Source organism: Calonectris borealis, chromosome 20, assembly GCF_964195595.1.
Source record: "Calonectris borealis chromosome 20, bCalBor7.hap1.2, whole genome shotgun sequence".
In the NCBI taxonomy this organism is placed as follows: domain Eukaryota; kingdom Metazoa; phylum Chordata; class Aves; order Procellariiformes; family Procellariidae; genus Calonectris; species Calonectris borealis.
In genome coordinates, this window is record NC_134331.1 from 5360754 (window position 1) to 5504932 (window position 144179).

Here is a 144179-nt window from a genome sequence, read left to right on the forward strand (position 1 = left end):
AAATTACGTTTGTTTGCCCTGCCTGGAGTCCTAAGGTAGCCGACATTAGGAATATTTTAAATGTGATCATCCATCCAGCATGTCTTTCAGGCGCCACGAAGATTAAATGAAAGAATCATAAGATGAAGGTCTTTAACTTTTAATCCTTTTACAATGAACCCTTAGATAGACATGGGGGCAGGGTGCCTTCTATGTGAGTAATAATGCCTCTGTTCCTCTTCACTAGGTTAATGAATACCCTAAATGTCCCAAGATCTGATTTTTTTTTTCCCAAACTATTGAAATTAGAAGCAAGGAGACGGGTGGTAAAACGCACCGAAAGAGTGAGAGAGGGAATGAATATGCATTCGGAGATACGCGAACTAAACGTTAGAGAAAGCAGGGGCTGTGTCAATCTGGGTTGTGTCAATGAAAGACCCACGGGTTTAAAATAATTAGCATAGATTCCCTCAGAGTTTGGGAAAAAAAAAAAGAAGTTTTTTGATTCCAAGATAAATAAGGAAAAGGCTTTCTGCACTGTCAGGGCGCCTTTGGAGAACACGTGGAGCGTTTGTTTTTGCAGTCGTATCTATGAGATACTAACCGTCGGGTCTCCCAGCACGTAAAAGTCAAATACTTCGTTAATTACGACGGGTCCTTCCAGAGCCGCGCGACAGTTACGCGCCCCGCGGAGCACAGCGCGCCCCGCGGGCCGGGGACGTTCCCCACCGCTGGTGCCCGCGCCCCGGGGCGGCCGGCGGAGCGCGGGGGCCGGAGCGGAGCCCCGCCGGCTGCGCCGGGCTGGGGGCGGGCAGCGCTGGAGCCGGCGGCCGGGGGGAGCGGGCGGAGCGGCGCCGCGGGCCCGCGGAAGGCGGGCCGGGGAGGAGGCGGCTGCGGGACAGCGGGCACCTCCGAGGCGGCGGCGTCCCGGGGCGAGCCGGGCTGCGGCGCAGCGTGCGGCGCGGGGGAGCGCGGTCCTCCCTGCCCTGCCCGGGGGAAGGGAGGCTGGAGGGGGCAGCCCGTCAGTGGAGAAATCACCCGCGGCCGGCGGGAGCCCAAAGAGTTAACCGGGCTGCGAGGGGCGACCGCGGCCGGGCAGGGAGGGTGTGCGAAGCTGTCATAGGATCAGGCTAATAACGTGTCTGCGCTGAAAACCCCCAAAGCCCAAGGGTCAAGTTTCAGCAGTGTCCCACCACAATGGTAGGTGTGAAAGACACGTGTCCCGTTGTAAATGAAATGTCAAGCGGTTAGAAAAAACCCCAAACCAGCTGCCGCCGAGCGCGCCCTGCCTGCGCGGCAGCGGGCGAGCGGCTCCGCGGGGGGAGAGCACAGCGCGGGGCCGGCGCGGACCCCCCCGCGCAGCCGCTCCTCGCCCGCCCCACACGCGGGGCCGGATCCCCGGGGCGCTGCTGCCGCGTAGGTGCCAAAGATTGCCTTCTAACAGAGCCGTGGGCAGGTTCCCACCTCCCCCTGCCACCACGAAACGTCCTGCTGAGCGTGGAGAACGAGGAAGAGAGAGAAGAAAGCCCCCCCCCGAAGGCGGCCAAACCAAAAAGCAAACAGAATCCAAACGGCTCGTGTTTTAGTGGTTGACTTTAATTCTGCACTGCACTTTTACTACAAGGATATAAAGAATAAATAGCAGATACTCTTCATTTACATAGGATTAAGTCATTCAGACTGTTCTCTCTATTTACAATAACATTGTGCTCTAGGCGTTTATTCTTTTTTATTTTAAATCTAAAGTCCATAAGGAAAAAGAAAAAAAAAAAAAACCAAAACAACCCACACACACGCTTTCCGAATAATGGAAAATAGCTTTAAAACGTTTTCTTATCAAAAAGTTTGGTTTGTATTTTTTAATCCTTTTATTAAAAAAAAAAACAACAAAAACCAAAAACAACAAAAAACCTACTTCGCCAAAGCGAAGCAACTTCTCTCTGGAATATAAATACCAAAAAAAAAAAAAAAGATACATTAGCAACGATCAGGGTAATAGTCTTAAAAATACAGTAGACGCTGATTATTTCACGTATAATACTGACCTTTTAATAGTATATTAAAACGGTGCCATATATACACACAATATACATTCTCCTACACGTTACAGTGCATTACAACGTTAACCAGAAAGCAAATGTCTTTATTTCTGTTGCAGCAAAGGTCCACGTGAGTCCGCTGGAGAAGGGGCGAGAAAAGGTAAGTGCAAGCCCTAGCAGGAGCACTTGCACTCCGAAATGATGGGGTACTGGATGGGTATCCATGTGCACCTCTGCCCGCCCCGGCGCTGGCACCTCCACCTCAGGATCGTTAAATGCACGGACTTGGCAGGTTTGCAAACCATGCCTTCTGGGACTGAACAAGACCTTTTACTGTAGCAGCTGCCCACTTTGACATACCGGGGCCAAAAGCGGCTGCCGAGATCGTTCCACGTGTATAGGACCGGGCAGAAGGTCTGGGACCAGAGCCACATCTGCAGCTTCCTGCGCAGCTTCTTGCTCAGCCTGTGCTTCTTGCCCGGCTGCAGCCCGTCGTAGAACTCCAGCCCTTTGATTTCGCTGGGCATCGCTCCCGAGGGTCTCTGCCTGAGCAGCAAGTCCAGCTCAGCTAGATCGTCCACTCCAAGCCGGTCCTCGGGCAAGGAAATAGCCATAAAGTTAGGGTCGAAGTGTCCGCCCATGAGGTTCCTTAGCAAGGTCTCGTTAAGATCCTTCTCCTTGGGGTCAAAGATAGGGTCCGGGTGCTCGATTAGATCCACCAAGGGCAAGTTGTCGCTGGGAGCCGGTCGGATGTGCAGATAGTGCTGGCAGGCGCCTTGCTCTAGCCGGAGACCCAGCAGAACCACCAAGGCGTATATAGTCACAAGGCACTGGGAATGATCCATCCTTGGGAGACCGGTGGGGGGGGGAGAGGGGGGCTGGGTTCACCAAACAGCAGGGGAAGAAGGTGCAAGCAAATACATCAGAAAACTTGTACGGGGATATCCAAAATAGCTTGTCTTTAAGGGGGATCACCTCCACTCCCCGCACCACCAGCAAAGACAGCCCCCTAATAAGCCCGGAGAACAAGCCCCCTGCAAACACTCTCTCTTGCAGGCTTCTCTATAAAATTTCTCCTGGTGGAGCCGCTCCAAAATTCTGCTGCTGCTGCTACTTCTTTTCACCCTCCCCGGGAAAGGGAGATGCCTCTTTTTGTTGCAAATTCTGCTTGCTGCCGCTGCTCCTCGTTGTCCGCCCGTGCGTATGGAAGAAGTTGCTGCCGATTCTTCTTCCCGCTCCTCTCCGCCGTTTGCAAACCAGCCTCCTCAGCAGCAACAGCAGCCACGCACGTTGGCACCAGTTTGTCTGCTTTGCAAGGACCCAAAGCCTTTAAATTTCCTGCACTTTCAGCTTCATCTCCATGGAAACCACAGACTCTCTTCTAACCCACCCCACCCCCCTTAAAAAAAAACCACACACACAACACAACCCCCACTCCCACAAAAGTCCAGGAGAGCGCGGCTTCCCCCTTCCCACCCCGCAGACACCCTCTGGTGGGGAAGGCTGAGGCGGGAGCCGCCGCTGCCTCCCCCCGCCTTCCGCACGCCGCCGCTCACGCGAGCCCGCCGCGCCTCGGGAGATGCTGCTCTCGCCGGGGCAGCCGCCGGCCGGCCCGCTCCGTCCGCCCCGCCGCACGGGGAACGCTCCTCCGGCCGCCGGCGACGGCTCCTGGCTCGGCCTCGCCGCCGCGCTCCGCAGCGCCGGTCACCCCATGGGTGCAGCCCGCGCCGCGGCGGAGCGCGGCCCCTCCCGCTCGCCCCGCGCAGGAGCGCGGCCCGGCCGCCCGCGGAGGGCGGCAGCGCGCCCCGCGGTGCGCAGGCTTCCGCGCTGGCTCTCCCCTCGCTGCCCGCGCCCTCCGGCCCCGGCCGGCGCTCCCCGGCCGCTGGGGGCTGCTTGCCCGGCTCCGCACATGGGCCCGTGGTGCACTGCCCACCGCGCCCGGCCGCCCGCCCGCGGGGCCGCGGCAGACACCTCCTCTGCCCGCGCCCAGCCGCGGCCCCGGCGCCGCGCGGCAGCCGCCGGCCGCCTTCCCGGGCGGAGCGAGCCCTCTGCTGGCGGCGCCGCGCCGCGGGCCGGCCGGCACGGGCCGGGGCCGGGGCCGGGGCCGGGCCGGGCCGGGCCGGGGCCGGGGCCGGCGGCTGCCCGCGGGCGCGGTGGGCACCGGGAGAGCGAGGGGAGGCGGAAAGCCAGCGCGTCTCTTGCATTTTTAGGGGGTCGGAGAAGCCCCTGGAATAAACTTCCCGGGCCGCGCTGGTGAACGCGGGCAGAAACAAGGGTGTGCAGAACCTCTGTGGAATGTCACGGCGTGGGAGGAGGAGGTTCCCGCGGACAGTGCTCAGACCTCACGGGCTACCGCCGAGCGAGACCCTCCGTCCGGCTTCGCTCCCACTGCAGATCGCTCCGGCAGGCAGCAAGGCTCCGCGGCGGTCCCCGAAGCCCGCACTTAGCATTTTTCTAGGGAGTTCTCTAAGACTTCTCCATCAGAAACACGATTTCCAGTTACACCCCCAATCCATACAGAAAAGACGGAAAGTCTACCTCAATAGCAAATACATAAAATAATTTTAAAAATTGATACTAAATGCTATTCCTTTGCAGAATTACTGTCTCACAAAGAGCACTCGCAAGGCTCGGCAGGCAGCAGGCTGTAAGGGGAGGTGAACAGTCTATTAAGGTTTGAGTAAAATTTCCTGAAGTGCTTGAAGCCCATTCCTGCAGGCTATTTAGGCACTTAGGAACCTAAGTTAATGGGACCGAAGCTTTGCCATTTCACCTGAATTATTTATGCATTTGTTTAAATGTTAACCTTCAAATTTAGGTTCATTATGAAAGTAATATACAGATCGTATTACCCAGGTTGTGTGTTTTTTCTAAAAATTAACTAGTTTTTTCACCTACTTTCACTCCCTAAGTTAAATTTAAAACAACTCTTATTTTGCTTTATTCCTGAGCATGTAGGGCATTTTATAAATAATACATAACTGAAATAAATGACATGAAAAAGATGGAAAACTGACCCTAGCTCTACACTCTAAAAGGAGCTACTACGACGTCAGTCAAGGATCTGCTGCAGTTTTATTAGATATTTTTTCACCTGGAAGTTTAGGTCTCTACCTTCATCTAGAATCTGATAATCTTTCAGTGCTAAAACTTGGAATACGGGTTGTCCCTGGAAATAAGTGAGAAGCCACACCTCTTATCCTTCAAAATGAAATTCCCCAAAATTCAAGAGTAGAAACTTAATCAGGAACTGAAGACAGACATTCTGCTGAATTTAGGACTTAACTGGGTATGACTTTGATGCTGAACTGAATATGAGTAGGACATGGAGGTGCTAAGGTCTGCACAGAGCAGCGTGTGAGCTCAGACACAAGCTGCTTCTGGCTCAGGTTCTCAGCGAGGTCTTGGCCTGTTCACGCCACGGTTCCACTCCTGCCTCCTGGGATTTAGCCTGTAGAAGCTGCTCCTTTGTTGCTGAGCTGGGCTGGGGACGGTCTGTTCATCCCTCCGTTATTCCCACACACACCATTTTTTGCCCACCATGCAGGACAAAATGTTTCTTGACACACAGAAAGCCTGCACTCAAAGCTCATCGGCTGATCCGCTGCTTCTGGGAAGGATTGATGTGACTGGTTTCAGGAGAGAGCAGTTGTGAGGATGGCTGATGAATCCTGGCAAGGTGTTAATGTTATTTTTTTGGGGTGCCTGTCTGTCTCTTTCTCTCTCTTTCCTCATTATCTTTCTACCTCCAGTCAATAAGTCACTTGTAAGTCACTGCAAAAATTTTTGAATTTGCTTTTAAACCACGTTATTTAAACAAAAAGGCACAAATAACAATACTAGGTTAAAATAATAGCGTTTTGAACAGAAAGCAAAAATTCAGAAGTTACACCTAATGTCTCGTATTTCTTCTTTAATAATAAATTCAGTTTTACTCAGCTGGTCTTTGAAAACAATTCTTTAACTACTAGTCTCTAAGTCTAAAAATAAAGCCTATAAGGCCTATGTCCTGTGTATTTCATGCCAGATGTGTGTTTAAGATCCTAAGGAAGCACTCGAAGACCTTTCTCTCCTGACTTCAGTTAGCTGTAGGAGGAAATGTTTTCTGGAATGAGGCAGGTTCAGATGGACTGAGTCCTTAAGGTACAGCAATTTGTTCTGAGCGGAGCAGGCTGGGGCTGGGTAATTCCTCAATTCCCAGGTGTCCGCCTGGGGTGTACTGGGCTCCTGGCAAGGCTGTGAAAGCTCGAGGGATGCAGAAGTGACAGAAGTCACCTGTGGCCCAAGAATTTCTTGGTGGAATGGCTAATAGCAGGACTGGGGAAGAGCTGCCGGTAACAGCTCTGCCAGAAGCCTCTGGGTCAGAGGGAAAAGAGATTTGGATTCCCATCAAACTGGTTTATTTCAGGGTTTGCTGAAAACAGCAGTAAACGAAACCTGGAGGTAAAGGGCCTGATCCAGGCTCTGTGTAGGATGCCAGCCCTTCCTGGGATAGGGAGAGAGGCCAGCAGCTCATAGAGGCCTCAGCTGGTCACTCTACTGGCAACGGTGCATGAAGCAGAGGAGAAAACAACTCCCTTCGCCTGAGCTTTATTGGTTCTGGAGTGCTGTCAGTACTAAAAATGTGTTTTTTCAGTAGACAAAGCAAATACAACCTTCAAGGCACACAGGAAGCCAAATGTGGGCAACAGTAAGATGCCGCTTCTGCAGGGTCACATCTCTGATGAGGAGAGAAGAGGTATGCAGCCTGCACTGCTCTGCTTCTGACTCTGGAGGCACAGCTCTGAAAACACATTATGTAAGGATCTGATTTCAGTCCACGACAGCAAGGATGCACAGCAAGAATTCAGAATAGATTTGTTTCCCATTAAATCTACTAACAGAAAATGGCCTGACCTACTTCACCCAACCCAATGCTCAGGGACATCCCACTGAATTCAGCCCATGGTGTCAAATCAGTTTGGTCTATGAGCAATGGTCTCAAGCTTGATGCACGCACCGCTCTAAAACATGGAGGGAATCTCACAGAAAGTAATGAACCACTACAAAATTGGGATGAGGAAGAACTGTGCCGGGGGGGTTTGAAAAGCTGTGCCTTCCTTAGGAGGGGAGGCTTCCTTACAACTATTCTTTTTTCCCTTACACTTAAAGATTATTTAAATCATGATCTCATTCATGATCTCATTGCCTTTCACTTCTTATTTTTAAAAATCCATTGGCATGAAACAATGATTGCTTGTTAAAGAAAGGAAAACCAACAACATAACCAAATGAGTCCTCTGCTCAGCTCTCATGCAAATTTCTCATATGGCTTTGGGCAATAAATTTCATAGCTTTGTGCTTTCCTTTGTGGAGCAGGAATGCTAATCCTTGCCTCTTTCACGGAGATGTTGGAGAGTCTGATTAGATGCTACAGTAAGTCTATATCAATGCTAGGGGAAGAGTCCAGTGTTTTACTAAAACTACAGAGGAAACCTGTGATTGATAGAGCAGACAACTGAATTAAAATCACTTAAATTTTAGTCTTATGTCCTAGTGAGCTGCTAGACCAGCTCCCCCTTTCTTGGTCACACCCCTATAAATTTTGTAAGAAACTCCTTACGGATTAATTTTCTACCCTTTTTTAAACTGCAAATCCCTAAAGAATTTCTAGAGGAGATGCACAGCTTTCAGACATTTTACATAGTTCATATATGCCATATGATAATCTACTCGATCTATATTATTAGCTATCAAAGGTCAGGTATGACCACACCCAGGAATCCATGCACCACAGGTGGAAAATCACTGTTCTACTGCTTTCAAGCTATATTCTTTAGTCTGGAAAGATTCGGGGAGGTCTTGCTGGACCTTTGAAATGCGGTGCTGCATCTCAAGGTCTCTCATCCATTTTCCTGCCCCTTTCCTGATTCACAGAAAGGGCCACAGAATAAGGATTGTGTTAATGGACTACACAATGTTAGCAGGTGATCAGCTGCTCTGAAAAAACAGTTATGAATCACATACTTTGGAAGGTAAACATTTTTTGAGAGAGCAAAGTTCTACCTTGAAATCCCAACAGAATGGAATCAGGGAAGGATACATTTGGCCAAGAACCTGTATCTGCAGTGATAAATGATGTATAAATAATATATTTTGAAACTAAGCTCTGGGATGAATGTTTTATAGTGGAGTAAATCCTAAGATGACTGATGCATTAAAGCAATGAAAAAAGAAAAAAAAAGAGACCCCCCAAATAAAGCAAGTTAGTTATTTTTTAGTCTTTAAGTACAGCTACACATAAAGAGATGTATCCATTGCCTTAAAAAAAAAAAAAGAAAAGAAAAAAAAAGAGAAGGCTGTAAAAGAAGAGAATAAAATCTTGCAAGGTCCTTAAAGAATTGCTCTATTTTTCTCATTTCATGCCATTCTTGCTCCTAAAACACTGAGCCTCCTTGATTCTCAGCCCACTCTCCTCTTGCTCCTGCATTTTGCCTAAGGTATAGACTTTTGTCTTTAGAACAGAGCTTGTGCATTCATCTGCTGATAAACTGTTTATCTTAGCTTTTATGAGGGCGCCTTGCTGCAAGCCAGCCAGAGACAGGATCCTGGGTGTTTGTCTTTTTTTTTAAAAAAGGGTCCGGGAAGTGACGGGTATTTATACCTCCCCTTGGCTCTATATATCATGGGAGGTGGAACTCCACTGTCTCTGTTTCTTGCTTTTTCTCTCAGCAGTGTCTTCTGCCGTAAATCTGCATCTCTCAGAACAGAGTTTTCTTGGCTGCAACCCTACTTGGAGGAATTAAAGTTTTATTTAGTTATTTATTTATTCACGCAAAAGGTTTGCAAGAGAGGAAACCCAAAGTTCTTCTAAATCCTCCCCCACCTCTACCCCACCTAACCAGCCTACTTTTTGTGCCAAATACTAACATCTCAGCAGTCAAGAGAAGAGACCAGAGCCGGCTGAGCGTCTCACAGTTTGCAGACCAATTCATTATGGAGAGAGAGGCCAGTGGGAGAATTGGCAAAGATGAAACAGGAACCAAGGCATTTTTTATGTTAAAAAATGGCACTTATATTTACAAGTAATGGCTCCTGACGGGGATTTGAATTTCCACACAGGCAACGTTGTTTATCCAAACAAACTCCCTGTAGCAGCATATATTACATATATACACACATGACAAGTAGGAATGTATTTATCCTTTTTTTGCCAGCCTGCTTATTAAGATAAACATCTATTGAGATAAACGAAGTTTTTGTTATTCCTTTTTTATAAAACACTAAAGACAACTGAGTGACAGAGTTTCAATGAAGGGAAAAATACAGCAACCCCCCAATCAAGCCCTGTGTGCATGTGAGTGATTCATTGATGCCAGCTACTGAATAACCCTGATACATAACGTTTCCCACCTCTGATATTTAAAAAGACCTCCTCGCCCTTTTAGCACCAATGGAGCCCTTCAAATGTTTTATTGCTAATTGTCTAATGCTACGTGATGAATGACTGCTTGACTGAAAATGACAACCCCTTTTCTCTCAACTACTTCATTTTCCTGGCTCCAGTGGGGGTGAAGAGGAAAAAATAAATCCGATTACATCATATTTAGCCTGTTGGTTATGAATGAAGGAAAATTAAACTTATTTTAAAAGTACTTCTATCAACTAAATCCTGAGCCCCCAGGTCCCCTGCACTCAGTAAATGTTGCCTCAGATGCTGGGGCGAAACGTTCCAAGAGACTCACGGGTTTTGTGGAAGCACAAAATCCCAAAGGCAGGGTCTAATCCTGACCAGAGAGCGAGGGGGAGCAGGATCACAAATACATCTAACACAGAAACCCCGGACCAAATCTAGAATGGCTGCACCTTGTGCTCACAAGAAGTATTTTGGCTACAGGGTAATAAAAGAGCAGCATTTAGCCTAATATATAAAACAACTCCTGACTATAGTTTTGCCTCAAGAATAAATGCAGCAGAGGAAGGTCCCACAAATTGGGAACCGCTGCTTTATTAGACATTCTTTAAATTTGCTCTGGCTAGAAAATCTGCAAGGATGAAGGAGTTTTAATAATTAGAAAAAGATTAAACTGCGTGTCTTTCCCCAGCATTTTGTATTTATCACTTCTTTCCTGCTTCTTATGCTTTATCCCTTTAGGGAATCTGATCTCTTCAAAAAGAAGTAGATAACAATGATCAGCCAGAGTTGTGTGCATAACATTATCTTCGCAGCCGCTACAAAATGTCACGAAATATAACAGTGACTGGGTTGGCTGTGAAAAGCTGTATGTTCAATAGGATCCTTTTCAAAGAAACTTGTACCTTTAGTGGCAAATGGAATGATTTCCACTTTCTCTCACAAATGATGAAACAGACACACACATGGGGGCATGGGATTAATTCAGATACAGAAACAGACACAAAGGAGACTGATTCCAAACCTGCTCATGTTCAGTATGAATCTCTGGGATGTGTTTCTTTGGCTTGGGAGTTTCGAGTCTTTGCCTGTAAAGGCAAAGGGACCCAGGCGAGTAAAATAATGAATCTAGGCTTCCCAGACACAGATCTGACATTTGCTCTCTCCCTCTGACTCAGGCTTTGACTGGGTTCAGGGATTAATTAGGCCATGCAAACGAGTTAGGTTCTCTCTTCTGGCAACCTGGTCACGTAGGGAACCCCCACCCCTCCCCTTCCCCACACTCTCCTTCCCCATAATGAAGCATGACTGTAGTAAAACAAGTCTTTTGATGGTGCCTCTTCTCATCACTTTCAAGACAAACAATGTCTCAGAAGCCCCCCAGCTGCTTTTATTTTTCTTATATCTACAGTTACATCTTGGGTGTGTTTATTCATCCTCATTAAATATGTTGTTCCCCCCCCTTTTTTTTAATATCCTTCCTTTATTGCAGTTTACACAACACATCAATTACAGGATAGAGTTAAAAGCTTTTAGAGCCATTCTTGGGTATAGAGCAACATCCCACAACACCACCGTCTCTAAAAGAGAACTGACACAGGGTATAGTAGGGTACAGTAGGAATACAAGACAACAGCCCCACAGCAAACATCTCCACAGCAAAGAAAGAAGTGGTCACAAATCACTACTTTGCTCACAGCAAAGCATTGCTTATGTATAGTCAACCTGCTTCGATAAGCCTGAGTAAGGACTTTTTTTCATTAAAAATATTAACAAGCAACTATTACCCTCCTGCTTGCTTTTAATACAGATACTTGGAAAGTCTAAGATGGCACAGTAAGAAGAAACAACCCATCACAGGACTAACAGTCAGCTAGATTTTCCCACATATACCTTGGTCTTAGGATCATTTTCTTTCAAGCAAGATTGAAATAATGACACTTCACTGAATATCCTTGTTGTTTAGCGTGCCTTCTGAAGCCACCTCACCTTCGAAAGTACTTGTTTTCATAATAAACACACCAGCAGTTCAATAAGATGCCAGACGGCATCATATTTTAACTATTATTTGGATTTCTTCTCTCTCTCTCTATACGTGTGTCTGTGCAAGTGGGTGTGTATGCATGCATATGCAATTGTTCCCATGTAGGAACAGCCTTTCCATTACTCCCATTCTTGATAGGATAACATGTCTTTGGAACACTATTCTGATTTTATTTACAAAAAGATCAAAATCAAACAAAAAAGAGAATTGCCCTGACCACTGTGGAAGTTCCACAAGAGCCTTCCATACTTTGAACATGAAGGTTAAATTTTGTAAGCAACGGACAAGGGATTCAAAGAAGAGACATGCCTTTGTAACAGAAAAAGAAGCAAAAGGAACACTGCTGCATTTAAAGTGTCTCATGGCAGAGATGGCTTTTTATGCCACTTTCACTTAAGATCTCCCCACTTTTCTCATCCAAAAAGAAGGTAGGAATAACCTTGCTCTGCAGACCCTAACTTAAATCACTCTCTCCAGGGGGACAGTTCAGCTCCAGATATCGGAGTCTGCCTGTCATCGTTCTGTGTTAGATCTCGTCAACAAATAAATAAATAAGCCGCCTTCCCCCACCAGCCTAAGAGGGCCCTTGTGTGCCGAGGCTTAGGTCTTGCCCAGTGACTTACTGCTGCAGGACCTGAAGGGAGCAGGGCGGGGGCGAGGTGGGGGCAATCGCCCTCCGACACTGGGAACCGTTTGTAAATTACCCTAAGCTTCCCTTAGTCATTATTCCATTAACTGCCTCTTGGTAGATCTGTCAGTAACTAAGCTGGGACTTATTTGTAGAGAATCAGAGGCTATTTGCTGTACTAAGTGAGCCATGAGAGCGAAAGGGTTTGGGATTTATTTGTAATTACAGTCGGGATTTTTTTCTTCTCCTTCTTGCCTGGACCCCACTGGTACTTTCATTCACATTCCCTAAGCTGAAGCTGGCGCCAGGATCACAGGCTGGCCCTGTGTTTATGTCATTGAGACTAGGACAATATTTCAGTGTGGAGCCAGACCGCAGGGATCCACTCTATAAAACCCTCACTAAAAATAGACAGCCGCCCTGCCCCCAGGCCCGCGGACCGCCGGCACCCTGCGTGGAGCACGGCCCTCGGCTGGGCCGAACCCAGCCCTCCCGGCTGGGCCTGCCGCCCCGCCAGCCCCCCGGCCTCTGCCAGCCCCGTCCCAGCCTGCGCTTCCCCCCAGCCAGGGTGCCCGAGAGCCACCCCTGGAGCTGGCGGAACCGTTCAGGCTACAGCTGGCAACGGCATTCCGAGGGCTCCTCTCCTCCCTGACTGCTCCGTGCGAGTGGATGTGGCACCTCGAGGTGCCCGGCCTCCCCCTGCTCCTGGCTGGGTGGGAGCATGCCCCGAGTCCTGTTCTGCAGCAACCTCTGACCAGCCCCGCAAAAGCGCTGCTCGGGCTGCAGCCCAGAGCCAGGGAGGTATCCTAAAACCCCACCGGCTTGCTGGGGTATCGCGGCTGTAACTGGGAGAGTCAGAGATACCTGAAAATCCCAGTGCTTGGGACTCCTCCTTTCCCTCTGTAGCTTGTAAAGGCGTTCAGAGAGACCCCAGCAGGACAAAACTGGGTCAAAGACTTCACCTCTGTCTGATAAATCTTTCCCGCAGCAAATTAAAAAAAGAGCTGAACATTTCCATCTCATAGCTGTCAATTTTATTCAAAAGCATGAACCGGGGCAAATCATTCAGCCTTTTCAATGCCAGTGGTGCGTGATCCCTCAGCTTGGGAGGATAAATGTATCTAGCAGAGTGTTTATTGATTAGTTCAACAGCTATATAGATAAGATACAAGGCGCTTAATGCACAGATTTTCAAGGTAAGAGCCTGATCCTGCAGCTTAGGTCCTGACATTGGAAAGAGCTTCATTCAAGAAGCCTGTGAAGTGACAGAAAAAGCTCACATGAATTTAACAGGCAACAGAGCCTTCCAAAAGACAGCAACAAAGAGCAATTGAGCCTCTTGATTCCCTTAGATCCCTGTGTGTTTAGCTGCTGAAAAAGCACACCCAAAGCCAGCAGACTGCTCGCACACACAGGTATCCCGAGGAGGGACGCTGCCACTGAGTGCCAATGAATGCCCATCTCCAAGAGGAACAAACCCCTCAGAGAACAGCTCCCGTCCAGATACCTGTCACTGAATCACTGCCCTGGCTTAGGTCGTGTTTATTAAGTCAGTAGGAACCGGACCCAAGCGGGAATGTTTGCTCAAACCAGTGGCAAAACTACAGTGAGTGCAGGGGGAAGAGCCAGATGCTGAGCTGTGATACAGATGCTGAGCTGTGATACAGAACAGCTGGAAGGGAACGCCAGGGTTTGGTTAGCTAGAGGACCCCGTCTGACGCCCTCGCCCAAGGCCCAGGCCAGCCTGACTGTTCTCCAGCTGGGCTGCAGGGCTCATTCCTGATGCAGGTGCAGCCAGTCACCACCTGAGCAGAGACGGTCGCATGAATCTATGGCAGAACTGAAAACTGAACTCAGGGCTCTGAAATCCCAGATAGTGCTTTAAAACCCAGCTGTGCCGCACAAGGTGCTGCTTATAATGAAGCTTGACTTTTATTTGATTGGCTCAAACTACATCATTCACTGGGCACTGGGCAAAGAAGCCATTTTGTACAAGGAGGTAAGACTATTGTATCATGGACTAAGAACGTAGGAAAATAATGGCTCCTTGTTGAAAGGCTGCTGTGGAAATTTTCAAAACATAAAGAAGGCATACACAATAGTATACAAGGGCAGCTCTGGTTTTGTAAAGAGATTTATCAGAGACTTTGGGAAGAGTATTCAGCAGATTTCATACAAACCGCTACACATTTTCTGCACCATGCTATGTGTACTCAGCGCTTGCTCAGTGATTATTCTGTCGAGTTCAGCTTCTTCTGTCAGTTGTTCACTTTCCTTTTTCAGCTAAACGTATCAGGCGAGTGTTAGTGCAGTGTAATCAGGATCCCTCTGCAGCAGGCATTGTGCATGTGTTGAACAGCAGTTCAGGGGCTGAACTCTGGATCACCTCAATAGATTACACAGATAAAAGGTGAGAAGATAAAAGCCCACAAAGTACAGAACTGGCTTGCCCAAGGTCATAAACCAGCAAACCTGAGAGGAGTGCTCCACTTTCCCTGCTTAGGACCAGTTCCTATCTTTTATGAGTAGCATGTTGGCAGGGATAGGCTGCAGGGCCTCATGGATTTCATAGCATCTTCTGATTTCATTAGAGTGGAAGTTAGTCATCAATTAGGAAGGGAGATCCAAATCCCAGCTGCATGAAAGGCAATGACAAAACTCCACAGCGCTGCTAACAGTGGCCTTACCAACTGGCAACGAACATGACAGAATAAGAACTGGAGCTACAGGGAACAGTTGCGCAATGTGTGAAATACCGGCTGCTCTCTGCACACCTTCTCAAAGTAATCCTCGCAGCAAGGACATACTACATAGACAAAATTTAGTTTAGAAGCAGCCTTCTAAATTTAACATAATTGTTGCTTTTATAGGCTTCTCACTATTTTATCTGAATAGTCACTGTTTCTCAAATACCAGTCCTGGGGATAGAGGACCTTCAACCACCTTCAGTCAAAAGCGTGATATATAAAGGGATGAAGCTGGAGGGCCTTTGTGTGGAGGAAACACATTTTTGATAATGAACCATGTTCTATCATGTGCCATTAGTGTCTGAGAAACAGCCCTGAATTGTTCTCACACTTCACGCTACAGCTTTTCACTACTTGAGCAAATGCCATTTGTTCCCTATGTATTTCTTTCTATAGTCAGTGTGCGGACTTTCTTTTTCATCTTTGGAGCTCGCTGGTCGTGCACCTGACAATGGGTATGCAATGAAAGGAGACTGTTGCAGAAATAGGACTCTGATTTGTTACAGTAATTAGATGCTAAGTAGTGAACGAAGCAGAAAACTGCAAGAAGATAAAGGCAACACTTGCAGGATCATCACAGAAAAATGAATCCTCTCCCTGTGCTCTGCCAAAGAATCCCAGTGCAGCAGCATCTAAGCAACTGAAAGCTTTTCACAGGTGGCCACTTAATGTATATGTCTCATTTTCGACAATGCTTAAGCTATGCAGCCTCAGTTGGGACTCCACTCATAGCAGGGCGTGCATTCACAACAGCTGCAATTCAAGCCAACTGGAACTGTGCTTTGAACATATGAAGTCCTGCTATGAAATATCAGCTCTGAGGTGCTTGAATAAGCACACCCACAATTAGGGGATACTCAATAATTTTGACTGTAGACCGTCCATGTCTTAGTTCTCCAGCCATAAAATGACATCACACCCATGATGATACTAGGAAGATAAAAAAATATATCCTTTCCAAGGTTTATTATTTATATTATCATAGTACCTAAAAGTTTGGACACGGACCGACCATGTTTGGTATTGTACAAATGTGTAAGAAAAAGGCATCCCTGCTCCCACAAAAGTTTACAGCATAAGTTAAAAGCATGAGGTAACAGATGGTATGACAGAAGGAGGCCAATGAAACAGTACTGTCTGCTGGTTTGCTTCAGCACACCTGTGCTTCAGCACCTATGCTCAATTCTTTTTTTCAGATAAAACAGAAAAAAAGGCTTTTAAAAGAAGGCTTAAAAAACTTCAGATACTGTGGTAAGACCCAGAAACAAAATTCTGTACAGCCTTTGCACTAGGCTATACAGCCTGTGCTCCATGCATTTTGATGAACACAGTCTCTTTCAAAAAGTCAGTGCTGTGAATTGCCAGTGAATCTAAAAGTTTTAAATAATGCTAAGTGCTGGAGAGGTTGCCTTCACACAGAAATGTCACATATTAAGAGGTAAAAAACCTGTCTACATATACTATGCCGAGAAAGACTCGGCGATTTGAGTTTTCCACATAAACCAAAACAAAGTCTTTATTATAGTGACTTTTTTTTTTTATTGCTACCTGACCAACCCAGTCAGATGTTAGAGCCCACTATCTCTCAGGCCCTAGGAATACATGCTATAGGGATTGCTCCCTACACAAGTACCTTATTATGTGATGGCTTTCCCAGCTAATTTGAAAGGTAATAATTTATCTTAATTTTAAAAAAAAAGTTGTTCTGAATCTGCAGATCTCTGCATTCTCTTCAAGTGAACAAGCAGACCTGAAAATTTGGCAATCAGCTGGATTTTACACATATTTTCAAAGTATTGCAGGTATCTGTTGTGGAAGCAATCTGCGGGCTCCCTTGAAAAAGTTTATGGAAATGTATTCTTTCAAATCATTACCGGCCTTTCTCCCTACCCTCTACCATTTCAGGACAGGAGTACATATACAGTTCTCTCTTTTCCTTGGCATCTGGACAACTCTTCTACTGTCACTGCCCTGTAGTCCTCAGCTGGCAGAAGAATTCCAAAATAAATGAGCGTGTTGTAATCAGGAGAAAAATATTGTGTCCTTGTGGTGTTGATGTTTTTGCAGCTCAGCTTCTCAATGGCCACCACAACTTGAGCTGCATATTTCTTTACAAAAATATGCTTGCATTGGTAACTTGGCAGGCCAGTCATTGAATAGACATTTAGCTACTTAACTGTGTACTGTTGCCAACAAAGTTCAGTTGATGAACTTGAAAGAGAGGAGAAGAGGCACCTTGACAAACAGTACACCGTTAACAAGCAGGCGGGCGGTCTTTATGGCAAGCAGACCTTTACCGCAGATCTGCTGGTCAAGAGGCTTTTATGAGTTTCTGGGAAAGCCAAAAGCTAATAATAAGAGCAATGTATTATAGCAGAATGTCCTTAAAGAGACAAAAATACTGACTAAATATCTTCTAAGTTTAAGCATGTTTCAAGAAATCACATAAGCAAAATAAGCCTCAGCAGATAATTTATAAACCTGCCTGCAGGCAACTAAAGAAGAGCATGAGCCAATACTCAAAACCAGCACGGAAGTACTTAAAGGTGTGTTGCTGTGTACAGTCACACAGCCCGAGGGAACGTATTACCCAGAGAACTAAAAGGGCAAGGATGGGATTTTTAAAGCCCTCGCTGTCGGCTTAGCTCTGCCAACTTTCACTCCTGCCAAACTGCATCCAAAAAGGCAGGTCTTACCTGTGTTCATCTCCCAGAACCAACACTTTTATTGGGGCCATTCAACTTCCAGTATCCTTCACTTCTTTCAAAAAGTGAAGTTCTGTCTCAACTTCGTTTCCAGTAAAACTGGATGCACAAAGTCCCCATTTATTTATTCTGTAGCCTCAGTGCTCCTACAAGTGTTTTTGCCTGCCCCCCCAGCAATTCACACCAAAACAATCTTCAAAGTACGCTAATTTGCACTTTCAACCCGAGCCTTCTTGCCAGCCTAGAGGGTACAGGGTAGAGCCAGAGCTGTATATTTGCTCAGGCTGGAAGATTTAAGTCAAGATCACTCACACTGCCAATAGTTTTCCAATGTCGTGTCCAGAGGTCTCAATGGAATGACAAGTTCTCTGGCCGTCGATTGGGGCAGAGTCAGCACCAAGAGCTGAAGGAGATGCTCGCTCACGCGGGCGGGCACTGCACAGACGGCAAGGTCACCGTCTGTGCAATACTCACTCCAGACTGACGACAACCCGACCGATCAGACGACCTGCTCGTTCCCCAAACTGGTTAAGCAGCACAGAGGTATTAGTGCGCTACTGCTCAGGGCTCTTTGCATTCTCCAGCAGGGCTCAGCGGATTAGGACAGGGACAGAAAGGCCATAGACGAATAGGTACAGCCCAACTGCACCATTTTTTCCACAGCTGATGATTTTTATTACAAAAGGGCAGTGACTGCATGTTATGAAAGTCCACAAAACATGAAGCTAGTAACAAACTGCTAAGCATCACGTGGAGTCTAAAACTATACTTCGTTTCAGTGGCTGCTAACATGCAGGCTATTTAGACTAGTTAACAATATAGACCAAAATAATTCCTGCATGAATTAAAGCATGGGAGACATTAACTGTTACACCAGACGCACTAGCTAAATTGTGCTGAAAATATATACACCAAATGTACGTGGTGAAGTTATAAGGGAATGGGGACAATTGGTGTTTTTTCCACAAATTTCACATTAAAGAGGGGAATTGCTATCTTGTACCATCCAGTATGAAAAAGTATTCAACAGTTTTTTTTTTTAATTTAAAGAATGCCCCAGTACAAGAGAGATCTTCCAGAAGCAAAGTTCAATCCATTCTTCAGGTTTTTTTTATAACTTTGCACATAGCCTTAAAAAGAAACCCAAAACAGACCTTGAGCACACAAATTGGGCTGAAGTGTGACCACCTGAATTGATTTTTCTTTTAATGACTTCCTCTTTATTCATTTCCCTCAACTTTCACAGAAATTATGTGTGTGCATGAATAATGCATGCATAGGGCCAAATAATACAAACTATTTTGAGAGCACAGCTCCTCCTAAAATTTTTCATGGGAATACATGCTGTGGTATATGTATCTTACGGCATATGTATTAAACATACTTTTAGAGGCCGTCATAAGTCACACTTTTTGCTTTTCCTTACTTAACAAAAGGTATTGGGAGGCAAATAATTCTTTTTTTTTTTCACATCCAATAGAAATGTGAATTTAGAGAGGCAGATCAGTGCAAAGGGCAAGTCAACCTTCAGCAAGTTTCTCCAAAACTTAATTGTACTCCCTATTTCTACTCAAAACTGCGCCAGTACCCAGATACCTGGGTCTCTCAATGCAGTTTATTTTCAGTGTTAGGACACCTTTACAATCTGAAGCATCACAATCTGAAGCATCCTTCTCATGAACATACATACTGAACAGGAGCTAATAGCTCTTAGTCACCTCTTGGTTAAGTGAACTAGAAAGAGTTGCCTAGGTATCTTGCTCTAAGGTATGTTTTCCAATCCCTGAATCATTCTTATAAATCTCTACTGATCCTTCTGAACCTTTCTGAAGTCTGACTACCAGAACAGGATGAAATACTTTACGACTTGTATTAATATACATTAATATGGATCTGTATGTGGTAAATCTGGTAATTTGGCAAAGAATTAAAGTTAAAATAATTGGTTAAACCACAAATAGAGGAGACATTTAGCAAGAAAAATACCAGTGGAAGACTTAGTTTGTAACTTCAAATGAGATTTTTAACATGAAAGCTGAAAACTAGATTATTGCCTACTTGGAATGTAATCAGGTAGCTGATGCTCAGTACAGCTGCATTCTCTCCAGCTTTCATGGCTTCAGTGGACGCTGAAATGAATCTTCAGTTTGTTTTTAAAATTAATTGCCAAAACTAAAATATTTTTTTTCAGCATTGGTTGAACTGATTTAGCAAATAATGTAGAACATGTTGAAAGTGAAATAATAAAGCTATCTGTCACAAAACAATGGACCTCTCATCAGCTTGCACATTAGTGGGCCCAACAGCATGTATCTCATTTACTTCATACTTGCTCCGAAGTGAAAGCTATCATCAAGCGCATAAAGGATATTCTATTCATAAATGGTAACTACATTGCCTTAAATATACTTTTATTCAATGGTTTTCAAAAATGCAAAACTGGATACTGGATGCAATCGCTACAGAATGTAGAAGACATGTGCATGAGATAATTTTCTTCCGAGATGCTCCTTTTTCCAATATTGTGGGAGTTCGCTAATAAGGAAAAATATTACCATAAAAACTGCAGCTGGGTAAATGTGGTTTTAAGCACTTGTTGCATTAAGCCTTTTATTTTACCTACATTCTTACCCAAATCCTACCTTGACAGATGCAGATATAAGAACTGTGGTCTTTGAATAAGACCAGAATTGATATATTCATCACCTATTTATATTTTAACAAGTAATACAGTTTCAGTAGCCTCGTCCTTTGAAAACCTTTAGGACCGAATGCCAGCACCAACCTCAACACAGAAATAGTTACCATCTGAGCTTACACAGAAGAGAAAGCTCCATTTCTTTTCAAGTACAATGGATTAATGTAGGGGGAAAGTCAATATCGCTAAATTCATCCTCAATGTTAAAACCATGGATTGCAATGGCATGAAGGGTCAGAGATGAGTTTGGCCTGCTGTGGCTACGGCTATCTAATTTAATTAACATTTACGTTCTAAAAAAAACCCCATTTGCAAGTACTAAGTAATATGGTAAATATGGAACAAATTATCAGCAACAGCAGGGGAGATTTAAAATATGCATCTTGAGTTTGGAGTCACTCAGAAACCTGTGGTGATGCAGTCACTCAAACAGAGTAATCTTTATGAGTTTAACTTTGCCAAGAATGCATGTGCAAACCATCTTCCAGAGCCTCATCAGCGTGGGTGACACAGAAGCTGCCCTTGGTTGTTGAAATGCCTCATCCATGTGGACCCATGCCTGAATGTTTTCGCACATCAGGTGTTTCCTAGTGACTTGGAGCAGTGCTTTTCAATCTCTTTTGATTTGAAAAGCCTTGCCGCTTTTTTAAGGCACGATGCAGATCCCTGTATAGTGAGTTTAAGGCTGATGGTGACAGCTGCAGGTTGCAGCTTTGGGAGGTTCAGACCAACCATGACTCTGCGTTGGCGAGCCAAAGGCGCGGAGGCCCCACCCCACTTGTGTCACAGGCCCCATCATGCCCAGGGGGCCTCCGGTCACCTCAGAGCCCCGAAAACGATAAATACCTGAGAGGCGGCGGCAGCGGCCATCGATGGTTAGCATAGAGGAAGCGATCCACGCAGGCTGAGCTTTAGCAACGCGAGCGCCATGTCTGGAGCATGGACCTGCCGTAACATCACAGCTAAGGGCCCAGGGGCTGTGGAAAACACCAGAGGGTTTTTTTTATCCCACTCGTTTACGGGTCCTTGGCTAATTCCCCCCTCCTGCGCCCCGCAAAGCCCGTTGAGGACTTTAGAGCATTACATCTAACGCAGGGCACCCCAAGCCAAGCTTGGCAGGCGCCATTACCTCAGGCTGCCCAGGAGAGGGCGCGGCGCGGCTCCCGTGGGACGCCATTTTGGGCGGGTGTGAGGTGAGGAGCGGCGCGGCGGGAAGCGGGGCTCGGCCCGGCCGTGTGCGGGCAGCGCGGCGTATGGCCGTGCCGTGCAGGCAGCGCGGCCCGGCAGCCCCCGAACCGGGCACAGACGGTGGGCATTCGGGCAGCAAGGCGAGGGGTGCATGGCTGGTACCCAGAGCCCCACCCGACCCTCCACAGGACAAAGCTCTTTCCCGCCGCTGCATGCTCTGTCACCGCAGCAGCAGCGGCGGCTTCGGGCTGCTGAGGTGTAAACCTGCACAACTCTGTAGAGCTGACCCACCGGGTGTATTTGGTAGCAAGCTAATGAAGTTAATAAGGACATGCTTAGGGTGGTGAAAAGACATTTCTTGTTCTATGAAAAATACTCTATAGTGTTGCAAGGTGGTATGGATTGTGATGTGGTTATTTATGATATGCAGCAAATGTAAAAAAGTAGGGTAGGAGGCTGCTAATAAATAAAGATTCTAGCTGAGAGCTTGCTGGCTCTCGGTGCGCAGGACAAAGCTCAGGGAAGGGCTCTTGGTGCGCAGGACAAAGCTCAGGGAAGGGCTCTTGGTGCGCAGGACAAAGCTCAGGGAAGGGCTCTTGGTGCGCAGGACAAAGCTCAGGGAAGGGCTCTTGGTGCGCAGGATGGGTTTTGACTGATGTCCTGGCAAACCAGGAGTGCGGGGCAGCGGGGCAGGAGGAGACCACTGCGGTATTTGCTGCCTGTATTGAAGGAGAGATCTGCAAAGCTGAGCAGCAAAAACCGGCATGACTTCACTGAACTGCTAAACTCTGTGGTGGTCTTTTGTAAAATTCACATCTCTGGGTATCTAAGAGAGGGTGAGGCATACCCTGTGCTTTGCAGTTGTTTCCGGGCTTCCTCCCTGAGGCCCGTGGCACAGCCAGGTCTTGCCCAATTACTGTCTGTGGGGACAGGCTGTGGAGCTGGTACCACTCAAGACAGGAGCGTGTGGAGAGTCAGCTGCAGGAGTATGGATTCAGGCTAGGACCATTAACACGTGTGAAGTGCTGGTTACACACATCTGCCCAAATAAAAAGATGAGGAGCAGCTGAAAACCGTGCAGGGGTATGTCCACCTCCGCAAGAGAGGGCGAGGAGTCGGCGGCGCTCCATGGCTGCTTTTACAAAGTACCTGAAGCAGCCCCCTCCAGCTGAGCCTGTGGCGCGTGAGTTTACACTTGGTGCATCTTACATCTGGAGACAAGCAGCGTGTAGCTCGTGTGCTGGATCTGTGCCAGGGTTAAGCCCCCAGTAGTCGAAGCTGGATCCCTGGTAGCACTCATGATGGGAGGTCAGGCGCAATGAAAGAGCCCTAGTAGTTTGAGAAGGAACACACCAGCACCTCTCCTGATGGGAGGTCAGGCGCAGTGAGCAGGAGGGCCCCCCTCGTGCTGGCAGCTCCGTTCCAGTGTTTGGCCAGACTCCAGAAGATTAAAATAGAGCCTTAGACTGTCCCCTCGGCAGCACTGCCAGCCAGAGCCCTGACAATTCTGGGGTTGTACTCAAACGTGAGTCCCTCGGGAGCGTGGGCTTTACCCTAACAGCTGAGGCACTGAGTAGGTCGAAGCAGGCAGGGTTATTGCTCTTGTGACTCAGACTCGAGGAAGAGAGGGATCAGGATGGAGCCACGAGAGAGCAGGGGATCAGAACGAAACCACAGGGCACAGAGGGGGAAGGAGCAAGTGTGCCCCAGAAGAAAGCTTGAAAAAATCCTTGTTCTGCTGGGGCCAGGTTCAAAGTATCTGTAGCTATGAGAATCAGGCGTTAAACTGTTCAAGCCCAAATTCTGATTTAGCTCCTTTCTGCGACCATTTCAGGAAAAAAGAAGATAATCAAAAAGAGCAACATTTTCCTTTCTCAAACGTTTTAAAAAGCAATGTGGGAAAAGGCGAAGGCCATGCAGGTTCTTGTGAAGAACCTCCATGTAGGTGGCAAAATCTTTTGTGGTCCAGAAATTATCACAGCTGAGAGGAACCGGAGCCACGTTCTCATACATGTGTGACTAATATTAAGCGCTTGAACAAAAAACGCCTGATTTTCAGAAGTGAGGAGCACTCCCAAGTACCACTAAAATCAACAGCAGCGGCAGATGTCGGCATTTCTTACAGAAGGGTGTTTCAACCCAGTCAACTATTACGGATTTATTTACCATCACTTAATGAAGGCATCCACACTTGAAATGTTTTGCTTCAGGATTTTCAGAAAGTGATTACAAACGGTGCTGGACAACACATTTTGACATTGCCTTTTTTTCCCCTGAAAAATCAAATTTGATTGAAATTTTAAAATTATTTTGAAAATATCACACTGATTCAGTCAAAAAAATGCCCATATCACCAAGTTCAATGATTTTATTTTGGTATTTCCAAAACAAAGCATTTATATTTACTGGTATAAAAGGCTGTTTTGTCTCTAAATTGACTTTAATATTAGTTTATAAAGCTCAAAAATTGCTGCTCAGTTTACCATTTTTTCTCCATAGCTAAGCGTGTATGTGAGTAGCAGAGGGGAGGATTCTACCTGAATTTTTTTCCTGCATGTTTCCTATAATAAAGATGAACTGGAAAATCAGAATAATTAGATCTGTTATTCACACAGGTAAGGAGCAGAAGTCCTACTGATTAATTAGGACTAATTAATTAATATTTATTAATTAAAAACTCTAAGAAAATAGAAACATTTTTAATAACCCCTTTCTAAATGAACATATATTTTTTTGAAAAGAGAGTTTGAAAACAGCCATCTGGGGAAGAGAACGGCAAAGCTTATTAATAAAGACATGTTGTGTGTTTGCAAAACAAACAAAAGACCCAAATCAAACCCAGAGCTTTTATTTAAAGACAGACTTAAAAAATAAGTTAATAGTTTGCTCAGAGAGATGACAGTTTATATAAGTTAATACATTTGAATGGAACAGCGAAATGGTTATCTTCTGCTGTCAGAAGAACGAGTCAAAAACATGCCTATAAGAGTTTGTTAACTTCTTTCCAGTTGGTTTAAAAGCATTTCAGTAAAACAGCATAGAACACAGAGGCAATTATAAAACAGCACTGTCCGTCAAGAAACCATGGCAAAGTTGTTATAAAGGTCTGTAATAATTGCACTGTTCACCTACTTATCTTCTTATGTAAAGAAGAAATCTCAGCTCGGGGCAAGCAAAACATACAAACAACCAGGCCCTAAAAAATGCATGGTACATGCAAAAATGCACCAAAGTAATTTAAGTACATGCACACAAAAATCCTTCTGTCTTGCGGTGTTTTTTCTAGTTAATTTCTTAGGTTACTGTACATGACTAATTACTTGCATTTGTTTTTTCTCTTTTGCTAACTTAGTAAATGTGGTAACAATCTTAATGTTTTGAAATTAAACATCAAGGAAGCAGAAATGACTGACAGTCACATTTCATCTTACATTTTAAGAATTATTTTGCTCTGCTGCTTAACTCCACTTTGGCTGCGTTTTGGTTAAAATATTTTCCATGTGTGAAAATATTCACAGACACTCCAGTAAGATGCTGTTATTCTGAAGCTTGCAATGAGTTGGCATGTCATGGCTGAAATACCGACATTTGTCAACATTTACATTACCATATATACTTGTGCACAAGGTATGGATAATTGACGATGTTGTAAGGATGCTAGCCAGAAAATTGTGTCCCTGCTCTGTCACAAGCTCTCTGTGTGACCTTGGGCATGTCACTTATTCCAATTATGGCATTATCTGTACAAAAGGGAGAACAGTACATGAAACATTGAGAGGCTCAGGCAGTATGGTGGTTAAAATACATTTAGCGACCTGTCCATCTTTGAAACAAGATAAACAGTGATCCAAAGCAGAATCCTTCCAGTTTCACTTCAGCATTCAAAATGGGGTTGCTCGTACTTCTCTTCCATAAATACAGTAACCCAATTTTACACTACGTTAGAAATGTTGCCATGCTTTGCTTTTCTGTGTACGAGAATATGTGAAAAGCACAGGAATCACAACAGACGAGTGTGTTTCACTTTTATAAGGTAATTCCTTCAGTAGGTAATATCTGGAGTGTTTCTCGACTACAGGCAGATTATACATACCCACAATACAGTATGTTTACAACGTGGCTTGAAAGCACGGATTCACACCAGAAATGCACAGCGGATTCTGTCTGGCTGTCATTGTAAATACACGGCTGAAAGCCGCAGAGCCTGTACGACAGCCCCCAGGCTTGGGGAAAGAGGGCTCAGTCAGTCAGCCTGCGAGATTTTTGTGCTGTTCTCTGCTCTGATGCAGAGATGCTTGTATGCCAGCAACTTCTGCAGTTGTAACACACAGATTAGAAAGATGCCACTTCAAATCTGACTATCCAGATATCACTTCTGCATTAAGGCATTTACGTTTATATAAATTGAATTTCAATTTCTGTTGACTTTGAATGGGAGGTTATTTTTACCCACAGACTCTGGAAGCCATGCCTATTTCATTTAGGTTTCTGAATAGATAGACAAAAAGCAAAATTTGGAGACCATATTTGAAAGCTTGGCCTTAGAAAAAGTCACTTTCCAATAAAAATAAAAGAATTCAGAGAAAAACACAAACTACGTTCAGATTTCCGTGGATTGTAAAGCTCGCATATATGGATACCGGATGATGGTCAGATAGAACACATTTCAAAAAATACAGTTTAAAGATTATACACAAGTACACATGGTATTTAGGATTATGTGAATGTATACACTAGCATTTTTTTGTTAATGAGGGAGAAGACTTGAAGTACATAATTTTAGAAGATCACAGGAGTTGTAAGAATGCAAGAGCACTTCAAGTCGTCTAAATCTTAAAAGAGCTAGGTTTCTATGATATTAGATCAAACAAAAAAAACTATGTTAAGAACATTTTTATGACAATGATTCACTTGAATAAACCTAAGATTTCTTTTACCAACCAATCTTTTTTCTAAAATAGTATTTAATATCTGAAGTTATAAAAAATATTTGTAGTCTTGAAAATTATTTTTATTGTCTATTTTATGTACTATACATGCCTCTTTCAGGAATTATTAAAGAAGCATGAGTCATACGGCACTCATTTACTCTTGGCTCATGGCCATCCTCAATATATATTTTGCTATTTTCAAACCATTTGCAGGTACATATGCATGAAAATATTGTTGTGTCAAGTCCCAAGATCACAGTTAGCACAGCATACATTGTTCATCTATATATTTACAAAGTTTTAAAGCACATAAAATTGTGCATTATTATGTACCAAAGTTTAAACTTTAACATACGCTTGGTTGCATATATAGCAACAAGTTACAATAAAAATCTGAACAAAGACAACCAATAAACAGCCAAATTGCTATGTACAAACAAGGCAGGAAGCAATTAAACACTGCCTTGCACATTTCACTTAAATTACTTTTTCTCTGAGGGGAAAAAACCAAACAACCCCTCTTCCCCTCCCCCGAGTCCTCAATAACCGTAAACAGTCTTCATTTTTATCAGAGAAATAACTGGAACTGCCATTGCATTCAGTAGGGGATTCATTTGCATAATACGGGAGAGAAATTTGGTCCCTATTACAAAATGTAGCAATATATTATGCAGTACGTATTTCCCCCCCAGTGCAACTGGTAACACAGCAGCATGGTGGGCTCGCTCTCTGAGCCCGGCTCTGACAACGGTCCCTGTGACCTCTAGGGGAATAAAAACCCTTTTGTCTTCCTTACACATATCATTTTTTACACGAACATAAATGTGTTGTTTTCAGGATGACTCCACTGATCCAGATCCTCAGCTGGTACTGAGCCAGCCTTATGAGGGAGTGGAGGTATGCTGATTTATACAAGTTAATACCTGACTCAGCCTCAGTGGAACTACTCTTGATTTACACTGGTGCAAAAGAACCTGGAATGAGGTCCAAGGACAGCAGGATTGGGCCCAAACTGACCTTTAAAGTAAAACACAAAAAGTCTGTGCGTTTAGCTCAAAATCTGCTTAATAAATTACTACAGTTCACAGTCACAAGGTAGATTAGTGCTACACCAATCACTTTCTCTAATGTTAGATCAATTTCACATAGCTTTTCCAAGAAAGAAAATGAAAATAACAATAAACATAAAAAATCTATTCTTATTATTTGACCAGCAAAATAGGAGGTTTTCTGTAGCCTAATGACAGATAAGCTTAGTAACACATTACCCTATTGTAGGATGACTGGTTTAAAGGCTAAATCTTGCCCGAGATGCTGTGGTACGAAAAGGCTGAGGAGGGTATTCTAGCGTGGCTCTTATTTCACCCCAAAAGCCCAGTATGAGAGACAGCTAGCTGGGTAAGAGCTCATAAATACCAGTACTGAGGAGAGATGATCTCTGAGCTGGTAGGATCTGTACAGCTTTCAAGGATATATGGGGCCTGCTCCAAAGCCCAGTCAAATCAACAAAACAACTCCCAATGACTTTGCAAATGCTTACTCAGCAGAAAGAAGAGAGGGCTGTCGTCGGTGCCCGCACAAAAGAGGGGTGAACTACTGGCCAAAGCTCCCTTCCAGAGTATAACTCCCAGCCCACCTTGGGGAACGTTGCCCTTGGTTTTTGCAAAGAATATACTGGGCCAACAGCTCTGCTTCTCACTTCTGGGCATGATTTAGCCATACGAATTCTACTTCATGGAATCAAAAGATAAGTTATACTTACAAATAAAGCATTCTAGCTATATAATGTTTTTCTGTAGTGGAAAAATCAGAGCCAACCTGATGAAATCTCTGTTGTTTGAAAATTCAAGGCCTCTTTACTAAAAATACTTCTTGCTGATGGCAAAGTTCAACACCTCAGAGAAATTCAGAGTAAGTTTCCAAGCTGTCTACCATATTTTCAAATACACTATACCCTTGTTGTTTGTAAGGCTGTATTGAAGTTTTACATAACAGTCATGAGCCATGCATTTAAACACCTTAAGAGTTGACCAGCAACTTAATGCGTTTCTTTATACCATAGAGAATTTAAAGATGCACCACCTCTTTCCTAAACGCTCTAAACATAAATGTTCAGGATAAAATATTCCATCTTCCCCCTCCCCCTTTAATGTCTATATTTAAAAATACTAATTTATAGATTACTCTGTGTGCTCTTACTGTATAGAAAATCTAATTGTTAATTAATATCTAAGGGCAAAGAAAAAGAAAATACAAGCATGGGAAATAAATTCTTGAGCCGCAGGTTTCCTGAGGCAAACTGTCCATGGGCAGACTGCCTTCTTGCGGATGCAAGGAATTTTGAGCAAGTAAACCTTGCAGTTTACCTATATCTCGCTTCCTACCAGCAGAAACAGGAAAGTTTTAGACCATAGGAGATACGGTCCATGTTGGTGGTTTTTTTTTTTGTGGGTTCATAATATTAAAGCACTATATTCTTTTCTAGCCAGTCCAAGTCATGCCTAGAAATAGGAGGGACTGGGTTCAGCCCAGGTGAAAATACACTCCCTGGAAAATGCAGGACAAAGGTTCTATGGCAAAATATATATCAGTGAGAGAGAGAGAGATCCAGAAGTTTGCAAAGCCTAAGTACCCATTTTAGAGCAGAGCTTCAGCTGATACAAGGTGTGTACAGACTCATTTGAATGAGCTGTCTGCTGGCTAGTGAAATTCTAGTATGCTGTGGGCTCTGAGCCACAGCGTTTCCCATTTCTGTGCAAGAATCCTTGGAGGGGCACTCTAGCTCAACCTGGAGAAAGGGTTCCTAGTAATTAAAGCAAAGGTCTGAGTTCCTAATTTTTATTTGATTCCTGACTGTGAGCCTTTACTCTAAGCTCTACTCAGAAGAGTCACTCGTGCCTTTACGGAGTGGAGATAACAGAGCGGTATTTTGCGGGATTCTTCTGAATTGCTATAGTTGCTTGTGAAATGTGTGAGTGATCTTCCTAAGAGAACTGCAGGAGTATTATGATTAATATTATGACAGTGCTTGAAAGGCACCATTTTTTACTATTTATTTATCTCTGGGTGTTCATTAGTATTCTTTTAAGGAGCTGCTTTACTCAGTCACCCACTGAATAGGTAGGGATAGCAATTTTGAACAAAGAACACATATTTCTACCAAAAGATAATTCAGTGCTTTATAACCAGAAGTATTTAAAGTCAGAACTATCAATTACTACTTTGACTATTAAAGTATGTGGAAGAACCTCAACTAGAGGTAATAGGATCAAGGAAGTATGCCCCACTGGCCATTACGTAAACACTACTTCCATATAACAAGGTTAAAATCAAGATGGGGTAGATTGTGGCTGGCATTTGTGCTCCCAGAGTCATATTCCATCTTAGCACAGAAGATTATGATGAAGTCAAGCCCTTTCTACCAGTAAAGAATCCAGCTCTTCATTACATACATGACTTCTGGAAAAGTCCGGCAGCAGAAGTAGGTAACAGAGATTTTTATATCCTTATCTAACCAGCAGTCTGTACCTGTTCTGCTGTAGATTTTGGTACTTTTTGCCGTCACTGTTCCTGAAGAGCCAAAGCAAAGCAAGGTGGGTTTCATTTAGGAACATCTTGTTTTATCTTATCACTTCCTGCAAAAACATATGGCCTCAGCATATTGTTATTTTTATTCTTTAATAGGCAGTTTTATGGCAGTTTTACTTAGAGGCTAAACAGATTAGGGGAGCCTGGGCTAGGTGCTGTATACTAGAAAACAATGCAAATTGTTTTGATTTCTGAATATGAGCATTACATTGTTCTGGCTCTCCCTGGTGAAAAGCTTTCTGCTAATGAACATAATCTAATGTTACAAGCTGTTACTGCTTTCAGTGACAGTAGAACATCACTGTTCAGTTCTATGGTGTGTGAGTCAGGTTTTCCCCATGCAATTCCATGTGGCATAAAACATACAATGTATGTCCTTCTAGCTGCAAATTGGCACTGACACTTCTGCTCCCCCCCCGCATCTTCTCACCCACAGGAATTTTCAGAATGGGTCTCATTCAAAGCCTGTGGAAGTGAATGGAAGTCTTTCCATCCTCACTGAGCTTTGGATCAGGTAATGCATGAATATTTTTGGTGCAAAAAGTTAACTTCCCTCTCCCAAAAAGAGAAGTTACAAATGTAAATCCCTTATAGAAAGTTTTTGCCCTTATATCACTGCAAAGACTCTTCTTGGCTTCCACATACTGACCAAGCATAAAATAGTGAATAACATTTATTTTTGAATTTATGGATTGAGTTCACAGGGATTTTAATAGCACTGGGGTTATGGAAGTGCTATTTTAATAAGGACCACAGATCATGGGCCCAAATCCTTACCTTTACCTCAAGGACTTGTAAACTCAACTATTTAACTCAAATCTCTTTATTGGAGGCCTTAGAATGTATCCACCTGGAGGCTGAAAAATTGAAAGGTAGAAGGCTGCGCAAACATGGAGTGAGGGAATTTAACCAGCAGGAATGTGGCCCATAAAATTAAACTTCAAGAACTGTTTAAGAAAAATTAAAGCTTGTGCAACAGCTGGGGTTTCTCTCCACATTCGTTCATTTCTTAGTGACTCAAATGTTATGGTTCTCATTAATATAGATTTCATTTTTGAGATCATCTTCTGTAGTACTGTAAGTCTTATTCTGATTGTAAAGGACAAAATCATGACTCACTGTGATCTGCCTTTAGACAAATACGGCATGCTAAAACACCACTTCCTATTCTCCTTATGATATTAATATTTATTGGTGGCCCAAATAAAAAATCTTAGATTCAAACTGCACCCCAAATTTCCCTAGTCTGAGTTGCCAGAATATCCCAATTTCAGATGTGGTGATCAAATACCCCTGAAGTTTACAGTGAATATTCAGGAACAAAAGTAGGGGCGTTTCTTTCCAATGGGTGTATGAGAGTGCCGCCAATGTAAAGAAATGCGCTCTTGTGTGGTGGGCACAAAAAAAGACCAAGCTTCGCTTCAATCTCACTTAGACCCTGCATATTATTCCTTCAGAACTTGGCCTCATTCTGCCTGCTCTTGACCTCAAAGGTTCACCTCCTAAGCTTTTAAAATAACTTGCTACTTATATAATTTGAAATCTAAGCTCCTGGAAAAAAAACGTGATAATTATGTCAGGCTCTGACAGCATTCAGAGATGGTGTTGACTGCATTTTCTAGATATTGAAAGAATTTTCATTTCTTTGTAAGTGGCTAGAAACTCTGGGTTAACTGTGTTACTAGACCAGTTAGCACTTTAGTTATATGCAACCTAAATCCATTCAAGAAGGCTGAGAAGTAGAAAAATTTATAGGAAATGCTGGAAAACAGGTTAATAGAAGTTTAGGACACAGTCCTAACATGACGACACCAAGGATGTTACAGTTTCTGCTAACTTGCAGGCAGAACCACTCATGCTTAAAATTTTGCATGCTCAGAGATATATGGAAATCAAGAGAACTGCAAAACCTGATTACTAGATTTGCAGCCACAGATTGTTCTGTTATATGGTGACTGTTATGACTCTACCTGCAAAACTGCAGATGCCAGTAATAATGCTTGCATCATGACAGATACCCCTGTAAGACCAGAAGTCTGGTGATGAAGTAAAAAGATTAGGATTCTTTTGAGTGGCATGAGTTGCTATTTCAGGAGCAGGATTTTTACCAGTGGTTTTGAAAGTATGGCCCTATATGCATAATGCTCACTATCTCATTGTGGAACAATGGGAAGCAATGCAGAAGTCTGGGGTTAAAGTGTGCTGCTGAAGACTTCTGAGACAGCAGAACCCAACTCGTCATCTGGACCCATTATCTGTTGCATAGCGTTGTGCACATCCCTATGTTCTACAGACTGTGTGCTCATTGCCCAGGATGTGCCCTCTTCACCCAGAAATGTTGTTTTATAAGGCTCCACATGTATTCTGTGGACATTCTGCCTTGATTCCTCATACTTGCCTTTCTCATCTTCTGGAAGGCTGGATGCATGAGGTAAGAAAGTGCTCCGAGACCCATCGATGGGAATCTTTAACTGCTCACTGGAGGTAGGTTCTTGAGACAAATCTGAAGATCTCATGAGATGCTGAGTATACACGCCTTCAGACAGAGAGCCAGACTGTGACTCGCTGTGCACACGCAGCCAACGATGATGCCGGCTGAAGTAGTTGTAATGTTGATGTTTTCCTAGCCTTTTTTTCCCTAAAAAGCTCAATGGCTGCTTGGAGCTAGAGGACTTGTCTATGCTTTTCGATGTAAGCCCTGACATTGTTAGATTGCTCATATACTCTGTGCAATATTCCGCATTAGTATCAAAGGCACTACACTCTGCCAGGCCTTCTTTCAATGTTAGGCAAGGCTTCATGTCGTGGACTTGGAGAACATCAGGTGCACTGCCACCCAGGCCACTGCCTGCCTGCTGGGATATGTCATGTGAGGAGGAGTAAATCAGGTCTAATTCTCTGGGGCTTAATGCATCACTGGAGTCATAGTCACTGTCAGTTGGAAGGAATACTTCAGAGCAGCCTTCTTCATCTGAACAGGGCTGGGAATCTGCAAAGAGAACTGATTAGCAGAAGACAAGTACAGGAGAGAAATTGCTTAACTGTCATTTATGGTTTTTTTTTTCCTTAATTTAGAGTCAAATCTACAGTTCTGAAAATATGTGTTTCCTCTGTGGAATTGTCCATGGGCCTTAGGTGACAGCAAGGACAGTAGTCAGGGATGATTTACAGATGTGTTAAAGAGGTGGTGGTGGAATTAGAAAAACCAAAAAGGATTCATGTATTAAATTAAGTGCAGGGAAGAATTTTAATTTGAATTGGGATTAAGTTCTGAAAAGCTTTTTTTTTAATCTTGTTTTCATCAAATTTCATAGAGATGGAGATTTTGGAGAGAGAGAAACTCTAATTCAGGTTCTGTTTTTATTAAAGATGTCGGTTGAGTTACTCCAGATTTATACCTCTGTAACTGTGAGTAGGTTACAACTGTATGTGTGCGTAAGAGGCTTGAGGCAAGACATGGAGGTAGATGAACAAAAGCTACCCTTTTGCCCGTCAGAGGTGCATTATGTATGTTCAAATCCAAAGCAGGTGCACTTAATTCAAATGTGAATTTGTTGACCAAAACTCACACTGGCACTGAAATCACTGCTGTCTTTTGGCTACAGAAGGATCAATAACATAATAAACAGTGGCATATGTGATAGAATGGATTGATGCTCCACTGTCCTGGACAGTTTGTATTAGATCCAAGGAAAAAACTGTAGATTTTATACAGTGCTGACTGTTCACTTTGACCTAGTGTAAATTACCATACAGCACAGCAATAATGAATCAAGCCCATGCAGGACAAGATAATGCTCTAGGTTACATGGTGCCAGAGCTAAGGATTGTTCTGCATTCATGGTCTGTAATACCGGGGAAAAATTAGTTCAGGGAGAGATGCTGAGAAAGAACACCACTGTGTAATGGAGCGAATCAAAGCACCATCGTCTTTGGGTTTCTTTTCTTTTAACCTAATCTAATCAGAGTAAATTTATTCATTTTCTTAACTGTATAAAACTGCCAATTTGAAAAAAACAAATTATTATTACCAAAATGGTCATGGCAGTTGTTTAACGCAGCATCTGTTGCTTTTGTTTCTACTGTTTCATTTACTCGTTGCTTAAAGACAGCTCAGCAGAATGATGGTTTACATTTTTCTCCAAAGTCCTTATTCTGTTAGCAAATTAGGTGTTACTGTTTAATTTGCTTCCTCTTTATTTGCTGTGATCCATTTCTTTCATCAGTTTAATTTTCCAGCTGTTCAGAGAAGCAATAATGGTCAATGAGGTGGGTACTTATTTGTGTAATTCTGTGTTTTAAAGTGCTTGTCTAAAACACTGAGAACACTGAGATATGTGAAAACGACTGTTAAATCAAACTGGACTGTTGGCACTAAAATTTGCTCTACCAAAACAAAGCAAGAGGAGCATAAGAAAGAATTGCTCCAAAGCAGAGGAACAGTCAAAGCATGGAAAGAAAATGGCTGTAATATCAGAGAAACAGAAGGTGACAAATGGAGACTATGGAAAAGTCTGACTTAGATTCTGGACAAATTATTAGAAACTATGATGAAGAATAGATAGATACTTGAGTGATGAGAAAGGGTCAATAGCTTTTGCTTAGTAACTCATGTCTCACCAATCCAATAAAACTCTGAACATGTGCACAATTAATACACAGGCATCCTTAGATTTCTGAAGAGCTTTTGACAAGGTTCTTTACCACAGATTCTGAAGAAACGAAGCTGTAATTGAGATAAAGACAAAGCTCCCTCCATATATCAATAGCAGATTGTTGGTGCAGACAGCAAATGAAGTAGTCAGCTTTCACTATGGATGGATTTTACTACTTCTGGACATCATGTAGAAGTCAGTGATAGCACCTGTCCCTTCCAACCTGTTAATTAAATGATCTGGAATAGTGAGGTGACAAAGTTGGCTGATGATGAGCAATTATTCTGGGTAGTTGAAAACAAAAAATGATTGTAAATATTGTAGAAGGATCTCAGGATATTGAGTGACAAATGATTGGTAAAATTATTGTTAAAATACCTTGGCAGGTGTGGGAAAAAATTTACTCCTTTTATAAAATGACATACAAGAACTGTTATAATTAAAAGTGAGTTCAAAGATTTGGCTTGATGGACAAAGAAAAATTCTCTTACCACTCACAGCTTTTCTCCTCTGGATTCTAGCCTCAGGTGAGGGGGGAGGTGAAGGAAGACAATCTAGATGTGAAGAGGTTGAACTGATTTTCTTTTGAGAGTGTTCTTCTGAAAGATCCACAAGCTTCGTTATGGGTAGGCCAGCTGCTGGCTGCTTGTATCTTGCATACTGCAGTGCTTCTGTGATCCATCTCATTTCCTTCCAGATCTCATCAATTTGCTGTAGAGGAAAAAATGGTGAAAAAGTTAAGTCTGTGTATTAATTTTACTGAAGTGTGTACTTTCTTCGAGTGCCCAAGTAGATGTGTAGTCACTGCTAACAGAGAAAAGCAGGATGCCCTGATGGGATACTTCAGATTTAGGTGGTCTGAACTGCCTTTGGTTAGGTGCTTGTTCTCCTCCACCGCTGCAGAGGCTGCTTAGGGCCACCAGACTCTCAAATTATTTATCTTTATTACGAACCTGTAGTTAGGAGGGGTGAATCCAGGCCTAAACTCTGACATGGAAAGAAAATTAAAATTGTCTTTTGATGGAGTATAAAGTTTGATCAATTTTGTAGCACACTTGAAAGCTGGTTTCATTCTGTATTGGAATGAAAGCAAGACTTCTTGAGCATCCTTGCAAACCCAGGATTATGTTCAAAAACAGAGTGCTCAGATCAAACCTAGTTTTTAACAGAAGAAGAATATACATACGAGGAGGGTTGAAGCAAAGCTGTGAGTCAAACTGCGGGTTTTCTCCCTCATCATAATTTTGGTCTGCATGCATTTTAATAGTATAAATCTACACTAAGACAGTTCTAACACATGCCTGTTGATGGCAATAAGAGACAAGTGCCTAAATCATTTGCAGGATATAGCTTTAAGTATCTATGCAGAGAGGAAAGATGCTGTTTAATGTGGGTCTTGAGAGTCTTTTGGTAATGGAACACTTTTAACATCTTCAAGCAATTCAAGATCTTTGATGCTGAGTAAATGTTGCTGCAAGCAGCGAATGACAGTAGCTGTGAGTATAATACCCTTCTGCTGCAGTATCCTTTCTAGAATTTCCCTTGTGCTTCTCTTCCAGCAGAAGATTCTGCATTTAAAGAAGTGAGCCTTCATATTAATATTGCAGTGTTTAAGGGAAATTGCTTTGCAGTTACACAAGCTACATTTTGCAAGAATGTAAAGGGCATAGAACCCTGGGTCAGTAAAAGGATAGCAAAAGTGAGTGTTATTTTGTGCGGTATTATCAAATAGGGAAGTAACAGAGGGATCAGTGAAAAGGAGACTGCAGATTGATATATTCCAAGGGTAGCTCTCCAGCACGTGCTCTTAGCTGGAGATACTTCTTCACAAAATACACATTCAAAGTGTGGAATTTATTGCCAAAGGATACTGTAGATGCCAGATTAGCTAGGGTAGTTCTTGATGAGCCATGTTGGAGACAGGATAGCTGGATAGATGGATCTCTGTTTTGACCTGGTATGGCCATTTTTATGTAAAGGTGAAATCCTGACTCCAGTGATGTCAGTGCAAGCCTTGCCACTGAGTTAATTTGAACTAAGAATATACACTGATAAGAATAGCAAATGGTTCAGAGATTAATTCATAATCCTACATCATTTCAAGACTTCAGTGTAGCTCCATGAAGAGAATAACAGTTAGCAAATGTCTCGCCTATTTGATTTTGGAGATTTTATATTTCCTTTCTGTGATCCTCCCTCAAACCCAAACAAAAATCATATTGTGTGCAGTTTAATAAAATGCAAATCCTGTCGATTTTGTCCCTGATGCCATTCTGCAGTGTCTCCTGGGATAATGGACCAGTCGTTTTAATGAACTGCGGTTCTTTTACAATTTAGGAACATTCGAAGCATTATGCTATATAAATTATAACTTCAGTTTTAGTTTCAGTGTCTGCAGATTTCTTTTCTTGCTGTGTAACATTCTGGTAAAGACTCTAAGTACCTTATCTGCTGTTATTTTTTTTTTTTTTAGTTTTTACTTTTCAGTTGCCCTCTGACTCCTTTTCAGAACTGCATTTATATAGACTCCCTTGCTCTTTACAATGTTTGGTTTGTGTAGTGACTTCAACACTGTCTTAGATCTAGGATCACACAAATGCTCTTGCGGTTTTGTGGTCACCACTGAAGATTGCGGTATGTGGTGGGCTGAGATATTTTTGCCAATAGGTGGAATACAGCTGGTTTTCATTTGAGAGGAAACCTGACAAGGCTAATACACTGTCACAATAATTCAGCACAAAACACTGAGGTTTAAAATGTTCTCCCATATTTTCCCAGCGTATATATGTGACTCAAACACTTTGGAGAAGAGGAACTCAGAACTGTCTATACAGTGCATGCGTATTAATACACATATACTTGTTTTTGATGTGAAGGATAAAAATTTTCCAAATTCTCCTGCACGCTGGGAAAAAGCTAAATTTTCTGAGTGTGAGAATGCGAACGAGTAGGAAGGAGATGACTGAGCGGTGAAAGTAAAATGGAACATTCCTCTCTGCCCCCCTGCAGGTTGCCAAAAGCTCCAAAGTGGACAAGGCAAAGGGGATCTGAATTCAGAGCAAAGAGGAACAGAAATATTATCATCTTGTTCATAATTATGGAGGGCCAATCATATTATTAATGGGAAAAGTGGTTGTCTTGGCCCCTATTCCAACAGAAGGTTGCTTGAATATTAAGAATATAGAGCTGTAAACTTATCTGCACCTCACTTGTAGAAAGACAGATTCGTAGATGCACTCTGCAAAGGTCATGAGTTTTATCTACAAATAACCAATTGCCAAAATGGTTTGCAAAAGGACAGGCCTTGCCATGCTGCACAATGGGGTGTAGTTTGAAGATCCCTGAGTTGAGTAGGTAAAGTCCTGATCTGGGAACAGTACTGGAAAATCAGTGTGAGCCAGAGAATAAGCAAGATAGACAAGTATGATGACATTTGTGATCCTTCTGCATTGGGGGACTGAAGCAGTATCTCTGCATGGTGCTGGACAGACTTGCAGATGCTTTTGGGGCTACCTTCCCATCTTAAAGACAGAGCTGCTTTCTTCACTGTGATATTGTTGATGAAGATTGTCTCCACAACCTAGTCTGAATTTTCATTTTAATTTTTTTAATTGGCAATTTATCATGGTGAAAAATGTCCTCAATTCACAAAGACAGAGAAAAACTATTAACCGAATGAATGCCCAAGCATGGTACTAGCTTACCTCACATTAGATGGGGGTGAGTTTTACAAGCAGACTGACACATTTCTTTATAACAGTCTAGTATAACTGTCATTTGATTTTACCCATAAAAATCCTTGTATAAAAGCAACAACTAAGGAAATCATGTTCTGGGTTTGAATTTCATAAAAACAGAATTGCACTTTTGATACAACTGCTCTTTTTATGATGTCTGTGAATAATTCTCCATTTAGATTTCAAATTACAGCCCTATGCAATTTTTAAGAAAGCCACCTTAAAATCTCCTTGGAATAGTCAGAAACAGACTATTACCTGTATGTAGTCTATAACTTGCTGGTGTCTTTGTTTGGCTGCAGCGACTTCACTGTCTGAAATTGCTTCCCTTAGGGATTGCTGGGTTTTCAGAGAGTCCAGCTCTATGACAGCAGAAAGGCGGCAATACAGGCTTATAAATTTTTCCTTGTAACAGCAAAAATGAACTGTGAAAAGACCAAGTGCAAAGGAAACATTGTTATATTCTGGTTATGAAATATGAAATCCTTAGCTTTCAGAACACAAATTTTATTGAATATAATTACTAACTCTCTGGATGGGTTACTTTAAACTAGAAATAAATAATACAGGCTCCTCTCATTTACATTATAAATAATACTCTCCTCTCATTTACACTGGATTTACTCTGTAACTTCACTGATTTCAAAAGAGTAATTTCTAATTTATATCTAAGTGATGGGATAATCAGGTCCTTAGTATGCAACTCCACAGGTTATCTTGCCCTTGATAGCTTTAATCAGAAAGGCTGTTTCTGAGGCTTTTATAGCTCATCATTTCTTTTATCAAGAAAGTAGTGTCATGACTGGAAAATGGAACTCATTTTTTATTTTTTTTAATTGAGTGTTTCAGAAAGAAAGTATCATTTCGAAGGATGATAACTTTCTCTTGGGCTAGACTAGCTTAAATCAGTAACTTAAATGTAAATGACTCAGCAATAAAAGCATTTCAGTGATATTACAGTTCGAATGAAACAATTAAAACTCTTTTAAGTGTTATCACACATCATCCTCTGAACTCTTATGCAGAAGGGTAACACAGAAAGTTCAGACATGACCTCTTGCTTTTTGTAATTTGACTTTGGAGTAGCACCGAGCTATCCGAGCTACCTCTAGAAGAGGTAACTAGATAACAGAGACAGAACAGCTACAGTGCCATGGAGCTTCACAAACGTTAGTTTACCTGGCCTCTTAAAGCTACGTTATTCCAGAACTTGCAGTTGCTCAGGCAAAATTTACCAGTTATCTCTGTGAACTGCAGTACAGACATACGGAAACTTGCTGAGGGAGAAGAATACTTCCCCATTCATTGGTGCTTCAATAAATGCAAGCATACAGCGTGATCTTGTTATAGCAGCAAATGCCAGCTGGCTTACTACTGCTGCTTTTCTGGATTGTGGCATGATATTTTTCAGGGTGTTTCAAGTGTAAACTGCATATATTCTTCTCATCATAAATATTAAAAAAGAAATAAAAACAGTGACATGTCTATTTATCCTTTGCAAACAACATGATAATTGAGAAGAATTTCTCAAACTAAGAAATCCAATCACAGAAACATCATTAGCATAACAATAAAGGCCTAATCTGAACATAGAAATCCCACAAAAAAAAAGAGTGAAAGAAAGAATTCTACCTTCTGGTTTCCCAATGATGCCTAGATATTGCAGGGATCTAGTCTGAATAGTGTGTGGTCTTACAGTATATATGCCATATGTGGTGGACTCTTGAGTGAATTACAGCCGCGGTTTCAGCTTCAGTGCTGAAGTTTCTAGCCTTTGTGGTTTTAAGTCAGACCCTTTAATGTTACTTTAACAAATGTTACTTCAACATAGTCTTTTGTGGTTATGCAATTATATAGTTGGTAGCCACCAGCTAATGGGGAATGGAAGCTTCTAATATTTGAGATGTGAATCACAGTCACTTTATAGAACATCAGGGATACATATATAATAAGTCATATAGAAATGTCATCTGCCTTTGGCCAGATGATTGCTTACTTAAAAAAAATACTCAAAAGTAACATTCAGCTTTCCATACTGTTTGCTCCATGAACTGCTTTCCCACTGCAGCAACATTGCTAAACAGAGAGATCTGCACCCAGAATGCCATTTGAGAGGTTACTCTGTTGCGTGTTTATCTGCACCACATCATCCCAGTCAGTGTCTGTTGCTTTGTCAGCCTGATGCAAACTATGTCCCAGAAGTGAGAATGACTCCTGCCCTCGGCCTGTGTACCACATAATGAGGGTTTAATAGTCTGCAAAACCTCTAGTGTGGAGATTAATTTCACCAGAGACGAATATGCTTCATGCATTAATTTGCACAGTGAATGTAGCAGTCACCTCTCATACGGGGAAATTATATGCTCAATACACAGAGTCTAACTGTAGACTTGAGGGTTGCGTGTCAAGAAGATAGTAAGTATGGCTTTAGGCACTACAGCCATGGCCATATGACCCAAAGCACTGAACTAACTCTTCTAGTTCAATTAGATTAGTTTTCTTCTGAAGGGGTAATTTCTCCTTGGCAGACTACATCAGCTCATGTATTGTCTGTCTGTACCACTCATAATTTTATGGCAGCTTAGCTGTCATCTGTCCTCCCACAACCAGCATAAAAACCCAAAGTAGTCACAGGCACCACTTTGTGTCCTCTGGCTGATGAGGCATAAACAATATCATATATTCCTGCCTGATCCAAATGAAACATGTTGCGGGATGATGGTAGGTCATGGATCTACTGTGACTGTGGAAACACGGTCTTGGTAAGACCCTCCATTAACATCTAATCATCGTTCTCCTACATTAGTGACTCTAACAGCACTTAGCAATGATATATAGGAAATAGGATGGTAATGGTGTCACATAAACACCTGAGAGAGATATCACTGAGGACGCAGTTGCCACTAGAGACCTATTCTGTAGTGGCTCCTTGTGTACTCCATCAGTTTTGGTTCCTATCTTTTTCTCTTCTCCAAGGCAGAGGAAGGAAAGATACCCGGTTTTACAGGCCAGAAGGAAACAGAGGAGACTAATGTGTAAGGCTCAGCAGTCCCCATACTTACAATATTCTTTCTAAAAAGAACTATTAAGTCTTTATGAGCTGCTTTTATGTGGAACCTTTCTTTTCTTTGTGGACCAAAGAAGAAGAAATGAGAAATAGAGGACTTTGAAGCTAAAGCATCTTATGCTTTCTGTGAGACAGCTGGAAAACTCTGGATTAGGGAATTCTTACCCAGTCAGCAATGCAGTGGAACAAGAGGGCTGAATCTGCTACAGCACAGGATGTACTCCCTAAAAAAATAGATTCAAGTCCAGTGCTTTGGCATTTTTCACAATAACAGGCTTTTCCTGCACCATAGCAGTAGGACTGTCTCTCCTGCATTTTTCCAGGAATTAGAAGGAAAAAGATGACCCTCACACGGGAAACTCCACTCAGACCTTTCACAAAGTTGTGAGGGAGTCAGACCTTCAGTAGGACTATCTGCAATCAGGAACTGCAAAAATTCTCCTCTACAAAACTGGTCATTATTCTTGTGACAATTTAGAGGGATGTGTTTTTGCACCTCCTTTCACTTGCTGTGTTGTGTGTAATTTTTTGTTTCTGTTTTTAAAGAACATCATCTTCCAAATAAGCTTATAGACACATACTGGATAACTGTGGGCTTTGCTCTATGCTTTGCATTTCAATAACGATTGCTACAGTATATGCTTTAACCGCTCTGCTCCCTCTATAACTTGTACACAGTTATAGGTAGTGTTGTTGCCAAAGCCATCATGTGATTTATTGACTCTCCACTGGGACAAGGGGGAAAACAGATACAACTTTGTGATTTTATTATAAGGAGACTGGGTTAATATTTCTAGGTGAAGCAAGCTACTATACCGAGTTCAAACATCTGAAGAGGGAGGTTAAGAAATCCTGAGTGTGGGGTGTAAGGATTATTCTGTCCTGGGGCAGTGCAGACGTCGTCTGAGGCGGGGAGCAGGAGAAGAAAGGAGACATTGTGACCCAGTTCCAACACCTCCTGTGTATACAGACGGAAGTGCTTAGCCTGTAGAGGGACACGCGCGGGGGAAGAAATAGGAGAGAATTACAACATGGCACTTATATAAACAACACCCCAAATGATATAAAACATTAAAGAAAATTTGCACAACATCAAGCTCGGAATTTTTATAAAACATAAATATTTGGGGGGGGCCCTAAATGTGGGTTCATGTCACTACATAAAATAAAGATTTAAAGCTGCAATGTTCCACATTAAAACAACACACACAGGCACAACCCCCCTGAAAACAACATTTATGTTTCTTATTAGGCAGAAAATGATCACATGCCATGTGCTTTTCAAGATTATGATTGCATAATTATGTGAAAACATGAAAATGGATTCAATTAAAAACCTTTAAGATTCAATTTAGGGTTGGTTAAGAGAAATATGCAGCTCTCCCTCAACACAGCACTGAAAAGGTTTAACAAGTGCTGCAGCAAGGGAAAATGGCACACACAGGAGTTGGCCTGAGGCTCCTGTAGAGCTGCTGTGTGCAGCACTGCCTTTTACCCTGGGCATGCACCAGTGTAACTCTCCATGATTCTGTTTACCACAAAAATAATAAAAATACATAAATAAATCTGTTGAATTAAAAATTCAATTCATTAACATAGAAGTTGGGTCCTGAGTCATCAAAACATTTACAACTGTGTTTAACTGCAAGGTCATGTTTATGTCTATCTCTCATGCACAATAGATGAGCTTATACACTTGGCTGAACTGCAGCCTAAGGAACATATTGCACATTGATTTAGATATTTTAGTCCCTAGCTCAAAAAAAAAAAAAAAAGATGCACAAAAGCTATAACCTCCAAGAAAATACACTGGCATAGAGACCTGTACAGAGCCCTATTGAATTAGAGTGACTGACCACAAGGCAGCACACCATCTATCTTAATTTTGGATTTACTTGAGTCTTACTTGGCTCTTCCCAGGCTAGAAGGTGCAGCACTGATGGATTCCTTTTTAAAAGCAAAGCCTAAACCTTTCAATATCAAGAAATGTAGAACCAGATTAATTTATTTTAAGGCCACATCTTTCTAGCTGCACAAACAGTCCTTGAAGTGAATATAAAGATGATTTACTTTTACTTGAAGCCCTCTTTACCCTTGTAGACCAAAATAAAATGGAATTCGTGTAAACAAGAAACAAACTCCTTAGCTTATTTTTTCATGGATCTTTCACATCATAGATTATCCTTCCTTACTTCTTTATTTATTCACATATGCATTTCTTGTACCCAAATGTAAAGCCAGAAGCCAGATACCTCTCCTCACCCACAGCAATCTGGAGGTCTGGAACTATGTGTTTTAGAAGTGCTACGTTTATCTGTGTGTAAAAGAATAGCAAAATGCTGTATCTTCAGCAGTCCTTTCATACACCCTCACTATTACCTCCAAAAGAACAGTCAATTGCCCTGCTTGCCTGGAAAAATACCTGTTTTTCTTTGCCAGCTGGGTAAAGGTGCTCACAACTACTAGTTTTGTGCAAAAGTGCTTATTTGCACCTGCCTGAAGTTGCACAAATATGCTAACAGATGGAAAAATAGGAGCTAATTGAAAATTTGTCTCTTAATCCTTGTATGTTCAAATATCCAGGAAAATAACTTTTATTGAAGATGTTCCCCACACACACAGCTAGAATAATTGAATACAAAACTTCCCTGCTTTTCTTTTCTTGCAACCGTAACATTTAATCCCTTCTTGCAAGTTATACAGTTTGTAGCGTTTAGTTGCGTTCTTAAGAATCAGTTTTTAAAAAGGTGATAAATACCACAAAAGAAAATACCTGATGCAGAGGTAGATTGATCTGTTTAAGGAGAGCTTTCACTGCCATCTGGAGCTCATACAAGAACAATTGAGTAGGGCAGTCTGAAGTATGATCCATACTTTCCACAGATTCTGAGCCAGAAAGTGTTTGGATCCATTCCCACTCATCTCTGTATGTTGAGTCAAGTTAAAATTAGAAATAAAACAAAAGTTCAGTGCACAAGCAGGAATTCAGTGTGTGTGCATTTGGGATCTGTTGATAGTTTAATCCTCATATAGCAAAACATTCTAAACTTGTGCAATCCTGATTGTTTGTGGTTAAAAATCTAACTTTGAAAAGTTTAATTTTTCTAGCACATGTACATCAGGCTGAACATTCCTTGCAAACCTCTGAAAGTCCAACTGCCTTTGAAATATTTCACTAAGGCTTCTCACTCCAGGTTTTCTTTTTCACATACTTCATTCCCTATCTACCACAATATTTTAACAAACATGCATTGGAAATGACAACAGTGACAATTAGCAGGAAGTTTAATTTCTGTACTCGCTGGAGCCAAAGAACTTCCTGGTTTGCTCGACATATATCTATTCTAGACATGATAAACATGGGAATCATCTTTCTGGATCAAATCCTTAATTCACCCTGCCCAGTATTCAGTCTGAAAAGCAGCCAGCACCAAACATTCAAGAAAAAAAAAAGTACAGGAAACCCCACTACAAGATGACTAATAGATGTGTACAATTTGCTCTTAAATAAAGATCTGATCTTAAACTTCAAGAGTCAGAGATTGTTATAAACCCCGAAGCACTAGGCTTCATATTCCTTCCAAAATTTTTGTTAGTATTAACTACTACATTCTGGATATCCTTCTTATCCATATAGATATCCAGCTCCTCTTTCCTCATGCAAAATTAGCAGCTGGTAGCTGAAATGATGGAGCATTAAAAAGCTCCAGAAAAAAGCCAATAAAACGTGCTGCCCACTAGGCAAGGACTAGGAAGTGCAAATAAGTGCACTTGCCCAATAGATAAGGGAAGCAATGGACAAAGGGGAAAGTGGCTTTCCCAGAGCACAGCAGTTCAATGGCTGATAGCATTTGTCTGAATACGTGTTTTCAATTGCTGTATGTTTGCTGTGGATTAGAGCGAGAAACCAGATACTGCACGAGAGAATATATAGAAAAATCACCAACACCAACACTCCATGGTCAGTGAAAATCAATACGAAGGATGACATTGAATTCACTGGAGGCTGAATCAGGGCTGCAGGCCATGATCTTCCTAACAGATATATGGAAGATCATTACCACCGTGCAGAATTTGAGTGACCACAGAATACTGTCCTTAGAAACCAATGGACTCATATGTACGTGTTCTGGATAGGCCTTCAGATTTCTGGAAACACACAGGAGCACCTGTTTAGTTCAGCGCCGATCTCTGTGATGGTACACACCTGAGCCAAACTTTGCTGGCAGCTACAATTTTGCAATGGCAAAATTGCCTTAGCATTTAAATTTGATCAGTTGTTTCAAACTTAAAACAAATGTTCTCTCTCTACATAGGTGTGTGTAAATATGTATATATTCACTTACTTGGAGACATTGCTGTTGTCTCGGATTTTAACATGACACAGGACATTAGGCAACTTCTGCAACACAAGCACTTTGATTTGATCCACAGAACTGCAGAGTTTAAGGTAACCCAGATACAAGCCGGGAGGGAGGCGTTGCTGACTTCGTTTGTGATAGGAAAGTATGTCCTGTTTTAAGAGAAACAGTCCTACATAAAAATCTCATTTTTTTTCCACATAAGCGGAAGAGTTTGGGATCAAAAAGCAACAAATGTTTTTACAGCCGTCTTTTTGTTTCAACAGTGTTCCCAATTCACAAAGCATTTAAGCACATGCTTAAGCATATAAATAATCTCTGGTAGTTTGGATGCACTTGGACAACTTTTTACTTAAAGCCATACACAGGTTCTCTAAGTTCTCCACGTCATGCAGGAATTGGCTCTAAAAAACTGAGGTTTCAATCTTCCACAACTGTAGTATTTAAACTAGCTTAAATAACACCCACTTCTGCCCTCCTGTCTGATCATTTCAGCAGTGAGCTGGGTCAGGGAACTGATTCAGCTGAAAAACAACTCAGGAAAAGGAGCAATCATTTTTCAGCCAGAGTAGTTCCCTGGTTCACGTTTGGTGCATAGCTACAGAGATGGAGCAGAGCAGCATTGGGAAGAAGCTATCACCTGGGCTGCATAAGCCAGTACTGTCACCAAAGAAATGCATGTAGAGTCACAGCCTACATCTCTTGAAAACCTCTTCTGTATCACCTGCTGTCAACAGGAAGATCTCTATAAGTGTGGGGGGTTGGTGGTTTGCAAAGTTTAATTAATGGCTGTGTTTTCTGAACAAATATCTTTATCAACGAATAGAGCTTAGAAGGCATTAATAATGATGGTGTATTTGCTGAAGCCAGGAGACATTTGTAAGGCTATGTATAACAGTCCCCCAAAACTACCCTAAAAATGATGTCTGCTGCCATCCTGAGAAATGTGTGCTTCTGCAATGGGTGAGGATTAAGACACCTGGCCTTATGCCTTTAGTCTTGGAACCATCAAATTATCTGCCAGTGCTATGCTTGGCTCTGACCAGTGCAATTAGACCCTCATTTTCACAAGCACTTCATGAACAAAATACCCATTCGATGATTAAACAAGTAATACAAGAAAGGGTGGGCATTAGATAGGAATGTGTAAACCATTAGGGGAACATTTTTTCCGCTAGGATCTCTGTGGAAATCTGATCAGGCCTGTATTTTGGGTTTCCTAATATAAAACTTTTGCCCAGGTTGACATTTTTCTATACCTTTAACACATTTTAATACATTAAATCTAACATAGATCAGGTAAGTTTTATTGTCTTTTGGAAATTTTTTAACGTTTCTAAAACCTGGTGATGTATATTTTGATTGCCTGTCAGTTTCCGGTACAAAAAAGCACAGTCTCTGCCCAAGAAAGTGCCTCTAATTCAAAAATTAACCACAGCAGTCATCGTCTAGCTGAGGTTACTAAGGAAGGGACTAAGACAATGATTTGTCTTGTAGTATTTTGCGTAACTGTGCAACTGAGTTTTAGAGAGATTGGCTACTGACATTTTGTGAGGAATAGGTTGCTGTTATCTACATAAAACGTATATTAATCTTTATGTGAACTATCTATGTTTAACATGAGTTTACAGATACCCTGATACTTGAAGGGCTGAAAGCCCATGGCTCTCAACGATGTTAACTGAACTGACTATGCAAAGCAACTTCTAAGATCAGTCCTTACCTTGGTGTTTTACTAATTGTGAAGTCTAGGGTCATGTTATGCAGAAATTAAAGGAGGGTTATGGTCAGTAAAGAATTCTTTAGCAACTATACCAGGCTCCAAGGAACTCTGAATCCCACAGAACAAGTTTATTAAGTAGAACAGTGAAGTTTTAAATCTAGATTTAGTGTTCAAGGTTGGATGGAAAAATCTTATGGAGTGTAGAAATTGCAAGTGTCTGTATAGGTGCTTAAGAACATCCCAGAGAATTTTAAAGGTTTTTATATCCTTTGCTACAGAATTCTATAGCATGGTTTCCCGAAACTGATAGAAACTGTACTATTCTCAGCTAGGACTTTGAAGTAATTTCTTTAGAATCTCACGGATATTTTACATATTAAGGATCTGATCCCAGACCCACTGGAAGTAATATAAGTCTTTGCTTTCAATGGGAGCCTTGCCATTAATTTTATTGGGCACTGGATTAAGGCCTAAAATTCTACAAGACTCTTCCAAAAATCAGGGCTCTGGCACAGGCTTTACAAAAGCAAATAACATACAGTAAGAGAAGCAAAGCACTACCTGGATTGTTATAAGCAAGATGTCTAATGCTGTTGGCTCCTCTGGAGTTGAAAGGGATTTCCTCTGGCTTTGTAGTTTGGATACCTGCATCCATTTGCCATTAAAAAATGAATAAAGACTCTCCACTTCTCTTATAGTAACTATCAGCATATTGCCATGTCGATCCTTGATTGGCTCATAAAAAACTCTGCCTAAGTTGTGAGTTCCCAGCAAATTCTAGAAAACAAGCAAATTATAAAATGAAAGTTATTTATCACATATCAGGAGAGTGGTATTTTGTGAAACTTAACTTTGTGCTCACTGACATCAGTTCTATTGACTTCAATAAAAACTAGATACACAGTGTTTCTCAAACCCTTGCCCTACAGTCATGTCATTCAGTGGCAAAAGGAAAAGTTTTTCCCTAGGTTGTGTTTGTAGATTGAATTGTGGATCCTCTGATGTATTTGGTCCAGCAGTGTTTAGTCCAACATTTAATGGAGAACATCAGAAAGACTATTATGACCGAATGCTTTGTAAAAGGAAACACTGCAAAGTAATTCACTTCTTTGGACAGAACTTCCTATTTTTCCCCAGTCATGTAAAGATAAAGGATGCAATTTTCAAAAGCACTCAGTGTTGGTCTAGTGGTGATTCCTTTGGTATCAATGAAGCCCTCTGACTTGAACTTACTGAAGAGCTAGGTGCTTATCTTAACCTCCCTATAACCAAATGTCAGAGATGATACAAAATTCTTCGTCTATCCCCAAATCATTCATATTGGACACTTCAAATGTTTTCTGTTAGGGTCATTAACTATAATCTCCATTTCTGTTCTCTGTTTTAAAATTATTCAGATTATTTTCAGCAACAAAAGCATGTTGAATGTAAATAATTCTGGAGCTAAACTGTGGGGTGTGTTTGTGAAGGAGGAATTTGAAGAGACACGGACCCTTTTTCTTTTACTTCAGATACCAAGAATGTGCTAGACAAAACCGGCAGAAACTAACAAACTACCAGGGCAAAGCTCTCCAGGAAAATATGTGGGGATTAAAGAAAAGTAATTTTAAAAGACTCCACATAAAATACATATTTTGGTCAAAATCCCTTTCCTCACACAGTAAGGCATCTGCTTATAGGTGCAAACACACTCAATCCAGTGACCAGCCACTGAAGAGATTCCCAGATGTCTTAAAGAAAAATGCCTAACATTTAAAATATGCTCATTACTTTGCGACTTTTCAAGAGATCTACAGTAAGCTGGATAGGGATGGGGGTAGTTTAAAATGAAAACTTGAATTCACAGTGTAGCACATTGTATGTTTAGGGAAGTGCTGTACATTAACTTAATGACATTATCCTGAATTTATTTATCTGTACTTAGCAGGCAATATTTACTTATAAACTGTATTATTAAATTGTTTATAAACTCTAGGTGGTCAGCACAGTGACTGCCTTTTATGTGGCATAACTTAGCTATTTATGCGTCCCTCTCCAGGGCATACTGTTGATGTCTATATAGCACCTCCCCTCTTCTTTTTTTAACTGTTTTGAGGTTAGCCTCCATAACTGATTAACATGGGGTGTTTTGAGTACACATTTTGTATTAATCCATGTGCCCACAGGTGGGACAAATCACTGCAGGTAGATGTAAGCCATCTAGTTGTCATCATAATCACTGCAACATATGAATGTGCCTAGATGAAAACAAACATCTGACTGTATATTCTGAATGGCATTCCAGCACAGAGAATGGGGGTACCTGCTAATACGAATATGTGACTAATTCATATACTAAAAAAGTTTTGTGTCTGCTTAGCTTGGCACCCCATCACTTGTGTTTTGTTTGCTTTAGTTGTCTGGTGGTAACAACAGGCAAAATTACAGTCCCTGTTGTCTCTGAATCTACTGATCTAGTCCTTTGGCAGCTGTGCTGTCACTGGTCTTTTCCATTCTGTCCTAAATTCCTGTGGAGTCAGTCTATTAACTGCCTCAATAAAATGTATTCAACCATATAAACTTTATTGAGATCCTTCCATTGGTGGATCCCACTAGGCCACACACCGTTAGAGGCTGGCAGATCGGTGACAATCCCTGTGTTCATCAGGGGACCACACTAACAGAACAAACATTAAGGACAATAAATTTGCCAGAAATTCAACAGAGCAATATACCACATGGACACATTTGCTCTATCTCTGTGCTTCAAGCTCTGCTCTTAACATCTCTGGTAGCAAATAATAACACAACGTACTAGGAACCTTGGTTATCTTGAAGTGCAGTCCGTGCATACTAGCAATGCTCTGTTAAAGGCAATCTGCACAGAGGGAATGAAACTGAGCTAATCAAAGGAATACGTGTTACGTCAGCTGAGCTAACCACACCAGAGGGAACATTCAGCAGATATAGTTAAAACTTTCTCTAGTGGCAGCTCAAAGGACTGACAAGCAGCTGCTGCTTAACACAGGTGGTCCTCCAATAAAGGTACAGCAGACTGGCATTCCATATATTTCGGGATACTTTGGGGAAATCAGTCAAGACAGGTGGTTGCCCAGGAAGGCTACTCTCCTTTACAGTGTGCTTTGCCAAAAGATGTAAAAGAAACCCCACATGGATATTCTTAATAATGGCCACAAAGTATCTGGCTCTCATAGCTGCTATAAAACTAGCTTATTGCATTGACTGGCAATAACAAGAGGGATGGCTGTGTGGCTAATACATGAGCCAAGCAATATGAAGATCTTCATTAATTCCATGACTTACCATAGATTTCTCTGGGAAGCTTTGGTGACTTCATTCAAACAAAAGGTAGGAGAAAGTGAGGCCTGGATATACTTTTTCTGTAAGAATCATGTACACATCTTTTTGAAAATGTATTTTCCCTCAAAAGTAAATATTTTATGAAAGTGTCTGCCTTCCAGCTAGAGATCTCATGTTATCATGAAACCCATTCTTCAAAAGCTTTACAATAAATGTCAAAATGTTCTGCTGGAGAAAGTGTAATTACTATTTGCGTAACAAATAGTGGACCGAGACACAGAAGGATTAAGTGGCCTGTTCAGTACCACTTAGGTTGTATCTGTAGCACAGGTTGGAACGGAACCATCCTTAGAGTCACTGCTATGCCTTAACAACATGATATGAATAGTGCAGGTAGTGCTGCTGTCCCTACCGCTGTGCTGAGGGGTCAGCACAAGATCTATGCACCGCTTAATCTCTCTTAGTCTCTGTTTTTAAGGGTCTAAATAGGTCTCTGACTGGTTCTCTGCACAAAGGTACATTTCACCTTAAAAATTTTGGCAGCTCAATTAAGAACTTAATGAAAGATTCATTTTTATTTCCCTGCTGACAATCCGCAAGAGCGTAGCCATCCTATTTGTCAAACAGTGTAGTTCTGCCCTAGAAGCTGTACTTGAGCAGTTTGTAAGCCAGGGGTGAATCAAGAGTACTATTCTGGCAACTTCAGCAGTCTACTTGTCCTTGCTGTTGGGGACAGAAGCTACCTACTGCTGCATGTTCCCATATAGCACAAGGGAGTGCTAAATCTTACCCAGACTTTAAATGCTTCATTAATATATTAATAATTAATAATGAATAGGCCTTCTAAGAGGCTTTTGAGCAGCAAATATTAGGATTATAACTCTTGAATTCCCAATCTGCAAACCCACAGGCTTATTTGTGGTCATTATTTACTGGTTCATATCTGTTTGTTTCTTCATCTCCCACTATTGTTTCTTTCCTTTCTTTTTCCTACTCTTTACTTTTAATGTAACTCCTTCCTTCCAGCTGGCAAGAGAGGCTCAATAGCTCATTTCATTGTAGATGATAATGCTGCTCCACAGAACAGGCCAGTGGGGAGTGGTGAACCATAGGACAGCTGGCAGTACTATCCCTTAGAGATCAGAAAGTCACTAAGTTAATAGCTAGAAATATGCAATGCAACCAACCTGTAGCTGTGCTGCTGCTGAAAGCATCTTTTGCCTGGCTTGAAGTGCTGTTGATGAGGACACAGATATAGATGTATTCTGCCTTAGCCATCTGATATCATCCCACATGCAAGACAACTGCAAAAATATATCCAGTTCAATCAGTTTTTGTTCTCAGCATTTACAAAAGCAGAAATGAAACTAAAAGCATTTTGGACTTGGAAAAATCAGTAGACATTGCTCATTTTGAGTTTCTGTGGATGGCAATAAGTTGCCTAGATAAATATGAAACAGATATTGAATCAGACACAGAAGCTGTTCTGTAAACATCATGCACCCATTTCAATTGCTTTTTGGACTATTGTGTAAAATTGATTTACTTTTCTTTGGGGTATAAAAAATAGCGTGAAGATATCTTGAATGATGGCATAACCATAATACCAACTTTAAAACTTCTAGTTATTTCTTTAGACCCTTCCTCTAAGTGTTCATAAAGCCTTTATGTACTCAAGTAGCAATCATTTATGTAGGATCATACATTAAAAAGAGCTAATTGTGCCACTGTCAGCGACCCAGTCAGAATTTCACCCATATAAATAGTTTGTGAAAATTGCATTTTAACATGAGTGAAAGGTAAAGCACTTCATCATTTAGCTTTTTAAAGATGCCATTTCATATATTCAGAATGATGAGCTAAGGCCTATGCACTGCTAGCAAGAAATTTGTAGAAGCAATATATGAAATTAGGCTCCCGTTACCTTTGTGAACCACAGGAAGTCCTGCATAACTGAACTACTGTGAGAGTCATCGATTTCCACAATTGGGATTTGATCTTCATTGGTTACTAATAAATTGTCTTTGTAAAAAAATATAACAGATAAGTAGAGTCCCCTAAAGAAAGAAGGAAACATTGTCAAACATCTTTCATGTCTATTCACATCCACGCCAAATATTAGTCAAAGAATCATAGATGTTAAGTTCTGAGGAGACAAATTGAATCATCTGGTCTTAACTTCTGTGTTATATAGATCATGCAACTTAAGCCAGTGAATTCGGAAAAATATTTGGGAAGATTATCACTTTAGATGATGTGAGACTACAGGAATCTAAGAAATGATGAATTTGTGCAGGCCATTGACATCAGTTTTAGTAAGAATTTTGCCAGAGTAAACAGTACACAATGGAGGCTTTATGTCCCTTAGAAATCAGAAATTTTACCAAAACTTTTTATCATTAATGGGCTTAGTTCTGCCCTCGTTTACTTCAGAGTAAATCTGAAGTAACTCAATTGAAATCAGGCAGGTTATTATGGATTTACATTAGTGTAATTGAGTGTAATTTGGCCAGCATATCTGCAAAACTGTTTATAGAGATCATTCCTTTCAATATTTACCCTTGCAATTAGTTACATACGTTAAGTAGTTGCCTTAGGGAACTTAGACTCTGGAGAGCTCTTCTGAAAGAATCAAACTCTTATCAAAATACAAAGAAGAAAAAGCAAACTGAACACTGCTGGCAATGAAAGAAGAAAAAATCCAGCATAAGCAACTTCCATTTGCTAAAACAAATTATCAAGGCTGGGTTGCAAAACCTAGCTAAACATGTTAGAGGATTCTAGATGTGTTGCTTGTTGCCAATGGACGATTAAAACATGTTATCTGAGCCCTGCATTTTATATTATGAATGAAATAAATACCATAGTTTCATTATTGAGCAGCAACAGAGGCAGTACTTCCAAAATACCTCAGTAACTGCACTTCGTGTTTGCACAGAATATTTCACTCTGTTACAATTCAAATCCAGTTCCAATAGTAACAATGAAAAGATTCTATTGATTTCAGTAGGAACTGGAGCATTATTTTCCTATCAGCTGTACCAGTCTTACATGTATGTGATTTTATCAGGTTCATTCTGATTGATTGCTGTTTCATTGGTAGTGGAATCTTCACATGTATTTCTAAGGTGCTTTTCACTATTACGTAAAAGCAACAACTGGTAGGTAAAACTCAGAATGTTTGAGAGATAAAATGAGTGACAAACCGTTTCAGAGTCTTCACAAACTTGTTTGATGAATGGAAAAGGTGCTTCAGGCTTCTGGAAACTGATTGCTTGCGACCAGCATTCTGTAATTTAGAACTTTCTAAAATGGAAAATAAAAAGCAAACCAAACCCAGCACTTAAATTTCAGTTAGTATCTCATAAAGAACCTTTGTCTCTTGAATCACTAAACTAAATTTCAGTCAGTGCCCACTATATTCCTTTCAAAAGGCAACACTTAGAAACATGCTCAAACCTTTAGCTTATATTTTCATTATCTTAGCGATAACGTGACAGCAAACTATTTCCTTACTTGCAACAAACTCAGACTTGGTAAAAATGTCTTGCTCCTAGGCAAAGTATAGCTTGAACCAGTACCACTAGTACTCAATGTTCAGAATGGATATGAATTTTACAAGTGGTCTCAAAAACCCAAGAAGAGAATCGAACCGTCAGTCAACATTTTAGGGTGTTGTAATTCCTCAGTTTCTGTCTATATATACCTTAAGCTTCTAAGAACTGAATAATTGGTGCCCTGGCAATCATTAACATCACAGCATCACCGGTCTAATCTAAGTAAAAGCTTTAAGGAAACAAGTAGATTGACCCTCATCTTTCTCTGTACCACATTAAATGTATGTGCTTTTGTTTGGATTTTTTTTCCCCCCATCACAACAATTTCCACTCACCTGTATTGCGTCAGAGCTTTCACAGTTACATTTGCTACCTAGTAATCTGGAATCCAAGGAAGAGCTGTTTAACTCATTTGTTCACTTCATGTCAAAGCTGAGACCTGCTGTGTGCCTGCAAGGATCTCTGGACCAGCTCTCTCAATAGAAGAATTGTATAAATCCAAATATTTGCCCAATACTCTAAAAAATGTGGTTAAATTTTTATACATTGTATTATTTTTAACTTTCATGAATTTTCTTCTTTCATGCATGGCCTGAGTTTCCCTGTAAGCCAAAGAAAAATCTTCCAGTGGGAACCGAAACTCACAAGCTCTGTGAAACAGCTGTACCTGTGTACCTGTAAGCAGATTTTAGAGGGTATGCCAATAGATGGCAGTCAGGAACATGCAGCATTGTATAATGTATAACGTATTGTCAGTTGTTGTTGTCCACATATGGCATTTAAAAGGAACAGGCGTTTAAAACTGTTTGAGGTTTTTTTGCATTGTCTTTTGCGATGTTCCTCCTGTTTAATGCTGTTGTAAGAGAAACAGCAGAAACATTTAAGCTAAAAAAAGGATTAATTCTTCAGATATTTACTGTGATGTGAAAAGAAAGACAAAAAGAAAAATGTAACTGTGAAACTACATCTCAGTTTTCCAGGATGTGACTCTTTATTTGGATGAAGCAGATACCCATCCAGACTGAAGCGTGAAACATTTTGAGGGACACCCTTCTCCAGTGGGGGAAAAATATGACTCATGAAGAACTATTTGCTGAATGCTGCTAATCAGTCTGCTTAGGTGTTTTCAGAGTAACATATGCAAAATAGGAGGTGTCTATCTGTGTCTCCCTAGTGAGTTCTAAGTTTGAACATGTAAAGAGCACCTAAATTTGCTCTTGTCAAAACCCCATCTGTGGAAGTGCTCAACATGTTTTTAAATGATGAATAAATTTGCACCATAATTTGCACATTGAAAACTACAGAAAGATGACACATTGTTAGCAATAATTACCACTCTGCTGAACAGCAATTACAAAGAGAACAAGGTTCTATTGGGGGTAAAATCATACAATTCAGATGTATGAGACTTATTAGATTATCAAATCCATTGTCTTTCCAGTGCAAACTTGTTCTCCATGGCATATTCTCCAACGCGCTGTTCAGTTTGGTTTTCACAGACTCATCCAAATCCATAACTGCAACTGATCTTTGTTTTCTTTTCCTTTTAAAAAAATTCATTTATTTTTCTATCCATATCTCCTCAGACAATTTTTATTTTACTGTGAACTTTTTTCAGTATATCACAGTAATGTAAACCAAATGCTACATGAAAACTCCTGTCTTAATGTTTCCTTTTTCCAAGGTTAAGACCAATTTAGGAATATAAATTTCATTCTAATTATGCAATTTTTATTTTCTTATATATTAAGGTTGGAGGGAATCGAGGAGGAAATTGCTGAAGGCAAAGCAACATAATTCTGTATAAAACACCCAGAGACTGCAGCATTAAAATAAGAGGGCAAATTACAAGTGAAATATATGTTATTGGGCTATTCAGTGGTTTGGGTTTAGTCCACAGCTTTGCAGAAGCCAACAGCAAAAGAAATAATGTAAAACTAGATGGAGACTGTAAACTCTCCTACATTGCTATTTGCTTTTGTTTTACAGTATAGTGTGTCTAGAAGCCAAAAAACATGGAGCTAAGATTAGAGGATAATTTGGATCTACAGGAAATGGAACTTCGTCTGTTATTTAATTAACTAATAAATAACATAGAGTAACCTTTATAGAAAAGCACCAGTAACAACAAAATAAGTTTATAATAAATGATACAGCAATAGAGTTGTGAGCTCTTTTAATAGAAGCTCAGGAGCGAACAAATAGTGGCTGAGATTAGAGAATTTCCAGTGATTAGATTTAGATCAGAAGCATTCGAACCTGGATTGAAGTAGGCAATTAACTACAAAGGTATATTTACAACATTAGCAGTTCTTCTCTTCTCAGGTAGGATATATAAATGTTTCTTTGCAGTTCACTTAAGTACAACAGATGATACTTAAAAGCGACATAAGTCGGTTGTGGAAGAATAAGAACAAAGTTGCATACTCAGGCTGCTAGTATGCATCTGGGGTCTCTGCTCTAGAGGAATGTCTGTTATGCTGTGCCATTTCTCTGAGGAGGAAGATCATCTGGAATTCTTTGTCCTATCACTAGACAAGCGGGTGCCTCTCCTCAAGTGGGGCAGATGTGAAGTAAATGGAATTACCTCAGTGCAAAATTATCTGAGATCTTAGCCCCACAAAGAGACAGCCTGTGGAACAGCTAAATATCATTTAGGGTGACCCTGAACAAGGAAGCAAGTTAGCACAAGATGAGCTAGATCCCACTGAAAACCTAGTGGAGGGCATAAAAGGAAGTTTAGAGTTTTCACTAACTGTGTAACCTTATGAAAATACATCAAATAGCTGGAAACGTCCAGACAAATTCAAACTCAATTTAAAGCTACACATTTTTAGCAGTGCAGACAACTGACACTGGGATAATGTGCATGGAGACATAATTCCACACAGAAATTAAAGGCATCAGTAGTGGCCAGACACTTCAATAGCTTGAGACCATGATAGATTCTGTATTACCTTACCTCAAGGTGGGATGTCTTTCAAAAGAAAATTCTGTATCTCATGAAGAAGCTATTGGCATGACAGTCATATTACTCGGTGGTATATTTTGGATTACAAAGTCGGCTTAACAGTTGAAATTGTAACTTCTTAAATTCCCTACCTGAACTTCTCAGTCTATGGCTTGGCTCTGAAGCCTGCCTTTGTATATTCTCACAAATAATTATAATCTAAACATTTTAAATGCCCTGTGGAATCAGAGATCCTTCTCTTTGTTAAATGCAATAAAACTATGTGCTCTGCTTGTGAATCAAATTACAATTAGAACATTTTTATTTCACCTCTGATTTGTCCAGTAAAATACATTTTAACCAAATTTCAGAAAGAAAATATCTGGTAAGCATTTTACTGGAGTTGGGTTCCTTTCTTAATGAAGCATCACACAATTACGTAAGCCACTCAGAATTGTTTAGAAAGAATGATCTACAAGAAAAAAATACTTAAAAAATACATTTGAAGTGTTGCCAGGACATACAATTGTAGTAACTTAGTTATGATAGTCTGTAGCATGGTATTATGAAGACAAATGGATGACTCTTGTTTGTAATCATCAGGGTTTTCCAGAAGATTAAACATATGAAAGCAAAGCTTCCTAAGTAATTCCCTAGGAGATTTCATCATATCACAGAGCAGGTTCAAAAGCAACAGCTGATCTAATTCCAAAAGCTCTTAAACTCACTGTACATTCCAATGTATTCTTCCTGGTATTTTTGTAAGATTGTTTTCTTCAGCCCCTGAAACGCGAAGCATAGGGCAAAAGGCAGGCTGCAGTGCGAAGCCTGAATGAACAGACTTGGGCAAGAGATCTGCCTGAAATCTGAGCAATTTAACCCTTCCAGATCACATTGGAGCAATAGCACACTGCCTTGCTCTTCTAGCTCCTCTGTATTCTGAGGCTTTTGCCTATGTTATCCAAGTAATCTCAGACCTTTTAGATCGATTACCCTCTCATTTTTTTCCACCTCTCTTGCACTCCTCCTCCACTCTTCTTCAGCCAGCCTGAGCATTGTGAGTGTGATATCCCTCAGAGGAATCACTTAGTGAAAAGCCAAGGTGCCAAGACCCCACGTTTGAGTCCTGTCTCTGTCTTCACCTAGCTTTAATTCATGCAGAGCTTGATTCTGCTCTCATTTATAAACCACAGCAAATCAGTCGTTGTAAGCAGATTCAAGGATACTCTACAAACAATGTCCAGCTATTTACTGACATCTCTAAAACAAATGAGGAAGACAGAGGTTAAAATACTAACGTATAATCAAAGAAGAGTGTGGTAAAGAGAAGCATGGTAAAGAATGGATAAATGCCTGGGCAGATCCTCAGCTTATGTATAACAGCATACCCATGCTGACTTCTCTCCATGTCAGTCGAATCATGCTAATTTACATTAATTAAGAATCTAGCTCAGGCCTCTGTATTATATGAAATGAAAGCCATTATTTGGGCTTTTCAGTCATATACAGTAGCTTATCTCAGATCCTTGATCAAACTCCTCAGATTTCACTGAGGTTGATAAATACCAGAATCAAATTTCAGAGTCAAAGTGATGTAGTAATTCTTACTTTTTTCTGCAAACTCTTTGTCTTGATTCTTTACCAAATTACTGAAATACAAGGGATTGACATCAGTCATATATTTAAGGCAAGTTCCAAAGGCTGTCCTATTATGTTACAATCCTGATTTATCCAAAAACTACTACTGTGTAATGCTAGCATTACAAGCAATTATGAGATTTTTATTTGGTTGGAGGCAAGGGTGTTGCTCAAGCTGACTCCACAGTGTAGTACTGCCACATGTAAGCTCCTAGATCCTCTTTCAGACATGCAAGAAAATGTTCTGAGATAAACAGATTTTCTGTATTGTTATTTATTATTTAAGTAAAAGGAGTTAGGAAATCAACACAGAGTTGTCTGTGCTTTGCTTTGTGACTGGGGTTAATTTCTGGAACAGTGGAATTTTATAAGAACCAGGCATGGGTGTCAGATTCTCAAAGGGAGGGATTTTCTGCATGTTGTTTAAAACTGCTTCTGTTCTGGGCTGGTATGTCAGTAAAACAACTTCTGCTAAGAATATTCTCGGATATTCCATCACTTATTCCCTGTTGACTAGGAAGGTGGCCTGAAAGACCCGAGATATCCTCTAACTTCAGAAAGGAAGAACTGTACCATGGAAAAAAGACTTCTTTAATAGCATGAAAAAGCTATGTAAGAGATAGAATACATCATCTGTATTTTGAGTACCAAGACCACCTGCAAGTGATAATGCTTGTATGAATTTTAATTAGAGAAACAACATTTTCTTGCAATATCTCCTTTCCCTTTCCAAGCAACATAGCTGAATAGTTTAAGTTGCTATGGTTACAATGGGTTGTGGCAGACTGTGGATCATCATGATAGTGACATATTTGCACGTAAAGAACAAAGGCCGCATCTTTCCATTTCAGCCAGATGATTTTAGCCCTAAGTATTTCTATGATTTTAAATCAATTGATGCAGCTTGACATAACAGTCATACTAGGTGAAAAAAAATGAAAACTTCATGGTAGTTCAACTTTTCAGTTTAAAATAAGTTCTTTTGCAATGAAGCATTATTCCAGTTAGAAGTTTATTTTAAGAAAATAAATAGTACTTTTCAACAACCCGTATAGAACAGGAGTTTTTATATATGCTTTAAAAAGAATGCCAAGCTGTTGCCTTGGCTCTTGAGCTATTAAAGGCACAGGCTGTTTCTCATGAATGACGAGCAAAGAGCTGGCTGAGATTCGAACTCTTTCCTAGTTTTGATCCATTCTATTTGAAAATGTAGCAATCTTATCTTCCCACTGCATTGTGCAAGTATTTTTCATTATAGATTGGCATCACATCCACTAGAGTATTTAGTGTCTTCCATTTGGAGGCAGCCAAGTCCCCTCTTTTGATCCAAAACAGTTGTTAACTCTCTAAAGTATTTCCTTATATGAAAAAATAAAAGAGAGAGATCCTTGAAACGTTTTAGTGGAATCCTGTGTGAAACTAATTTGTAGGAAAAAACAAATCAATAGGTGTGTAGGGTACAGAGGGTACAAAGGATGTGTCTGTGATTGTGTGCATTCTAGTTTTCAGATGTTTTCATCCAACTAATTTCAAGGGTTAAGAGCAAGATAGTGCGCTAAAGTGATTCCAGATGGACCAATATTAATATCTTTCTTTTCCTGATGAATGAGAAGGTATGACCTAGTTAGAAAACTGCTAAAATTACAGGCGCCACAGAGGCTTCAGCTGGTGCCCTACCACATAGATATTTATCCTTACCTCTGCAATTATAATGCTGATGAGCTGCTCGAACCTGCTGAAGGAGACGTTCCAGGGCCTCAGTGTGTCCCCTGTGCCGAGGTTCTCTTCCACTGCAGTCTTTCCAGTCTATTGAGCAAAGGAAATAAACAGAAATGAAACACAAAGGAGCAGGAGAGGGTTTTAAAATATTTTCTTGCCTCTGATACTTCTTGGCTTTAGACGAGTTTTACATCTGGGCACACAGGAAAAAATGGCAGTTGTTTTTAAGTCTGCTGTTGTTACTTGTACAGTAAGTTTGCTTTGTCTTGTGCCAGTTAGGTAATTAATCATAATGATTATTAACAAAGACCTCACAATCAGCTCCTAGAAGCTCCTATAGCGACTGACTAGACAATGGCTATTTCTCTTCAGTACATAAATGGCCTCTGTTGCTGCACTGTCAGAGCTGCTCTCAGCTGCTGTACCATACTGACACTCTCCGTACCTCACGAAGATCACACTACTGCTCCTTCTGCGTTTTGTTGAGACACCAGGAGGCTAAATGACTCTCCTACAGTTATATAGGAAACTGATTGCAAAGCAGAGAATGAACATCTTCCTACATCCAGAGCTAGCTCTGTAGCCAGAGGAACATGCTCTGAGTAAAATCACTTCTGAAAATCTGCTCCCAGCAGAGGCCTGAGCAAACGCTGGCAATTCCTGCCCTAGAGTCTATGGTCTGCTCAGCACTGCACTCGTGAGGCAAGAAGCTGCGGTTTCTATCCCACATACCTTCAACCTACAAAAGACTTTGTTTTCACTCATTTGCTGCTAGCTACAATCTCAATGTTGATTTTAAAGAACAGGCAATCTCATCACAAATAGGAGGATATAATTCTGTGTATCAGAGAGGAGCTTTTTAATTCCAGACTTGACTATTTTCATACTTTCATTATAATGAGAAAAAAGTATTGCACCGGTTTCCTGACTCAAAGTAATGGTGGATCAAGGTTTTAAGAGATCTGGCTGCAAGGGAGACATGCTTCCATCTTGCTGGCCATGTATGTATTCACAGCCACCAACAAACAGTTTGTTCACTCACTAAATATACAGATCTAGTTTCTAGTGCAAGTTTGGAGTCAAGCATTCCTTCCAATGGGCTCACTATGCCAGGGATATAAATATGTATTTGCTGCCATTTAGTATAGCAGCTAGAGTAAGCCCCATGAAAGGGTGGAAAGAGACGACGTTTGCTATCCTGATAGCCTGTGGGCAGTTGTAACAGCTGCAGAGTGGCTCTGCTGTGTGTTGTATGCTATTGCAGAGATCAAGGGCCAGCTGCATTTATAGCTCTGGGTGGGGAGGCCAGTTCTTAGATCTCCTGTGAGCAGCCAAGAGGAACCAACTGAAACTCACCAATCTCAAAGTGCTTTCGTGTCATCAAACTGGTAGAGTTTCAAACAACCTCATGATTTCTCTATCCCAGTGGTTTCCAAACTTTTTGAGCCTCCAGATTGCTGGCTACCTTAAAAATGACATGGAAATCAGACCAGCTTCCCTCATTGTCCATCACTTACATGCTAATGAATAAGCCTAGAAATGTTACTATCTACTATGATTTTACAGACCAGCTGCACAACACTGGCCACCACTTTCCAGGCTGCTCGTGTGTATGTGGGGGAAACAGGAGGACAGTGGCAAGCATTCACTGTCATGCTACACGGATGCATCTCCAAGGATGTCACTAACCTTTGATACTCTGGGATTGGAATGGATCAGGATTAAGCCCTGAAGCTTTCATTTCCTTTGCATATTCTTCTGTCTGCCGTTACAGACAGCTTTGTAGAGTATTAATGTATTCACATTTAATTTTTAGCTTAGGGCCATATTTTGTTATGCAACACTGGAGTAATTTCAGGTTGCTGCCTTCTTGCCAAGCACAAATCTGCTAGTTTTCAAAACCAGTGGTGAAGGCAGTCACGTGGATAAAGAAGTTCTGCCCCCAGTTACTGCTGTGGTAAATAGCATCTTGTCTCTCAAGCTAAAATTCTGATGTTAGTATTACTTAATGGAAGAATTTACATTTAGGCTCTGATGGTCTCACTTGCCGTAAAGCTTAAGCATGCGTCACTAAGGATACTTAATGAAAGTACCATATTCTTGCCAGCTATCTATATACAGTGAGCTGAGTCTGCCTAATGCTTCTGTGTTCATCCACAAAGAAAACATACATATATAGCCATGAAGGAACATTCCTCTTTGCCATAAACTCACAAAAAATCCCATATATATCAAGTGATGCTCCTGCTCTCCTACAGGGAAATCCAAAAGACTCCTATTGTTACCTTGGCTGCCTTTCAGAGAAACACCCCCACAATGATTGTCCCAGGCACTTCATGGATGGTACTGCTCTCCCTGGTGGAAGCAGGGACTTCACTGAGTTTTGAGCAGCTGCACATGACAACATAGCCCTAATGGCAGCAAGTCTAGGACTTTCTGCTACTCTAAAGTCCAGAATCCCTGAGACACTAAACATGGGAAATGAACTTAATTCTTTGCATAGTTTTTGTGTTGACCCACTGAAATCTGCAGGAAAACTTCCCTTACATCCCAAAGCTTTGGAACTGGCACATATTGTCAGATTTCAGAAGGTTAATAACAGCGGACAAGAAATAGATAGGGAGGACAATGCAATATGCTTGAAGCAAAAGTTCGTATCGTAAAAAGCTGCAGTTTTAAATGTCACCTGTCTTGCCAGGAATGCCCCGTTCTTTGGGGATATTTAGCTGAATAACTAGCAGTTACTGTAAAAGAGTCTGTTTCTCAGCTGATGTAAATTTTTGGTTTGTGGGACCAAATCCTGTGTAATTATACCTGGCTATAGTCAAGGTAATTGCATGTCACTAAGTTATTTAAAACAACTCCATAGTAGTGAGTTATCGATGTAGCCAAGAGTAGAATTTTGTCCCACAATTGTAGCATATCTTTGTTCTCAAACAGAATATTTCTTTAGCCTAGTTCTGGTTTTATTCTGGGGTAAAAAAGAGCAAAATTGAAGCAAAATGGTACAGTGGTACTGCAAGAGCCTCATTTATCCAACCCTCTCCATTATGACTGAGAGTAGGTACAGCTTGCTTTATTTTCTCACATTAGCATGCAAGGTTATTAAATTGTTACATTAGCCTAATAAAAACAAGTGCTAATGCAATAAAATGAAAAGTCCCACTTTACTGCATTAATCAATAGAAGGGAAGCTGCAATATGCTGAGCCAGTTTGGCAGTGAGCATTAAGTCTGGAAAAGCAACTAACAATACAATAATTACAACAGATTAAAAATTACAAATGAAAAATTGTAGTCCTAATGGAGTCTGAGAAGACCTGTCATAGGTTTTGGAAAGGAAGAAAGGCTTTTGGACATGGCTGGAACATTTTAGTGCTTACGGACTAGATCCTATCAACATGAGTGTCCACACTAGAGTATTTTACATACAGGATGCTGTAAGAATGATCCAGTGAATGGGATCTATAATGCTACAAAGCAGAATACAAAACTACATATGATACATGTAAGTGTTTTGGTTCTAGCAGTGCAAGATTCCAGTTTTGATCCATTCATGTACTGACAAATGAGGTTCCATATAGCAGAACTCTATTAAGAGAAATGAAGGTCAAAATATTCCTCATTTTTCTGAAGTGTTAGTGACTAGATGACAATGTTCTGTCAAAGGACTGGAGAATAAATAAAAGATAAGACAAATAAATACACATATATGATTATTTTGCTTATTTTTGGGGGTGGAAGGGGTTGTTTTATTTATTTATTTATTTCACTCCCAGATGACATGGCAATTAAATCATGAACTCTAGAATATTTGTCTTTTTCTGTTCTTTGAAGAGGGAGAAATTCTTACAAAGCAACATCACTAATCAAACTAGGAGGGTAGACAAACTCAACTTACTTGAAGGAGAAGCATATTCAGGAGTAGATTTGCGTGGAGGTCCCCATCCTCTCATGTTGTATGCTGAAACATGGACATAATACCTCTGGCCCTGCAAATGGAAACAACTGGAGTCAAAACTATCACTTGACTCAAAATCTTGGCTGTAATAACTGGAAAGCAGTCCCTTTTTGAAAAACTTAAATAGTTTTCAGTGGCATCAACTGATGCACCATGACAGATTGAACCATAGCACAAAGATTTCAGGACAGGTGATTTGCTGAGGCTTAACAGAACACACCAATTCCAACTGACAAACCACAATCTCTTCTACCAAAGCCGAACCCGGGAACTCTTACAATCAAACTTCAGGAATAGGGACTCCTCTTTTTCCTGATGTATTTAACAGAATCTCTCTACCAGCACAGCAATGGAAGAAGCTTCATTTGGCTGCCACTGAAATCAGTCAGACCTTTATCACTGATTTTGATGCATAAATCTAGCACTTCTGAAAGTCTAACTTCTAATTTAAATATGTTATATACTTTGGAGAGTATGGACAAACACACCATAAGCACTGTTCTTAACGTGTGCCTATGGAAGTGACTGTGCAAGCTTGCTTGTTTTTAACTTAAGAACAGTTACTCTGCTTTATTGTTAGAAAATAAGAAACAGAGTAAACGCATATTGTGGCTCAGCTCCCTGGAAGACAGTGTGCTTCAAATCAAAGATTTCTTCAGATAAAAGGCTAGAAAAAAACAATATTTTTTTCTATTCTATGTAGAGAGTTTTATATTGTGCCCATTGCTTACTCTTTAAAGTTAATTGTCTCATTCTGAGAGTCCATGTTTTGGGGCACTGGCCAAGGGTCACATGCATACCTCCCCCTACTATAACTTTGTAGGCCTGATTCAGTGTGCAGTGAATTCAGTGGAAAGGCTCCAGCTCAGTGGATGCTGGATTGGGCCCTTCTGATGATGTTTCCAGTGGAAATAGTTGTATTTTGAGCAAGCTTTATTTTCATCAAGTATTTTGTGAATCAAAATTTGCTTGCACAAATGGTCCTGAACAGTCTGTAGGAAAAAGATTTTCAGACACACGGTCAAAATTATTCTGCTTAAGAATCCATATGAATATTCATCAATTTTCTGCATTGCTAAGCCAGTTCTTATCAGTGGAAAACATTTATACAAAAATAAATAACAAAAATGAAAATGATTGCCATCAACGTGTTGGTGTGTGTGTTCCTAGAAGAAGTAGAAGAGAAAGAACAGTTATTTTACCTATTGGTCTTCAGAGTCAGGACCAGATCTTTCACAAGCCTTTGATCTGCACTTAGACTATCCTGTGATCCAGAAAACAGCAGCTTTCACTCCAGTCTTTTCTGATCTCCCCTAAGCAGGACAACTTATAAAACAGTTCATGCTGTCTGTCTATTCCTTTGTGACTTTTGGATTATGGATACCAGACATATTATGCTTAATGACTGGAACTTGTTGGTAGAAGAAAGGCACTCTACAGTTATTAACAACAGGCATGGATGCAAATTATCAGTGTTTTTGTATCACTGGCGCGGCAGGGGGCATCAAGATCTAAATCAGTCATTTGGCACTTACCGTTCTGAGACCCGTGATGGTGCACCTCAAAGACTGAAGATTATCCACAATTATTTCACCAACCAAAGGAGAGAAGTCTTCTGAACAACTGCATTCCACTAGGAAACAAATAGCAGGAGAAAATCACATCAGATACCAGTCCAAGCAAAGAAATCAAAGTACTTGAATCACTCACAGGTTAACTTTTCTCCTAGCAGTTTCCCCTTCCATGTGGATACTAAAAGTCACGTTTAACAAAATAATGTTTAGCAAAACTTCACACAATAATTAAATTATATCTCTGTGTATGAGAGAGAAAAGCAAAATATTGCTCAAAAGCTTTTCAGGAAAGAGTGCTTAAAAATACACTGCAATACAAATTACATTCAGTCAACATTTGCTCTCATTTAAACAATTTCCTTTTACAGAAAGAGAAGCAGTGGAAAAGAGTAGGTAGAGGATTTGGACCTGCTAATGCCATTTGGCAGTTTATACATCCAAACCGACAAAAAGTACTGTTTTGCAATTGGTTCTGCATAGGTAGGCATGGGCAAAGAGTCCTTTTGGCTCCACAGGTCCACAAAACTCTCATCACCTAGCCTTGGCTAATTTGTATAGAAACATCCTTCTTGGACTAGATCCGGCACTCACTAGAGTCTCTTCATTGGTTTCAGTGGGTTCTGGCTCTCTTGTCCAAGCCTGATGCTGCTGTGGTCACTGAAATTACAGAGCTCCACAAGGACCTATCAAGTTGTATCCATTTTTGGAATTAATTAAGTGGCGCTAGGCTGACACATCCCTCCCAACCCATCCTGCAGCCTAAATTACAATGGGTACCTTCACCAAAGTGCTCCCATCAACTTGTACAGACGACTCATATTCCTGCTTAAGGGGTTATGAAATTAGTAGTCCTGCTGTCAGTACTCTTCCTCAGTACTTGCAAAAATGAATGTGCACGTAAAATAGTATCAAACAGACCATGAAAAGCTACTAAATGATTTCAAAAAAAGAATATATGCAAGTGGGGAACTGATGGCTGCAGGTAGGAAAACAGCCTCTTTTTCTTAAATTATATTTTATTAATGACAGGTACCATGATTAGAATTAAGGTTAATCCCGGAGTCATACCTCTGGGATTTAGTAATTTGTACTTCAGACTCAAACTTCCAGAAAAATCTATCAAAAACATAGTGAAATTAATCTCTTAAATTATTCTACTGTAGACATGGGAAAATCCCATTGATTTTCTGGATTTACACCAAAGTAGAGAATTCAACCCAAAGCTTTCCCTTTAAGGGTCACAAAATTGTTTATAGATACTTTATTTGCACATTTATTAGTATTGGAGTGAATAATTTAGATTAGATCCAAGGGTATAGGCATTTTAATTTCAGCATGTGGAATTTTCATCTTCTGGCTGTGTCATACTGGTATTTTCATGTTAAAAGAAAAAGGCTTCACAGAATTTTTTGCATAGCATATACAACATTTAACTGCCAACACATTTTTCTAAAATAGCCAAGTATCAATAGCAATAGATTTTTCCTTTCTCTCCTAATTGCTCCTTTTCTGTGATTGCAGTTTGTGAATGCACAGCATGTTCTGCAACATTTTTGTATTTGCTGCAATGAAAAGAATATTGTTTTTTTCTATTGTCTTTGAACTTTTTCAGTGTATATTTTTCTAGTTTTCCATGGGTTTTAAATACGTAATTACTGCCACCTTTAGTGGAAGCTATCTCTGTACATTAGTATGAAAATGTAGAGACTGTTATGGTACCATATTGTAGGTTTTTATTGACAACTTAATTATAGGAATACTTATAAGTACCATTGAACTTGATGGCCTGTCAAAGTTCCCATTGTAAACCATCATTTTCAGGGTTTATAACTCCACTGTATTAAATCATTGAGGACATTGTATACATGCTGTGAACTTAGACATGTTGCCTGTTTTCCAGAAGGATAAACTGGAGAAACCCTGTTCAAACTGCTGAACATGATATCAACAGGCTTGCAGTCCTTTCAGATACCATTTTTGTTTTCAAAGATTAATGTAAAGCAAGATAGTGTCACTCAAGACAGATTCTGCCAACAAATCCTGTCTTCATTGAAATCCCCAGCCATGACTGCGTGTGCTTCTCAGCATGAGGGGCAGTGGTAAGGCTGCACTTCAGGCAGCACAAAACAAAAGCCAAGGATGAAATAAGCAGCTTTAAGCTGCTTTTGAGCTTCCCAAATTTTTAGCTGTTCTATAGGCTGGAGACTGCCCAAACGTAAACTGGTAGTTCAAGAGGCATATTTAAATTTGGGTACCTTACACAAATAAACATTGCAGCCCTATTCTTGATGTGGGTCTCCTTCTCAACCCTTCTACTTGTATTCCGGCAGTTAGAAAAGTGCTCCTAATATTTAGAGATCCTAACACACTGCCTGAAGAGGAATTAACTGCCTTAATCTAAGCAGGATTGCAACCCTACACGTTTGCAAGCATGAGTACAGCAGGAACATCATGATACTAGTATTATGACTAGCAACAGCATGGCAGTTCTTAGAAACAATCATAGAATCATACAGGTTGAATCATACAGGTTGAAAAGACCTCTAAGATCATCATATCCAACTGTCAACCCAACACACCATGCCCACTACACCATGTCCCTAAGGGCCTCATCTACACGTCTTTTAAATACTTCCAGGGTCGGTGACTCCACCACTTCCCTGGGCAGCCTGTTCCAAGGCCTGATCACTCTTTCAGTAAAGAAATTTCTCCTAATGTCCAATCTAAACCTCCCTTGGCGCAACTTGAGGCCATTTCCTCTTGTCCTATCGCTGTTACTTGGGAGAAGAGACCAACACCCACCTCGCTACAACCTCCTTTCAGGTAGTTGTAGAGCGCGATGAGGTCTCCCCTCAGCCTCCTCTTCTCCAGACTAAACAGTCCCAGTTCCCTCAGCCGCTCCCCATCAGACTTGTGCTCCAGGCCCTTCACCAGCTTCGTTGCCCTCCTCTGGACACGCTCCAGCACCTCCATGTCCTTCTTGTCGTGAGGGGCCCAAAACTGAACACAGTATTCGAGGTGCGGCCTCACTAGTGCCGAGTACAGGGGCACGATCACCTTCCTAGTCCTGCTGGCCACACTATTCCTAATACAGGCCAGGATGCTGTTGGCCTTCTTGGCCACCTGAGCACACTGCCGGCTCATGTTCAGCCGGCTGTCAACCAGCACCCCCAGGTCCTTTTCCTCTGGGCAGCTTTCCAGCCACTCTTCCCCAAGCCTGTAGCGTTGCCTGGGGTTGTTGTGGCCAAAGTGCAGGACCCGGCACTTGGCCTTGTTGAACCTCATACTGTTGGCCTCAGCCCATTGATTCACCCTGTCCAGGTCCCTCTGCAGAGCCTTCCTACCCTAGAGCAGATCAACACTCCTGCCCAACTTGGTGTTTACTGAGGGAGCACTCGATCCCCTCGTCCAGATCGTTGGACCAAGGATCAAGGACCACTGAGTTCAGAGAAAGAAGCTGAGTTACCAAGGGGAGAAAAAGCTGACATTGCCTTTAAAGCCATCTCAGGAACAGCTGAGGAAGAGGGTTTTGAAATAATAAATCACAGCTTTGCTCTGATGTTCTAGGGCAAACTGTTGCCCCAACTCATGTTGTTAGTGAAACCCCATGTGCAGGGCAAACGCCCTCATCCACTTGCTGGGTGACACAGTGATCTCCCAGTCCCTTGAAGGACAACTACTCGCTAGGGAGAGCGACCGAGTCTGCTAGTCCTTTCACGAGGTACTGAGGAGAGCTGTGTACCCCTCTGATCCCCTCAACCAGCCGAGTCTTCACTGGCTTCTAGGCTGAGGCTCAGCTGTTCTTCTCATTATACAGCCAAGTAATGCCAGCATTTTGCACTTACTTTTTTAGCTTACCCTGTGGTGGCTGAGACCCATGAAATGGAAAACACAGGAATATGATATTAGCTTGTGGATCAGGTTATGGTTATCATTATGATTGAGAACCCCCCTTTTAAAGGATATTTACCTAAAAAGATGATGTATACAAAGTTACTCAAAATTCAATTTTCAAATATATATATTTTAAAACCTCACATTTGGAAAAAACCCTGCCCCCGTTTCAATAAAAATTTCCATAACTGAAAAATAAATATTTTTTGAACAGCTGTGTTGGAATAGTGCCTTCTTTTTCCCCTTGTTTCAAAGTACTGCTGAAAACATATCAACAGGACACACTGAAGCATTTCTATTTTTGACAGAATGTCATTCTCTGACTCATGATATCTGTCATAAAGAAACTCATTACAAATTTTGGAATTTTTTGCTTACTTTTGATTTTAACAAACTTTTTTTCCCCATTATTTTACTGATTCAAGTGACATGATATAGTTTTAAAGAAATGCAAATCAACTTAACTCATTTATCACTTAAGTTTGTATCTCCTGTTATACATTACCAGCTTTCAGCTTTCTACCATAATGGTCGTCTAAAAATAATACATAATATTCTACTATACTCATTCATTGGGTTTTAAACCTTTTAGAAGGATATGAACACCAGTGTCCCTGTTTTATAGATGGGAAAAAGAAGGCAAGGAGAGGTAGAGCATCTTGTTCACTCAGCAGGCCCCAAAACAACAAGGGACAAACTCCTATGATCTATATTACATTTATTAGGCCAGTGTTGCTCACACTTTTTGGCTATGTGGGATATATATAGCTCTTTCTGGTACCAGTACAAAGCTACACAGCCATGGTGTTACCCCTGTGATTAACCTGGATCTAAAATTATGTAACTTGGTGCATGAGCAACCCATCATGAAGATTTTGCTAAATCTTTGCCTACTTTCTGAGAGAGAGTGCTGGGAGAGACTGCCCTGGTAGTAAACAAAAAATATCAACCATTTGTGTAACTATAAAGTACTTGGGACTTTAAGAAAGAACAAAAGGCTAGCTCACCTCAGCACTTTAAAAGTTGAATATAAAAATGCTCAAGTATAAAAACCTGAAGATGAAGAGGGTCCTTTATAAGAGCCCAGGAACAAGAGCTGGTCTTGTAGACTGTACCACTGTGCTATAAAGGACTTGAAAGCTGTTGGGTGAATTAAGGATGGAGCATGTTCCAGTCCTGTTCTGAACACCCCAAAGGGCTGCTTTGTCGTGAACGCTGAATGTCTTTGCTGTTGCGGCTTTCCATCTGACACTTCACGTTATGTCAGAGCAGGGTTTTTTTGTGTGTTTAATATATTGGTGACTATGTGTTTTAATGAAGGTGCCCTGTATTCCAGAGCTAGCAAATGCACGATGTGTTGCTGCGGTCGCCAAGATAAGTAGTAATTTTTAAATAAACAGCAGTATAAACAGTTACATAAAACTCATGTAAATTGCTGGCACATAATTTTAGACTGGCTTAAGTTATGTAACTTACTTGTGGCCAAGTTGTTTTTTTTTTTTAATACTCAATTCATGCATTTTAAAATAAAGGGAGAAGTTTATTTTCACCTGTTTCTTTTCTACTCGCTATCTTTCTGTTATACTGAGCATGCCTTAAACAGCTTATCAGAGAGATTGACAGTCAGACAAGAGACAAAGTGAAGGCACAAAACACCTCCTGACCCTATTGTAGATTCATTCAGGAAAGCACCTTCTCCTGAGTCAAGTAAATAGCCTGAGCCACAGTAGAATTTGTCACTTCTCTTGGCATTTGTTTTTGCTTGCACTTAAATTACTCACTGAATTAGTAAATTAATTAGACTGAGAGACATGAGTTCTGTTGCTAAGTTGATGGGGTCTACAGAATAGAGTACTGAGCTGGGATTCTGGATTTTATTCTTGCATTTGCTACTGACTTGCTGTGTGACCTTGGGCAAAGCATTATGCCACTATGGCTTTTAACTTAAGCAGCAAAGATTCTCTCTCCTTCCCTTCCTCCCCATGTCCAGGGCCTAGGCTTAAGGACGCTGTGATCTTAGCTTGTGTTTCCAAGGGCCTCCAAACAAATAATTGCATTGTTCAATAGCTTCCTTTGAAATGTAAAACTGAAAGAGAGCACTGATACCAGAAACTACTTCACACCGTCTTTTTCTGCCTTCTGATCTTAACAAAATAATTTTAATAATTCACACTCATAATGTCTTAGCAGCTTGATTTAAGGATATTGAACACTGCCATTCATGTGACTAAAATCAGGATGAAAGTACCTAAACAAATATTTGGAAGTATCACACAAGTGAAGAGAATTGAACACTACTGAAATGCAGGAATCAGTTTTTTTGATGTAGACAGCACCACCAGCTCAGATGGAGAACATTCTTTGCAGTATTTGGTCAGCTCCTCCTAGCTGCCTTGCACTGTTCTTTCCAGCCTGAATTAAGAAAGGAACCCAATTTTTGCAGATTTGGGTTCAGGCTCTGTTCATGCCTCTCTGATGTTTGGAAATTCTCCAAAGAATGATAGGAGAAAGACAAGTCATACCAGCTGTAGGGAGTACTTATAGAGATCCCAGCATAGTGCTTCCTTTAGGAAAAAACAAATGTTTGGCATTGAGGAGTTTGTATTTGTTCCCATGGATTTGTTTTTTTTGCGTGAAGGGTATAATCCATCCATAAATGCACATTAACTTAGAACGTCTGGAATTGGTTGCATTCTGCTCAATAAGAATGTAGACAGGGACAATATGATACGAGCCACAGCATTTACAAAAGGGACAGGTGAACTTTTCATTTGTTTGTTTGTTTAGGGACTCTAACTGGGATTTACTACAATGCCTAAGGGACTTAGGCATATTGCTGTGCAAACACAGAAGTTAAAACAGTGTAGTCATGGTCTGGGACTAGGATTTCTAGGTACTACTTAAATTAAAACCTGAGTTCCTAATTACTCTAAATAGTAATGTTCATTATTTTGGATCTTATCTATTATTTCAGTTATTTCTGTAAACTTATTGAAGGCTCTTTGTACTGTGTCAGTAGAAACATCAATAAGGCTGAAAAGGAATGAAAAAGATGCAAAGAAACAGCACTGTGTCCACCTGAAGTAAATAAAGCACTGCTGTGTTTTAGTGTGAAAGAGCTATGTTCAGAGATTTAAGGGCCTCTCATCAGAACAACAGTCAGAACAGTACCAAGAAGAGTACCAAGAAGAGCATTCCTAGACTATTCCTAGAGAGCACATCTTCATTTGAAACTTCCACGGCTATAAATCTTCATGATACTTGTTTCAGAGAATTTTTTTAATAATCAAATATTTTATTTGCAGTAAAGCTTCTTCCCAGACAGCTGTGGGCTCCTTTACCCTTTACGCCTGCTAATAATAACCTTAATGATGTTAAATAACCTTTCTTGTGGCCCTGTTTCTGGATGTTCCTTTGACCAAGGCCAGAATACTCTATTTTACGTCTTGATGTTTATGGGAAGCATTATGACAGCAGGCTGAGTGCCAAAGACACATCTTTGCTTGATCATGGTTTCACTAGTTCATCTTATAGCAAATCTACGTTATATAAATGATTTATAAGATACTATTTTTATTGCAGTGTAATAAAATTCTCACCAACAGAAAATAAAAAAATTATTGACTGTTTTTTCTCAAGTATTTAATTAGTGTTTTCTAAGTACTAAAAATTCTTTATCTGTTTGTAATAAGGTCAGCTATTCCAGTACAAGAAGGAACTTTTTTCCCTTCTGTTAGTGAAAATGACATTTCTTACTAACATTTTATAAATAACTAAGAAAATGTGCCATGTGGGTGCATATTGGCTTCCAATGTGGGCCAGTGGTTAAAAAGTTACAATGGATTATAATAACAGCCAAGATTTGTGTCTCAGCCCTGCAATGACAAACATATCCCACGCTGGCTGTGGAAAGAAAAGTGGGAGAAATACGTGTTAGAACTGTGAAAAGGGCTTGGAGAATAAATGGGGTTCTTATGCAAAGGCTTTGCGTTCTAGAAAGGTATAACAGGCTTGGCTCCAATTCTGTGAATTTCTACTCCCAGTGGGTACGTTTTACTCATGTAATCTGTGTAACCAAAGCCAGTGGGGAAGCTTATGAACGTAAGGACTACTCATTTGTGTGAAGCGCGCATGGGTTAGGCTCAGCTTCTTCCCAAAACATAACACATTAAAATGTAATTAATAATGAGCAGTAGGGAAAATGCAAACAAAAAAGTAATCTATCACAATGTACGAGACAAAGCAGAACACTGCACAGCACTGTTAACAAAGAAAGTAAATACACAAACGCTAATTCAAGTAATCTGTTTAATGGAATTCCACTGCTTTTCCTCTGGTTCTCCCGTAATATATTTTTAAAGACGGACTTAGCTGCATAGATTTTAATTAATTATATTTAAGGCTTTTATTTCTTTATAAACTAATCCCTACAGTAACTTAAAGAGCTTTCACCTTTCCCTAGCACTGCAGCCAGGTGTTGCAGGCAAAACAGTCTTGATTTGGGGAATTTTTACTTAATTTAATTTATTGTCAATTAACACAAACTTCTAATCACTCATTCAGGTGAGAAGAAAGAAAACATAAACAATTAAACAAACATTTAAGTGAACACCTTTTCACCGCCTTTTCCAGGCTCAACTTAAGCCAAAAACCTATCCTCCCCCTTTCCTACTGTCAACTTCCCTTGTCTCCACCGTGGGGTTACACTCAGCGATAGGGTATTCCATCGCATTTAGAGCTAGCTGGGCCAGTTGTGACCAGCACCCAGCATCTTCTGACCTCCTCCCACACCTGTGGCCCCTGGCTACTGAAACCTGCCATATATGCCCAATACAGTACTCAGGCGTGAGCTAAGTGGGTGCTCATGCGTGGACTCATTGGGTGCTCAGACATGAGTTAATAGGGCGCTCATGTGTGAACCAGCTGGGCATTCATTAGTAAATTAAATGGGTGCTCATGCATGAACTGATTGGGCGCTCATGCATAAATTGATTGGGTGTTCACGCGTGAACTAATTGGGCGCTCATGCATGAAAACAGTAAACCCTGCAATTCATGCTCAATGCATGAGGTAAGAGCTTGAAGCAGATCCAAAGGCCTGATTCCAAATTTACATTCATTTATCAGTTCTGTGGGACAGATCTAATTACTAGAACAGTATTGGGTTTTGGTTGGAGAGGCAAACTGACTGTGTTTTACACTCTTTATGCTTGTAAATGGTCCAGAGAAGTCCATGATGGACCAGAGAAGACTTCAGACAAAGCGGTCAGCAGGGAAACTTTGCCACAAACCCTTTGAAGACATTCTGGTTTTGTTTAAGTCTCCAGCGAGGAAGTATTCCCAAACCTATGTATCAAAAGATCTGCTAAATCAGGAACCTCCTTCAAGACAGAAGCTGAAGGTCTTGAGTTCCAGTCCTGCCACTGACTTTAAGAAATTCACCTTTTCTATGCAATACCTATGAACTGGAAGCTATAGCACTTAGCCACATGCAAATAATTTTAAATATACTTATTAATTTTGGTAAGTCAAAGCAAATGTAAAAGGTAAAGCAATGTCTAAAAGTCAGCAACATCATGATATGAGCCTTTTTTCTTAGACACCAAAGGTAGACAAAACCAGAGCCTATATGTCTGGATTTTCTCATAGCCATTCATCTTGAGCTGCTGTTCAAAATCCTTATAAAACACAAAGCAGGAGGAAAGAATGATTGAATTGAGTAACTGGTGTCTGATCAACTACATTAGTTAATTACACCATCACTTAATATGTGATTCATGTTCAAAGGTGGTTTTAAATACATAGCTAACTTAAAAAATAGAAGTTCTTAAATTTTATGTTAAGTCCAACACATACTACAGACATTGACAGAAGCTAGAAATAGAAAGGTTTGTTTTAACATTTATACATTTCTGTACTTGCTAGGCATAAAAATAGAAGTCAAATTGCACAGTCCTGTTAGCTACCAAAATGTAATGTGCAAATAAAGTGCCCGGGAGACCTAATAAAATGCCATAAATGAACTACTGTAAAAAATATCAGACCACACCTATTCAGCAGGATAAATTCAAATGTCTTACAAAGAAATGTATTCTCTTTCCTTTTTATAGAGTAAGAACTGTTTTGGGGAAAGAAAGAATGAGTTTCAAAATATACAAAGAAACTTTGAATAATAAGTGAAAAGGGTTTCAAGATCAAGTGGAATGCAGAATGCTACTTAATTCCGCTATAGACTGGAACAGGATCAAGCAGTGACATAGCATCTACTTTAGAAGGATGCATAGGTATTAATATTAAAGCACCACATTTTCATGCCTAAGATTCACTTTTACAAGCATTCATTTCCATAAGCAGGGTTCTTCTAGAAATCAAAGCACAGGCTTGCTGTTTTCTACTCTGACACTGCTGAGTGAACAGTTAATTGCCACCAAAGTGGGGAAAAAAGCTGGACATATCATATATATGTATGTATTTAGGTCTTTGTGTAAGCTCTACCTATGAGACTAGCCAAATCGGTCTGGAGTCAAACCCACTGTACAGTACTAGAAGGATCACTGCAGGAAGCCTGCTATGGAACAAATCCAAACTTGATCAAACATGGCAAACTATTAATAGACAAATCAAATACATAATTACAAAACATAAGGTATATGTACGTGCTCAAAAGGACAAGCAGAAGCCCACACAAAATGATAAGATTATTTTGTTGTGAAAGGATTACCCCTGAGAGTAAAACACGCAGCATCACACAAAATTTGTAGATAGTTTTTGTAAAATCTTTGAGGTTTTTCACACGGAGATTTTCAATGAAAAATTTCCATTGACACAGTGAGGTGTCAACTGAGAATCTCAAATACAGATTTTTGTTTGAGCTACAGAACGTATATCATACAGACCCAACCTGGCACTTCCTCATCCCATTATCTCAGGTGCTGACTCTTAATGAAAAGGCAGCTCTGTTCATCCTTTAGTTGAGACTTCCAATGATAACACCAAATTGCACCAGCCTCTCCTGAACAAAGGTACTTGTCTATAACCAACCCATTTCATGCAGCCGTGCGATAGCAACATACTGTGGCTACTGCATAGCTAGCTAGGACTGAACCAGTGATATAAAGACGATTTAGATGATTATTCTCATGCAAAAAATTCTGAAATGAACCACAAATTGCCTTGGAAGAAGGGAGGCAGGGAATGACTTTTTGTCAAAATTTAAGCAAGACATAACTCCTTCTTTCCTAATCTAAGCTGATGTGCTTTTTTTTTTTTTTTTTTTTAAGAGCTACACTGACATAGAAAATAAAAAAATCTTCTCTCCATCCAACAGAAATCCTAGAAGGCAGCTGGGCAGTCCTGACCAACATGAAATATTCTGCTAAAATAACAAACTAAACAAAAACGTAACCAGGGCTAAAATGGCCTAGACAGCTTAGCATCACTACCTGGAAAATAACTTGGCATCCAAGTCCACAGCTACATCCAAACAGAGAGAGGATCAGCTCTGTTTGCTGTATCAAACATGGCTCAGATTTTTTTCTCTCTTCCTCTCTCTTCAAACATAAATAGTTCCAGGCTCTTAAATAAATTAACTCAACTTTGGTTATACAGGCTGTTTCATTTTTTCTCCAAAAGGGAATATAGATGTTTGTTTAAAAATTGTAAATAAAATATAACGGAGATTTTCCATTACATAGTGATCCTTTCCAGTAAGTAACGATCAGCGCTATGTCCATTTTTCTTTCTTATCCTATACTTGGGGATAACAGCATTATTATGACTACTTCTGATGGTAAACGGATGAAAAAATAATTATGTCATAAGAGGAGATTTACCTGTATTTATTCACCGTATAAGCAAAATAATAATCAGGTTTAAAATGCACAGAAAATAAGTGCAACAAAATTACTTACCATTACTTAAAATTTTGTTCTTTAAAAAAACCTGCTTTCTTTATGTGTATGTGTTGTGTGGAACATGTGAAACCTAGAAAGGCTAATTAGTGAAAGACAACAGTTCTTAAAAGCCCTACAAGCACTTACCACTTGGCTCTGTTGGGACTGTTCCTAGGAATCAAGTGGTGCCTATATGGATTATGTTGCTGCTGGGATTTTTTGCATCAAGATAGTTATAGTAGTGTAGCTCTAAGATAAAAATACATCATGCAGTAACAATATGACAGTGTAAACAGAAGGTTCACCCTAGCTTCAAACTGTGGCAAGTTGTTTTGTGTATTAGTGTGGAACATTTTGATTGTGTTTTCAAAGATGTAAAACTAAAGCAGATCTTAAGTACTTCCACGATGGGATGTGAAGTTTGGCTTTAGGGCATGATTAGCCAAGGGCAGGGGTTTTTCTTCTCAATATTACAGTGATGCTTCACAAACTGGCTGGGGTGAGGTGTCTCTGGCTTTGAATCTTTCTTTAGCATGGAGCAGATTATTACTATTATTATTGATTTATGTCATGCCTGTCTGCTTCCAGCCTCAAAACACTTTACTAAGTTACAATATACATAGGAATCATTTCACGTCAGCCACCACCATGCTGTAGCCTTCTCTGGAGGGAAACTGAAGGGAGCCATTAGGATGGTGCCTGCAACATTAAACAACAATCCAGGAGAGGAAGTAAAGAATACTCTGGCTCCTTAAAGCAATGGCTCAACAGAATGCAGTTACTGAACTGCCATCCAGCTGGGACACCAAAGTCAATACCCATTCACCGTGTGTGGTTAAAATTAAATCTCCTAATGAAGTGAGATGGTTTTAGTGGTTAGAGAGTGAGTGCAAAGTATTATTCTCCTGTATTATTATTTGCAAGTTATACAGCTAACAAGGGAAAAGATCACACAGAGGAAAATAGCAGACAGTTAGATAATGTTCCAAGCCCAGTTTCTAAATGGCATTTGGGCAAATAAAGCTTTGGAAAAATATGTTAAAAAAAAAAGATGACACAGAAAAAAGGAATTGGCAGCTTCTCAATGTTTTTAGGGAATGAAACTAAACTGAACAGAAGCGATGTCAGTTTTTATCCCCTGTAATTCAGGTCCAGAGAAAAGAATATTATTAGCTTCTGTTAATGAGAAGGTATTCCCTAAACACTGCTCCAAATGTTCCTGAATTTTAATTTGCTTAGAAAAAGAAATGGTAAAGTATTGAGGGGAAAAAACCCTAACAGCTTATTTTTGTCCCTGAATTAGCAAAATGGTTACATGGTTTTCTGGATAGGATGTTTATATATCTGACTAAAAAGATCCTCACACAATGTTATCAAGCTCTCCTTTCAGGGCTAGTAATTGCTAGCTGGTTCTAATCATTCTTGCAAGTGATCATTTGAAAGGTTCATTTTATGACCCCTCAAACTAGCACAAAGAATCTCACTCCATAATGTAATAAACAATTCTACAACCAGTGCTTAATTAATTCCCGAAAGTCACCAAAAGGAGCTATTAATGATCTTTCTTTTTATCTAACCATAAATATGCAAGTCTCCTGGGATAAAGGATTTAAAAAGAACACTCTGGCAAAACTAACTGTCAACTTGATAAAGCATAAAATGATCACCAGTGAGGGCAATTCAAAATACGACGGCAATGCTACCTAGTCTGATTAGAAAGTTAGGTCAGGTTGGATTAAATTTCTCTGAACGTTGTGCTTACCAAAAAGAGGACAGAATTGACATGGTGCAAAACAGACTCAACCCAAATGACTCTACAAGAGAAAAATACTACAACCTTTAGAAAATTATTTTAAAAAATCAATTCTATTTGGGTATTTGCTTTACTGTGAAAATATCAACAATCATTATATTAGAGCGTGGGCAATATTTCAGGGTTGTTTAAAATACGTGTATTACAAAGAGCAGGCTGATATTTTCAAGAGAACTTAAGCATTTCAGGAGCCCAACTATCATTTTCACAAGTAAATCAGGCAGTAGGAAGCCCTACTAAATGAAATTTAGTTTCCTGGCAACGCAACCCAATGCTGAAAATTAGATTTAGGCTTCCAAAGGGCTTTGATGTTTTTGAACATCACACTTCCTGCAGCACTGCACAGCTGACTAGGTGTAATACAGTAATTTACCCTTCTACTGAGGCTATCAGGAATGGAATCACTTTGATGGCTATAGTAATGTCTGGGAGGTTGTTTTTTTTCTTACATTGTAAAAAAATTTTTTACTGGTCATAGCCAGTGATGACTGGAAACTGACCAGAAGCAGGGGGAGGAAAGAAAGAGAGAATCTGCCTTTTCCAAAATAAACTCATGCAGTCCTTTGGGTGCTTGTGCTTGATGACAGCGCAGCCTGTGCACTGGCATGTCCCACCTTCAGAAGAGCTCCATGAGCTATTGGACCCTCGATGGACTGGGACTTTCTGAATCTCTCCTGTTGAACCAATGCCTGTGACACTCACACATGGAAACATGAAATAGACTACCTCACAATACAGCCATTATGGTTCTTGCTACGTGTATGGAAATCCAAGGTTCAAGTACCTCTCAAATGCGTTTTTAAGTATTAATACAAAGAAACAAACACAACAGGAAACATTAAGAGAGACACAGTGGGAAATAAGTAAGAGGACTTTCAGGCTCCCCACTCCTTGACTCCCCTGGGCTGGGCAAAGAAGGCCTCAGATCTTCAGAACGGTGCTTTTCAGTCCCTTGACCTGTGGAAGGACTTAGACTGGAAGATGGAGGCTGCAGATTGCTGCACTTAACACTGAAGACCTTACTGTTCGAAACATTTTAGAAAACCTGGAAGTTCCTTTAAACAGGAAATTTTAAAATTTCTCAGTTTTGTTCTAATCTTCAGTAAAACTTTTTTTTTTCATTTTTAATGTTGGAATTTCCTGTGGAACAGAAATTCTGTTTTAAAACCATTTCTATTCAACAACGCTATTCAGATGGAAGCATTTTCCTATTCATTCTACTTTGCAACTAACTGGTGCCACCCCAAATGTATTGCTCTTCCAAGAATGATGTGGCAGCCCTGGAATAGCTAATTAGTTGGGCTGTATGATGCCTCTGCCAAAAGTTTCAGCTTCTAGAGGCATTCCTTTAAGGAATGGTGGTGTGGGTTTGGCATTTACAAGGATACACATGGTTTCAGGAGCCCACAGGCACCAAAAGTTAGCTTGTGTTTTATAACTGCTCATCTCAACCCAGTCGTTGAGCCGATGTCCTAACCACAGTGAGTCAAGCAAACTTCTTCAGAGCACTCATGGAGAAAGCTTTTGGTTAATTTATTTTTCTTTTTTAATAAAAATTTTGTCTTTGGGGAATCTTTTAAGAAAATTCCACTTCTACAGCTATTAACTGGGAAAATAATTAAATTGAAACACTACTAGCATTGTAGTATAATCTCTTGTAGATAAATACCTTCGTCACCTAGCCCTCAAATTTTTATACATTGTAAGGCAAATGAAAGCTGTCTAAATCGAGTACCTTTATACTTGGTCACCACAGCTGAGTTGACACTCAGAGGTTCTTGGAAGGTGACAGTGAGTGATGTACTGCTTGTTACCATGAGACAGACATTGGTTGGCGCCTCAGGGGCTCCTGGGAGAGAAGAGAAAACATCAGCTCTTCAGCACAACAAATCCTATTCAAACAATGTTTCTGAGTCTTCAAAGAACCCACTGAAAATCACCCTGCAATTGTGAGCTTTGGGTTGTAGGTGTTTGTGTTCTCTGCCTTTTGAGCATTTTAATTAGTGCCCCTGCTAACAATATCCTGCAGACACCATTTGTTTCTATCATGGTTTTTGGCTCCTTTCGGTTAAAAATATCTTCCTGCATATATGTAACCCAATAAAACAGATTCATGCTAATTATGTCAATGAAAAGCCCCTATAAATCTCTTGGGGTGGGTAGGAGGAGAGAGAAAGGACAAAACCACAAAGAGCTAATTAAGCCTTTATGGTTTCACTAACAAACTCAAATTTATCAAATAAACAGAAAACATTTTTACATTATTGTGATTCAGAAATTGCAAATTCCACGAATGTTTCAGTGTAGTAGTTCCAAAATACAGTTGTCAGTTGAGGCCTAACATCTTTTTTTTTTTTTTTTAAAAAAAAAAGCTTAATTCACAGAATATCAATCAGACTCAATTCAGAAATCAAACACAAAATGTCATGACTTACTGCTGGGACTGATTTAAAAAATCATTATATTAACTTACACTACTGCTGCATTTCCTGTATTTAGTATCTAATACAAAGAGCACTACATCTGTCTTGAAGAAGTAATCTTAGAATACAATAAATTTGAGAAAATTATTTGTAAGTACATTTATATAAAGACGGTTGTAAAAATGTTAATGGCAATGGTTGTATTTCATTGAATAGGATACAGCTAAAAGATCTACATGTGAAACAATTCAGCCCTGTTTACTCCTTCCCATGGGCCCAAATTCACATTTACTTTGGGTACTTGTACAACTGCTTAAAGTGACCCAATCTGTGACTACGCTGATGAAATGTTATGTGTGGATGCCAAAATTAAAATTAAGTTTTCACAATTTTTATATGTAAAATGGAATTCCATTGTTTGATCAAATGTTTAGAACAACTCCATTCTTCTAAAAAATAATACATTTTTTAAAAAAATAAAATTCCAACAGAAAAAAGGCGAATGTCCCCATCCCCCTTCCTCCCTCCTCATATATTCTTTTCTAATCATCCTATTTTAAACTCTGAGCACATTAAATGAGATCCAGGAGTAAATGTGAAGAGAAATAAGCAGGACAGAATCATTAGAACCTGAACCAAGAGTTTGGAGATCTCATCAATTTTATGCAGCCCACTCCTAAAGGAGCTATGTGCTTGTTGCTGTCAGATATTTGGTCCTCTATTGTTCTAACATCAATTTCCTTCTCACTCTTGGGAAGGCCATTTAGTCGTATCCCTCAGTTTTCCCACCCTAACATTCATCTGCTTCACAGCAGTGCTGTGAGGATCAGTTAGTGAGAGCATCTTTGCTCAACAAAGGCAGAGTGTTCTCGGTTGTAGAGTTCGTATTGAATTTTGCAAGCACTTTCTTCTACTTACTAGCATGCTCGTAGCCTGCCTTCATGCGCTTGTATAGCCTGTATCTCCATTCCCATGCTTTTAGTTGCTTCTCTTTTTCTGTGTTGTCTGTACCAAGGCCTTCATTCATCACTTGTGCAGACAATTCAGTAACTCGCTGCTGTGCTTCCTGGACCAATGTACTCAGATGCACTGACCTGCTTTCCATGTTAACAACTACCAAGAAAAGGGAAAAGTAAGTAATTGCTTGGTGGACTTATGTGACAAAATTCCGGCCTTATGCATAACACATGTAGGGTCAAATCCTTGAACATTCTGCCTTCCAGTAGTTATCTTGTCATCAAGTGGATTAAAGCATGCCAATTTATACCACTTAAGGATCCGGCCACTTAAATGGGATTAACAACATGAATAAATTGAGCAAATTTTATCTTCCAATGTTTCTCATATGCTTAAAAATTTCTTAATTAGACCGAAATTGCATATATGTTTTAAGTTGGTGGAATATTAAAACTGAACTAAAATAATAAAGCATTTGGTTTCTATCCAACCCCTACTTTGCCATAATATCACAAGCTTTCATAGGAAAAAAGAAGGTTGTACTGGTTATAAACACCTACAATATATAAATCTCTACAAACGAAGAGAAATCTAACTGGCAAATTTAAGAATGAGAGTTTTGTGCCTAAGGGCCATCGCTGGTATAGAATGGATCTCTTTCCAGATTTTCTTTGTGCCACAGTTTTGCCCATGTAATATCTAATTAGTCCTCTGACAGACTGGACAGATAGCAAGCAGCTTGACACATGGAGACTTTGTTTTTCTCCAGTGCTCAGAATAATTTTAATTTGACTTTTAGCAGTTCAGATTGCCTGTAGGAACTACTGTGTGCTACATAAAGGTGAAAATAAAGATCGCATAGGTTACAAACTAAAATAGGTTTGATTTTAGCCCAAGTCCACAAGACTACCCTAAACCAGCCCCTTGATTATAAATGTGAAAATGAAATGTGGTGAATCAAGCCCTATTTTCAGAACTGCTCTTAGCCTGAAATTGTTCAAACTATTTGTGATTTAGAAAATGGACTTATAAAGGTGTTTAATCTGAAGAGAAATGTAACCACTGATCTGATGTTCAATATGCAGGAAATAATAGTGTACAAGAGAAGAAATTCTGAAATCACAGAAAATAACTTTTCTCTGGTGTCTGGTATTTTTGCAGAAGAGCTCTGAGATAGTCTTAATTTAAAAGGCCCCTATTTACCGAAAACACTGCCCTAGCACAAGGAGCTACTCTTAGCAATGATGGGGAGTTGCTATGTAGGGACAGGCAGGCTCTTGGTTTCCCTAAGGTTCTTCCAGGAACAGCATGAATTTTGCACAGGATGCACCAATCATTCACTTGCATAAGCCAGGAGCAGTAGACATTTCTGAAAAGATCAAACTGTACCATATAAAGGACCAAGACTCTGACAGGTATTTGACATCAAAACACCACATGAGCAAAGATGTCTGCACATATGAATGTGTTATTCCTAAACTGGAATCGTAGGATTATGGGACAAATCAGATTGGAAAGGACCTCCTCTAGTCCAAACTTCTTGTTCAAAACAGGGTCAACTATGAGCTCAGACCAAGTTACTGAGGGCATTATCCAGTCTAGTCTTGAAAACTTCCCAGGATGGAGGCTTTACAATGACTCTAGGCAACCTGTTCCACTGCTTTTCTGGCTTTACCGTGCAAAAGATGTTTGTTTTATCCAGTCTGAACCTCTCATTTTAACTTTTGCCCTCTGTCTCTCATAACAATATCACAACTGAAGTTTAGCAGAGTCTAAGAATAGCCCTACATACTAATGTGAAAAGTGTGATGGGATCTTTAAAGCCACAGAAGGAGAGCAAAGAATTACTCAACGCCTCTGACATCCAAAAGGTTGTTCTTGAAGAATGTTTGTCTCTAAGACTTTGCTTTCAGAAGCTGGCTTGAAGCCATCCTTCTTGAAGTTTGATCATTCTTCATATGGACATCAGAGACATATGGCCAGGCTTACTGGAATCTCCTGGTATCCTCAGAACTCCTGTTTACTGGGAGGCCAAAGGTGACACTGTTTCCTGGATCCATGCCTACAATAAGCATGCAACACATATGATAGCACAACAGGACTGAGGAAGGAGATTTTATGTGCCAGAACTTCAGGTGATTGAGAATTGGCATTGGTTCAAATTCTCACTAAGGATCTGGCTTTATCTGTTTGATCAAGATTCTGATCCACAATTGTCAGGTCTTGGAAACATGTCCAATCAGCCACTGGAAATTTTAATCTTATTTTTATTTGGGTTCACATGAACAAGCCAAGCCAAACCATGAGTATATGATGAATAAGAGAACTGAAAAGATAACACAGTGGACTTTGCCTCCTCCCCAACTAAATTAATATTTTAAATGCTGTACTCTCTGATCTTTCTTACTTTGTGTTTAAGAGATGTTGTGTTCCTGTTAAGATTTATACAGTCTGAGCTCCATGTGGAAATGAAGATCATAGTTTTACTTTTCTATTGCTTTATCTGCTATTATTCCTATTCCAGGCAGAAATCCAGGTGATACAGATGGAAGCTATCTGTTCTCCAGATCCTCTTTTCCACAGCATTAGGTTAGAGGCTATAATGAGATTTCAGCTGAATCACTTCGGCTGATACAGTGCAAGAGCAAGAGTTTTCTCTGTAGGCAGCTTTCTGTGTGCACTTGGAATGGGGAATTCCTCTACCTTGCCATCTCCCAGATCTGTGCATCTGTCCTATACACTTCCAATCAGATTAAGAGATGCTTGTGTCCTGTCCCAAAATTGGGGTGAGTCAGAATTTTACATTGAAATCGTCCCCTCCCACTCAACCTGGGAAGTCTTGCTCAACTACCCACCATAGAGAAATGAAAATGCTCCTGCTGGGTGCTGGATCATGTTCTTGCAGCCCTGAGATCTTACAAACAGAATGGATTTCATTCTAACAGGGTTGGTTGAGTACAGAAAGCAAAGCAGAAAAGACTAGAGAAAATAGAAAGTGACTGCTATCCATTCCACAAGAATGAAGCCACATACAAAGATGCTGTGAACCTTTGTTTTGAGTGCTGAAAATAACTTTTTGCATTTTGCTCTCAAGTAGCAACTGTAAACCCTTAAGGTAAAAAACCACAAAACAAAGAATTGTTTGCTTTTTATTGAGAATGCTTCATCCATTATTTCAATCAGAAAAACTAAAAATCAAGATAAGTGAAGTGGAAATTTAGTGGGTATATTTTGAAATGGAAATGAGGTGGTTATATATTCATATTCTCTGTGTTCATAGGCATGTTTGCATTAATTACAGGAAATGAATACTAATTTATGATTGCCCCTGCTCGCCATCAGACTGCATTTATTTACAGATGAGGTCAATGAAAAATTAGTTTAGTCTTTTTTACTGCTGTTTAGAACACTCAAGACTGTGTTTTCCTCTAGATTTGTCATGGTTAATGAATGTTGCTTCAGCAGTCAATCATGTACTCTAAATGCTGTCACACTTTTTTTTAAAGCCTCAGTCATGAACCATGACAGAAAAATAAACAAATAAATATAAAACTAAAAAACTCTTTTCACTGAGCAGCTACACTATGCAAAAATCTCCAGGGAAGGTTAAAGGAGGCCAGAATAAATGATAATATAAGTGCTGTGGACATAGAAAAGCAATAAAGGTGTACCAACACTGAGGGTCTGGCAAAAAAACTCAACACACACACGCACATGCACACACACTCTCCAGTGAAAAAACTGGCAATGTTAGTAGCCTCAAGGTGCAATTTCCTGGAGCACTGAGATTGACATGCCAGCACTAAATGTTGTTAATTTAACTAACTTCAAATTAATGGCAGAGTCTGCAGTGGCCGAACCCCTCAAACACAGTCTCATTATAGCCTTGCTGGGAATGTCCTAAATATAGGCATTGACAGTTTAAAACAAATTCGCATACATTGGTGTATTTTTAGACCAAGTAAGGCGTCAGAGTTTGTGTCATGGTATACAGTTGATTAATTGGGTTGGTAAGTCACCCTCCAACCCACAAATTGTGCATAAAAATGCCCATGAAGGAATACAAAGGAGTTTTATAACTACAATATGTAGTTATAAGCAATATTGGTATTCCAGTAAAGTGAGGAGGTCTGTTTTGTGTTTAGATTTTCTCTGGTTCTGTAGAACTTTGAAATTCTCATTTAAGTGGGATTTTAGGCCATTTGAAGACTAGGAGTGAGGAGTCTGTGGGTAATGGAAAGGCTAGATTTCAACACAACCTGTCTCCTGAAGGCAGCATAGGCAAAATCAAAAGTTAATAAAAATAAACCAAAGTCTAGACAACCCATCGTCCTTTCATTTTTGATGACAAACTCCATATTTCAGACCATGATCTTTGAATCAATCACTCAGTTCCTGTTTCCATATTTTAAAGATTTTTTCTCAGTATTGATATTAACTCAGCTGCCCCAGTGTTAATCACATTAGAAGCTCAACCTGATTCATCAGTCGGTGTATCTGACAGAGAGAATAAGAAAGATCTACGGAGCACGTAGATCTTCAATGAGCAGATATTGCTGCAAATGGCCTCCAGCACTGTGGTACTATTGCTGGTCTGATCATCCTTATGATAAAACCAGTCAATTTTTGTGTGTAATGTAATTAATTTCCCAAAACAGCAGCAAACCTAATCTCCTACAGGCAATTATCTAAGTCAATTCAGTTTGTGTTCTTTACTTACAGTGTGGGCTTTCCTTTGCCCCAACGTGTAGAAGGGTCCTAGCAATAGGGACGTTGTTTGTCAAAATGGCAATATCCAAAGGAGTTAGTCCCTCACTGTTTGGTGTGTTCAGGTCCAGTTCCTCCAATGTGTATTGATAAAGAAGAATCTGAACAGCATCCAGGTCTTGCTGTTCTACAGCCTCAAACATAGCTTCATTGCACTGGAAATTCTGTGTATCAATAAAAACAGAAATTCAGTAAAACTTTTCAGATGTCAATATGTTTTAAAAATAAATTGAGAAAATTTGTGCTTTGTGAGATTGCTGTAAAATATTGATCCTCCAGCCCCAGCTTAGGTTCAGCTAGAAACATGGAAATTGTTTGCAGCAAAACTGAGCTTGGTCTGTCTCTGGACTTGTGTGCTTGAACTTGCTTCAGGTCTGTGGGAAGATTCAAGTGAAATTCAAACCCATACAAAACAAAGCCACACTTATTTAGACATCTGTCCTGTAATGAGCAATATTGTATGTTTTCAGTGTGAAACTGGAGGAAAGACTATGATTTTGGCAGAGTCTTGGACTACTGAAATTTAAAGTAAGAATCTAAAAACTCAGGTGATCAAAATCCAAATCAAACAAGCTATTCTGGAGAAAAACCTTCACAGCTCTAGTGTGAGCTAGTAATAGGTATTGTTCATTCAAACACTTCAGTCATTTCTAGGTGCTACTATTTTTACATTTAACTTGTAACTAGAAACAGCTTTGAAATGTATAGTCCTTAAATAAAGAAGTAGAAATGGGATGAAAAAATTGACTGTCCAGTGTGCATGTCCAGAAAGTGATGTGTCTGAACAGCAGAGAACTAAAACAGCCAAACCCAAGAACATACATGGCACTGACTCTCAAGTGGGGAGAACCACTGAATCTTTTCCTTACCAATGTCAAGGAGATAAAAGAATGGTATAATATAAAGAAACCTATTGTTTCTTAATTGAGCCGGGGAGAAACAGGTGCAGGAGAGTAGCATGGCCTGCAGGTTTCTGTTATGAGAACATCCTTCTGGAGCCTACAGTAATGACATGTTATTTGCCAAGATTCTTTAAATTCTCTCCCAGTGTCCCATTGCCATAATTACCCAATAGGTTTTTTTCCTCTTAAGAATGAATTAGTAGAAGCAAGAGGCCCAGCTAAGCAAGGAGGGCTCAGCATGTGGTTACATAAAGGAACTGAGATCTACGTAAACATATTGTGCCAATGGGCATACTAAAGAAATGCATACATAAGAGAGCAAGCGATCCAGATACATGATGTAAACTAGCTTCTTGTGTTCTGAAACGCACATGGAGGAAACACAGAGAAAATTCTTATATAAGAATGTATTCTTTATCAAGATATGAAATAAATATTGAATTGAAACCACCTTCTACTGTGATTAGAAATTAACATTTCAGCCACATTGAAACTTCATTTTCATTGAAACTTCATTGATGTAGTTTTATTTGGCATATCCCTGTCCAAATTCTGCTCTCAGTGAAACAACACTTACTGAAAGAGCACTGATCTGCTGGAACATCTTTTGTCTCCTCCTAAAATGCATAGACTAATGGTTTGCAAGCAGTTCTGAAAACTAGAGTCCACAGCTACACCTTGGAATTTGATCAGTTCTACAGGTTTTTTCAGTTGTGGTTGAAGTTAAAAGTGTCTTCAGAAATTCTCAGGCCTGATAGAGATGTTCTGTTCTACTGTTTTGCATGTGAAGTATTGGTACCGCACTAAGAAATTGCAAGGATGACGTTATCTTAAAGTTTCAATGTGGACCCCACCTATGTTGAATATTAGGGATCAGCAGAACAAGAAGACAGACGTACATAAGATGATCTTGACCCAAAATTGTCAATCTAGAGAAATGAGATACTTCTGTTAGATGACTATCTAAGGATGAGATGAACTATGCAGCAATAAAGCAAATCTAGGAGAGTAGTGCCGACTTGGGAATCTACCTTTTAGACACTTAAATACAAAAGATAGCTCATGCTGGAGAAATATTTTGTCTGTAGATTTCCATGCAGAATAAAAGACACTACTTAAACAAGTGCTTCATCACAATGGGTCTCTGTCAAATTCTTGTTTTCAGATTCTTCTCTAGATTGTAAGATTCAGATTTAATTTCATTATCAAATACTTAGATCACACTTAAGTGTTAGGTGTAAGAGAAAAATCTCAGAAAAAGGAACAGTTGAATGGTAAGCAGCTAGATTTATCATTCCTTCGCCACCCCTCTGTTTAAGGCAAAAAATTGTCTTTAAGGACAAATACTGTCATTAGAGAGGGCATATCTCCAGAAATTTTTAGAAAAGAGACTAGCACATATTGCTCTTATTATAAGGTAAAACTTAAAAATTACAGAAATTTTTACTGCAATGCAGCAATATTTCTTTTCATTCCAGTAGCTCCACACATCTGCTGTCTTGCTTATATAACACCTTATCATCCTGAAATCAGAGATCTTACTCTTATTCTGACTTTTTGCCCCTACCCTGAAGGGATGAATTACTCTGGCTAGAAATTAAAAGAATTTTAATTAATTTTAATTATAATTACAAAATATTTTAATTAATGGTATGATTCTGATACATGCTATATGTCATCAACTCCCACTCAAGTCAATGATATGCATTTAACAGCTGTATGTCACTGTACTATGTACTCAAAATTAACATAAATAGACAAAAAAAAAGACAAAAAAAAAAGCTGTGCTCCTTCGCTCTTTGAAACTTCATTATTATGAATGCAGAACTGTGAACTGATAGACTGTTTTTTCTTACAAATTATTAGAAATGCAAAATATATTCACCAATTCTCCAAAAATATCTATCAACATTCTAAAAAGCATTAATTTCATCACAGTATACACCCATTTAAAATTCTTTTTCTACTGATTTTGGAACTTCCTCTATACTGTTGTTTATGGAAATAAAGGGTAATTATGCCTTCAGAATCATCTGCACTTCAATTGAATCAAAAACCAAGCAAAATCATATTACTCTTGTAACTGATCATAGCTAGGAAAATCTACTTATTTAACAGTAAATTCATAAAGAGCTTACTACAAAGGGAACTGGTTGAAGTAAACTGAATGACTACGTCAGTCTCCATTTCTTTTAGTTAAGTTCATTTTAGGAAACATCAGCTAACAGTCTGAGAGCAGAACAAAAAGGTACAGCTGATGATACTACTCAATGAGAGGCTTGTGGTGCTCACTTAGGACAAGAAACTAGGTATTTCTCAGTTCACATTTCCACTTCTGTGGTACCGGGTACATACATGGTTTTCCCCTTTTTTGAAATCAGAATAGTCATTCTCTTTTAATTGACTTTATGTATGTGCATAAAAGTTAAATGAGTTAGCATTTGTAGAGTGCTACCCTAAACGCTCAATACCATTATTTGGCTTTAATTCCAATTTTGTGTGAAACTCAATAAATCTTGTACTACATCTCAGGAGTTTCTTGCGTTATATAAAAACAAAAAATCCCTGTTACATAATTAAAAAAAAAGTTGGCTAACTTCAGTATTACAGCTGAAATTACCCCAATAATATGGCTGACAAAAGCACTTGGCCCTTTTCAAATATATATACACACACTTTAACAACAGAATTTACCTAGCTGAATTATTATTGTAGAATTATGTGAAAAACTTTGATTTGAATTGTTATTTTTGGTTTCAGTTATCAAGATTTAGACCTGCCTAGATGCCTTTGAAAATGCATCTTTGGATTTTTGTTTGCCAAATGAAATACCTAAAGTATTTGTGATTTTTTTGCCTTAAGTAAGTTGCTGAACAGAATCTAAGCACACGCTTAAGTTAATTCCTCATAAACGCTCTTGCCAGCTAATCTGTTGGCAAGAATGTTTCACCAAAAGGCAAAAAATAAAAGCAAATTTCTATTTCTTCATTTCATTAGAAATCTGATTGAAAAAGCTGCACTGATTTAAACAAGAAACAGAGCATGAATTTTATAAGCTACTTCATCCAATCCAAACAATTATGAGACCAAATTGCAAATATCAGGTTTTCCAAATGAACAATTCAGACACAAGCAATAGGCTGAAATATGTTGGCAAGTCTCATAACTTCAAAGAGTGTAAAAACACGGGAACTGTGATATGGCCTTTCTAACTCGGCATGTATGCATCCCTCATCCACGAAGCAGTGCGCATCTAATCATGCTATATCTATTTCAGTCAAAAAATACCCTGGTGAGACGGCAAAATATCTACCACATTTTCAGCCATGCCAGTAAATTGCCCCATTTGGAAGTCTGCATTGAGCCAGCTCTCCAACATTCTACACACCTGACCCACTTTTCCCCAACTATTTGCTTTCACACAGAAACAAATATATTTGAAGATTAGTTTTCTGCAAAAAGCTGATCATAGTCTGTATAAAAGACTCTCTAGTATTGCAACATTGTTCAGACATCTGCAGCCCAGGGGTAAGAAATTCAAATAGGGGTAAGACGTAGTATCTTTAGACCCATGTGCTCAATTTTAGTCCAGCTGGTATTGTCACAAATACTAACAAGAGCCTTCTGATTTCTACCTTCATTTACATTTACTAGGTAACTTTCTTCTGCTCTGAAAAAACAAAACCACTGAATTCAAAGAGAAACTGAATCACATTTATAAGTGATCAGGTAAAGTTTAGGGGCATTTTTTACATTGCTTTTTCCTTGACTCAGTTCTGCAGCCTCTAATCATTAGCTAGACAGCTGCGCTATGTGATTAATTTATTTAGGTGTTACTCTGATGCACAAATGTATATACTCAAAAGGACTACAGTATTGCTTTGCAGTAAGTAATAACCATGTTCCAGTAAGTGATTCAGTGCTGGAGTGTTTAGAAATGCAATCTTATGTAGCTTAATTAAAATGAAGTGCCCCTTTCAAGATATTTGCTCTAGGTTTGACTGAAAAAGTCCACTATGTGCTACTGGAGTTGGAAAAAACGTTAAAGTAGTTTCTGCAAAGACTTGTTTTGATAAACATGAGTTCAAGAATAAAGCTATTTTGGGACATTGCTATGTCTGCAGCAAGACAACAATTTACTGAATGGAAAGTATTGCACAGCAAGAGAGAATGGAAAGAAAACTCTTCACTAGCCAAAGCTGAAAAAAACAAATTCTAACAAATGTTGTTCACTTGTCTAGAGACATGATTTTAGTCATTGACTTAGCTCTGTAGCACAGAAACTCAATGATTAGAAAATACATCAGCTAGCAACTTGACCTGGAATATTTCCACCCCTTCACTGATGGTTTCCTTGCTGTTTATTTCTAGGGAAAAGTGTGAAAACAACAGGCAGAATGGATAGAATGGGATCCAAATCCTTTTGACTTCAGTGGGAGTCTGTTCACTGACTGTTGTGGACACCAGCTCAGACCCCACACTGGTAATACTTAGAGGTACCTATGCTCACTGTAGGTCAGCAGTGACAAAAGCTATGTCACTCCCATGACAGCTTGGTTTGGGGGAAACAAGTAAGTCTATATGCTATTAAACCACCATCCACATCACAATGTAAAATCAAGTCTCCTAATTACTATTACTAATTGAACACTCCCACCGCCTGACAGATCTGGACTGAAAAGGGAGAGAAGTGAGATTGTAAGTACTTAGCTCTGTGGATAGCAGAGGACTTGAGCGTCAGAAGCAGTACACTGCTTCTCAGTCTTTGGGCTGTGCTCATTTGCCATTTCTCTTCTCATTAGTTAAGTATGACAGAAGTCCCCATATTTGAAGGAATATGTAATTTGAAGTGTATATTTAGAGAAACACTGGTCAGAAGATATGCTAACAGACTGGCATTCATTCAATCTACATGTCAGTCTGCTCTGGCATGGTCCCCAGCACTAGTTTATCCTCCTCTCTTTCATTCGCTTAGTCACACACAGGCTTGCAATTGAAAAGGAAAAGACACGAAAAGATAGTGGCTAAAAAATTAATCTAAAGAGTCTTTTCCCACAGTTCATACTTAGAGGCCCAAATTCAAATGATCCCTACAAACTGAAAGCATCTGGAAACCCACTGCCTCAAAAGCACAGCTGTTGGCTACTATTTAAAGGCTGTTCTCCAGCTATCGAGCCCTGTTTGAGTTTCAGGCTTCTCCTTCTGTGAAACAAAATCTATTGGCTCTGGCAGAGCTGAGAGGAAGGAGCCATGATCCCTTGCTTCCTTCAGGTCATAGTCTTTCTTTACAGGAGAGAGACAAGAGTCTCTTGACTTTCCAATGCACTAGAGCTACATTTCATCTTAGATCTTCCATGGGACATGCATGGGTCCTCTGACTTCAAGAAAGGAGTGATCCTAAGGGATAGGATCATTGAATTGATTTTAAAATTATTTTCAATTCTTGCACTGATTCATATAATTTGTCTTATACATAACAAAGATTTGTGAGTGTTAAAGGAGTCTAGCGTGTGCTTTTTCTACTGACAAAATGTAATATATGACCCAACCATATTCAGAGTTTAGTCCTGCACTGTGCTAAGCGTCTGCTTTAGTGCAGCAGAGTAATGGTTCCAAGAGGTGTCTCCTGGAGCATTCACAGACACTGTCATAAGTCACTGCTCTTCATAAGTGGAGAGGAACTCCTTCCCTCAAAATAATTCAGAGAAGTTGAAGGATGTGTCTGTTCTTCCTACTTATGGAAAAGGAAAATTTATTTTGTTTTGGCAATATCAACAGTAAGTTCATCTTCCTCCAGCAAATATAAAAGATTCTGTTGTGCACTGAATTTACACTGTGCTATTATTTCAGTCCATTCTTCAAAATGTATGCGCTGGAGGTTGTGTAACTTCATCAGCACCGGTATAAATAGGAGCACTTGTGAGTGTTAAGTCCAGCAGGTGCTTATATGCTTTCCTGGCACCAGAGTACCTGGCTGTGTTCTGCGACTAGGGTAGGGTACCCAGGCCAGACTGCTTCATGTGTGATCTCCTTTTTCCATGGTCTTATCTAGTGACCATCACCACAGTCTGTGAACAACCTTGCATTTATCTGTCACAGCATGTAAGTTCCACTTGCTCTGTTGTTTGGAAAAATGGGAACTTCTATTAAAGCCATCTTCAGTTTTCTCAAAATACTTTTTCTTCATTTCTTGTAAGAGAAACTCTTGTGTGTATACATTTAATCCACATTTTGTCACATTAATGCCAAGTTAAGACCTTACTCCGAAAATAAAGCATCATCACTTGAGTAAGGTAGCTTTTCTTTAGCCTTCAAGAAGGTCAGTTTTTATTTTGACACAGGATCATAAAATGGTAAGTCTGGGAAGAACATACAGAACATGGTCAGGGAACAGAGAAAGTGAGATGATGAAAATTGTACAGATTAAATGCAAACCTATTAAGGAGATTGATAGGACAGTAAATTGGCAATTTGATAAATATCAAGTAATTACCATTGAGGTCTTACGGAGACTGAGCCGGTCAGATCGAGCTCTGAAATATGCTTCGTCAAAGGACGTATGACTCCCCTTAAGCTTCTCTGACAGGTTCCGATATAACCGCTTTGCAGCATTTGGAGAGGATGGCACGCTGTTCTTTTTAGTCTGGAGGAGACTTAAGTTATACATTTGCTGTGTCATTTTCAGCTTGTAGTTTCTAGAAGAAAAACAGCAGCTGTTTAACAAGGTTTTGCCACGCTAACATCATTGATCAGAACTGTATAATTGCAAGATTTCTATGGCAAAAATCAGTTTCACACACACAGTTTTTGAACACTCAGAAGCACGTTTTTGGGCTTTTTCAATGGCAAATTGCTCTTTATGGAATTAGTCCCGTGGATATCTATGGGGAGGGAGAATTAAGGTTGGAAAAATAAAACAAACCACTTCAGAACTATTTGCTAATTTGTATAAGCAGAAAGGGTTTAATTTGATGAGGGAAATGGCCTTTTGACAGAGCGAGTTCTGGTAATACCGGTGTCAGAAAAAATTACACCCAAATGTAAATGTTACTATACAATTTGGATAACATGTACATAATCTGCATTTTGTCAGTACAATGGTTTCTTAAAACAAAACTGAAGCAATTGAGAGGAAATAAAATCTAACTGATTACAGAACACAGTGCAGGACTGAATTTTTTAACTGGTCAAGTGACTTAACTGACACAAGCACAACTGTGGCAAGACAATGTGCTTTATTTCCCGCATTACTATCTGCTAGCAAATTGTGTGCTCCAAAAGCATGTGACATTTTCTGTTGGGTGGGTGGATTCTTTTTCTCTAGAGACTCAAAGCAGTATTTCTCACTCAGGAAGTATGGCTGGATTCAAAACACTTTTTAATCTCTGAACCCATCACAAGCTACTACAGAAATAACGCGTGAACTTAAATTTAATTTGCATCAAATGCTGACATGTTATCATCCAAATGAAAGCCCATTGCTATAGAGAATGTTTTTTTGTTAGAGTGTTGAAGAGCATTTGGCAGGGAGGGAATCTGCTCTGTGACCAAGGACTCCTAAGGCATTATGTTTTAGCAAATAATAGCTTAAACACAGAAAACCTATTTAGTCTCTGTTGTAGGCATAATGAGGCATATGCGCATTTTTAGTTTAAACTACCCATGGCCAACTAGTGTCCAGGTTATTACAAACAAAGACCTTGCACTCTATGTTTTACAGTTAAAATAATATGTGATTTGAACTGTGGCCGTTTACAGTTTCATACTGAGTAGTTTCTTCCCTCAGTTGGTGGACAGGCACTGGTTTTCTCTATATATTGTATAACTTTATTCTGCTCTGTGTTTGCCCTGTCCATTTAGACTACAAACTCTTCCAAGAGGGACTGCCTCTTCTCTCCAAGGCTGCCTAACCTAAAAGGATTTCCATATTATGTCATAATTAAACAATATTTTCTATGCTCTATGATTACATTCATTTTTCCATATTAGGAAAATTGAATTAATATTTAACTCTCTGGAAATACTTTATGTGGGAATAGTTTTGCCTTTCTGAAGGGAAACTAAGAATCAGATTTGACCCAACTGCAAGTATAGGAAACTATCCCCAGGGATCTCTGTAAGTGAAGAGGTGACGAAAATGCACAATTTCTTCACGTTTCCTTTTTCCCTGCCAAGAGTGTGTACACATTTATAAGACAGAATGTCTCTCTAGAAGACCTCACGGTTGTAATAGTACATCTGGCTACCCTTTTGGACTACCTTTTCCTGGAAATAAGCTTTAGATTCTTTGTACTATGATACAAATCCTGTAACTTTCTGTTCTCGTGGTCTCAGCCTGCATCTAAGCAAATCAGACTGCAGGACCAGACTCTAATAACTATTTACAATCATAAAAGCATTCTTTACTAAACACTCGCCCTGCTGTTGAGGCTGCTCGTTGGCATGAATTGGTCCCTAAGATTAAAGACACCACCCAGGTCTCATAAGCTGTCTACATACTCCTTTCTCATTTGTAACTTGTGGTGAAGCAGACATCCTGAGCACAAGAGTATCTCATTACAAGTAATCTCACATATTCTCCAAGCTCATGGGGTACTGAAGAGAGACCAAGTCTCTGAATGAAGAGAGGCAGAGTCAACATAATTGTCATATGTGATGAGAAGACTTTGTTAAATTAGAACAGCAGTGTGTGCAATCAGAAGAAGGGAATTATGCAAGGTGCATCCCTGAAACTAATGTGCAAGAGTGAATATGATAAGAAACAAGCTTTCTGGGATTCAGGGAGCGACAATACTGCAATGATCTTGGACTGCTTTTCTCCAAGCTTATGGAAAAAAGGCAAAGTGAGGCTCACACAAGCAATTCATCCTGCTTTTCAATTATTACATGCATTTCAGCAGTGCCTACAAGGACTAACTGAAATCACTGTCTCTTCAAATGAAGCATTTTATTCTCTGCCCCGAACAGCAAGCTTGCATAGACTAGATAGGAAGGCTCAGTGGAAACCAAGGAACATAGCAAAATATGTTTAATCAGTCTCTGTCATGAAAAGTTGCTTGTTAATGTCAAACTAGAGCGTAACACTAAAATTATGATCACCAATGCCAACTCACAAATGTTCCAGACATGCCAGAATTATTTGGAAGCATGTGCTGGAATCAGTGTAGATTAGGCTTTATGGTATGGAAGTTGCTGGTAAGTGTTGAGTTTTAATATTGGACAAACTTAGAAGACAGCCTTTTGTTTTATAGATGCATCCATGGAACCATTTGGGAGTATAAACATGAAATAAAATTCCTTGTAAGATGGTCAAAAGATTTCATTCACATCTGTCTCTGTTTAGCATAGCTTCAATAGTTCAGTTTATTTTCAGATATTTACTAAAAATAAGCTTAAGAAATAGCCGATTACCCCCAAAGATGATTACCCATCTTCCACTGTTCCATGTTATTAGTATTTTAAAGAAACTCAGCAATTTACCAAATATAATATAATAATAATAATTTAATTCTCACTTACTTAGAGTAACACTTCCAGAGTTTTTATTAGTATATAGAGCTACAGATTATCCCACATAAACTTCTCCTCTTACCTTCATTTTCAAGAATTTCTTCCTTTCATCAATAAAGTATAGGTCAAGAATCAGTCCGAAATTGTGGATAAATATAGGCCAATAAATGTCATAGGCATGTTTGTAAAGGAAGTTTCAATTTCCCCAAATCATTTGATTCCAAGAGTACAGTCATTGAACACCAAATACCACACAGTTTGTAGTAAACTCATGAGAGAGAGAAAAATTTGCATTTATCACACAAACCTAAACATCATCAAGACGAGGACAAAAAAGAGGAATAGACCCATCCAATACTTAATTCAAAGATAGCTCAGCATACTCCACTTTTGCTTTCGGATTGTATTTTTTCATATGAAAAGCAACAGACTCAGAACCTCTAAGGGGCACAATATTGCATTGTGGAGAGATTCCAAGCTTCATTAGGCCTGTATGCCAATACGGAAACTTACTGAGAAGCTGTGCAAACATTTAGTGAGTTTACATTAAATAAATTAGGCATATCTACTTAGTAGGACTTCTCATACCTATTGTGGTATTATTAAAACCAAACAAGAATACCTGTTATTAACATGGCTTATGCATTTATCAGTCCTCCCTAGGCTGATAAAAAGTCCTCCCTCCATCCCATAGACCAAACTACCTGCTTGTTGACTTCAAGTCCCTGCGTTATCTATGGAGAGGACAGCCATTGAAGGAGAGCGATCTTGGCTGGAGATTTTTAGTGTTAGGGTGAAGAGGCCTTTTTTTATATTTAAAGTCATGCTTATAGAAGCTGTAGTGCGTCTAGCTCATAGAATTAGTATTGTGACAATACTCTTGAGGATTAAAATGATTACTAAAAAAGGAATTTTGCCAGCCTGACTCCTAAAAAATCCAATCTCTTCTCCAGACTTCACTAATGCAGGAAGTGTATTTGTATCCATCTCCTTAAACTCAGTTGCCCAGATGTCTTTCACAGAGTGTCTTGAAAGTCATAAAATTCAAGCTTTTCTTGAGAAGTAGAGAAGCTGTTTTCAGAATCCCAACTTTTTACAGAGAACAGCTTGACAGCAACATTTTCCTTTGTGAGGAGATATTAACCTCAGCAAGTAAAGGGGAAGCACCTCTCAGTTTTTGAACAGTTTTCCAGCAAATTTGAAGGTTTGGTAGAGGTGTTCTAGTCACACATCTCCCAAACACATTCAAAACTCAGACAGTTTGCAGGTCAGTTCTTTCTATTTCAATATGTACACTGTAAAATAAACTAGGTTCTCTAAATATGTTACAGCACTCTAGGATGCTGGTGTAGTCTCAGGACCAAAGCAAATTTAGGTTATCATTGGGCTGCTAGCCTATGTCTCCAATCCAGAAAAGCCTAGCAGCAGTTCAATACCAAGACTGCCCAGGCCTGTTCCCCATGGCATGGGTTACTGTTCATATTGACTGTATCTAAACATAATTTGACTCCAGCTATTACAATTCCTAGGGGTTGCTGGAGTCCTTCCCACCTTGATCTGGTCAATGAAACAGAATTTATACATTCAGAAGAAAACAATAGTGTATTACTAACAGTCTAAACAATGACCTCCAAGGACAGTAACAATAGGGAGTCCATATTATGCATGGAAGCTTTTTCAGTCTACAGCCAGAGCAGATCCCCAAGAGAAACATTAATGTAAGAAGAGGACAGAATCTTTTATAATCTCATGAAAGTTTCTCTTAAGTCAAGAGCAGGTGAGTCTATAGAGAAGCTAAGTAAACACTGTAAAAATTGCAGCTATTCAACAATAAAACAGATGGCATCTTTGCTATCCACACAGAATCAGTGCATCACAAATGACTTGAAACATATAAATGTTTCCTGTATACTAACCATCAATATCCTGAAACAGTGCATGGAATAAACACAGAACAATAAAGCAATAGCTGGAATAATATAATGCAAATGAACTGCATTTTTTACCAGTGTACTGAAACTGTAAGATGCAAAATGCTACTGAAGATTATCGTACTTAACATCTTTTCTAGCCACATACAAAGTATGAAATGAAAAAAAGGTAAAGGTAAAGGTAAGTTGCATATTCTAGAAAATTTTCTGGAAGTGTGATCTTCTTAGGCTGTAGAAATTACTCCCGGGAGAGCAATGAAAATGAGATTGGGCAAAATCATGGGTAAAATGTATAATAAGAAATGAGGAAAACAAAGACAGCTCAATTCACATGATTCTGCGATTGAAAACTTATTGTTTTTTATTGGATGTTGGCATTTTATTTTTACAGACATGAACTATTTTGTAAGAGCAGTTTTAGGCTCCTTTTTAAAGTCATTTGTTTGGGGTTTTTTACAACCATGTCCTCACCTCACTGATCAGGTGAAACCCTGGAATGTACACTGTCTTGATTGAAATAACAAATCCCCCAACTGAAATGCACTTAAGCTGAGGATATATCATTGTCACAACTAAAATTGTTACAGTATATCAAAGACTAACAGTTTAGAAACAGGAGAACTGACCCATTTGAGATTTTCACCTATGGAAGCCTCTGCACATACCTAGCAGAGGTCAGAATGAAATGGTAAGGACATCTCAATACGCTTCGAAGTAGCCCTGTGTGATCTGGCTAACTAGCATTCTCACAGTAAGTCAAGAACTATAAACAAGCAGCACGTTACAACGTTTCTCAGTAAAAGACAGAACTAGAACAGAATAACAACAGCAGCTCCCCTTATAACTAGTCATAATTAACAGTAGTTTGCATTTCCAAGAATTAAAAAACACAAAACAAAAGTCTTATGACAGTGGTTCCAATAACAAATAACCTGAATCTCTGGGGAAACAGTTACTGCACTACCCTGGAAATAACCACCAAAGCAGTCTCGTTTGCGTGACTATCACCCTGCTATAGCATGTACCAAAACAGCGATCGAAGTCTTCCAACACACATTTCATGTTGCACATACTGTAGCTTAATCTTTGTGATCGAATTTTTACTTGCACTTCTAAGTGCTGAAGTAAATGTTTTCTTCCCCAACAGCTGTGTGCTTTAAAAGTCAAATTCAAATACAAATGAATATAAATTAGTTACCCTTATAAAAGCTTTTTTTTTTTTATTGGCAAATACTGACCTAATATTCACATCCTTTTACAAACATATTGCAGAGAGAGAGAAAAAAATCTAAATTATAGATCACTGTCAGTTGTATATGGTACATAAATGCTGCACTGTATAGACAGGTGCACTAATAGGACACAGCATAGCTGTAAAAGCATTAATTTCAGATTTTAGGAAAACACAATAGCTAAGAAGCCACTCAACACTACATGTGTTTTTAAATATGTTTATGGAACAATTTTATACTTGAAACTAATAAGTAAGAATATATGCATTAGAGAGTTAAATTAGACTTACCAGCTTAGACTATCGAAGGCAAAACGTGAACAAGTTGCTGGTAATTGTCCACTGTCTTCATTCAATGAATCACATTGGCTTTGCTGTCTCTTCTGGTTCAGCCTCTGGGCAGAATGAGTAAACCTCTTCCTTATACTGCATGAATGATCAGATATGAAAAAGCTTATTACTAGCAGTTACTGAAGTCCAAGATCACTGATAAGATCTCAGAGCAAAACAGTATTTAAAGCAAATAGTATTGTAACACAGGTAAAATGTTTGATGCCTTAACTCTATACTAGTTACCTGTGCAGCTATAGGAATGACTAATATATAAAGCTTGTGCCTCCGTAGTCAAAGATGCCATGACTTCTGTATGCTTTTAGCTTGTTGTATCCCTTAAAATTGATCAGCAGCACAGCGTGCAAGTAAAAAAAAATAATTACTGCCAGAGTAAACAAAACTGCGATTGTAATTAATTTGCCATGAAGTATGAGCAAAAAGACATTAATGTAGCCATCTTAAAGCAGTTAGTTTTATGTTAAACCAATAAAAAGGGAAAAAAAAGAATCACAGTCCTACACTCAGTCCAGTAATGCATGTTGCATGTGATGTATTGTTTCTTCTTTCTTCAAGCAAGCTATCACTACAGCTGTCTGCAATCATAGCAACAAAAGCAGCAACCATATCCATAGCTATGGGACATCTGCAAGATCATTTGAAAGCTCCCAGCCTGAACAGGTTATGCTTAAAAAAGATTATTAAATGAATAAGAAAAACATATTTTATTGATGCCTACGTTTCAGCTAAAACAGATCCTGTAATGTCTGCATTAAGAGCTTCCAAAATAGTAGAACGGTGATATTTCAAAATATGATTTTTTTTACTATAAGGCAAAAAATGCAAATGCTGGATCCCACAGAAACTCACAAAGGTGTTACAAAGTCAGAATATGGAGTAACCATACAAAGCCTTAGAATTCTAAAAATAGTGTAAGCGATAAACAAAGGTAAACAACAATCTAGAAAATCATTATCCTTCCTGGACAGTCCACTAGGTTAAATTCATGTAAGCAGAACACTCCTGTGTAACATCTGGCAATAGACAAAAAAAATTAAAACACACTAATTCCTGAGTCTGTCATAGCCAATGATCATTAATATCTACAGAAAAGGTATTCTTTATTGTTTTTAAAGGGATACCAGAGCTATTATTACAATCTGCTGAAAAAATGTCACTGGCTTTATTCTGACATGATGCTTGATTTTTGGAAAAATTTTGGAAACCTCCCAAAAGCTGGTGACCAGTCTGATTCTCCCACCCTTCAAAACTCAGTTGACGGTACTGGACCTCATACGAAATAGTGTCCTTTTGCCAAAATAGTTGAAGGTAAAAGCTAGTCCTCATGACATTTATATGTCATGAGACTTGAACTTACTCTATACTTTTAAAATCAATCTGGATACAGACCAAACCATTTTAAAAGAGATTTTCTATATGCACATATGCATGCACATGTATGTGTGTGTGTAGGTAAACATGCATATTTCAAAGACATAAGAAGAATATCAAATGCAACTACTTGCATGTTTTGCTGCAGCAGAAAATTACAAAGTGCTATGACAATATGCTATGCACAACATTCCTTCTCCTATACCATGAAAATCACAGGCTATACGTGTATAGGATTCCCTCTTTTGTTCTGCTGCTTCTAAGGATCATTAGTCAGAAGGCTGCAGGACAGCTGACTGAGGTCACTGCTCCTTGCCAACAGGAGGAAGATTGGAAATCTTTCGAAAACCACCGAATACCTCTCTAACAACACTGGGATACTCTCTGGAAAAAAGCATGCTGAAAATCTGAAATGTCTAAATTAGTTAAAATTATATGTAAGCATAAAAATTCCATTTTCAGTGCTGTGCTGAATAGGGATGATTCTTCTGAGTCAAAATCCCTGATTAAGTTTTTTGATCTGTATAGACCCCATCTATGGAACTCACTTGTGAGGGAATTCTCAATTTCCAGCTGTTTTCAGGGGAAAAAGATAAAAGTGAGTTTACTGAAACTAATCTATTCTTAAATATTTTCTAGCAATTTCTCATTGTGGGTCAATACTCCCCCTTCTCTCCTTTGCTTTCTCCCTTCAGCTTGGTGGAAAGTAGACCTTTTGCAGTTGCCATTTCAATTTTTATAATGCTTAGTACTTCTCTATTATTTAGTAGAATAGTAAAAGACAAGATGTTTTCTTGCCCAAGCTAGTTCTATGAAAGACAATTAGTTTGCTTATATCAAGTAAACATATTTCTAATCTTCCTGTCATATGAATTTAAGTTCATTATTAAGTTGTTCAAAAGCCAGAAGACACAAAACAACACTCAGTAAGGTAAGAGAAATAATCATAAATTTACCACATGATAAAAACATGACATTAATTACTAAAAATGATCAATGAATATGTGTAAATAAGCATGAGAGGCACATACATCTAGTTCTGGAAATGGAGAAGACTAAAAGACCTACAGAAAACAAAAAACCTGGGTTTATGGTAAAACACATGCAAGCAGATCTGTTAGTCTGATCTTGTACAGAAACCTGCATGTTCTTAGCCTTTGATGATTCCATTAGATGGCTCAAAGATGTCAGCCATTTATTATTTCACTTGCCTATATTTCATACTTATTAGCTGAACAGAATATTTTGTTTGCTGTACTTATACTACTTACTTACTTAACCTATTGTGACAGATTTTTATTCCATGTTTGATCACTCTAAAAGTTTACCTGCCTGCAGTACACATCATAAGCTACTATTATTATTATTGTTGCTAAAGCTGCACATTTTCATGAAGATGCACGTTTAGCGGTACATTTTGTTTAAAGAGGCCACCCAAGTTGGCTGATTAACTGACACATTTACCAAAATGTTTACCATATATTGTTCTCAGCTTTATACACCACAGATATTTTTAGCAGCCAAGCAGCACATTGTATTGGCCATTAATTCCATTTAGCAAATTCTGTTTGTTTCTTCTGGGACTCCGGTAACATTTCTGAGATGAGGGAGGCTGTTCTCATGCGAAGGATGAGAAGCTTACAAAGCTGTTCTGTATAAAATCTCAGGGTGGCTGGGAGACATTCATTTTCATTTCGTCAATCAATAGGTGGCAGTATTCACCCAGTTCTTCAAAAGCCTGATGTAGTCCATGGAGCAGCAGCCACACGCAGGTATTACATTGTCCCAAGTACACAATGTCCAACGCTTAATTGCAGGTGGTATTTCAGCAGCAAGCACGTCCTCCATATATAGAAACTAACGTTCCTATGTTTTATATCGCCTTGTGTTTCGGCGCTATGCATACACTGAGTTTGTGAAAAACGCTCAGTAGACCAATAGTCTGGAAACTGGGTGGGAAGTTAAGAGCAAAGAAATTCACTCAAACATTTGGAATTTGAAAACTTCGCATGGAGCCTGACTTTACTTCCTAATGAGTCAATGGCAAAGCTGTCATCATCATTAGAGACAAAGCTGTATTTTAGACTGTTCATAATCCCTCTAAAAGAACAAATACTGCTCAAACATCAGATCTGATGTCTTGTACACTGTCGCGGCCAGGGTCGGGCAATGTAGCCAGGCAGATCGGATACCTGGGAATGGGATCTCCAGCCTCCCTCCCAAAGTAGCATGGTCGGGCCAACTCTGTCTAGCGTCTGTATGCTCTCTCATTTTGGAAATCCATGATTAGAAAGGTGGTTAAAGTGACTCTGCTCCTTGAAACAAGATATTGGGGTGTTTTTTTCATACAGCCAAAAGTATACAGTGGGAAAGGTAAAAAAAAAAACAAACCCCAAAAGCAAAAAAACCCAAGCAAGCCTATAAGTGTATCTTTCTTTGTCCCCACGCTTACTCTTTCTTACAAACTTTTATACATATAAGCTACTGTAGTAAATTCCAACTCTGGTTTTGGCAATTTCTGTCTCTCTGGCTCCTTGTTTACCTATCATCTTTCACACGTACCCTTTTGCCAATTTGTTAATTCTCTGTCCTATTCCCTGGTTTCTTGCTTTTCCTCAAGGACATTGATCTGAGTCTTACTGTTTCACTAGTTCCTTTAGCCAGTGTTCTTGATCCAAATCCATAGTAAATAACCTATTATCCACAGAGACACAGATGTATTCAGTATATTCATAAAAAAGACAAATATTTCCCAGTTCATCAGTCACAGATGTGATCAAACTCAAGAAATTCTGAAATTGTGAGTGAAGAAAAAATAATTGTGTTTGGACTAAGTTTAGAAAATTTCCCAATGAAATAATTTTCCCAAGTGTTTTGAAATATTTGAGACACCCGTGATGTAAGCGACTAAAAGAAACTGAGCTTGGCAGCCCCAGCTCCTCCAGGCTTCCTGCCTCAGCCGTGGCTCCTAATCTATAGTCCTCTCAGCACAACCTGGATTTCAACACACCCAGGCACTGCTGCAGGGCTGAAGCTGGCAGATACGCCAGCACCTGGGGCTTGCAGACTCCCACTTCCACAGGAAGGGACACGGAGGCCAACAGTTCTCCAGCTTTGTGGCAGCCTGTATGGCAGCGGTGCCGTGGAGCTGTGGACCCTGGTTGCTTATATTTCAGGGTACAGTTTTAGATGAACTAGCAGGAAACCAGAACTGTTTGATCAGAATTCTTTAAAGATAGCATGTTTTTTGTACAGTTTGTTTTTGACAAAGTGGCATTTTTTTTTTCCCCTAGTCTTATTAACTGGAAAATTCCTGAGAATAATAATCCCTCGCTGCAGTGAAACAGAATCAGGCCTGGAGTGTTCGAGCCACAAAACACTATTTAGTCATTTGTGATAATTTGGAGTGTCAGTTAAGATAAACAGAAATACCTTAGTATAAGAAGTTCATCAGATCCTTACAAAGCCATTACTGTTTGAAACAAGGAATCAAAGAGCAGCTGCTGTTACCCTAAGTGATCCACATACATATCAAGAGGTGCTCACCAACATTGCTTGATGGAAATGCTGCCCTACTGCAAAAAATTGCAAAAACAATCTAGAGCAGAATGCTTTTTGTTAATGGTTCCTGCAATTGTTCTCCATATTAGGGAAAAAACTAAACTCGTGCAAACACATCCATCTTCAGAAAGCTTATAAAAGTACATAGAGACCATTAGACATATCTGAAGATATTGCTGTTCCTCAGAAACAAATTACCCGCTGAACATCATAGAAATAATGAAGTTGTCAGCAACAACAGAGCAACTGTGTTGTTTTGTCAGTCTCATGTTGATTATGCTATCTAGTCAGACACTCCATATAGAGATAATTTATGCCATGTATTGTTTGGCCATGACTACTCCCAGCTGCACTGCATTTAATTCAAGTTACAGCAGAACATTCTACAAACAGAAATTAACAAGCTTTTCATAGCTGGCAATTTCTAGATTAGGAAAGAAAAAAGGAAAAATAGGATTTACTAAAATTGAGCATGGAACAAAGCTGAACAGAGGCAGACAGGCACAACTCCAGAGAAGCACTTTTTTTTTTTTAAACTATAGCTATAAAGTGATGCTGTCTTCAAAGATCAGAACAATTTTTAGGGTTGTGACATGGTCATTAAAAAGACCAAAATGAACTTATATAGATAGGTGTCATTGCAACTTTTGTATGATTACAATAATTAGCAATGTACTTCCTAATATAAGGCCTACTTCTGAAGGTGAATCTCCTTTTTCTTCAAAATTTGATATATAAAAGCATCTATTATAAAGCACTAAACAAGTGTCATTATTTTTCATACTGAGCAAAGAAACAACTTTGATCATAGAAGAACAACTTCCTACTATTCTGTGAACCCCGAGCAGTGTTTATTTCACTAAACCGATATTCCTTAAAAAGCAGCTTGTTTGCCTTGATAAAAGCAGAAATTTGTTTAAGGGCAATATTTTCTCTTTATCAAATATTTTATAGTGATTAAAATCAGGCATTTCAAAAAGCAAGAATAAAGTACTGTTTCAGAACAACTTTGATACTGAGGACATGGAGTAGGAGAAGGGGGACTATTTTCAAAGGCTAACATTTACCTGGGGAGAATAGTTTTTCCAGATCCTGATAGGGACAGACTATTCTAGATAACAACAATTCAAAACAGGAGCCTAGTTGTCTGCATTATCAGAGAAAGAACCACAAGGAGATCTGTCTCGCTAGACCAGCTTTTGTGAATAGCCCCATGGGTCATGTCTGTAATAGAGAAACATCACACTTCCTGGCTATGATAGTTTTACGCAGGCTGGAATTCATACTGCAATCATTTGGTCTGATGTGACTGTTCATTTACATTTTAGTTAAAATGAAAATAACTCTGAGGAGTTCCAAACCAGTGTCTCACAGGAGCAATACAAAAACCTAAACAGAATAGAAGTGATTGCCGTGAAATAACTCCAGGCTTTCCAGTGCAATTCTATTTCACATTGAGTTAAAAAGCACATTTAAACATTCATTTTTGCTGAGCACTTATGATAAGCTTTCAAATCACGAAGATCCAAGGTTTACTACAGAGGCAATGTACTTGGACATAAAAGAGTTTTTATTAAAGCCTTTTTATAATTTACAGAGACAAGGACATATGATTATGTATACTTTACAAGGGGTACGAGGCACAGCAAAATCAGTGGAAAAACGCAAAATATGTGGTTGTTCTTTCCTGAAGTCCAATGTTTCAATAAAAGTAAAATTAAAATGCAGGAAATGCAACCAAATCTTTCCTGTGTAGAATATAGATCTGTAACATACTTTGCCAAAAATCATTACTTTTTTATTGCAGTGGAGGCTTTATAAAATATGTAGCAGTTAGAATAGCAGTTTACGAAAATATCCTCTCATCACTTTCCTTAAGCCCTAAAACTGATGAATCTGTTTCCTTTCAATTAGTTATGTCAGCCTCTCAGTAAGCAATAAACATTATTACTAGTCCTAACTTTGCTGATACGAGTTCCATCTCCTCCACCACAAACGGGAACAGAACAGAAAGTGATCATTGCTCTCTAATGAGCACATACTTTCTGGATGGATTTAGTTCACAGCTTCTCTTTCCATTTCTCCATCTTCTTCATGTCCTAACTAATGCATTAATCAACATCAAAGGTGAGAAATGAATCTGAAATAAACTCCTACTTTTCATGGCAGGTTGCATCTAGCAGTACTCTGTTTTCCAACAGGTCAAAGAGAATCTGATTTAGACCATGAGATTCTTGGTTTCATTTCCCACATTCAAATTCTGACTTAGCAAAGTACTGGGGATGTAGCCTTCAAGCTTGTTATTCCTTTCAGGACTAAAAAAAACCAATCCCTCTTCATGAGGGATTGTGGTATAGGCCAAATCCTGATATGTTAGCAACAGTCTCCAAACTCTCGTCTTGTTAATAGGCAATCTGGGACATGCTTTACTCATTCTCACTCATCCTTAAATCAGAAAGAACAATGCTGGTTAATCTTGGGGCAGAAGGTGCTTACAACACACAACAGCACTCTGGCAAGTGCCCGGATCCACTCTAGGTAGTACAACTGGCATGGCCTGCTCTAAGTCACAGTCTGAGCTGGTTCAGTCTCCAGCTTGGCCAAGTTTCAAAGTACCTTTTGTTCTTCAACTCATACTAAAATACTTGTTAGTCCTAGAGTACAAAGACGTTGGCTGGTAAAGCCTTTGTGATACCAAGCTCGTATATCCTACAAGTTTACTGTATCAAGAATGTTTTGTTACCTACATGTTCACTTATGTTTCGGTTACGTGCAGCAAATTGAAAACAATATTAAAAATTAACTTCAAAGTGTAAAAAACCAATACCCCAACAGCCTGTTATAAATAACTACTCCCTATATTTTTATAAATGAAGTACTTAGAAAGTACTGTTTGTACATCACCATCCAGATATTACGTTCGTTAGAGTTGTCACAGGAGACAGATAGGGAGAATAATTTGCTGTTGTGTTAAAAGATTGAATATTGATTTGAAAACAAGGACTCATGGTCCAATGAAACAACATTCTCTGCAGCCAGAAGTGCTAATCTGACTTCATCTGAATTGAGTTAATAAATATTTGCAAAACCAGGCAGCTTAGGTGGCTTAATTAAGAAAACACTTGCTTTTCACCTTTAGGAATTCATTTCCTCCAGGGTCAGAGTTTGGTGGTCTTACAGCTATCGCACAAACTTCTACAGACTTTGGAATGATTAATGATCTCTGTTCAGAAAAATTATGAGGTGCTATAAGAAAAAATTAACTGAATTCACACAATGTGAAACCTCTCACTGAGTATATTTTCTCTGCTTTTTTTTTTTTTAAAAAAAAGGGGCATGATCTGTATGGATGTATTTCATAGATAACTTGTATATGAATAACCTACAAACCTGCACAGAATATCTTATATGGTAATGCAGTGAGTCTCTCCTATAGGCAACACTGAGTCCAACTGAAATCTTACAGGTATTAAGTGTTGGCAAGAGAATTGCCCTTCAAATATCACTGACCAATATGACACCTGAGCTCTTGTGCAGAAAAAATGCCCACAGGTTTTAATTCAGGTGCTCTTCTTGACTGTAACATCAAAAAAAAAAAACAAACAAACAAACACAAAACCAAAACCATGCAGTTTTATCACAACAATGAATAGTTTTGAATTTCTTTTTTTGTGACTTTTTTCTGATTGGTAAATAATACGCTTTAGATCATATTCTGCACATATGCACACAACGCAGATCTTTTGAATGATCACAACTGAGAATATAATTTGCCTCTTTGAAGATAACACTTGGGCGAACTCCTGCCTCTGGGCCTCTATCCACTTTTCCAAATAGGCACTCTTGCAACAGATTCCATACAACATCCAGTGTTGCTACTCAGCTAGCAATAAAGCCACGTATTTGCAATGAGAAGTTCGCTTTGTGATCAGTGTTTGGTTTTGCACTGATTTGAGCAGTATTGGCAAATATGCATACCCTGATCAGAAACTGAGCACTTATTTTTCCTTTCTTTCGGTGATATGTTGTTGATCTCCTTCTAAATCATGTGTTATGATGCTATTAACCAAAACTACTTCTACTCTGATGATGATATATTAATTTAAAAGTTGATAGCAACAGCTTTTTAGGTAGAATAACCTGCTTCTTTAAGAAGGGAAAGGGAGTCCTGAAGATTAATGAACAAGTTGAAGGTTCAAGAAGCCCAGAAAGCAGTACCACTTTTAATATGAATATAGACACCTCACTGTGTCCTAGGTATGTTATGATTTCCTTTCTTCAGCTTCTGATCTATTAAATATACAGCTGATAGGTAATTGTGAAACTTAAATCACCAATATTTGTCAAGTATTAAGAGATTCTCAGATAGACAATAGTTGATTATATACAGTCCTCTAACAGATAATCATAGAATAGTTTGGGTTGGAAGGGACCTTTAAAGGTCATCTAGTCCAATACCCTGCCGTGGGCAGGAACATCTTCAACGAGATCAGGCTGCTCAGAGCCCCGTCCAGCCTGACCTTGAATGTTTCCAGGGATGGGGCATCTGCCACCTCTCTGGGCAACCTGTGCCAGTGTTTCACCACCCTCATCGTAAAAAATTTCTTCCTTATATCTAGTCTAAATCTACCCTCTTTTAGCTTAAAACCATTCCCCCTTGTCCTGTCGCAACAGGCCATGCTAAAAAGTTTGTCCTCATCTTTCTTATAAACCCCCTTTAAGTACTGAAACTGAAAGGCTGCAATAAGGTATTCCTGAAGCCTTCTCTTCTCCAGGCTGAATAACCCCAATTCTCTCAGCCTTTCTTCATAGGAGAGGTGTTCCATCCCCCTGACTATTTTCGTGGCCCTCCTCTGGACCCACTCCAACAGGTTCATGTCTTTCTTGTGCTGCGGGCTCCAGAGCTGGACGCAGCACTGCAGGTGGGGTCTCACCAGAGATAGAATCATAGAATCATTAAGGTTGGAAAAGACCTCTAAGATCATCGAGTCCAACCGTCAACCCAACACCACCATGCCCACTAAACCATGTCCCTAAGCACCACATCTACACGCCTTTTAAATACTTCCAAGGTTGGTGACTCCACCACTTCCCTGGGCAGCCTGTTCCTTTACTCTTTCAGTAAAGAGATTTTTCCTAATGTCTGATCTAAACCTCCCTTGGCACAACTTGAGGCCATTTCCTCTCGTCCTATCACTAGTTACTTGGCAGAAGAGACCAACACCCTCACTACAACCTCCTTTCAGGTAGTTGTAGAGCGCGATAAGGTCTCCCCTGAGCCGCCTCTTCTCCAGGCTAAACAGTCCCAGTTCCCTCAGCCACTCCTCATCAGACTTGTGCTCCAGGCCCTTCACCAGCTTCGTTGCCCTCCTCTGGACACGCTCCAGCACCTCAATGTCCTTCTTGTCGTGAGGGGCCCAAAACTGAACACAGTATTCGAGGTGCGGCCTCACCAGTGCCGAGTACAGGGGCATGATCACCTCCCTACTCCTGCTGGCCACACTATTTCTGATACAGGCCAGGATGCCGGATCCTTCTTCCGGCCCTTCTGGTAGATGGGCATCACATTGGCAAGCCTCCAGTCATCCGGGACCTCCCCTGTTAACCAGGACTGCTGATAAATGATGGAGAGTGGCTTGGCAAGCTCTGCCGCCAGCTCCCTCAGTACCCTCGGGTGGATCCCATCCAGCCCCATAGACTTGTGAGCGTCCAGGTGGCGTAGCAGGTTGTTAACTGCTTCCTCTTGGATTATGGGGGGGTTTATCCTGCTCGCTGTCCCTGTCTTCTAGCTCAGGGGGCTCAATACCCTGAGGATAACTGGTCTGACTATTAAAGACTGAGGCAAAGAAGGCATCGAGTACCTCAGCCTTTTCCTCGTCCCTGTTGCAATGTTCCCCCCCACATCCAATAAAGATGGAGATTTTCCTTGGCTCTCTTTTTGTCGTTAATATATTTGTAAAAACATTTTTTGTTATCTCTTATGGCAGTGGCCAGATTGTGTTCTAGCTGGGCTTTTACCTTCCTAATTTTCTCTCTGTATGACCTAATGAGATCCCTGTACTTTTCTTGAGTTGCTTGCCCCTTCTTCCAAAAGTGATAAACTCTCCCTTTTTTTCCTGAGTCCCAGCAAGAGCTACCCGTTCAGCCAGGCCGGTCGTCTTCCCCACCCGTTCTTCTTACGGCACGTGGGGACAGCCCACTCCTGTGCCTTTAAGACTTCCTTCTTGAAGAACATCCAGCCTTGCTGGACCCCTTTGCCTTTCAAGACTGTCTCCCAAGGGACTCTCTCAACCAGTGTCCTGAGCAGGCCGAACTCTGCCCTCCGGAAGTCCATGGTAGTGGTTTTGCTGCCCCCCCCCCCCTTCACCAAGAATTGAGAATTCTATCATTTCATGGTCGCTAAGCCCAAGACGGCCTCCGACCACCACATCTCCCACCAGTCCTTCTCTGTTTGTAAACAGCAGGTCAAGCGAGGCACCTTCCCTTATGCTCTAATACTTTGGAAACACCTGATCTTTTCTATTACCTGTACTTTATAATAAAACTATGTATTTTGGTTTTAATTAGGGACCGCAATTAGAAAGAACTTGAGAATTACCCACTATCAGTATGCAGGATGAATTTCCTGTCTTGCTTCATCTTTCAGATGAATTTGCTGAAAAACAGAAGGTTGAATTGATTATTCCAGCTGCACTTCATAAGAAGCAGTGTTAAACATGAATTATAAGACTCTTTCTTAGAATTACTGGTGCAGATGGCTCTGCTGCCTACTGTTCAATACAAATAAGGTAAATTTTCTTGAGAGAAATCTTGAACTAGAGGGGGAAAAAAGTCAAGCCGGTAAGAACTACTTCAACCTTGAATCATAGATAAAGAGCAACCATGAACAAAAAAAATATAAAAATTCCATTTTAAATGTAAAAAAAAAAGCATTCAATGACAGAGTAATCCCATTTACAATATTCTATCAGAAAACTCAGATATATTTTCACACTGACTTCAGTACAGAAATGTATGTTTTGTACTGGAATTACTGTTGTGAGTACCAATACTTGAAAGTTCAATGGATTGCAAATAGACAGGACAGGAAAAGGAAAGTAGGGAGAGTGACTTGTCCAATGGTTACTCAGTGTACCTGTGGCAGAGCTAGAATTGGACATTAATACTGTTCCTATGCCTATATATACCTCATCATATGGCTTAACAGAAATGCTGGAATTTTGTCCAAGCTTGGCTAATCTGACTTACCCCCTCACTTCAAGAAATAGAACTGACTTTTAAAATTACTGACATGTTACACTGACACTTGTGTTAGAAAAGCTCATAGATTAGATTACATAAAATTAGAATAGAATAGAGGTAGTGGTCAATGAATGGTGCCATCTTTTTCTTTAAATGAGGCTATATTGAAAACCAACTTAACACTAAGAAGTGAACCTGTACTTCAGCAACAAACTAAAGCATCAGTATTTCAGTATTATAGAAAAGTTTGATTACTGAGCCCATTATTATATCACAATCTCACAGTTTAAATACAACTTCCTACTTTCTGAAAAACATCCAGACACTTAAAAAGTGCGTTCAAACAAGTTCAGTCCTTAAAGAATGATTCTTTAGAAGAGTGAGAAATTAAAGACTGTAACTACCAGCCTCCTGAAAATACAAACTGATAGGCAATTTAAAAATTGAATGCTCTGGTATATCAGATACAAACTGTGCTGGGAGAAAATTGTGGGACACACAAAAAGACAAGTGAAGCAGCTGTGTTTTCTAACAGTGGAAGAAACACAGATACAAGCTTCATAGTACCAGCCCACCACAAAGATTGCCTAGATTTTCCTCTATTTATACCAGAATTTAACTTTTTAATATAAGTAACAGAAAAACCATGATTCATAGAATTCCACATAGTTCTAGTATGAATTTAAAGAAATAATGCAGTCATAGTTACCCACCATTAAAAATAGAAATTTTGGTCGCAGTTTTTCCAAAAACTTAGCAATGAACAACTGAATGTGATTTTAGTATGCAGCATCTTGTTCAGCAGGCTTTTGAGAATAGTAAGGAGAATAATACAACTGGTTACTTCGAGACAGAATAATTTATACCACCCTCATGAAAAAGAAGTTCAGGCTATAGAGTGAAATGAATCTTCTCTAATTTTAAGTGAAGTTCCACAGCACCATGCAATATGATCTTCATTGCATAATGAGGGCTCCTATTTTGTTAGCAATTAATAACCACCCCTCTAAGTTAATGCCTTTCAGATATCTCCTAAATATCTGATGGTTTGTAATCTTCGTTAGCTCTTTGGTCTTAGGTTTGGATAGGGAGAATCTCTCAATAGGTTACAGATATGAAACCTCACTGCATATGAGAAATATATACTTTCTTCAACCCTAGATTCAACTATTAAAAACAGATAATCACAACAGAAACACCAATCCTAACAAACTTTGGCAGTACTGAGCTACTGCTGTTCTATGTTGTCAATCAGTTGTCAAAATGTAGAAGAAAGCTGTTTCTAAGTTCAGACAATATTTCCAATTGTGCACATGGTGCTTACACTAGATGACAGTGTAAGAATTAAATGCCACTTGCATACCAGAAATACATTTGAAATGTGAAGTGGGAAATAAACGAGTGATCACAAGTATACAAGAAAACAAAATAGTTGGGATTGCAGTGGTAAGTTTTGAATTTGCATAAAAGTTGTCTGCCTGCAAGACGTGGTTTTGAGAATGCATGCTCCAAAGCAGAGTCAATTCCTTTTGATTTCTTTCGTCTATCTGTGTATCCAAAGAAGCATCTGAACTCTATTTCCAAGCAAACAATAAAATAAAACTAGATGACTTCTCAGAGATAACTCATGAACTTTTCTTTTCCTTGAAAAGCAATGCAGAAAGTGAAGAAATTACTGTACTGAAAATTACTATATCTATATGTGTCCATCTAATAAAAAGCAATCAAGAGAGTTAGAATATATTAAAAAATACACTAGATACATACAATGAGCTTTTTAGACATGATTAGAGAGCAACTGTATTTGTTCAAGTATAACTATCAGGTAAATAATTTTCTCTAAATATTACTTTGGAGAATACTGCTTACAGATGATTTCTGAATAAAAAGAAAGACAATTCACTAAAGCATTTGCTTCAAATTATACAGCCAACTAATTATCAAGTAGTCTTTCAATATGGAATAATTAATACAACTGAACAGCATACACAGATGGGTGAGAAAATTAAGCTTATGAGAGAAATATGAAAGTCAGAGAAGTCTAAAAGTAATTACAATGGAATTTTATTCCATTAGTTCTATATAAAGAGATATTAACTCATTTTCACCTCTGTCTCTAAGAAGACAAGGCAGCACACTGATATACAATTTCACCTATTTCAAATAGCACAGGATTTTACATTGTTATTAATCAAGGAACAAATGGAAAAGGAAAAAAAAATCACCTTTCTTTACAATTGACAGGTCATGATTAAAAAAGGTCAAAAAATGGTATTTGCATTATCTGCGTTGTTCTGAAAATAATACTATATTAAGAATGAATGATGCAAAAAATAGCTTCAAAAAACCTCAAAAAACAACAGATGAAGACGACCAATCATGGATCAGAAATTACCATCCAAAGCTGCTGACAACTATTAACCGCCAGAGGATTTGAGCCAATCAATTGCTTCAGGAGTATATTTTGATTGGCTTTATTCTTTTCCTGGACAGCACAGAAGACGTGGAAACCTTTTCTTAACTACAGGTTGAAGAGTCAGCAACTTGTTCCTATTACCCACAACTCATCTATGTTCTTTTATTGGCACCCTTTATGAAATCTGAAGACCAAAGCTGAAAGCTGCTTTAACTTCCACTGATATCATCATAGCAACAATAAGCAGCTGTCAGGGAATCAAAATGTGCAGCATCCACCTACTACTGTTTGGGAGACAGATTTTTTTAAATCTTGAAACACATTTTGTTTAAAAATTGCAGATGCTTAGAAGTCATACAGGAAATTACTACTGCACCTACAGCATTCTTCCAAGATAAAGACCAAGGCAGGAAGACATGCTGAAAATTAATTCGGTACCAAAAGATAGACAAAGGATAGATTACAGTGAGACAAAAATAGATGAAAATGTAATTTCAGTGATGGAATAATCCCTTGTCTTACAAGTACCTATACTCTTAGATAAATAATTCTCACCAGTTTAAACTGATATGATCTCAGTCAGTAGAAGAAAGCAAGCCACTATTTTGGTTAATCATTTTGAAAGTCCCAATAGATGTGTGTCTGAATCATTCAATGTGAAAACTTTAAAAGAAGAAATGGTCCAGGATAAGTTAACACTTATCTTTATAGAATGGATTTGTGACAGGGTCTGGGAAAGGAAAACATACATGGGACTTCTAAGAGCAACTTCTGATCATAGTTCTTCAATTACAATAGCAGCTCATAAACAGCTGAAAAAATAGGACACCCTCCCCATTAGGTATATTCTGTGACAAAGGAAATAGGAATTTGCTTTTCCTAAAGCTAAATAAAGCACAATTACACAGACATTATGTAACAATGAAAGCAACAGTCTAATTTATTGGACCTTGAAAGTATAAACAACTTAGGATCTCTGCTAGACTATGTATATATATATCTCAAGCATTTTGTCTTTCTGGAAAGACAGTCATTCGGCTGAAGATTTACATTCATATATGGGAATATAAATAATACCAGCTTATTGAAGAGATGGACAAAGAGTTTTCCGGTTGCTTTTGAGTAATAAAAAGATATTATAAAATAAGAAATCTGTGCAACTGTTCAACTTGCAATTTTCTCTTGCAATTTAGCAACTGTTTATTACAATCTAAAGATGATCCAGTTATTACCTCTGTGCTGTCTGATTATAAGCTAGTAGAAGACTCTTTTTTAAAAGTTGCATCAGACTTCCTAAAGCAAATATTTTAATAACCATTAGATTGTTTCCCTTTTAGAAAATCAGGATCTTGGTTTTCTCACTGCTTTGATGGTCACCTTCATGACAATAATCCTGTGAAATACACAGCTTCAGAGAGGAATTGGAGCTCTGGTAGCTCTTTTATTTATGCTTTATATTGAAAGATCAGAAGCATGGTGCATTCAGCAAGCATTGTCAGTATCTTTAACCCATGCAAACTATTATTCAGAAAACAAAGCTGACTTGTTACCCAGAAAAATATTTTACTGTCAATTTGCAACAAGCTAGTTAAAGCAAAACAATTTAATTTCTTATACCCAGAAATTTATCACAATGATGAAATTGCTTTCTTGTATTTGGAATTATAACAAAGCATTTTTACAAGTGACAGGAAACCATGAACAAGTCTTCTTTCACACTAACACTCTACTATAAAAGTAGTAATTTGGAGGACTGGCAAAATATTACTGTAGAATGACAGCTCTGATCAAACTGCAAAGCGCTGGTTAATATCTCATTAACTTTGTGACTGCAGGAATAAACCCTTCTTGATCAGTGTCTAGATAAAAACATTAATTCTTTTTTTTTTTTTTACTTAATTATGTCATGAACAAACCATAACATAGTCATTTTGTAAGCATTGGCACATTTCCCTTCCCTCACAACAGAAAAGAAAAACCGCTTTCTTGCATCCATTCATCACCCTTTAAATGAAAGGGAAAAGATATTAGTCTGATAAACGTAAGAGCCACATTCAAGATAAAATACACAAAATTATCAGCAGAAAGATGTTACGCATTAACAGTGTCCTCAAGCAACCTTCTGTAAAGCTTCCTGAATAACTGTGTGACATATGACTACTTCAAAGATTAGGCAACTGAACATATTTTTGCACCAATTTACATAACAAAATAGGTTTTCATGCAATTCCAAGCAGGTCTGCTAGATTTTTAAACTGTGAATTTAATTATTAACAGACACTCCTTTAAGTTTCTAATGTAGTTGAAATTGCTTCCACTCTAGGAAACAAAATTAATAGAATGAATCCTGCTTTCATCTACATTTCCAAGCTTTTATGACCTTAAGTTTTGTTTAAGTTACGATTTCCACAGAGGAGCCTAAAGGCTTCACAAATTATTGTAAAATTTAGAGAGGTAAATGTCATTTGAGCAGCTAAATGAGTAGAGATTATAATTGGCAAGGCCTACATTCTCACTGAGCTCTGCACTTGTGTAAATCTGAATGCAACCCAAAGAATTCAGGAAGATTTCACATACTGAGACAATCATATTTACTTATTCATGAATATTTTTGAATTTAGCTTCCACTGTGTAAATTTATATATGAAATGTGGGAGAGGAAGGCCAAGAGCAAATGTGTTGGGCTTGATCCTGCAAACTCATGAGCACATGCTTCACTTTATACACATGAACAGAGCTGCTGCAGGAGCAAAGCTTACAGTCACAGCCATCCCTCAGCTGTGCACAGGACAGAGTAAGATGAAATAAGACACTCTTCAAGTTGTGACCCTGCCCTTAACTAGCACAGTGGGGGCTGCACATTTCTAGAGCTAAGAGGCAGGATGAGAAAAGGGAAAAGGGTGGTAGAAAGGATTTCTTCAAAAGATTTTCCTATTTCTGAAGGATATGAGGGGAGTTATCTCAGGAGGTGTGAAAGAAGACCAGACAGATGATTAAGACAGTCCTTTCACAGGTTGCAAGATGAGTGCCAAATGCCTTCATGAAATACTTGTGCTACTTCTTAATGTAGACAAAACTTCTTAATGTAGATAAATATTTCTTTAAGCTGCCTCAAGTGTGCAATGGCAAGCCGTAGACCTACAAGCAGGCCCAATACCAAAAAAATAGTGAAGGGATTTGCACACGCTAACTGGCTAACTGATTTCTAAGGCTAAATTATATTAAAGCACTTACACAGCCATTAAACCTCATGTTCCTTCACCACAGCCACTTTACTAGTGATTATAGGAAGAAACTGTTCTTTGATGAATACCCTAGTGAATGAGACATTTTAGCTTTCTTTATGATTACTCTTGTTTTGCCCACCCACTTACAACCTCAACGATAATAAGGCTATTTATGGTAACTACTACAAGATAAATTAAAACCACATTTTTCGTATGTGCATGCAAACCCAGCACCCCACTTAATAGAGCAACCGTCTTTGTGCTTCATAAGGGCACACACTGGACTTATGGCTGACCTATGTCGTTTTGCCATTTTAATATGCCCTTCTCCAACCTCTTGTTGGGATTCCTGTGCCACACAGCACATGGCATTAATCAGCAATATCCAGCCACACAGCTGCTTTTCGGCATCAAGATCTATGTTCCTGTTAAAACAGCTGAAGATGTCGTCTTGGTCACACAAAATGCAGTGATTTCCAAGCATGTGTATGACACTAGGACTCAAAGCATTGCCACTGGCATACCAGATATGTCCTGGAGCGAGGTACAGCTCCAGCTACATTTATAGTAGAAGTCCTTCCACTGAATTTAGTACTAAAATGCATGCCAATTCATTCAGGCCTCAAGAAGACAGTTACTTCATTCAACACTGGAGGTACAACTGGATTAATAAGGATGTGGTTTTAAAAATATTGAGGAAAACTGGTTTGAGGTTACAAGCGATACCTCAGAAAGTTCTTATCTGAGACAACAAGCAATTGTTTAAAACAAGTGAAACAGTTCTGACAGATTGGACTGACTCTAAAGTGTTGCAATTAGATCACTAAACCTTGTAAGAGGGAAGCTCATTCCCTCTTCTCCACACCAGTCTGCGGCCTGCAAGTTTTTAATTACTCCTCAATCTGCCTCTTTCAGAGAAGTAACGTAATTATGGATTGGAAGATCACAAATTCAATGTGCAACAGTCAAAGCTTCGAGTTCTCGCATCCCTTAGTCAGAAATTCAACCCTGAGGCTGAGAAAATTACCCAAATGTTGATGTCATTCCGTTTTGAGAAAAGCTTCAATTTTTATAACGAGCTTTCCAGTGAAAACAGTACAGTAATAATACCTAATTAGCTCCTATTTAGTGTGTTGTGAACACACTATAATGACCACCCTCCATTTTCTGTATGAAACAAGCTGAAAGAATCTCAATATATGAAAAATAGATGCTTGGAACATTCTGCAATATGTACAGTAGTTTGAAACAGGAAAAAAACACTGCTGAAACCTTTACGCTATTAAGATACGAATAAGAAGGATAAACATATACTACATAGTGAGCAACAAACATAAAGCTTTCATCTGTCTTCGTCGGAAATCCTATGGGAGGTGAATAAACCCATAGAGACCATTGTAGGAACTCATGCCATCCCGTTTGAGAAAGCTTTCTTTTATCCCAATAACTGACAACAAAGTATATTCATTTACAACAGATTTCTTTTTTCTCCTGTGTATCTGCAGCTAATTGCAATTTTTAAAGCCACTCATTTGTTTATCTACAAAGGTTCAACAAGGAAAGTTGTCATTTAGAAAAATAAAATAAATCAAAATCAGTTAAATTTGGCACCTTCCTTGTTCATTCTTCCCCAATAGTCCTAACTTATGAGTGGTTATTCTCCCTTCTCTTCAGATCCTTCTCTAAGCTCTCTCATCAGGATTTCAAAGTTAGATGATCAAATGTGCAGAGAGGCACCTAATTTCTCACAGGCACTTCTGAAAGCTCCTGACTAGGTCTACAGTGAACAATTTTCTTTCTCTCCCCCTGCCCCCACCCTTTTTCTGGCCTTTGATCTTTAGAAAGCACAAATGCCACTACAGTGAATAAAGTCATAGCCCATGGAGTCAATCCCCTACTATTTACCTCTTTCCTCCCTGCCCCCCTTCACGACCAAGACTCTAGCACAAGCAAGCTAGTTAAGTTGGGCTAAGATACAGCAGCAGGTATCATCAGCACTGTGACAAATGAGAATGTGTGTCAGGGGAGACTGTTTAAACAAACAGTTGGATGCTTGGGAACGCAGACAGAAGACCTAAGATCTCGCTCTTTTTTCTTTTTCTTTCCCCCTCCGTCTTCAAAACAGAAGATTAAGTTTGCTGTGAACATGAGCTGATGAAAAGAATTCAAATAGTGCTTTGAATAGTGCCACTGGGAGTGTCACAGGAGAATTACAAATTGCTGCTGGAGACACCAGTCTCCCTTTACAGAAAGTTAACATAAAAGTACACATATCTTCTTTCTATAAGGTACTAACTTGTAAATTAACCTTTAATGGAGTATAAATGATGTCCTGAAAGAACTGCTTATGCAGCTATATTTATGATCTAGAAAATTGCAAATATTTACAAGATTATAGGTGTTAATGGTCTGTCAAAAATGTTTGTATATTGTACATACATTAAACCTCAGTTTAAGACCACCCTGCTATAAAAGACCACCCCATTTCTTGTCCCATATAGAATTTCTCTTTGATTCCATATATTCCATTCCTTACAACAAGGCTAGGCCCCAGCATACACTCAAACCACTCTAGACAAGGAACTTCTCCATAGGATCCACTTATTTTACTCTCTGTTCCCAGATCCTCTGTGCAGCTCTTTACTAGCCAGTATTATCACTGCTATTCACCTTCAGTAAGGGATCTGAAGAACATTCCAAGTTGCTCCACTGCTCATGACACACTCCAAAGGCAAAGCAAAGCTGGAGGGGGCAGTCAGATACAGGCTTAGGAGCACTGAACAGTACTTCACTGCAATACAAGCAACAACTCCACCTTCCAACATTCCTGCCTCAGTTTCCCCGCTCTGATATAAGCCAGTCACACTTTTTAATGAAGCATCCTTAGCATCACTGTATCCCCCTCTAAGGAACATATTTACTGTTCAAACACAGGTCATCAATAAAGAAAACAGATAAACCAAATCCTGCTGTCTGGCCTCTCTTAAGACCTCTGTTTCCAAGGGCTTCTGCTGCTGTCTACACAGCAGGTGTACCCAGCAAGGCCTTTCATCTAGCTGGTAGAGCAAGCCCCTTTCCCTGACCCAGCACTTCTACAGTAGCCCCCTATTCCCTACAGCTCTCTCTCAACTAAGCTGCTTGTTGTTCTTTTATCTCACCACCTGGGTGCAGCTAATTAATCACATGTGGGGCTACACACCCAACTCCTTAATACAATATTCTCTCCCTGTGGCTCAGTAAAATTCAAACTTTTCATTTTCTACATTGAGGTCTCAGCTTTCTTTTTTCACTAAGCTCATTATTTAAACTGTAATTTTCCTTACAACCATTTTTAATTGAGGTTTTCTACCAGTGCTACAGTGAAATAAAAAGAAAACATCCTGTGAGTTAACAGTAAATTATGTATTTGTCTCTGATTTAATTTTTTTTTTATAAATAATTATTAATATATCTTTTCTAGACATAAGTTATAGTGACAATAATTTCAATACAAGCTATTGAATGTATTTGCTATTCAAAGTGTGAGACTAACTTGTCCTCTGATCTATTATAGTTTCTTTTCTGGGCAACTGAGTAACTTTCTGTGTTGGAAATTTGATTCAGACTTCTGAATTGAAAATTCTTTTTCTGCAAACACTGTCAAATAAAAACAGTTGGATTTTGTCAGTTGTGATAGTGAGATTTCAGAAAGGTCAAAGTTCGAATTTTGACAAAGGCAAAACTTTTTTTTGGAAATGTGCATAACTAAAACCAGTGTCTTACTCAAAAGATGTTACATTTTTTAATACTTGCTTTAGAAATATCAGTGTATTCACGCATAAATACAGCTGGGGAAAAATAAATATTTTAGGAACAAATACTTGGGCCTCTGCCCAGGTTTTATTACAACAGATTATTTTCTTTTGTAATTTATCATTTGCTGTACATTACCTTGCTCAATGACTGAAAAAAAAAAAAAGTTCTTCTTTAGGATAAAAAAGTCAAAGGAAAACTTGAAAAGGCTCTGTCCCCACTGACCTCATGCACATTTTTGTTGATATCAAATTGCTCATATTTTTTTGCCTTGCCATTTTCATTTTTATACCTGCTGGGTCAGATCTTCAAATGATGTAAACTGGCATAGACCTAATGGTTTCAATGAAACTACGAGAGCTGAGGATCTGGCATTAATTATTGGGGATTTTCAGTTATCCAGTGAGATAATGTAAAAGCAGTTCCTCTCCTGACTTTGAAACAGAACTATCTGTAAGCTAACTATAGAGATATGTCTTAAGCGAACTGCTATCAGGAAAACATTAACTTCTAAGATTTTACATAGATTTTCAAATTATCTAATTATTTTTATGCCATAATCCATGTCAAGAGAATAATAGAAGTTAAGTTTCTCACAAATTATGAAACATTTAATTTTCTTTAAAATACAAAATTTTCTTGGATCGCTCAATGAAATTATGCCATTTCAATTTTAGTGTTGTTTTACACAGAATGAGCTGGCTTATATCAGTTTGCTGCTAGTAAGCGGCACAGCGAACAACAAAGCTTATATATAATTTTTGGTTTTCAAGCATCGTATTTGACCTGTTTTTTGGCTGGCATAACCAGATACATTGCCAGGTTCCCAAGTATTCCTTTCATCTCAAGTGCATAATTTCAATGAGTCTTCTTTAAGTCATCTTCTAAGATTATTCAGTCAAAAGGGCTTTTTATACAAGTCAATAGATAAACTTCAGAATTTTATTTTCATAGTCCTACAGGTTATCTTCTGGTTTTGGGGAATCCACTGAGTAGACACCAAAAGCCCAAGATCTCTAGCAGATCAATGAGAGATCTTGTGGCAAGCAAACACTGTATATGTCATACAGCTTCTGTGCTTCTAACGGGTATTTCCCAGGTTAAACAAAGCGTTATAAACAATGTATTTATAACTCTGCTATAGAACAAATGAAACCTCCACACAATCATGAGTCCAGGTCAACGAACTTTGACGCCTCTAATGTTAGCTTTCAAGGACAAAGACAAAACTCGGAAGATCTCTCTGACTAGATACCTGAGACGCCTCTTAATTTTCTCTGATCATCAGAGCACTGAGCTATAAATTTCCATGAATATAGTTGGGTTTCTTGCTGCCAATACTCATACTGGAAGAGTGCTTTCTACCAACAGATGGAAACATCCTGATTTACCGTATGTAAACATATGTATTTGTGGCTACTTTATATTATTTTGATTTTTCCCCAGTATTTTTATTTGGAAGTGTATATCCAATTTTGGTGTCTTCCCTCTTGATACTTATACACAGAGTGATTGCGGACCTTGAATCAATTAGTTGATTTCAACAGCAGTTAAATATCTTTGTGGATCTGAGCCTTCGTGTTCTTGCATTCAAGTTTTTCCTCTGTAAAAGAAGAATAAACAGTCTTTCCTTTCCTCTCCTCTATATGTTCATGTTCAGACTGTAAATTCTTTAGGGCAAGAATTCTGTTAATAAATGTTGGTTTAGTGCCTACTACAATGGGTATCTGCTCACAGTGGGATATTACTATGCTACAAAAAAAAAAAAAAGTAAATATTACTGACAGTAAAAATACAGCTCGTCGACTAAAGGTGCATGAAAAGAATTTTGTCCTGTAGGACATCAAAGTTCTTAAAAATTCATATGTCAAGTATTGCCATCTGAACTAAATTAGTTTTGTAGAACTAAGATTTCATGGCAAATAAAAATAGTATATCATCTTAATAAAAGCATCATGTGCAAAGGGAAAATAAAAGCAAGAAAGATATAATTTTATAGTACTTGCACAGTTCTTCTTACTCTGAACTGAAATTCAAAACTACCAAAAGAAGCAGCCATCAACAGCCACATAATCAATCTGCTGCAAAGCTGGTGCTGGTCTCCAACTTATTTGATACAAAGGACAGTGGAAACAATAGGAAAGTTTGCAGGAGTGTAGTAAATAACTCTAATGCTTTGAATTGCAAAGGGTAAGCAGCCTACCAAAAGTATTTATCAAAGTCATATTGGGGGAAAGAAACATCACCAAACAGAACAGTGCAAGCCAGATGCTTGGAGATTAAATGGGGTCAAAAATGCAAGCCTAATTTTCATAACATCCTCATAAAAATTCACAGCTGTTATAGAAGAGATTTTTTTGAAAGTTAAAGGGGAGTTGCAGAGTGAGATTCTACTGAATAAGGTCAGAATTACAGAGGAAGGGAAAAATAACCTGTTCATTAAATAAAACTAAGAACATAAAAATCAATACAGAACAATGGCTAAAAGTAGCTGACAGTTATGTCTAGACTTGTGAGATCAGATTTACATCTTTCAATTTGCACTTGTGTTGAAGGTTCAGATCAGAGTCAGATCTTTAACCCCTTCAATGTAGGAACTGGAATTAGTGCATACAAGGGAACCAACATACTTGACTTTTGTGAACTCCCCAGACTTGCCCCTAAATATAAATAAATAAATAAATAAAAATAAATAAAATAAAATGCTTTTCTAATATTTGCAGCTCCTTTCAACCCTTTTGTCACTTCCCCTTTATTACTGCACACCATCTGTTCAGCAAACTGAAATCATATAATTGAAAATCAACACTATAGAGATTAAAATGGTTGTTTTTGAGTGTTATTGTTTGAAGCTACTCAGAAGCATAGAAAAACTTTTAGCTGTATTGATTATTTTAATTTTTTTTTCTTTGAAATATCAAATTTCAATTAAAGTTCTTATAAAAAGTTCATATTTACTTTTTTACCTGTTACACAATGGGTTGAAAATGAAACAACAACAAAAAAGATTTTCCTTCTACTTTCAAATTTAGAAATATTTGACCGAAGTGTTTTTGAAACACTCTGAGACCTTCCATTTTGTGTAGTTTTTTTCTACATTAGACAACAAGGTTCAATTGAAAATCAATTATTCACCTCTAAAAATTCTTATACCATTCAAGATGACCTGTGGTGTGTATTACCCCAGGAATTTTGAAGCAAATGTTATTATTTTTTTGCTGTGTATGTAATAATAGGAGATGTCACTGTTCTTATTTTCTCACTGGGACTAGAGACCATACGATTCAAAATACAGAAAATTAGGTCACCTGAATTTTATCAACAAAGGCTCACAATCAGACCAGCTAGTGGTGCACAAAACTCAATTTCCAGGTGAATTTCTAGAAGTAGAAGTAGAAACATTGGAGGATCTTGATATGATATTTAATCTACAAGATTGGAACTGCATTACTCATAACCTATATTGTCACAGATCTGTGCACTCTGGTAAATCATAACTGAGTGAGCGAAGAGAGGTGTAATAAATAAGGAATCAAGGGAAGGATGTGGGGAGGGGACTGGATCACACTCAGTGTATAGATACTGTGCTTCTTCCTCATCTTTTAGTAACGAGTTTCTTCAGCTTCTTTAATCTAAACACAGGTGTAAAGAGTAGGAGCAATACACGCACTTACAACGTTGCGCTTTTTTATGTATATAGATCCAAGCTTAAAGTCCACTGAATATAATAGAAGTTGTCCCAGATTATTGCTATGGAGTACAGAATTCAGCAAAAGAGAGGATTTTATTTTCAAGAAAAACTTGAGATGGAATCCCCCCACGTACAAAGGCCAAGACACCAGAAGCCTCAAAAAAGTAAATTAAGGCCATGTTATTCAATATCTTTTCAATATAATGAATGATGAAGCCCATTAGAAATTAAACAGATTTTTTAAGTCCTTATGATGCCCTTTAGCTGCCATTCAAAAAGCCATCTGACATTTTCACTTACCACTAACAGTTCCCGTGCCAGCAGCACTAGGACAGGCATTTAATTTTCAAGCTTTGATATTGCAAAACAATGCAGCAAAGAGAAATGAAAACTTAACAAATTGGTTGACAATTTTCTTTTAGACTCTTCCCTTTCATTTCTACCATACCAATTTGCCTCCTGCTGACTTGCAAAAGAAACACAGTGTAATTAATTTGCTTTAGTGGACAGTGAAGGAATACAGAAGGCAAATATGAGAACCGCAGCTTTGGTGTATTTTGGCTGACAGTATAAGCTGTAATTATTATCTGCCAACAATTTGTACAAAAGTGTAATTTCTAATGCAAATGAATTCTTGGAGGAGCAGACAATGAAGTTTTAAACAAGTGAAAACCAGCCACATCTGAACATACTGGCCCTACTCTTTCTGTAAACGGAAAATTTAATAAGTTGATATGTTGATAGGACATGCGGTATAAATAAACCGTGCATAGGAGTGACTACACAATGCAATTTATTTCCATCAATGATTAAAATAATCTACCATACTTATAAAGGTCATCTTTCTTCTTCTATGGAAATTCAGGAACAAATTTTCTTCTGTATTTCAGAAGAAAAGTAATTTTAAAATAAAACTGTAAATGAAGCACAAGTTGCAACTCTCTCCTAAATATTCAAAGCCAGTATGGCTGTAGAGCTTGGTTATGTTTTGTATTCCTACAGCCTATGAATGAGTCTATACTCAGGGCTGCCCTATGCAAATACGATCCGTGTATCACATATACACATATAGTCTAACACTTCTGCAAGTCATCAGACCTAGTGCACATGTGCTGCATAGACTGTCTGTTCATGATCAGATCGCCTACTATGGTGAGCTATGCATGCTTGAAGTTACTCTACGGCACATGCACATAAAGGCTGGAGTGCCAGAAGCACTTTCTCTGACAGCAGAGTTGACTTGGGGTGTTTCCACCCTCCCTCATCATCATCTCTAGTTCCGTCCATACAGTAACAATTCAGTGCCCTGTGTCCTGCCATAGCAAATATTTGTGATTGCAACTCTTTCAGCTAAACATAAGACATGGCCTTCTGGGGTTCCTATAAGTCCAGATTGAAATACTTACACATGTGCTGTGCAACACCTGTGCAGCCAGCTCAACACCTTGAAAACATCGTGTCAGATCTACTGTATGGGGTATAATTGTTGTGCACATGAGGAACAGAGCAAATCTTCTGTACGTGCAGGGAAAAAATATACAGATCTTGTGGAGCAGGTCAGAGGCTTCCTGAAAGACTTGACTTACTGAGTGAGTGCAGCCTGAATTGAAAGCACATGTGTGGTAGGGCAGGTCTGTCCAAAACTTCCGGAAAGTGTCAGATCTATTGCAGGCAGACAGCAACTGTGTAGTGCATATGCACTTACTCAAACATTTCTTGGAAGAACCAGCTTACTACAGCTGCCGCATGGGACACAGTCACTGATGCTCCAGTTGGCCTGCTGTGTTACCAGAAATCTTGGATAAATTTTTGAATATGGCAAAATCTTTGAAGCTAAAGTTTTTATCCAGAAAAAGGAAAATCTGGAGGTGTGGTATCCCATATTTCTTCTTCAGTAAACACTGTGAAGAATTGTTTCGCAGTTGAAATTCTTGAGTCACTGTAATGACTATAATGTTAAAACCTGTCAATTGTATCTAGTCTGACACATGACCAAAGCACAACAAGCTAAACATTCCCATACTGGAATTGTGAGATAATGTACATGTATACAACATGGACAATGTTTCTTGTAATGTGGGATACTTCATCTTTCTCCTTGTACCCTTTGCTACACTCCCACTGCAGCATAAAGGAAGCTATCTCACTCCTCTTCCTCTCACTACAGAAGGGATTCAGCCTTGCCATAAAATTGTGTGTTTGATTCAGAACAGTATGATTGACTTTCTCTTTTTTACAAAAAAGACAGCTTATTGTAAGATGAACTCTTTTCCGCACCAGGGAAAGGAGTCCACAGAGGTTATGACTTAAGCCTAAAACTCGTACAAGGTAATTATTTTTCTTGAAAGTAAAACAGCTTGAAAAGAAGTTTCCTTTGTCAATCATCAGTAAATCTAAAAACGTGGCTACAGAGACCATTAGTTTACAGTCCTTCCCACACACTAGACTTTTGTCAGTGAAGCAACTAGAAATGCAACTTTGAACCTATCATATGTACAGAGGAAACAAAGAGATGATAAACTCACTATTTGTGCCAAATTTGTTTTGCCTAATGTGCCATTTTGGTGCTAAAATACAACTGGAATGATGGTCTCTGCAGATAAAATTAGAGACCTGATACTGCACTTGCTAAGTAATTTGCAATTTGCTATACCTGCACATTCAACTTACCTACTTAAAACTTTGGTGGTGCTTATTGTCACATCCAGGGTAGGTGGGCTCAGATTTCAAGTAGTGGTTGAGCGTAAGAAATAACTAAGCATACAGATGGAGCAGCAGTGTGGAATACTGGATAACACGCTGGGTTTGGGAGTGAGGAGACTTCGTTTCTATTCTTGTTATATGACCGTGACCAAGTCGCTTCCTGTTTCTCTGACCCCTTCCACCCTCATCCATCATCTGTCTGCACAGCAAGCTTTCTTTCTTACATGCAATACCTAATAAAATAGGGCCTGTAGGTGATCCTGTAACACAAATAATATCTGTACAATGCTTCTTGCCTGTGTTTAAGACATGTTCCCCCCATGATATTCTATGTTTATGATTCAAGAGATGGCAACATATAACCATCAAACTCACAGAAGACATTATTATCATAATTCACAGTGGCAAAACGATCTTACAAATATGTGAACCATTAATGATGGGAAAGGCTTTTCATTTCTGCTGTAAATCTTCTAGTAGATATCAGATACAAATATATTTTCAAGCACCAATTAATATATTTTATCTTACTTATTAAAGTGTGTGGAAAAGTTGGTCTCTGGCAATGTATCTCACTACTATATCTGTCTACTATTCTTTACCCATTTTTTAAACCCACAATTTCATTTATTATTCTTCTATTTCACATAGGGTTTGATTTGGAAAAGGCCATCAGGAATTACTGGTACTTGTGAGTTTAATTTTCACAAGCCATTTGTAACTTTTATCAACAATGCAAGAAGAGAACAGAAGTTATGTTCAAAGTGAATAAAGTGAACACAGTGAATAAAGACTGATCTAAAAATTGTATTACGGTTTCCTAAAAAATGTGAACAGTAAGATAAATGGGGAAAACACTATGAAAGAGAATTGGAGATTTTTCACCATTATCTGAAGACCAAAAATACAATTTTTATTACACACATACTTAACTATCAGCTGCCATACACTCTTTTTTTGCGCTACATGCCAGGTCTGATCAAACTGTAGAACACCATGGATAACAGCTGGCAAATGTAACACACACTCCCTGGTTAAAGTTCGTGTCATCAGCAGAGTAAAATGCATAGCGCTAAACCCTAAAATGTGTTTAGCATTCTGGTCTTAACCCTGGAAAGCATTAAGCACATGATTTTCTTTAACCCCTCAGAAGTCTAAGTAGTTCCACTGAAAACAATGAGACCACTTAAATACTTAAAAATTAAGTGGAAACTCAGGTAGGCTGCTGCGTTGGGACCAACACACTTTGCAGATCCAACCACTAATTCATATCCTTGTTTTCAGTTGAATGCGTTTAGATCACCCAGCTCTGTACAGTGCTTGATACAACAACCCACAGGTAACTGCAGAAGCATTAGTTCTGTGAAGGGTAAATAACGTTGCTACAAGTAGACTGGATAAATTTACATAACAGGGGTTAGACTTCAGTGAGTACTAGTTAGGTCAATCTTGCTTATATCCCTGATATTATAAATATGGAACATTAATAAGAGCCTAACATGTCAAATAACATTAAACAATTTGTAAACCAAAAGTTTTTGTGAAGAGCTCCGTTGCTTTGAATATACAGCTTTTAATGAAACTGAGAACAACATTACCTTTTATCTGATAATAAACATGAGAATAAAAGGATGCAAACCGAAACCTAAACTTATGAAAAATCTATGGCGAGTAATAAGGTGATTAGTTTATATACCTTAAGTACCCCAAAATACACAAAGACACTGTAATAAATAATCATCAAACATCCATCTTTAAGATGGAATACGTACACCAAAATTACTGCTAAATAGTGAGACAAAATAGGGTTTTTTAAACAGAAAATGTCTGTGCACTGCCATGTTAATGACAAGGTTTCCTGAGTAGAGCTCTATGTATGTACGTCTCCCCACTCCAAGTTTTGCACATCCTCAAAGCATCAAAGTCACTATGTATGGGCTGGTGAGTCAATCTGCCTATGTACAGCACCTTTTCTCCAGAGCTTTGAAAGATCAGAAATCCTGAAAAAATAGTTCAAACTCTCTTTATTCTGCTCCAATAGATTCCCAAGTGAAAATAATCCAGACTCACTGAGTAAGAGTTGTCAGAGTTTCATGTGCTGCCCATAGTGTCTTATGTTTTTTGTTTGGATAAATACATTCTATCTCTCACTAATCTGATACCTGAAATTAAAAAAAAAACCAAATTATAATTTTTCCTAAAATTTACCACTTAATAACCCATTCAAGTAAATGTCACGATTGGAAAACTCATAACAAAATCTCTTTTTAAAACATAGTCTTTTTAGAACATAAGACCATTTTACATGTTTGCATTTAAAAAGTAGAAAATAAAGCTCAGCACAGCCATTTAATGGGAACAATCTTAAGGCTTGTCCACACAGGAAGTTAAGCTAAATTAGCTGAAAGGTGTGAATTTAAAGTGCATTAAGGTAAAGTGAACTACAGTCACTTTACTTCTGAATGAGAACATTCACACCAAGCTTTAATGCACTTTAACTAATATACTTTAAAATCATATCTTTAGTTAATTTGTCTTAACTTCCTGTGCAAACAACTCCTCTCTAGCACTTACTGAGAGCCACAATATAGATTGATGTGGGTATATTTATAAATATGCCTATTAACCTTGAGACTCTGAGTCAATAAAATTTGGGATGTTAAATAAAAATAAGAAATATGTCCTTGCATGAACTTCCTAGTGCAATGAGAGTGCAAACACTCCTAATGTTCCTAGTGCAAACGTATCATTAATTTAGCCCTAATTTGTATAGAAGGATATTAACTACATAGAGCCAGATAAAAAAGAAAACACTTGCATATTTTAACTGACTGTATTACGAATTTATTCCTGAAACAAATGAAATGTAAATATATAGAAAAGAAAGCTATTTTTTATTTAAATACAGCACATGTATTGTGATTCACCAAGAAAGGCTAAATATAAAGGACTTATATTTGAATTCACTTTAAAAAAAAGCAAGGAAAAAGGCTCTAAAATTCTGTCTTTTCTGAGGGATGTCTGAAAGTCATGGTTATAAAGAATGCGTAAAATTATCCAGAGAACGCAAAACAAGACTTTGCCTCAGATAACCTGCAAAATCAATATTGTGTTTTTCCTGCCACTGCTCAAGTTAAAAAAAACCTTTTCAGAAGCAGTTCTTATAGAAAGAGAACAGAGATATACTTAACACCTCATGTGTATTTACAGAGTGACCTAGGGCTCTGACAAACCAAGGAACAATGGTCTGGCATAACAACCAGTGTTCGAAGACTGTTGTTGTGCTCAACAGACTAACACACTGAGCTCAGCTACCAGGAGCCTAGCTTGGAAAAAAAAAAAGATGCCCTTTGCAAGAGCAGGGAAAAAATCCGTTTCCCCATCCAAGCTGGCAGACTGACACTGTGTGTCCTCAGTACACAGGCAACCCTGGATGCAGCCCCACATGTTCTCAAGGTTACATAGAAGCCTCCCAATTCCCCCCTAGCTAGCCTCTAAGTCCTTCCTCTCTCTTTGAAAGCTGATGAATAACACAGATAAAGTTCAAAAGGGAAAATGTAATAGTGTTGAGACCTTGTTTTTTTGCTGATGACTTAGAGAATGGGATGGTGGACCATGAAAAAGATTCTCTGTAAAAAGAGGACTGCTAAAATAACAGCACTGATTGTTGCTAAAGCATAAACTTTTTATGAAAAAAATATGCTGTTCAGCATACACCACTATTTTTAGTTTATCAGTTCACAAAAAGCTTGACCTGATTCAAACACTAGATGTTCTGATCAACTAGGCTACAACAGAATAGAGATAAAAAGATATCTAGCAGGTGATATATAAATATTTGCATCAGCCTCCATAAATATTTTAAAATGCTGAGTATTCCCAGAAAAATTAATTTAGCTAGTTAACAGAAGAACTCCATCAGTTAAAAGCTTCCTTAAGTGCATTGATAATTTTGCTCTTACAACTTTACACAGTAACACAAACTAAGAGTACCGTATTAAGACGGGTGGCAAAGCTATAGCCGTTTACAGTTCAGCAAAATGTAGGAGACTCTCCTTGCTCAGGCGTCCTGGCGCTATGTACTGTGCATTACAAAACACACTCAGTGATGAGAATATCCAGGTCTATTTGATAGCTTTTTCTGAGAGCAGACTGTTCCTTAGACAACACAGAGCCTTATGCTTTGAATCTCAGTTAGAGCTACAATCCTTTTTTAGTTCCTTGTGTTTTCTGATTTCACCTAACTGGGCATCCCATGCACTATTCTTGAGCACTTGGTACTAATACAGCCTTCGGACAGGGTTCCCATAGCTCAATATTCTGCATTTTGTGCTGCTGGAGCTTTTAAATCATGGTTCATTTTCATGATGAATGCCAGTCACAAACTTAAACTCTCATACATAAAACAGAAAGGCTAACCATTAAGTTAAGAGTCACAGTCAAAGGCAGTAAGAATGTGTGTGGCAAGACTGAGCTATATTTGTCCTATAGCCCCTCTTTGTGTGGGCCTTACTCCTCTCACATCTCACTCGGTACCTTCCCTTCATTTCCAACATGTTCTCTTCGAAGCCTTTAATTCTGTTATACGTCGGAGAATAAGTCCAGGAGAAAAAGCAGTTGTTGCTTTTGCCAACTCTACAGCAAATGCAGATTCCCTTTAGGGGGTGGCCTCTTGGTGTTTTCCCTGAGCAGTGGGCACTCATGGAGTTGAGCTAACCAGATAGTTCAAGATTGTAACCGAAAATGTATGGTCATTTTCTGTTTGTGCAACAACATTACATAGTCCTAAACTTTTGGGGTCCCATCATCTTTCTTGTAATTTCCCCCAAATCAGACTGTTAATATGCTTTAAGAATTCTAGCTAATTTGAAGTTTGGTCGTTTTATACTCTCAGCCCTTTTATAACCATGCTCATCGCGAGAGCCTCTAAACAGCAAGAAACAGCTCCCATCTCTGTTGCTGTTTGCTATGTCCTTCTCTTCCCCTTCTTTGTAGCTTATGGAGTGGGGAAGTTTGCATTTCCCTTTTTAATTATTCCTCCCTCCCTGAAGTTAACACCAGAACATTGCTATCTACAAGAACTGAAAAGTGGGAGCTGTATTCTTCAGGAGATCCAGACCCTGCTTGGACTAGGTTTGACTCAGTGGAAGAGGGACAGTTTTCTCTTTTGCTCAGCAATCTAAGTTGGGGACATAGTGTAATCTACAGAAAGTTGTGCATCGATCTTGATGATCCCAGATATCCCATCCTAGAAATACAGGAAAATCTTAAAACAGCAAAACCATTAAGAGAAAATGCACCTGAGACAGGCAGACGTGTCTAATTCATACCATCAAGCTACGAGCTAAAACTTGTAACTTCAGTGATTATGCCTGAGACATTTAAATGGTTTTAAATTATAAGTCTAGCAGAAGTATTTTTCTAATAATAAGCCATTAATACTGGCAGTTTCAGACTGTCTGAATCTAGGTGTATAAACTGTAGCTGCATCAATCAGTGCTGTGTGTCTGGCTATTTCAGGCATTCCTTGTTAGTGTAAAGAAAGAACAGTTTGTCCACCAAGCACAACAGCAGCTGAGATTCCCGTTGATTGATAACTAAATGTGCCGTAGTGAAAATATATTCGGATAGAGCTGAAGAAGCAGGCACAGCAAAGACGTAATGGGGGCGGAGGAAGGAGAGATGAAATTGGCCACAACAGGAAATTCCTTCTCATGAGTCTTCCAACTAGCTGACAAGATGGATTTCATTCCTGCAGGTAACAGTGCCTTTATATTTAATCTTCTACAACATATGTAATCATGCAAATTCTTCACTACTCTATATGCAAGCTCAATTACTGAGAAATTGTTCTTGCTGCTCGGACATTTCTCCACTGTATATTAGTACTGTTTCACATACAGAATCCACTAATGTCCACAAAATCTGTATGTAAAGAAAGCATATATATAAAGAGAAGTTATTCTGCCAGTTGAAGAATCTTTTATTGATCACAATTAGGAAGTTGGAAATTTCTGAAGTCTACAGTGGTTTATCAAGAGGCCTGTAGTATTTATTTCCAGAGAACCAGTGATTTTGCTGTTAAAAATTGGCAGAAGTTCACAGATGTCACAGTATTTAAGTTGAAGAACCTTATTTTAAAAGCTTTACAATTCTAGCTAGGAAAGGAATATTTTCTGCTGTAAATGTCAATATCAGTATTATACACAGTGACAACCAAAACCCAATTAATTTTCCAGTTTGGTGAAAAATTCAGTTTTTGGGTTCTCAGCCAAATGTCTGTCTGAACTTCTGAGCTTTGACAGCCTGAAAAACAAGCTAGAAGTTTCAGGGCAACAGACTTCCACAATTTGCAAACTGTGAAAATCTAGGCTGTAAGACTTGGACAAAATTTGTCCTAGATCCTAATTTTGTAGATCTAGTAGGTGAGCATCACCACAGCAGTTAGTAATACAACATTAGAATTTCCTATTACATTAGTCTCTTTTCTAACATTATTCAATCCGTATGGAAAGACATTTTTCCTCCTATGCAGTAAGATATTAAAGTATGCACTTAAGTTTAAACAGACGCAGTCTTTCTGACAATGATATAGAATTTTAAAGTGCAACAAATACTTATCTGAGAGGCAGATAATCCTATAATCAAAATGCCATGCTGTTATCTCTGTTGGAAGACATAGCGAGGAAGAGACAGTCACCCTGCCTTCATTTTAGGTATATACCCCGGTAGTAAATGCTTCCTTTATTGTCAAAGCAGTGAGGCAATCATCTCAGAGTAACTGAGACTGGTTAAATTTGGATGTCACCTGCCTCCAATGAGGTGAGTCTGGGCCCCCCATTTTGCCATCTAAGCTAGGTGGTGCAAATACCTTCTGTAGTGAAAGTCGATTACAATCCAAAGGACTGAACCATGAATTCACACAATCTGAAAACAAATTTGGAACAATCTTTTTGTCCTTAAATACATTTTATGAAATGCAGATTTCTTGATAACGGTTGAGGATTGTAGAAGCAGTTAAAAAAGATACTTGAAAGCATGAGTCTGTCTTTATGAGCGGGAATTCACACAGTCATTTCAGCACAATTAATTAATCTGTTTATATTTAGACATGGGCTGAAATATCTTTGTCAGATGACACCTGAAAGGGAAAGAGCTTTAAATACAGCATCAGAGATGTAATTTTTAAACGTGTTTGTGGTAATAGCCAGATTCAGAGCTCAACGTTTCAGTGGAGAAAACTGGAGAAATAACTATATTGAATTAGTTTTTGACCTGAAAGAGAAAAGGCCAATAGGAACACTCCCCTATCAAGCTTATTTACAGATGACAGTCAAGCTTTCGTTCTTATTCCAGTTTATGACTTCTTACTTTTTCTTTAAAGTTCTCTGGCATTATCTTCTCTAATCGGTTGTGAAAAGCACAAAATAAAATGATGTGGCAGAGGTTTATGTTCTTGAGAAATCAGCCTCCTGGAGTGCCTTCTAAATTAAGAAAATACATTTTTTGTTTCGTCTTTTTCTTGGCAATTTCCATGTAAACTAAAAAGATACCATTCCCCATCCCATCAAGCCACATCATTCTCGGAAAAAGAACCACAACATTCATCTATAAGAAAGAAGCTGTCTGGAACAAACTAGGAATGAAAATCAGATTTATTTTTATTTCTTTATGAGTTTGTTGCATGACCTAATGAAGGGGCACTACCCCATTCCTGGTGAACAGAGTTAACTCCAAGTTAGCTTCCCTTCTTCAACAAGAAGTGCTGCAAAGAGATTTCCAAGGAGATGGAGCTGGGAATGACTACAGGAAGGCTCAGGTTGACACACTATGTAGAAGCTATTATTAGTAGTAATAGTGTGGTAGCATTTATGAGTCACGGATTAGTGTCACCTGATGATACTGAACCCATCTATGAACTGCCTGTTTCCCTGTTCCAATTAAAGACATGTCCCTATAGAACTTCTTTAGATAACAAGATAAAACAAATGCTGGTTGATCTGTCTTGTCTAACTAGGGAAGAGGGGCAGAAAGATCCCTTTGTCTTTCCTTCACTCAGAGGACTGGTAGCAAGTCTAGTCTATTTTGTTATTTCCCTTTTTCTCTTCTGTCTTGATGTTTCCAATTTTGCAATGGAAAGCGTTCCTTTTTCCTTTGCTAGAACAATTTTTCTCTTGCAATATTAACCTTGCCTGGTGCAGAAGCAGGCGCAGATGGATAAGACCTGTTTTTCGCCTATTCACTGGAGGTGATGAATCCAGATAAACCTGCAGTGTGAACAGGCAAACCCCGTTATGTCTGTGTCCAGGACACATTTGTGAGACTAAATGTTTCCTGCCAGCCTGTAAGGATCACTGAAGACTGATGTTACTAGGTGCTCAAATTTGGGGAGAAAAATCTCACTTTGTGAAAATATACTACTGTCCCATTGCCAAAAGTCAGACCAGGAAATGACTCATGTATTTCACTGTTGTTCAAAGGGCAAGATTTTGCAAAAGAGCCTATGAGATTTCAGATTGCTGTGTTTGATCATTAAATTTCAAAATCAAAATCGAAATAAAATTTCAAAGGGAAATGTAACACTGTGTTTATGAAAAGATCAGATGTTACCAGTTAAAATGAAGACATACTCAGATGCCTGACTTACGTGAGCCATTTTTTATCTTTGTATTTCTAGTTACAATGAATGCATTTAACTGAGGCAGAAAAGATGGCTGTGGGGCCTTTCGGTCCCTCTTCTATATCAACAGCACTTCGCTGAGGGACAAATGCTTCAGTACACTAAGAGGGAATTACATTAAAAAATCTTCTCCACCTTTCCCATACACAGGGACTGCATTTAATTTTCGTAGTGGTTAGCAAATACTTTAATTTTACCACTTCTTCCTAACATGTCTGACCAAATATGCCACATAAAAGCCCTCCCCGCGCACTATCAAGCAGACTAGGAGAAACTAGGTAAAAATCGTATTTCATTTTTAAACCTCCTATACAGATTAGTCAGATGCAAACTGGGGTGGTCTGTCTGTCACCAGTGATTGTCCTAGAGAACGTGAAAACAAAACCACAAAGTTGCTGACAGTCTATTTTTATATTTCTACTCATACAAGTTTGGTCATGGCTTCTCTAAGGATGCATAGCTGTCCTCGTTTGAACTTGTAGGAGATCTCAGTATCCCCTTTTATGGATTGTGTTTCCTTTATATTCAGCCAGATGGAAACCTGAGGTTTTTTCAGTTTTGCAGTCTGGATTGCAAGCTGGGGTTTACTCTGCTTCTGTCTGTTCGTTTATTTCCTTTCATTTTCTGTTGCATTTGTCTACCCAGGAAATCACTGCAAATTACACTGGGACATAAATTTACAGCATACCGATTACTTTGCAGTAATTCCCTGTGGTAATCCACTCACCATACCCCAAATCTTAGAAAGTGGAATAAACTGTTTTGTACTTACTGAGCGTTCAAAGTGACCACACAGAGTTGCTGCATACGCTAATACATATAAACTGATACCATAGCTTCCTTTGCAGCCATTTGTCTATTAGCTATTAACTATTTTAGGTGACATTTCAAAAATATCTTCAGACATGTATATTATGTGTCTGCTGGTGCGTGGGTTTGCATGTTAATAATCCAGTTCAGAGTCCAACCTTTAAATCAAAAAATGAAGTCACTCCCAATAAGGACAGATTTCTAAAAGCCACTATTTTAAAATACTTTTTGTTCAGAAGAACAAGCTCTTATTTTATTAAATGCCTCCTGAACTCTTAACAACGTTCTCTCGCACATAGAGAACACTGTCACATATATGGTGGAAGCCATTATTAGTGGCTATAGTAAGACACTACAAGTAAGAACTTTCAAAAGCTATTCACTCCTATTTCAGATTTAACCAAAGAACAGGAAACCTGTAGAATCACGTACTAACTATTCATGTTTCATTATGGAAAGGAAATAATTTATCTGATTTACTCTACACTTCTAACCCTGAGTATATTTTTTTTACTGTCTGCAAGAATTTCCCTAGTCACACCAGAAAGACAAGCACAGCAGAAGATTCCAGTAAATCTTTGCACAAAACCAAGGTGTCTCTCTCTCCCCAGCCTTCCATACAAAACATGGTGCACATTTTGTGTTGTAGCACTCAACTATTAAAAATTGACAACACAAATTTAGTAAAACTTCCACCCACTGCAAACTGGAACTTTAAACATGACCAATTGTTAAAAATTTTTTTTTCAACTCTACGAAACAGAGAACTATGAACAGAAACCAGAACTTCCAGAAAGCAGAAAAAGTCTGGATCTTAAGAAAATTGCTCTTATTCTTGCAATACGGAAGTATGAAGGAAATAAGAGAGAATGTGTTGAGAGCAAAGACTGAATTACGATCTGTGGAGATCCCTAATGTTACAGGTTTTGGATTGGGGAAGGAATATACATTAGAGAATAATTAAACTTTTTCAAAATAAAACAATTTAGTAATACATGGAAACATGGCATGCATTTTTGTTATGTTCGTTACCATACTGGTATTACATTTCAGTTCTTGGGGGGAATACAGGTTAATAACTCCAGTTGAAAAGAATATTGTTGGCAAGCTTAAGGGCACAAACCAGTTATTCTGTACCCGGTACAGCAGCCAGCATGACACATTTCTACCATAATCTGCAGTTGGTCAGTTCTAAAACATCTAATTAAAGCAATTAGTCTAGACTTCAATTGTTTATTTTTATTACTACAGTATCAAGAGGCCTCTGCTGAAACTGGGGCTATATGCTCTACAAACACTTAGCAAGAGAGAACACTTTCCCTTTCAAGCTTTCAATAAATAAATAAGACACGGAGGAAACAGCAAGGTGAAGAGATGATAGTTATGTGTGGATTTAGTTACACAGTGGTGGAGACATGATTAGCAGCTGGCTCTGCTTAGTCCCATTCCAGTGTCTGACCAGTTGGATGTCTTGGGTTTTATATATAATTTCAATCTTTTCTTTAAGAACCACAAAAAAAAAAAGAATAGTAAAATGAAGTATGAGCTGCTCTTTTGGCTATAGTACTATGTACTGGAAATTTCAGGATTCTGATCCTGAAGACCCTGTGGTTTTTAGCAAGACAGGAAAAAATATTATCAGGTTCATAAATGAGGTATCTAACTAAGCTAATTAATTCTGCAAAACATCCTTTAAAAGATAAACTCACAGCTCATTGAAATCAGCTCAAAACTTCCGTTAATTTCAGGGGCTTTTGGATTATGTTCCCTTTCTGTCCCAACAAAAACTCTTCATAATATTAATTTGAAATCCCAAGATAAATCTAAAAACCCTCTTTAAGGAATGTAGTGGCCTAACTAACATGAAATAAACAATCTAGCCACTTGTTGGGAATTCTATCACTGTTGAAACCTGGTCCTGTAAGGCAAACTTTGTGAGCAGGATAAAAGTCCCAATAAAGTTGGCTAGGCACTTTGAAATAACTATGGTATATTACGTATTTTATTGCTAACATGCATAAATCAGTGTCCTGAAAGCAGTAGTCTTTCTTAACTCATTGATTTAAAGCAAGAAAGCCCAATCGACACGCTTATGTGTATAAATAGCTGATTTTGATGAGGTAAGACCCATGAGTAGGTGTTTGCAAGAGTAAGGTCTGAGACATACAATTTACAGAGAGTTTGCTGGGTTTATAACTAAATACACTTTATGTCAACAACTTAAATATGAAGCCTAAAACATCACCTTTTTCAATAGCAATATTAAGCTCAGCAAAAGTTTTCAAAGGAAAAAAAATCACCTGCAACAATGGCTACACTTATTCTCAACATACAGTTCCTCAGTATCGCATTAAAGCAGTGCATTACTATCACCTTCCTTCTCTTTACAGATTCCTGCAGGGGAGTTAGTTTTTAAATCATTTAAAAAGTTCACTATTAATCATCCTCATAAAAAGCATGCCAGAAAGCTGGACAGAGGTTCATAACAAAATAGCAGAGACAGAGAACTAATTAAAATCTATAAATAATGTTTAGCTGCAAGATATGAAGACTGTATAAAACCACATCCATTTATCTCTCACTTAGCCACCTCTGACTGCAACGGTACCCTGTACTCTGTGACCAGGTAGCCAGGTAGACTAGGAGGTAATAGGCTAAAATATTTTTATTTTTCCCGTTACCATCCTCCTATAGCATCTCTCCTCTCTCTATCCCAATTCTTTCTTTGTTTCTTGAATGATGAATCTAAATATAATCCTGACTGGCACTATAATCAGACTGTGAGGACTGACAATGCTCAGTGTAAACAGTACCACTTTCACAGCTTTACTATTGCATAGTGTGGGTTTAAATAAATAGCCATATGAACACAACAGCAGATATCATTTGGAGAAACTCTTTTGTCATTCTGTTTTGTACCCTTAAATAGAAAATAGCAAAGAATTACTGTTGTTCAATAGGGACAATAACAAGATAGGATGGGAGCTGTCTGGAGCAATGGTTATCACCAAACTGCAGACAAGCAGTGACAAAATGAAAGAAATTTCAACTCCTCAAACCAATCTTTCCCTCCACCCTGTTTTTCTCTTACATCGCTCAGAATCTGGTATGGTCTCCAAAACTTCATCTTCCTGTCATCTTAGGGAGTTCTAAAAACGCCTAAAACATCATGCCTGTAGCATGACATCAAGTGAAAATACATGCTTCACCGTAAGCCATCAAATGTTGCAACTTTCAGCCTATTATTATTACCTAAATGAAACTGAGTTACTTTTTAATGTACTGCTGCAAGGAACAATTCTTTAGCTAATAAAAACCATAGTAGTTCAACTGAATTTGGTGCTGAAACATGTCACAGCTGAGGTGCTATCCTTACCCCTGTGAACACTCAGACTGCACACTCTCTGTCCTAAATGCTCAAAATAGATACAGATAATGAGATACAAAATATACTTTATGTAAGAATATTCTGGAAAGCAGTGAACATATAGCTATTATGACATTTGTTTTTAATTGACCAACAACTGACCAAATTGACCACAATGGTCAAATTCAGACAGCATTGGTCTAAGCCTTATAAAATTTTGTTAGAAATCTGAAGAACCCTTTAGATAGACAACATAGAGACATTCAGCTGCCCAATGGAGATGTCACAGAGTTTCTTTGTATACAGTACCGCAGTGAAAAACAATCAGATTATACAGAAGGAATTATACAATGGAGGTAACTTTTAACTTAATCAACATTAACTAATTAAATGTGAGATATTTTATAATATATCAGCCCGTTTAGTTTTAAAAAGCACTTGACAACCATCATCTGGTTTAAATTCCAACTCAAACAAAGTAAAATACTATGTTGATTATTTTTAAAGAATAACTTTCTGGCTATATATTAAATAAAAATTGAATGATTACCTTCACTTGTGAGCCAAAAAGTATTGTCACACCAGACAGAATCCAATAAAAATGGCCAGTTCTTTTCCATATCCTTTTGCAATGACCATACATCAAATTTTCCATATATAAAATGCCTAGTGATATATATACTTTTCAAGAGGTACAAATGGCTAAATGGCAATTCTAACTCAACATTAACTTCCGAACAAATTTGATACACTTCATTATAATAATTTTTGAAATAGTAATAATTTTAAATATTATTACAGAAACTTCCCCAAGCACTATAATCATACATTCAGTGAAATATTTCAAACTTTTTCCTTTGCTTTTCAAAAGTGCACAGACTGCATATGTCAACTTTCACAACATATTATTTTAGTCATTAAAATCTTGGACCTGAAATTCCTATCTATTTCAAGTGACAATCTGACTGATCTAAAACTTAGTTTGGCTACAAAAAACATTGTGTTTCAGTCTGAATATCTAGTCTCTTTTTTCCAAAAGAATTTGTTACTCCCCTGGTGATGCATGATAGCTATTGTATAATCTTGCACTGTCCAAAAAAGAGTCTATAGAATCCAGCCTATACAAGCAGAGATTTATGAAGTGGCAAATATTTGCTTGAGACAATTGCTGACCTCAAAGGAACATCTTCAGGAGACCAGGCATGCTGAGCGTTGCCATATGATTCACACAAGGATTAGCTCTGAACAAAAGCTGCAGCAACTTTGTATTTAGAAGAAACTTGGATTCAGGTACATCTTCTCAGCTTGACTCCATGTGAAATTTAAATCCAAAGATCATTAATTTCAACATTGTCAGGATGCAAAAGGAAAAGGAGACATTAGCCTTAAAAGATTTAGAAAATAGTGTTTTAGGATCCCTCTGCAGATTTCTATGTTTCTTAGCTCACCATCTGCCTTAAGGCAGGAA

At 39.1% G+C, this 144179-nt stretch overlaps 2 protein-coding genes across 2 annotated transcripts; both read right to left on the reverse strand.

Annotated features, from left to right (window-relative positions):
• Nucleotides 1-1337: 1337 nt before the first annotated feature.
• NOG (noggin) lies at nucleotides 1338-2863 on the reverse strand. The gene has a single exon (XM_075170094.1). It carries the CDS (start codon nucleotides 2861-2863, stop codon nucleotides 2192-2194), a length of 672 nt encoding a protein of 223 aa, XP_075026195.1. The 3' UTR covers nucleotides 1338-2191.
• A 29269-nt stretch (nucleotides 2864-32132) lies between these two features.
• On the reverse strand, nucleotides 32133-101895 carry ANKFN1 (ankyrin repeat and fibronectin type III domain containing 1). Its single transcript, XM_075170095.1, has 19 exons — nucleotides 101788-101895; nucleotides 96528-96533; nucleotides 95322-95513; nucleotides 87880-88090; nucleotides 83121-83315; nucleotides 81515-81628; nucleotides 66143-66240; nucleotides 64548-64638; nucleotides 60627-60734; nucleotides 53990-54089; nucleotides 52708-52840; nucleotides 51971-52087; nucleotides 48045-48260; nucleotides 45746-45912; nucleotides 44173-44323; nucleotides 42216-42384; nucleotides 38591-38757; nucleotides 35087-35306; nucleotides 32133-32929 (listed from the first exon to the last, which is right to left on the reverse strand). The coding sequence occupies exons 3-19, from the start codon at nucleotides 95505-95507 to the stop codon at nucleotides 32133-32135; spliced, it is 3240 nt and encodes a 1079-aa protein (XP_075026196.1). The 5' UTR covers nucleotides 95508-95513; nucleotides 96528-96533; nucleotides 101788-101895.
• Between the last annotated feature and the right edge of the window lie 42284 nt (nucleotides 101896-144179).

What these genes read in the sequence shown, in the direction of transcription:
- ANKFN1 (XM_075170095.1), bottom strand. Translation starts at nt 95,507, where the DNA reads ATGACACAGCAAATGTATAACTTAAGTCTCCTCCAGACTAAAAAGAAC. An exon ending in GTCTCCGTAAGACCTCAATG is followed by an intron (nt 88,091 to 95,321) that starts GTAATTACTTGA and finishes ATTGATACACAG; the next exon opens with AATTTCCAGTGCAATGAAGC. An exon ending in AAGTTATAGACTACATACAG is followed by an intron (nt 35,307 to 38,590) that starts GTAATAGTCTGT and finishes TTTCCTCTACAG; the next exon opens with CAAATTGATGAGATCTGGAA.
- NOG (XM_075170094.1), bottom strand. Translation starts at nt 2,863, where the DNA reads ATGGATCATTCCCAGTGCCTTGTGACTATATACGCCTTGGTGGTTCTG.